At 40.6% G+C, this 121,497-nt stretch overlaps 3 protein-coding genes and 1 non-coding gene across 6 annotated transcripts; 2 read left to right on the forward strand and 2 right to left on the reverse strand.

Annotated features, from left to right (window-relative positions):
• Window positions 1-8,274: 8,274 nt before the first annotated feature.
• On the reverse strand, window positions 8,275-14,229 carry LOC122660125 (protein PELPK1-like). Its single transcript, XM_043855305.1, has 2 exons — window positions 13,835-14,229; window positions 8,275-8,408 (listed from the first exon to the last, which is right to left on the reverse strand). The coding sequence occupies exons 1-2, from the start codon at window positions 14,198-14,200 to the stop codon at window positions 8,310-8,312; spliced, it is 465 nt and encodes a 154-aa protein (XP_043711240.1). The 5' UTR covers window positions 14,201-14,229; the 3' UTR covers window positions 8,275-8,309.
• Window positions 14,230-23,954: 9,725 nt separating this feature from the next.
• Window positions 23,955-25,049, forward strand: LOC122658484 (mitochondrial uncoupling protein 5-like). Its single transcript, XM_043853464.1, has one exon. The coding sequence runs from the start codon at window positions 24,025-24,027 to the stop codon at window positions 25,003-25,005; it is 981 nt and encodes a 326-aa protein (XP_043709399.1). The 5' UTR covers window positions 23,955-24,024; the 3' UTR covers window positions 25,006-25,049.
• A 3,518-nt stretch (window positions 25,050-28,567) lies between these two features.
• TRNAK-UUU lies at window positions 28,568-28,640 on the forward strand. The gene has a single exon. It is a non-coding gene; the product is annotated as a tRNA-Lys (tRNA).
• Window positions 28,641-32,483: 3,843 nt separating this feature from the next.
• LOC122658483 (rho GTPase-activating protein REN1-like) lies at window positions 32,484-112,201 on the reverse strand. 3 transcript variants are annotated; one of them, XM_043853462.1, is made up of 24 exons: window positions 112,082-112,201; window positions 111,857-111,925; window positions 110,648-110,684; window positions 109,716-109,792; window positions 108,727-108,797; window positions 108,527-108,605; window positions 92,233-92,377; window positions 73,080-73,199; window positions 63,125-63,202; window positions 62,796-62,851; window positions 62,613-62,682; window positions 50,824-50,908; window positions 48,055-48,298; window positions 42,785-43,015; window positions 38,655-39,005; window positions 38,419-38,468; window positions 36,919-36,979; window positions 36,745-36,828; window positions 36,505-36,618; window positions 36,248-36,417; window positions 35,985-36,057; window positions 35,870-35,902; window positions 32,921-33,257; window positions 32,484-32,669 (listed from the first exon to the last, which is right to left on the reverse strand). In XM_043853462.1, the coding sequence occupies exons 1-24, from the start codon at window positions 112,109-112,111 to the stop codon at window positions 32,584-32,586; spliced, it is 2,751 nt and encodes a 916-aa protein (XP_043709397.1). In that variant the 5' UTR covers window positions 112,112-112,201; the 3' UTR covers window positions 32,484-32,583. The 3 variants fall into 3 exon arrangements, with proteins under 3 accessions (XP_043709397.1, XP_043709395.1, XP_043709396.1); XM_043853460.1 differs by having other exon boundaries at window positions 32,916-33,257; window positions 112,082-112,200; XM_043853461.1 differs by lacking the exon at window positions 35,870-35,902 and having other exon boundaries at window positions 32,916-33,257; window positions 112,082-112,200.
• Window positions 112,202-121,497: the final 9,296 nt, after the last annotated feature.

Below are 121,497 nucleotides of genomic sequence, written 5' to 3' on the forward strand. Positions count from 1 at the left end.
CTTTGGACCACACTTCGAGGGCTTTGAGAGGGCGTAAGCACACAATAAAATTTGGTCAACTACTTACCCCGACACGTCAAGGGGCAACCTCCATGGTCCCGACTAGTTTCCACAGCAACCTCGTACTATGGTCAATATAGTGGTTTGACCACCGGTGAGAACAACTCACCGGCATACGTGGTAGTGATAACTACACGTCACGGGAAGAATTAATAATTAATTATACTCCTGGGGTGCGGGTATAACATTCTCCCCACCTTACAAGAAATTTCGTCCCCGAAATTTGAGGCGCTAGGGTCTCAAGTGATAAGGGCTGTTGGATAACAACATCCCAAGTCACCCACATCTTAAACTAAGTCAAAGGTCGGGTCAAGATGAGGCAGTGCCTACATGTCACAGCAAGTCGGTTCCACAACTCTCTTTTTCTTACAGGGTCACATTACCACGGGGTGTGGTTCACAATAACCCTAGGAAAACAGGGTTCCAACTACTAAGTTAAGTCTCAAGGAACAAAGGTTCCCTAGATCTTCCAGATCGGGTGATACCACTCTAGCCTTCGATACTCTGGTCATTCTTGGGTTACAGGATTTAACCCGTCCATGACCCAACATAGGGTTCACATTCGAAGGCTTTCACATCCGGTTGTCTCATTACCTAACCCAACTTTAGAATGATTTGGAATATTGATGGAATCTCCTATTGTTCACTCCCAGACGGAGGAACGCATTTGGTGATCCATTACCCCATTCATATCTGCGTTGGAGAAGGTTTTGTTACATCCTTCGTTTTAGCTTTCACAACCTTTAAACCTATAACACGCTTATCCCACAGGAAAGAGTCCACATCAGTCCTCTTCGAGAACCAACAACCTTTACTAGCTTTTGTCCAAGTCAACTCTTCAAGCATCTCCATTATTTAACCTATCCGGTCATTAAATTCATTATTCATTACCCTAAGGTTTGGTCAACCAAGGTCGTGGCTCCAGCTAGTTTCACAAAGAAGGTCGAGGTAAGTCATACTTGTAGTACCAGAATCACTCGTCACACAAGTCCAAGGTTCTAAGGGATATCTATATATATTTATCACACCAATATGTAGGCATAGATTCAATAATTACATTCAAATCCCTATGGACATATCTGTCATCTAGGTCAATCCACAAGAACAAGAAGTTATCGTGTACGGTTCGCTAAGTCCTTTCTTTGGAAAGTCGAATCACGGTGTAGGACTTTCTCTATGAGTCTAAACAAGGTTTGGATGGACCAAGTAAAGTTCAAATAGAGTCGTCACTAGCTTGAGGTGCTATGAGTGACTTCCAAATACACGTGACCTTCATGGCTTACTCAAATAAACAGCCCAAACCAGCCTATTACTCTCCTTTCCTAGTACCTACCCACAGTTTAGATTCTACGCACCCCCTTAAGGGTCTCTACCCGCATAGATTTAGGTTTCCCTATCCATAAGGTTTGAGTCCTTACATTCATAGGGTCTATAGATCTTCATCCTCAAGGGTAACTCTTCTCCTTTTAGGTAAGAGAGGAGTCACAATGTTACCAATGCCTGCTAGTCCTTATTAGCTGGCCCAGTCGGGTACAAGTCCTAACCTCTTTCAATTTAAAGGTATTAACTAGACTTAAGTGGTCCCCACAAATGGGTCACACAACAGGGGTGGTCGATCTAGGGTATAGGCACATGATCATCACATATAGGTGTGGTCAAAAGGTCTCCAAAATAGGCTCAAAATCTTAAAAGAAATCGGGTGGACTCACAAGCGACGTCGGCATTCGGGTGCGTTCGTGACTCCTCCGTGAAAATAGGTAGAGCGGATTAACGGCGGATGTGGAATGCAAATCCGTTCGTTCGTCCGGTCTCTAAGTCTCAAAGGCAGAGAGAGTTGAAGTCAAACGGATCTACGAATGGGTGCATGAGTGTGGATCTGCTTCGTTGATCCGCACGTTTTAAAATGATAATTTCGAGTTTTGTGCGGAGCGATTCACAACAAGTGGATCCGTTCGTTCGTTTGTTCGTAGAATTTTAACAAAACAGAGCCACGAGTTTTAAAACGCATTTTTGGCTCCAAAGAAAAGGACATAACCACAGGGAGAAAAAGCTCTACAGGGACTTTCGCTCAAGCTCCCCTTAGGTGGTTTTCTTGTAATCCTAAGCCTCAAGGTTCAACTCTCAGTTGTTCAAGATATGGCTTTCTTCTCATTCCTACTTTCTCTTTCTTGGATTTGGGATGAATCATCTCAAGTTGTGATCATGTCTTGATTTTGCTTGTAATCCCATGGCCATGTACACCAAATTCATATCAAACCGATTGGTCGAACTAGGGTTTTTAGGTGTAAATCAAGCCCTATTTGATCGATGACACTAAGTTGTTGGATCCTTGTTTGATTATTGCATCTTTTATAAATTTTCAAGTCTTTGCAAGCATTTTAGAGATTGTTGCTATGTTTATTAAGTCTAGTTGAATTTTACTAGGATTATGTTCAGGTTTTGATTGTGGTAAAGTTCTCAATTCACAATATTCGGGAAAACTCTCCAAGTTCAAATCTAATTCTTTTACATGCCATAAAATCTCATAGAAAATTATCACATTGTCTTATCTTCAAACATATTTTCTTGTATACATGATTGTTGATAAAATCCTTAAAATCTTTCCTCTTCTCTTTTGCCATATTTGATTCGGTCTTACTAGATAGGGCTTAGCTTACATTCTCTGAGTTGTCACAAACCATATTTACTTGTTTCCTAAGATTCAAACTTCCAACCACAAAATCTGAAAATTTTCTTTGAAGTCCAAGGCATGCTCCATGATTGAATAAACCTATTTCTTGCTTGAACCCACTTTTTTGTATAAAATATTACTTTCTAGGCATAATATGGCCATTAACCTCTATCATGTATGATTGCATTCACATAGTGGCCATGCATTCCCTTTTTCCCCAACTTCTTAGATCACAATTTGATAAAAATCAGAAATTTCTAGCCTAAGAATCCTCTTGTAATTTAATTTGCTTTGAAAGGAAAAATCAAGGGCTAGGTTTTAAACCTCATAACCTTACATTGATCATCTACTCAGGCCTTAGCATTCAAGGTATTAATTTGCTATCTACTTGGCTTTTGGCTGCAGGTTAAAACAATCAATGGCTCCAAGAACACGACGTACATGCGTAGAATAAATTGCACCAACTGTCCTAGATCCACTATGGTTCCAAAAGATAGAGGACCAAGAGCTTTATCGAGACTACTTCCGCCCGGAAATATAATGGAAGGGCGGGTTGTAGTGTTGGATGATCTCAAGCTTACAAGGTGGGGCGAGATTTGAGGCATTGGGGTGGACCAACATTCTCAACCTTCCGAACCATACTACTTGAAACTCATTCGCCATTTCTATACAAATCGGACACGAGAACCCGGGCATACAAAATTATCGGGTTGTCTCATATGTCAAGGGGGTTCCTATAGCCTTCATCGTAGCACGGTTGGTCGGCGTTATCAACATGTCCATTGGAGGAGCAAAGACCTATTGTTCACCTAGAAGGAATCCCTATACCTTCATCGGTGGGAGGTATTGACATTCTCGACGACCATCGGCGGCTGAACTCCGCGAGTGGTGGATGGCTTCGATGAGGTCACGAAGCAACTCTTCGACCTGCACTCGGCGCCTAGAGGGTATCGAGAGAGGGGTAGATGACATCAACACCTTTCTTGGTCGCAATGGTGGCGGTGGTGCAAATGACTATCCCAACTTTCTCTCAACAAATTGAAGTTATCCCGGATCGCTTCTTCTAGTTCTTGTCTTAGGATGAACAATGGGAACTTTTAGAAATGGTAGACTTGTATATTTAATCTGAGATAATCATAATCAAAAGTTTCAATTGGAACAAATGGGGTCTTGCGTTCGAGTTGGGAAAGGCACGATTATGCCCAAACAGAGAATCAAACAATTACGAGTGTTTAGATTGGTATCTTTTGATTGAGCAGGATGGAGTCATATGTTTTTGTTGGAATGGATGAAATCATGAATGTTGAAATGGGAAGGATATGCTTGCCTCCCAAGAAGATTTGGAACAATTAGATATTTGTAATTAATCTTATAAGTATCTCGATGTATTTGCTTAATTCTCTCTTGTTTAAATCATTGTTGATATTTGTACTTGGTTATGATTGATTCATTATTGTTTATGAATTTTAACATATAGTTACTCATTTATGACCTACTTAAGACTCAACCAAGCAATTACTTAGTTGTAGCTTAACAGCCTATGGTTCAAGTCCTAAGTTCCATGTTATCTATTATCTTCTAAGTCCTTGTTTCACCACAATCAGTCTTCTCCTATGTCTCGCACACAATCATTTATGTTCTTGAAGATTTTTAATTTAGAACCTAATTGTGGAGAGTAAATCAAGAGTCCGCAAGATCGTGGTTGGTGCGAGCATCATTGCTCGATACCATGTTGTCACACCCCTATCCCGACAAGGGATAAAATACAATATCGGGTATGATTGGGGTGACACGCGTCATCCCACCTCACCGCCAGGATCTCGATGCATGGCCAACTCACGATCATAAACCAATATTACAATACAATAATATCGAGTGCGAAAGATAAAGGAATATTACATTTCCAACGATCATAAAATAAGCGAAGCGTTCTGATGAGTTACCTCATGTTCACACGGCTAAGTGATACATAAATAGTTTGGATGGATATCCCGAATGACCATAGCATAACTACCCCAAAACAAGTATAACAATAAATATTCATATAAGGCACGTGGCCCCCAAAAAAACAAAAGAAGGGAACAAGTCCCAAGTATCAATACAGCCGTAGGCACAATCATCATGGGCAACCATCGCCATGATCTCGTCCACGGTCTCGGCTCCACAAGAATCATCTCGCATTAAAATCTAAAAAGAATGTGTACACGGGGTTAGCTCCACCGAGCTAGTGAGAGAGAAAAGGGGATGCACAATCACACAATCACAAATAGTCCATGGTGCATGCTATTATTAATTCATTTACCACCTAACACACAATGCTAAGTCAATGGGTATATGCTATCGCAATAACTCGGGAAGACATTGTGGATCCTTCCATTCTCACCACAATGCAACCTCAATTATTACTATGGAGCCGCGCCGGTCGTAGTCATCACCACCCCAGGCGAGACCCGATAACCATTACTACCCCGGCCTGGCCTCTCTAACTCTCCACGCGCGCAGGTGCTCGCTACCCAACACCTAAACCCCGTTGGTAAGGGTCGTAGCATAGGGAACCGAGCCATTTACCACCTAACACACAATGCTAAGTCAATGGGTATATGCTACGCAATAACTCGGGAAGACATTGTGGATCCTTCCATTCTCACCACAATGCAACCTCAATTATTACTATGGAGCCCGCGCCGGTCGTAGTCATCACCACCGAGCGGACCCGATAACCATTACTACCCCGGCCTGGCCTCTCTAACTCTCCACGAGCAGGGTGCTCGGCTACCCAACACCTAAACCCCTGTTGGTAAGGGTCGTAGCATAGGGAATCGAGCCTAACCACGATATACTACATGAATCCTATCGTGTTGAGAGGTACATCCGGGTGTGTCAACGTCCCATTCCATCTAACACCGGTACCAAGACAACACGGCGCATACGAGCAAGAATGAGATGCAATATACAATTCCACGTAATACGGGGTTCCGGTGCAGATTTCCCAAGACCGTAACCCAACACAAATCCATATCATCATCATCGAATAAGAATAAATGCAAATATGCAATCATGCTTGAATGATAATGTCACAATATAATTCATAAATGCATGAATAAGCAATAGTAAACAAGCTCAAATATCACCCAAACCCACTCACCAATTACTTCAAATGGAGTTTGTATAAGCGCAACGATTCCGCTCAAAATCACCCCATTGCACATATGTTGGCGCCTATGGAAGTGAATAAGAGTGTGAGAGAGTGTAGGGGAGGCTTCATAGAGAAACCCCACCGTTTACATAAGTTATAAGCCTTAAAACGCATCGGAGGCAACGTCGGACTCGCAGGCCTGCCTCCGACCTTGCCTCCGACCTTCCCGCAGCTCGGGACACATCGGAGGCAAACATCGGACTCACGCATCTTGCCTCCGATGCAACCCAAGTGTGATTTCAAGGTCTTTAAAAGCCGGGTTGTCCCATTTGGTTCTCTAAGCCTCAAGGGACTAGGGAGGGGTGTCTTGGAGTCTATTTGGGTCTTAGAAACACCCAACATTCAAAGATTTAACGGGGTTTAAAGGATCAAAAGCTCAAAAATCCAGATTTGGGGTTTTCTTTGGTGATTGAAGCTTTAGAATCAAATAGATTCAGCAAGAGGTCAAAATAGAGGTCTTTATAGGATTGTAATGAAAATGGGATAGCATCCTACAGGGAAACTACACATGGCTCGAGCTAACCCTTTGGGTTTCCAAAAAGAAATCCCCATCTTGGGGCTGCAACCAACGAACCACCCAAGCTCAAGCGAGCAAGGGGAAGAGAGAAAAATGGGGGAAAAGGGCACTTGGCTTACCTGGTTTGAGGTACACACGAGGTGCCCTCTTTAAAGCTCCAAACCCAAGCCTGTTTCCTTCTTCTTCTTCCCTTCCTTCTCCTCCTTCTCCTCCTCTCTTCAAAGCTCTCCTCTCCTTTCACGATTAGGTTAGGAAAGAGAAAGAAAAAGAAAGACTAAGGAATAGTCTTACCCCTCTCTCTCATATAGACTTCACATTTATTGGCCTATTTGGATAAGGCCTCATAAGTGTAACCTAGGGTCTATTTGGGTAGGGTCAAACATGGCGGGCACCAATAGCACCGTAGCCATAGGGTCTCACCCACAAGGGTCCTTGTTAGCGCATTGGATGCGGGGTCGGAGGCGCCAGAACCTTGCCTCCGATGCGGGTAGGAAGGTGGTTCCCACCATAAGAGGTCGGGCCTTTGGACCACACTTCGAGGGCTTTGAGAGGCGTAAGCACACAATAAAATTTGGTCAACTACTTACCCGACACATCAAGGGCAACCTCCATGGTCCCGACTAGTTTCCACAGGCAACCTCGTACTATGGTCAATATAGCTGGGTTTGACCACCAGTGAGAACAACTCACCGGCATACGTGGTAGTGATAACTACACGTCACGGGGAAGAATTAATAATTAATTATACTCCTGGGGTGCGGGTATAACAATTACTCTCCCTTTTCACTATATGGAACCTGCAGGAACCCCTATTGACAAATCCATTTTGTGCGCCATGATTTAGTCTGATGTGGGAGATTCTTCCCCGGTGGCAGCGTGGAATCCTCTCTTTTTATATAATGTGCATTTTTCGATAATTATTGTTGTTGGATGTCAAAACTTAGGGACTCTAATTTCCCTTCTAGTTCCATGGATCAGGATCGTCTCCAAGGAGCCCAACACCCAAGGTGCTGTCAGAGGGCATCCAGTGGCTAAGCTGTGTTGCACATATCTCGATGCACACCTACGGATGTGTGTGGCATAGCCCAATGGCTGGCAGCACTCTGGGCGTGCTGGGCTACCTGGAGACGAGCTAAATTCTAGTTTCATGTGTTTATTTATGGATGTAATATTATATTCCTTTCTGTTTCTATACAAACAAATTTAAGGCAAAGAGAACGCTACCTGGTCGTGTGAGGAGTGGCTTCTGCGATTAGACACAGGACCATATAAAATGACCGTTGCATCCTTAGGGATGTCTGCATTTTCATAGGGGTGCGACGGTCATTTCACATGGCCTGTGTCTAAACACAAAAATCGTGCACCGCATGTGACCTGATAGCATTTTTTTTCCCTAAATGTAATTATCAAAATAATTGAAACTTGCGCTAACAAGTAACCACCCTCCCAAAATAAATAAATAAATAAATAAAAGAGGAGCTTGTAACTTCAAAAAGCTATAGCTTTGAATTTTGATACTGCAGGATGTACCATTCAAATTCAACCCAATTTATAGAATGCTGTCACACATGACACTGGAATTTTCATAGTAATACACACAAATAGATACTACATTGATGAAAATATGGGATTGAAGCTCAAAGCCCTAAAATATCGAAGTTAATACAAACCACACAAACTAGAAACTCAAACAAATTCGATCCACCTAAGGTGCCAAAAAAAACCCAGCAAAAAACAGGTTCCAGCAACCTCAAAAATGAAGAAAAACTCCACCAAGAAATATCCATATATACCAATCCCTTGATATCTTCTTCTCTCTTAAAATCCCAAATACAATAAATGGAAATGAATAGTATAGTGGGCTTTTAAGGGCTGGTGGTTGCAGGTGGCGGGGAGAGAAAAGGGATTGTGGTAGGGATGGAAGGAATTGTTGTTGGGATAGTGGACAATGGAGGCAGAGCAACCTTTGGAATTGTGGGCATGGTGGGCAGTGTAGGCATTGGTGGCAATATTGGCAAAGAAGATGGAATCTGGGTACTTGGCAAGGGTGGCATTGTAGTGGGTATTGGCATGTTGGGAATAGTAGTAGGCAAAGGAGGCACCTGGGTTGTCGGCATTGGTGGCAATGTTGCCTGAGGTAACGACGGCATTGCCGGCAATGGAGGCATTGTAGCCTGAGGCAAGGTTGAGACGGTGGGGAGAGGCAGCACAGAGAGCGGAGCTGCTGTATCCAATAGGCGACGTGCCGCTGTGCTCGTACTGATGCTTAACAATGACAGGGCCACGATCAAATTCAGAAGGAAGGAGTGTCTTGAAGAAGCAGCCATGGTAGGAAGATGAGAGTTGCAAATTAAAACCAAGCAAGAAGACTAGTATAGAAGATTTGATGATTTTTCTGTGAGATGAGAAGAATGATAACAGGTGATGGGGTTTTTATAGATAACCATAAACATTGAAGGAACCAATGGGAAATGGAAGAAACAAAGAGTAAGTTTGTTGAGATTTAGTTGAGAGCTGTGGAGAGAAGTAGTTGTTAGTTTATCTCCTCATCTACAGCTTTACAAATGAAATGTCAAATACGAAGGTCCGGAATTGGAAACTAACTCAAAACTCAAAGACCCAATTCAAGAACTTAAGACACGCACGCTATCGCTTCAATCTCCAGCTACGTGGTTGGATGCCAAGCTTTAATTTAAAGCGGAGAAGAAAATATGTAAACCGGCCTGAAAAGTGGATGGAAATTAGCTGCCTTGGTGCCTCTCATCTTAGAGTTCTTTTCTTTAAGAGCCTTACCTCTACTTAAATTGAAACGGCCCCATTAGGCCTGTAGCTACTTAGCTGTAGGAAGCCCACATTGCCCTGTGTCTTTGTGTTACGGTTTGGTATGACCCTTAAGAGGGTTGGGCCGTAAGGCTCAGGTTTTGGCACAGGAAAAACCCTCAAGCATTTGGATATAATGGATCCGCTTATCCACATCGGTCAGTTGGTAAGCTACAAATACCAATACAATTCAAAATATTTGCTTCCCTTATCTTCATTATCTGTCAAGAACTCAAGATTGTCCATGATCTGGTCAGATCAGCCAAGACCAAATCGACAGTCCCTGATCTTGGAAACCTTGATTGCAAGTGGTAAGAAATTCTGTTTTTTTTCTTTTTTAAATTGAAGTTTTATTTTTTTTTTAATAGATTTTTAAACCTGTATTTTACCACGTGGCCAATTCAAAAACCCCCCAGCAAGTGATATTAGAACCAAAGTGTAGCAATTTTGCAAATCTTCTTATTTTCTACTTAATTTTTTAGATGAAGACATTATGGAATAAATTCCATTCACTTAATTTTCTTCTCAAAAAGAACCCAAATTTTTTTTAAAAAAAATCTGTTTTTCTCTAATCCCCCAAATTAACTGCTCTGACTTTGTTTTTTAATTAACTTAAAATTTTCTCTTTCCAATCGGCCACTGTGCGAAACCCACCAATAAAATCACTTCACTTCCCAGTTTCCATCACCCCTAGACTTTAGGGGTGTCAAAATTGAGATTGGACCGGGTATATTGGCCCGAACTGAACTGCACCGACGGCTTAGTGGACTGGTTTCGGATTGGAGCATTATGACCCCGAAACCAGACTGAACCACACTGCAAACCAAAAGAACCCGACATCGAAACCAACACCAAACTGATCTATCCCGATAAGAAACCAATAACAACCCGAATCCAATTAAAATAATAAGATTTTTCCATTGTTTTGTATACATATGTATGTTAAACCAAACCTTAATAGGACTGAAACTGAAGCCGACCCTGATAACAAACCGATACAATTCAAACCAATACCGAACTTTCCTTATTGGTATGGTTTCGGATTCACCATTTTCACACCAAAACCAACTCAACTCAAACCAAAACCAGCCCAAACTGACGGATTGGTACCCCTACCTTCAGCCAAAGAAAGAGATATGTTTTAATTTGAAACAAGGAGGGGGAGTGGGTGTATTGTCAATTGTCACACCAATTTTCTGAGATTGCTGAGTCACACAGATTTATCTCTCTCAGCCTCTCCGCTACAATCTATTGGGTTGTGGATCGAACAACCAAAGGTTCAAAACTCTGAGCACCTGAGATTTGAAGGAGAAAGGTCCAAATCTAGGTTATTTTTCAAGTTTTTATAGTCTCGGGGCTTTAGATTTGATAGAGATCAAATCTATTGGGGTGTGAGTAGATTTACAGTGTTGTAGAGGATGGGTGGGAACCGCCACCCTTGCTGCCAGCACAACCCATCTCCCCCGCTTCGCATCTTGAAGATTGTAGGAATGGAGAGTGGAGCTCCTCCCTCACAGATCGCCAGAGAGGACAGTGGAGGTTCGCAGATCGCCTGAGAAGAAAGAGGTGATAGATGGAGGAAGATGTGGTTGGAACAATGGTTGAGGAGATGGGTTTGGGTTTTGTAACATAAAAGTAAAACGGTCAATGTACATTATTGAAGGGTAATATGACCATTTATGAATGTTTAGCTTGAACTAACGGTTAAAACTTAATGAACAAGGCTTACTTGTAAGCCCCACAATAGTCCAGGGAAGGTCCATGTAAATGTTCAAACAACGAGGGGTAAGGGTGCAAGTTTGGCCCTGTCGGCCCAAACCCATCCTGGTCCACCCTAAGCCCGAACAAGGCCTAGGTTGAGATATTTGGCCCTGAGGGCGGATTAGGGTTGGAAATTTCTGATCCTGAGTCAGGGTCGGGTCAGGTTAGGGTTGAGGCCTCAAGCTAAGCTTGGCCCGGCCCGGCCCGACCCTGATTTAAGTTATACTATAAAATATATATTGATATAATATATACATTATAAACTTTAAATGTCACATACATTTTTTTTATATAATATATTATATATGAAGACAATAAGTGATATAATACTTTTTATTATAGTGTTATTTTATGTAAAATTGATATAATGTTCTCCCCGGCCCATTCCAGCCCATGCATTTCTTTCCCCTTCCCCATGATCAGGGCCAATCAGGGTCAGCCCGGCCAGACCCTAAAGGCAGGTCAGGTTTCGATTTTTCTGGCCCCGAGTCAGGGTCAGGTCGGGCTTGGGCCCAACTACTAAGGGGACCTAGGTTTGGGCTAGGGTTCTATAAAGCCCGGCCCAACCCGACCCTATTGCAGCCCTAATAAGGGGTGTTCTGTAATTTGTTCAAACACAAGGGGTGCATGTAATTCGCTCTTGAATTTTACTTCATTATTTTTTTGGGAAATTTACAGTTACCTCCCTTGAGGTATCGCATAATTATAGATCCACCTATGAGTTTTGGATATTTATACACCCATTCATGAGTTTTGAATATTAACATATGCCACTCCTACTTTCCAAAATAATTAATAAGTAAACCTACTCCGTAAAGTGAGACTAAAAACGTAAAAATATATCATATATTGACCAAATCATAACTGTCAAAATAATTGGAGCTTGTGCTAACTACCCACCCCCTTCCCTCCCAAAAAAAAAAAAAAGCTTGCGCCTTGCAAGTTCAAAAAGCTTTAGTTTTGCCCTATTAATATGAATCAATAAGTCAACTATTACTGTATTTTATCAAGTAGTCTAAATTTATATGCTACTTTAAAGAAATACCATATTATATATACGTGTATTAATTATGTATTAATACATATTTATGGGTTTTAATTAAACAAAATAAATAACTAAAACCTAAAAACCCAAAAGCCGGTGAGAAAACCCCCTAACTTGAAACCTGAAGACTCTAGTTCTAGCAAACCATCTACTCACATAGTTAGCGAAACCGCTCTGGTTCTTTGATCAACCTCGAAGACTCTAGTTCTAGTCCATATCCATCAAATTCAAGTATCTTTCATCTCTCTCTCTCTTTGTGTGTTGATAAGATTTATATAGATCTGCAATTCTTCATGAACTAGGATTTTTTTTATATTTGTGTTAGCTGTTTTTGATTCATGGTTTTATCATTTTTTATTGGAGGGTTGGTTACACACAAACATGGAATCTTAGTTTCCTAATTGAATCAAACTCCTTCATTTCCTTTTCGATCTGGTATTCCCTGAGAGTGTAGCATCCCAAGGAACCATAAGAGCTTGTTCCAAATCTGTACTAGAGAATACCGAGAGTCCAACAAGGTTTAGACTTCCACCATTGCACATAACAAACAATCTGATCCTTTTGATCTCGGGTTCTATTGCAGTTCGATTAGAATTTTGAAACCAAACCTAGACTCACTGTGAGAGAGAGCATAGGCTGTTAGGTCGTTCAAGTGTTAGCTATAGCTATTTGGATTCTTTTACCACCAAAAACAAAAAAAAAAAACCTAAGGATTCTGACCCTAGTGCCTGATCAATGATGATGGTGGATATTTATTGGTTGGCACCAATACCTACCTTGGCTCTTCCAAGTCGCATCAGTTTGTAGTTAATTGTTTGGTTATGTAGTATGGTCAATAAGAAGTGGATTGGTTTTTGATTTGCAGAAATGAGAGTATGCGCCTATTTAGCTCTAGTAGGGGTTGTAGATCTCCAAAATCCCCTGCGTACCCTATCAAATACCGGTCGATCTCCAATCCAAAAAAAATACATACCCAATGCACTAGGTTCTCACTATTGTAGGAGTTTTATTAATCTGAATTTCCTCTTCTTAATCCAAAAGAATGAGGGATGATTTCAAATTGGAAAACCATAGTCATATTGGTTTTTGGTGTTCATGAAGGCATAAGAGATTAGAATTTAGTTACAAAAAAATCAGTTTGGTCCTTGATTTTACTAGGATAAACCCATATTTTTGCTCCCAGACTTTTATAGCGCAACCATAGTAAAACACATATCGTATCATTGTTGTACCCGTGTTATTGTGCCAGATTTTTAATAACGTATTATTACTATATGAGCTGATTAATTGCCGTACATATTTGTTCCCATATTATTGTCGTACCCGAACATACCAACTATGGATATACCATTCAAATCCAACCCAAACTTTAGAATGTAGTCACATATGACACAGGAATTTTCATAGTAATACACAAATAGATACTACATTAAGCTCAAATCCCTAAAATAGCGAAGCTAATACAAACCACACAAACTGGAAACTCAAACAAATTCGATCCACCTAAGGTACCAAAAAAAAAACCCCAGCAAAAACAGGTTCCAGCAACCTCAAAAATGAAGAAAAACTCCAGCAAGAAATACCCATATATACCAATCCCTTGATATCTTCTTCTCTTTTAAAATCCCCAATACAATAAATGGAAATGAATAGTATAGTGGCCTTTTAAGGGCTGGTGGTTGCAGGTGGCGGGGAGAGAAAAGGGATTGTGGTAGGGATTGAAGGAATTGTTGTTGGGATAGTGGACAATGGAGGCAGAGCAACCTTTGGAATTGTGGGCATGGTGGGCAGTGTAGGCATTGGTGGCAATGTGGGCTTAGGCAAAGAAGAAGGTATTTGGGTACTTGGCAGGGGTGGCATTGTGGTGGGTAATGGCATGTTGGGAATGGTAGGCAAAGGAGGCACCTGGGTTGTCGGCATTGGTGGCAATGTTGCCTGAGGCAAAGACGGCATTGCCGGCAATGGAGGCATTGTTGCCTGAGGCAAGGTTGGGATGGTGGGGAGAGGCAGCACAGGGGGCGGAGCTGCTGTATCCAATAGACGGCGAGCCGCTGTTCTCATACTAATGCTTGACAATGACAGGGCCATGATCAAATACAGAAGGAAGGAGTGTCTTGAAGAAGCAGCCATGGTCGGAAGATTGATAAATATCAAGTGCTCAGGTGCAAGAAGCCTACTATAGAAGAAGTGATGATTTTTCTGTGAGATGAGAAGAATGATAACAGGTGATGGGGTTTTTATAGATAACCATAAAGATAGATGGAACCAATGGGAACTAGAAGAAACAAAGAGTAAGTTTGTTGAGATTTAGTTGAGAGCAGAGGAGAGAGAGAAGTGGTTGTTGGTAGTTTACCTCCTCATCTACAGCTTTAGAAATGTCAAATACGAAAGTACGGAGTTGAAAACTAACTCAAAACTCACATTGCCCTGTGTCTTTCTGTTACGTTTTGGTATGACTCTTAAGCGGGTTGGGCCGTAAGTCTCAGGTTTGGCACAGGAAAAACCCTTGGGGGTCTCTATTGGTGAGTGGTGAATGGTGATCACACCGACTCAATTGACATCCCTAACTAGGGGTGCTGAGTACTGAAATGGTTTCAAGCTTTTTCTTTCTAATGAATCCGCTTGTCCACATTGGCCAGTTGGTAAGCCAAAGATACTAATACCAATACACGAGCCTCCCACCATTGCAAGGTCTAGGGAGGGTCATAATGTACGTAGTCTTACCCTGGTTTGTAGAGAGATTGTTTTCAGACTCAAATCCACACTATCTAGAAAGTCATTCCTTAGAAATTATTAAGGTATAAAGCAGCAGGCCAGCCTAACGCCCAATGCCCACCAGGTGCTCATAAAGCAACAAGCCAGCCTGGCGCCTAGGATGTCGCAGCAGGGTTAAGCAATGTTGTCTTTTCCAAAGGCCAAAAGTGCATAAATACTAGGGATGTAAATGGATCGAATTCGGTCGGATAGTGGCATTATCATATTCTTATCAGATTAAATTCGGATGGATTTGGAAAATATTTTATCGATTTTCGGACGGATTCAGATAATTTACCGTTTTTATGATGAAGGTTAGGGTTGAGACTTGAGAGTTCAATAATTACCATTTTTTCTACTTTTTTAGTTTTTGGATTTTCTTACGTTTTTTTACTTTTGATTTTATCTTGTATTTATTCTAATAGATATATGATTTCATGTATCACATTGCATAAAACAATATATATATAAGCCAATAGCAAATCTAGAAAAAGAATCACATTATCTTAACTTATAAATTTATAAAAATAAGATAACCAAATCCAATAAGGTAACTTAAAAGGATAAACGAACACAGAGATATATTTTAGATATTTTATTACAGTTGGATTGTTAAACGAATCGGATAATAATCGATCGGATAGGAGTATTATCATATTCATATCCGTCCGAAAGTCGAATCCGATTAGTTTCGAACGGATTCGAATTCTCCTAATAAATGGATACAAACATGGATCGAATACAGATTCTAATATCCATTTACATCCTTAATAAATACTGGCTGGGGTGGGCCTTCCTTAGCCCAGCCCTCTTAGGAAATAAATCCTCACCAGCACGCCAGCTGCCCCTCCAGCATAGATCCAACGTCTGGAGAAACTCAGGGTGCGTGCCTGGGTGCCTCCAACAGTTAGATCCGTGCTGGAGAGGATTCGGGTCTGCCCTCTTACATCCCTAGGATTAATAACTTTGGAGAAAATGAGTGATTATTCTCAAGCAAAATCCATTCCCCATTCTTACGTATTAATTCTACTTTGCAAGATGGTATTGTTGTTTTTATTTAAAAGTGTAAATTACATCAGGTCCTCATGTTCAGTATTTTTACAAATTGGGGAAGGTTTTCTCACACTACTGGTGTAGGAGGAATCTCCCACACCTCACCAACAGCAACAACCAGTACTGTATTGCCAGTTGGCCCCATAATTGTCAAGAAAGAGAATGAATAAACCTTATGAAAAGGTGTCGTACCTTATGCAGGCAGTGTGGGGAGAGAGAAGGGATTGTGGTATGGATGAAAGGAATTTAAGGGATATGGTTGTTGGGAGAGTGGGAATGGAGGCAGTGCAACCTTTGGAGTTGTGGGCATGGTGGGCAGTGCAGGCATTAGGGGCAATGTGGGCTTAGGCAAAGAAGAAGCTAGGCACCTAGGCAATGTGGTGGGCTTTGGAAGGTTGGAAATAGTGGGCAGCGGAGGAAGCTGGGTTGTCGGCATTGTCGGTAATGGAGGCAGTGTGGCCTTCGGCACGGTTGGGATTATGGCTGTGTGTTATTGGTGAAACTTGATCTCAGCTGGGAAATACTCTTGATTCTTCCCCAATGTCGGCGGTCCTAGGTGCACGACTCCAACTTCTGATAGTGTGATAGTGGAAGTTCTTTATGCTAGGGTAATTTTTTCTATATTGTTTGTAATGAATAAAACCCTATATATAGGGTATCATCTAGTAAGGAGGGTAAGGGTTATGGATTTTGAAATTTCTTCATCAAAATAGTTGAAGTTTTGGTTTATCGCTCAGCTGTGGATGTAACAACATAACCCATCTTAAGTTACATTTCTCAGGTTGCGGATTGGGCCTACCATGGTTTTAATGCATTATATTTGCTAGAACCGTAAATGCTTTACATCTCATGATGAATATGTTGGGCTTTCATGCGAAAGTAATGATCTACATGGAAACTTATAAGGATTTGGGTAACCTCTCCTTAATGGTAGTTTTTAAAGATGGGTTTGAGTATAACAATTTTGCAAATCTTCTTATTTTCTACTTATTTTTTAATCAACTTAAAATTTTCTCTTTTCAATTGATCATTGTGCGAAACGTACCAATACAATCATTTCACTTCCCAGTTCCCATCACCTATAGTTAGGGGTGTCCAAATTGAGACCAAATTGGGTAAATCGTCCTGAACCAAACCAAAATGGCTCAGATCGAACCACACCGATGGCTTATTGGACAGATTTCAGATTAGGGTATTATGACCCCGAAACTGAATCGAACCACATCAAAACTGAAACCAGATCAAAATCTAAACTAAAACCATATATAACACTGAATCCATCCGTCCAAAACCAAAACCCACTCCAATAATAAAACGATACAAAATCTAACAAAATCAAAACCAAGCTTTCCTTATTGATTTGATTTAGAATTTACTACTCATTGACACCCTTACCTGCAGCCAGAGAAAGAGATATGTTTAATTTGGCACAAGGAAAGGAGGGGAGGGGGAGTGGGTGTATTGTCAGTTGTCACACACCAATCTTTCTGAGATTGCTGAGTCACACAGATTTAAATCTCTTTGCCATGTGACTCATATACCACACCAATCCAAATGATGTGTAATATGTGGAGCTATCCATTGCCGACGTGATCATGGTTTCCTCTTCCTTATGGTGATTAATTATGCTAATATTATCTTATTATACAAAGAGACGAAATTTTAAAAATGAATGGCTATCAATATTTCAACTAAGTAGAGCAAGTACACCCACTTAATCTAGTGTGCACCATAGAAGCACACTTGCTGTAGCTTCCTTTACTTTTCAGCTCCTTGGGTCCCATAGCCTTTGATAATTGATAATGTTTTATCCTCAAGAGAGTGTGTTGTCCATGTCATTATGTATTTCCTTTTTATTTTTTATTTATTTTGTGAGATTATAAAATAAAGACCAACTTATCTTAAACGTTTTTTATACTATGAGCACATTTCGAATCGGGCATTTTTATTCATGTTGAGAATGGAATGGATCCACAATTTACATATATGACCATATGAAATAATTATATATAAGGAAGAACATGTATACTAAAAACACATGCATCTACTTTGGTATATATAAATGGGAGAGGAATTTTTACGACATTAAAGTGTAGATTCTCACCAATAGAACACCTTCTCTATAGTGAGAAGTCACTAATACTTTCTTCCATTTTCTTTTGGATCTCCTATAAACATCATTCAAACTAGGGGTGTAAATGAATAGTCGAAATCCGTTTCCATATCTGTGTCTGTATCCGTTTAGCACTATTCGAATCCATCCGAAAGCTAAACGGATGCAGATACGAATAGGTTATAACTATCCGAAAAACTATATTTGCATGTAAACGGATAAACTATTCGATCCGTATCCGTGTCCGTATCCGTTTAGCACTATCCAAATCCGTCCGATAACTAGTTAGATGAGGATATAGCACTATCCGAACCAAATCTGATCTGTTTATAACCCTAATTCAAACCCCTCAATCAAAAGAAATCCCTTGACCACGGATCGCGGTCCTTTGGCACCCCACCCCTCTAGAATTGTCATTAAGATATTTTGTCGTCGAGAGGTAGGAACTTGGAAGGAGACATTGCACAACACTGACTTTCCACGGGTTTTAAATTCTCTTCACACATTAATAGAAACGTGTTTGGAGCTACTTTTACATCAATAATCATCAACAAATAACGGTGGTCTCTCAATCGAAGGTTTCTTTTCAGGTTCTATTTGCCGCGCTTACGCTATTACCATAGAAAGAGAGATATCAAAATTAAATTTTGCTTTTAAATTGACAAAAGATGGTAAGACGTCCGACATAGACATAAGGGTGTCAAATTGAAAACCAAAATTTGATATGGACTGAATAACCAAAATCGAACTGAACCACTTACAATTTAATTATAATTTGGAACTAAGAACAGAATCGAGACGGGACTTGGTTATTTTTTCAGATCCAGCATAAAAATCAACGGTTAGAATCAAAAGCAAACTGAATTTGACTACCAATATATTATAGTTTATTAATATAATATAATACTAATAAAATTAGTCAGTCAAACTACAACAACAAATTAGTCAGTCAAGCTTAGCATTTAATCCAAATAAATGGACGGTCCACCTTTCACAATCAAACCATTTTCCGTATAATTTTCTTTATGGCTTAAAATATTGGACCCCTCAAGGCCCCAACCCACAACCGTGATCTACCGGCTCCTTTCAATGCTTTCTTGACCCATACACCCTTTCTCTCTGCTCTTCATTGGTTGATCTTGATGGTTTATTTTAAACTTATATTTGAAACCTATTTCCATTAAAGTCTTAAAATCTAAAATCAGTCATGATATTGTTCTTCATGGATTCCGTTTCGAATAGGATGGAATCGGTCAAGAATCAGACGAAACACTAAAAAATAAAGAAGAACCAAATATTTCTATATAACTTTAAAAAAAAAAAAAATTTGAGTTTTTAATTTTAAAAACATGTAGATCTAACTAAAACGTCTACAAGATGTTAGTTTTCTTGATTTTTTGATATTTTATTGATTAAAAGAAGAAAAAATGTCCAAAAATAAGTTCATTATCGATTCTAAAATGGTTTTGAAATTGACATTAAATAAGAATTGAGGTCCATCAATTTCAATTCAAATCGGTTAATTTATCAATAAGGAGGAGCAGAAATCATGATGAACAGCTTCGGTCTCACCCACCCATCTTTTGGCCATTTTTTATTTCTCCTCAAATGTTGGATTGTTACCCGGATTTTTAACATGCAATGGGAATTCACTAATGGTTGTACTTAAATCAACAACGGGCGACAACACTAGTGGTTCGATCAAATTACCTATGTCCACAGTAAGATGAGATCTGTTACATTATCAATGGAGAATAGGATTGCAACCACTCGTCCTCACTCCTCTCTCAAATTTACAAAGAATGAACTTGCTATAATTTATAATATTTTATAGATACACTTTACCGAAACACCCATATAACACTTCGGGCCCTACAATTTCTTAATGATCTTTCAGAATCAGCCCACAAATGCAAGCGACATAATACAAGACATCTTACCTCCCAATAGTGTGTATGTGTTTGCTAATTTTTCCTTTTAAAAAAATATGTAAATAAATGAAGGTAGAAGGTTCCCCATAATGTTAGTGTGGGGAAGAATCTATACGTCATACTAATGGTTGCGTGCAAAAAGTATCATCCACATGGGACTCACATATTTAGAATAAGAGGCAAAAAATAATAGATTAAAAGAAAAAATATGTGCAAGAAAATTTGCATTCTGGCATCATAGGGAAGTCTTTCCCATAAAGGAATCAATCAATGAAGGTAAAAATTTACCTCTTTGAATTGATGAAGATAACTAATTAAGTACACAAAATTTGGTTGCAGTAATATTTGTTAGGATTGAGTTTTCCTGAAGCCATGATGAAGGAGGAGTTCCTTGATCGATGACCATCATTGCATTTGGTTTGGATGAGTGTCTTGAAATAGTGAAGGGTATTTTAAACCTCAACATATAGGGGACTAATTTTTTTTGGGAAAAGGGTCTCTGAGCCTAAGGCATACATTGCGCCTCCTCATATTGAATTATTTTATTTTATTTTTTAAAAGAGAAAATTAATAAATAAAGAATTGATATGCGAGGGTGTAGAGTACCTCTCCCTGCTTGCTCAGAGAATACTCTCCCATTTTTCTTATATAAAAAAAAAAAGGATTAATTGGTTATACATTAAAACATCTATGTAAGTGTCCATAACCTAATATGAAATTCATTCAATTGTGTAGCTTGTAATGCCTATTTCACCCTTTTCAATATAGGACCACTGTCTTTTTATTTTTCTTTTTTTGGGTAGTAGGACCACTGTCAATTGCCTTGAAATATTGTTACCAAAATAAAACATAAAGAAAAGATGAAATACCTGAGAAAAGTAAGTTTTGTGAGAATGTTTAAGTTGCTAACCTTTTCTAGGAGTCTCTCGTGCTCATCCAATAGGGGCGGGGTGGTTATTTTGCCAACCCTATGTTTGAGTGTAGGATCGGGATCCTCTGTTGTCATCTGCCTGTGCAGTCGGCGTGCAGCTTCACACAGACAAGACATGGATCCCACATGGACCCCACCCTGGCAGGATGCTCGAGCAATGGGTAGGGCGGTCATTTTGCCCCTGCATGTATGAGGCTGTACGCCGGCCGCACGAGAGGATCCAAATCCTTGGGTGTAAGTCGTAGGGGCACACGACCAAGCAACGTTCTTTTTTTCCTAGTTTTAAATAAATGTTTTAATTGATGTTCAATTTGGTTATTTATTAGTTATTTTAATTTATGTTAAATATGAAAATTTATATAATATTTTTAATTTATGTTTGTTATGTAAGAGAGATATGTATTGTTTGATAAGGATGATATTATTGTAATTAATATAAAATAGGGAAGAACAGATTATATCAAACACCATTTTCGATTTGAACAGCGTTCTTGAGATCGTTACTAAACAGTCATTTTCGGTCTCAGAACGCCGTTCCAGACCAGAAATACCAATCAAGAACGAACGTTCATTGTTTAGACCATTACCAAACGCAGCCTAAGTGTTTAAATATAAAGCAAGTTTCATATAACCTTGCCTTTTGCTATACTTGTCCGTTCAGCTTTTTGAAAACACTTTATATCTCTTCATGAAGGATTCATAAAGACCCATGTATTTTCAATATTAAAGACCTTGTACCATATCTTTAGTTTCTAAGGGCTCTTTGCGTTTCTTCTTGAAGGCTCTCAACCGGTATAAATGGAATGGACTTCTAGCCTATTGAGCACCAAGTTCCTCCAATTTACTCTTTACTTATTTTCTTTTTTGCTTTCTCTTACTTTCTTTTTTGCTTTCTTCTTATTTTCTTTTTTGCTTTTTCTTACTTCTCTTATCTCTATTATTGGCATAGCATCTATCAGATCCATGTAGTCGATCCCATTTAGTTGGGATACGGTTATGATTGTTGTTATTGTTTATTGTTTTATAGATTGAAATTTCACTCTACTTTTGTTTTTAAAGTTTTTTCAAGTCAAATTTTGTTGAAGTGTTTTCTTTTAGTTTGATCATAATAGTAGTGTTCTAAAGGGTTTAGTAATTGAATGCACGTTAATTGGAAGAGCCAATGGACTGTTTTATATTGGAAGGATATTCACAATACACTCACAAATATTCATTTAAGCTTGATTTATAAATATTCTCATATATTTTCTACTAAAAGAAAATGAAAGAAAAATAAAATATATGTGTCCTATTCCAAATAAGAAAAAATACAAAATTGTATCTTATCTTGATAAGACCATGAAGTGGCACTTTTCCCTTGGATATGCTCATCGGATATGAATTTGGACACTTTGCTTCTACTCCATTTAAATGAATTTTTTTTCTTCCATGGTACTTATCACTCTTGGATATATAAAAATGACAAAGTGAGAAGGGGGGACAATTGAATTATGATAGAGAAAGAAGGCAATGTTAAGCCAAATAGAACCATAAAAACATTACAAATATGTTACAATCACCTTCTAATTCTTTCTATGTAAATGCATGTGTCATGCTGTATATAGCCAATATAGGTAAAAGCATTCTTGTGTGGATAATACTTCAAAATAATATTATATAGTGATTATGATTTTATAGTAGGAAGACATGATGGGACATATTGTCTGGTCCTAGTGATGATTTTTATTGAGCTGTAATAAATATCTTATCAAATCATTGATAAGCATTTGGCACCATGCCCTTCAAAGCCAAGTAGGCAACTAGGAAAAAGAATGATACAAAACCTTATAAATCCATGCTTTTAACAAAAGAGATTTTTTTTTATTGACATTACTCAAGGTGTTAAATAATTTATAAATTTTTTTTAATCTTTTTAATTATCATATATGTTTTTTTTCTAATGAGAGTAATAAGCATTTTATATATGTACTCGAAAAATATACATAACAATACTATAATGATTTATCACTTCTAAATTATTTTTGAAAATCATTTATACTCTTATTTTAAATTTTTTTTTTTTTTGGGTAGAAGAGAATCTATTGATAAAACAAAATGGATTCCTAGTATCCTAGGATTGGCAAACCCCTTCTAGATTTTAGTATTTTTTCCAAAATATGCTCCAATGGAAAATTATCTCTAATTCCTTGCTTGGCCCAGTTCCCTAATGCCTCTAATAAAAAGAGGGGGGGGCGGAGGTAGATCCCACCTGGGTAGGGGTGGAATGGTCATTACGTCCCTCTTATTTGAGGGCATTGGGAAACTGGGCTGGATAGGAAATTGGAGGGGGAGATCCATTCTCCAATATCCTTGCTGCATTTGAACCCACCACGATGAATGAATTCCCATTCAAAGTGCCTGAAAGGAACCTTGGCCCAATTCTAAATACACCTATTGAGGTGTTATTCAAATATTCCCTTAACAAAACCCACATGTTTAAAAAAGATTATGGATAACTAAATTTGGGTTAGTTTCACCCTAAAGAGGGAATTGGGATTTTTTTTGTCAAATCAAGACTAAGTCAGGCCAGGGCAGGCCAAGCCTAAGAAAGGGCAATTAAGGAGAACCGGTCATACTATAGCATATTCTCTCGTATAATCTTATTCTAAAGTCTAAACATGAAAAATGGAAACCAGAGAGAGAATCCGAAATCCCAACTGGGGAGGGCAATGTGATTGGTGGGACCCACAAACGCGTAATAAACCCCTTCCTTCCTGTTTCCTTTGCCAGTTGGACTGTTAGACCGTGTTCTCTGTGGCTGTCTGTGGCCTCTATAAATACTCACTCGCCTCCTCCGGCTGAAACCCGAAAAATTATCGCTCGGCAGATGTGTTTGTTTCCATAGCATATGTCTCAGAGAATCAACGTTCCTCATTCTTCTTGTACAGCTTTTGGCCTCCATTCTCATCTCCTGGTCTCCAGTGAGATGAACCCTAATTCCAACTGGTCCTATAATTGTTCTTCTTCTGATTCTTAGTTCCCCTCTCCCCCTTTCTCTATCGAATTCGTTCCCATTTTTCCTCTCGTTCTTGGAAGAGGGTTCCTAAAGAACCGCAAGAAAACACCACCATTGTTGTTGAAAACTCAGTTTATTAGTTGAGTCAAATCAAACCCAGATCTTTCAGATTGCAAGATGGGTCTCAAAGGTTTCGTAGAAGGAGGAATCGCCTCGATCATTGCAGGGGTTTCGACCCACCCACTCGACCTCATCAAGGTCCGGATGCAGCTCCAGGGAGAGTCCCATGTCCCCAACCGAGCAACCATTCAGACTCTACGTCCTGCTTTGGCCTTCAACGGCTCCTCTGCAACCGTCGCCGCTCCAAGCATCATACACGCTCCTCCGCCATCTCTACCACCTCGAATGGGCCCCGTCGCCGTCGGCGTCAAAATCTTCCAGACTGAAGGTGTCGCCGCCCTCTTCTCCGGCGTTTCTGCAACCGTCCTCCGTCAGACACTTTACTCCACCACTCGCATGGGGCTCTACGACGTTCTCAAGCAAAAATGGACCGACCCCAACTCAGGAAACATGCCACTCTTGCGCAAGATATCAGCAGGCCTCATCGCCGGCGGAATCGGCGCTGCCGTCGGCAACCCAGCTGATGTGGCCATGGTGCGCATGCAAGCCGACGGGCGGCTGCCGGCGGCACAGCGCAGGAATTACAAGAGCGTTGTGGATGCGATCACGCAGATGACGAAACAAGAAGGGGTCACCAGCCTGTGGAGAGGTTCGTCGTTAACGGTGAACAGGGCCATGATCGTGACTGCATCTCAGTTGGCCACGTACGATCAGGTGAAGGAGATGCTAATTGGGAATGGTGTGATGAAGGATGGGCTTGGTACCCATGTGACTTCGAGCTTCACTGCTGGATTTGTGGCTGCGGTGGCGTCGAATCCGGTGGATGTAATTAAGACGAGGGTGATGAACATGAAGGTGGAGGCAGGGGCGGAGCCGCCCTACACCGGTGCCATGGATTGTGCCTTGAAGACTGTAAGGGCTGAGGGACCAATGGCTCTGTATAAGGGTTTCATTCCAACGATCTCGAGACAGGGCCCGTTCACTGTGGTGCTGTTCGTGACACTCGAGCAAGTCCGAAAACTGCTCAAAGATTTCTGAATTCTCTGCTAGATGATGACGAAAAACATTTACTCATTTAAAAATTAAAAATCAGTAATAATTGTTTTGTTATTCCAGAATTTTTTTTCCAATTTTCTTTGGGGAGTTCAATAGAATCATGAAGTCTGGGAATGGAACTAGGAATTGAAGTGGAAATTAGAGTATGAGTTAGTATTAAGGGTTTTTTCTTCTCTCTGTATAATCTATCTTGAATTGTTACATGGTATTAAATTTGAATCCATATTGGACTATTGGAGAATGGAGGCACAAGTTTAAAGATAATGAATTTGATTTCTGCTATGAAATTGATTTGCAGAATTGCAGTTTTTGTTTGCATGCTCTTGCTGATTATTACATATCTCAATTAAATGAAAAGGAAATAAAAAGGTTTTCTTTATTATTTTGGGTTAATAGAGTGTGGTGGGCAAGTGGGATTTGGAACAACATTGTGTTTGTGGTCCATCATCTCATTCCCCTAAAAGTCTAGAAGGCTATACTAACACTAACCTTTCACTTTTAGGGGCAAGTACTATGACTCTGCTCCACTAATCCTATATACTCTCCCACCTTAATCTTCTTTTCTGATATCTGCTACCTGGTATTTTGAAATTCCCAAATTATATCTGTCCAAGTAAAACCCATCACCCCTAATCAGTTGCCCTCATCATCCTTCTCCCTGTTGCACCCCCTCTCTGCAACTCTCGCCCCATTCCTCTGTGGAACTATCGTAGCTCCCTCACTGCAATGCCAACGTACCTCTTACTTCAACCTAACCTTCTGGTCCAAGCCTGCTCTCTCCTTGATCTTGGCAAGGCTTGCTCTTCAACACCGAGGTTGTGGTTATCAATCTCGACACACCACCAAGATTGAGGAGTGGATGGAGTTAGAGAAGCGGAAGAGGATTTAAGAATTGGGTTTGTTGCCGCCGTATCTGCTTGTCTTTGCAGGGAATATTGCCCCAATGGATCACCGGAGGAACCAACATGGGCTCAGCAGTGACAATTTCTAGTGTTTGATCGTGGGAAACTATACTTGGGGCGTTGTATGTAGCTGAACCTTGAGGACAAGGTTCTCTGAAGGGGTTGGCAATGTTATGATCATAGGTAGATGGGTTATTGTGTTGGGTTAGTCTGTTAGGGGCAGATGGGTAATTTGTATTGGATTAGTCTGCTGAGGGATAGTTGGATAATTAGAGGGTAAATGGTTGTTATAAATTGAGGAACGAGGGTCATGTTGAGGGGATGAAATTAATGTTCCTACTATAAGGCTAGCAGCCAAGGAAATCGAATCTTAAAGGGTATATTTGAAAATACTAAAACCTAGGAGGGTATTTATGAATTCAAAGGCGAGGTGAATTATTCTATTTTCTTGGTTACTAGCCTTGTAGTAGGAACATTCTTGCTATAGGTGTAGCAGCAAAATTTTTTCCATGTAGAGGTATCCAAGAATTAACCAAAATCTCTTATCTTATCTCTGTTCTAGGAGGTCGCCACCCTCGAAGTGGTATTTTTTCCTTTTCTACTATTGGGTTCATATCTGGTTTTGTAAGGATTAGCATCTGGGTCTAGTGAGTCTTTTCCAATTAGAATAGAAGGAGTAACCCATGGGCTCGACACAACACGTGTGGTGGTAGCGAGTTTGTGATGTCGACAATAATGAGATCAGAGTCGAGGTAGACGATTCGACGGATGTACATTTGGAGGAGGTTGCATGAATTGAGGTGGTTAGAACCCCCACTCTCATGATCCCAATTTTTAAGATCTTAGACTTGTTGAAGTTTACTTAACTAACTATATATCTTTCTATCGAACTCAAATTGACCTGATTCTTTCGTCAATTTAAAACTAACTCAAAGGGCTAATACTTCTCATGTTGTCATCTTTAACTCATGTACAATACATAGACCCCGAAGTTGAGTTACAAACTGATTCATTTGTTGAAAAAAGTTTCTAAAGCGATGAGTCCCAAGTCAAATTGAACATGCATCATTCTAGGAGTGTGTTAGTTGTGTTGACAACAATGAACAACACTGTAGCCAAGCCACATCTTTCAGTAGATATTTGGACATTTTTTTTTTAGTGTATGAATTTGGAATTGTATCTTGGATGATATGTCTCGAAAGTTATAGTTTTTTTTTCTTGTGTATAAAAAAATAATAATAATAATTTCTCAATTTATATGAGTATATTGTCGGTTTTTTTTTGTCTCAGGTTTCTTGAAATCTACACTTTTAAACCCATACTTTTCATTTTTGTTTTTTTTGATCTCTTTTCATATTATTCGGGGTTTTACACCGTTTAGGACCCGAACTGTCGATTTCCATTTTTTTTTTTCCGTTTCCTTTTTGCTAATCATGGTCTTAACAGAAGTATAATTCGAATGAGGGCAAACAGGTGGTGAGCATTGAGTAGTGAGGTGGTGAGCACTGAGGACACCTGTGCTATGACTATGAGTCCGTTAATATGAGAATGATAAATTGGGATCGTGGTCAAGGATGTAAATGGATAATCGAAAATCCAAATTTGATTTGCATTCGTATTCGTTTAGGGACATTGTATTCATTTAGTGATATCTAGAAAAAAATTCAAATACTTAATAATAAAAAATTAAGTAAATAATCCTCTTGAGGGTTTTTTAAGATTCATCAGGTTCTAAAATATGAGGAAAAGAGAATCATGATCTAAGAGATATGGATTGAGAGTAAATCGTATACACTAGGAGGGAGGTCGGAGTTACACAAGACAAAGATATAGATAGATGATCAAAAATTTGAATTCAATCCACATCCGAATATATTTAGAGGTATTTATATTCGGCCAAGATCAGATCGTATCAGATCCGAATACGAGGTAAATCCAATCCGTTTACATCCCTAATCGTACTGTTCGACCAGATTCACGAGTCACGATGCATCAGCTATAAAGATGTAGGGGAGGGGGGAGGGGACCTGGGGTAGGGCGATACCTCATTTAGGGCCCGTGGGGTGTTTGAAATGAGTGAGTGGTGACGAGGGTTGTCTCCATTAATTGCATTGTTGCTTGCTATATAACGAGGGTTGTCTCCATTAATGAAGGTTGTCTCATTGGAGAGGATCGGATCTATCTTTAAAGCAAGTGGAACAGCCACTGAGAGAGAGAAAGAAGAAAGAAACTTGCTTAATAGAGTGACGGTTGATGTAGACCAGGCCTGAACGCGGACACCTGTCAGATTGCTATGACATGAGAAATAGATCGTGCGGCCGGCGTGCAACCCATACAGGCAGGATGTGGATCCCATTCAGGCAGGGTGCACCGGAAATGGTAGGATGGTCATTTCATCTCTTCTTGTGTTAAACTGTATGTCAGCCGCAGAGAATCCAAATTCAAGTAAAATTATAAACAATAAAAAAAAAAAAAAAAGACGATACGAATAAAATTTTATGGTAAAATCTGCCTTTGTGTGGTTTGCTAATGAGAAACTTATTCAAAGTCTTTCTTTTCTTTTCTTTTCCGGTAAACTGTAGACTTTAGACTGTAGAATGTATAAAAGATATTAAATAAGTTATACCATGATAAACGTTCTAGACGTCTTAGCTCAGCTGGTAGAGCGCATGGCTTTTAACCATGTGGTCGTGGGTTCGATTCCCACAGACGGCGGAAGTATGTGTTATAAAGTTTTGTTTAATTCCAATTGGAATGCGCACAGAAGCCTATGCCTATTGGATTTCCATGATGGCATATATTTTTATTAAATTATTATTAAGGGGGCAAATTGTCTGGGATTATCACTAATTTTGGAACAAAATAACCTCTTAGTGGAACCCACTCAGTTGTTGTCAATCCATGGGAGGGTGAGAAATAAGTAGGTAATGTGGTTTTGTTAATAGTGTGTCCAATTGACAGAAGTAGAAGCCAGAGGACTTCTAAAAGGTCTAACTTTTGTCTTCTCTCATGGATGGTTTAATTTCCAGGTTTGGAATATGTCGAAGGAACTGCAACAAACTCTCAGAGAACCTCTCACCTCTCATATGTTTCGGAACTCCCTTTATATTTTGAAACCGTTGGAATTTTTTACTCAAACAATCATGTTTTGTAATATTGGCGATAATGGGAGATGTCAGCTCCAGGTTCTATAACAAATATTTTATCTTTGCTTTAATTTATCTTTTCTTTCTCTTATACATCTACACGAAGGAGCTGCCCTTGAATAAAAACCTCACAATTAACACTTCACCCCATCCAAAAATACAAACACCCTCAGTTGGCTTTAGGGGTGTCTAAATATCTACCTTAGTTTTTGGTGATAAAACTAACATTGAGATAATAGTCCATAGAACTACTAACATGAAGTTTAATGGGTAAGGATCTATACAATAATTCCCAAGTAATCAAGTGACCTATCATGCATCAAAGAAGAGTTCAATTGATAAAGAGCAAGCCCATTCAAGTGTGAAGAGCAAGGTGCTAAGTAGAAGCTTGTGGAACAATATTGAGAAACTTCATCAAATCTTAATCCATCAGTGGTTGAAGACTTCAAATACTTGGAAGCTTGATGTTGAAGACAAGCTCCATAAATAAAGGATAGTCTTCAATTTATAATAATCATGAAATCCTATGTTAGAAACTCTCCCTAGCCTAAAAGCCCTAAAATAAGTCACCCAAACCTTAATGGAACATGCTCCTAAATTAGTAGTGTTAGATCACATAATCTAAAATCCAAATAAACTCGGGTTTGGATCATACCTGAATATGTACGGAAACGCAGCAGAAGAAGGATCAAAGACCAAACTTATGGGTTACGAGCACACGAACGAATCTCCACAATCACGATAGGCTTCTCTACAAAGAATTCCACATTACAAATCCCTGGGAAGAGATGGAATCCCACAAAGAACACAAACACTTGGAGAGCAAAGAGAAATTGAAAATTGATTGAAAAATAGCCTAGTCTTAGGGTTGGGGATGTTATCTATTTATAACCTAAAACCTAAAAACTCCCTTCCCTTTGTAGACTCCCTCTAGGAATCATCGAAGAGAAAGAGGGGGGGAGAGAGTCAGCCACTTAAGTGGCCGGCTGTCTCCCATGCTCGTAGGTTGGACCGACTTGCCTCATGTGGGCGGCCTGGACTGGGCCTCAGGCCCATGTTCGATTAACAAGTAGGTATACTTACTGACGTTAGATAGGTTTGGATTCAAGTCCTCTGTTGTATAGACGACCATGAGCAGGGACGAACGTCCAAGCTGAGGAGATCTCAAGTCCTTTATCTAGGGGACGTCCATAACATATCTCGGACGTCCAAGGTAAACTCATAGACGTCCAAGCCATGAGGAGTGAATTTTGACACTCAGTCCCCTTGTCTGGGAGACATCCATGAGATGTCTCAAACATCCACCAGACTTGACGGACGACCAATGCAACTTGTAGGTGTCCAAGGTAAAAAGCCAATAATATGATCGTTGGAATTCAATGACTCTATTTATGATAGTTGAAACACTAACAAACATCTGCAATAAGCAACAAATGCTTCCACCTAGGCCTAGATTTGTCAACTTGGGCTTTTTGCGTGATGATCCAAGGATGTCTGATCTCGGCTCATGCGGGTTTTTTGACGGCATTTAATGCCTTAGAACCGGAGGCGTCAGCTTTACTTTTTGGTCTTTGTCATATTACTAGGTTGGGCATTAAGGTCAAAGAAGTTTGGGTTTCAACAGGAAATCCTCCAGCATATTCCACAACCATCCAAACGCACTTGGGCATGGGATATGGTGCATTTGTTGATGGATCTTAATGTTTTTGTGGATAATTTGTATTTCTGGGAAAACCCTGATAGCCTCTGACTAGGATGGCTGAACAACTTTGCTCAAAAAGTTGTGGATTACCATCACCACTTTTCGTATGATCAGGATGCTATAAATTCCCTGTTTATTCCTTAGTTTTAATATATATTTTCTTTTATCAAAAAAAAAAAGAAAAAAGAAGATGTCCATAGACACTACAAACTATCGATTTATGGTGATTTGTTGGCTAATCAAACAAAATACAGCAAAAGTGGTTTAACTTGAATAGTTTTTTATTCTTTAAGCTTTAATAGTTATAGAGAGAGATTGTTTAAATTTGTTCAATCTTGCATAGCTAGAAACATTTTTTCTCTTCTCCTTTATTTGTTTTTTTGGAAAAAGAACTTTGTTCAGGAGTGTAGCCTATGCCAACACTCTCATGAGTCTCTCTCTCTTCCTCATATGAAAAGACATTTCTACCTCTTTATTTTGAGGAGGAAAGAGATAGACACATGAGAGTGCTTGCATAAAAACACTCTCGGACAGAAAACTACTTCCCTTTGTTTTTATATCCCTTGCAACTTATTTGAGTGTTAGTTCAACCTATTTCAATTATCTTTTTATCTCTACTTGGTGGTGTTTCCTACACTCTCTCACAGGGAACCGTGAGATGACACCTCTGCCCCCTAAATAGATACCCAAGAGTGCTCACCCATTGAAGGGCGTAGAAAACACCACCAAGTAGAGATCTTTTTCCCTTTAAAAATTTACAATTCACCTCACTTGGATTTCCTACCAATCCTACAGAGTTGGGATCAGCTACCCACATGGGGAGCAATGGGGAGATCCCAACCCTCAATGAGCTGTGAGACTCACACCCCATAGAGGGTTCAGACCTGTCCACACCATCCCCAAGTGGGGAGCAGATCCGGACTCGATCCTACACTCCCCGCTCCCTAAAAATATATATTTTTTCGTTCAAACCCAAAATATTCATGCTTTTTGTCTGCTACCAAATCATTTCAGATGAGCAGCATTTGTGGGATCCAATGAACTTGAAAACAGTCAGCTAAGCAGTCACTTCTCATGCATATTGATTGTAATGCGTCCAGTAGCCTGTAAGGAGGCTTGAATCAAAAAATTACTTTTGGGAGCTAAAATAATTGATGTTGCACCTCCATAGTCTGCGGAAATTAAATTTGCAATATTGAACATTTGATGAATACATGTACAGTTAAGTGTTAACCATGAGGCTATCTGTGGAATCACAAGAAAGAATAAAAAAGAAACATAATAGGACAAAAGTAATGATAAATTTACGCCTCTTTTTTTTTTTTTTTTTTTTTTTTCAAATTTGTTCTTTCCTTTTCTTTTCTTGCATTCCAAACATAGCCTAAAAGCAGAGTCTTGTATTGTAGCTTAACCATACAACACATCTTCGGCGATCAAACATAGGAGAAAGGAATCATTCAATATACTCCAAGCACAAAGATGGCCTGTACATCATCAGTTCTGACCTCAGCTACCATGAAAGTTGATGAGAAGCAACCTCATGAAGTTCCTAGCCAAGCCCCAATATAAAAATGGAAGATTCCTTCTCATACACCTGCCCTTGGTCAACATGTAGTAGTCGTTCAAGAGAAAGGCAGAGCCCTTTACACAAGGCAAGACAGATAAAGTTTTGCTGAGGCAGCGAGAATATACAGGAAGATCACAATCTAGTGGTCAACCAAATGCGAGCTTGCATTATCTGGAGCTGGACCTTGAAGGAGCACTGACTGATTTAGATCCAGATCCTCGACCCTTGTCTAGGTTTTGAAGTTCATTTACAATCTGGTTGCGCCGTTCTTTCAAGAAGTTGAGTCGGGTCGTCAACTTTGTCAGCGTAGAAGATGCGGGCACAGTTCCCTGTAGGAGACAAGTCACCATAACTTTGTTGTTCTCTGATGATTAAAGAAATTTGAACTACAGTGTTGTTTATCTCAAGGTTCATAAGAAATACATGGCAAGGAGACTAGAACAGTGAAGGATATTTAACTGTTGAATTCATCTTCTGAAGTGGAGAAACAAAGGAAAAAGATTTTACTATACCGGAAGGACTAGATGGAATCAGTAGACTAACAAGACAAGTATTCTATTGCAGTGAAGGCCTACCTCACCCTTAGAACTAGACTTCTTAGAGTCAGTTGAGGCATTAGGATCCATAGCAGATACTCCAGCAGATTTAGTGCTGCTAAGACTTGTTGAATTTAGCTGCTGCTTCTGAGGTGGCTGCTGGCTAGATGAAGATGGCGGATCAGATTCAGTAACGCGACATGTTGAATCTACATCCTGTTTCTGAGGTGGTTGCTTGTTTGATAAAGATGGTGGATCGGATTTAGTATTGCTGTGACTAGAAAAACTTAGCTGCTGCTTTTGTGGTAGTAGCTCGTTCGATAATGATGGTGTCTCCGCTGTCTTCACATTATTATTTCTCATTGGAGTCAAAATAGTATTCTATTGTAAATTTCAAATAAAAACAATAACAACCACCACAACAACATAGCCTTATCCCCAACTAAATGAGGTCATATATATATATATATATATAAGGCTTGCACAGCCCAAAGTAATTTAACAAAGTACAGAAATTTGTAATGAGTTGTTAGGTAAGCAATACCACTAGTGTTCAACTTAGGAACGTATTCAGAATTTCAGATATTTAGTTGTTTATTAGAAATACCATGCTTGTTAGACTATGCTCCATGCATAGTGTTTGAAAACACATACATTATTTTGTTCCATGGATGTAACTATCTCTATGGAAGATTTGTGTGAAGCAGGTGATCATCAACTGTTCATAGTGTGAGGTATATGCATTGCATGCCTTAACCCTTTGAGGTGTAAGCAGCATTTAAAAAATGGAATCGGGATCTGGATTGGTAACAGCCGATTCCGATCTGGATCAGATTGGAATTGGCTTTTAGATCTGCCTTATAATCAGTATATTCCAGCCATATAGGTTTTTTTTCCATACAGAATTGGCCCGAGCTGGATCAGGGGGGAATGGGGATCAGCCTCAGCTGATTCCGATGCGGACCAGCTGGTCGATCAAATCCGAATTTTAAAACCCTAGGTGTAAGCCTCTAAAGTCCTGAATCAGTCTGGCCTCACCTTGGAGTGAGGTTTAAAGCCCAAGTCCCACATGCATTTTACTAAATCATAGAGGTGAGTATTTTACTATGCATTTATCAAGAAAAATAGTTTAGTGCTGCCAGTTTTTTGTAATTCTGGTTCCAAGTCCAGGTGGAGAAGGGTTGGTGGAAGCAACCAGCACTATAGAAAGTAAAAACTTGTTGACCGCTTCCTCTAAAAGGCTGACCTTGTAGGAAAGGGAGGAAACAATATGTATATCAAACAGGAGCTCTAACACGGTGGACTATCCGAAGGGGGACACGGGTGGATAAACAATTTCAACACCTGCCCGCTCCCAGGGGGACTCGATACCGTGACCCCTGTCTGCTCTGATACGAGCTGAATGCTTGGATAGTCTAAGGCAGACCCCAAGCAATATATTTATAATAAAGAGTAAAAAATACAAGGACATAATTGCCCCTAACATAGCCGACATGGCTGTACACATAATAAAAGGAAGAAAATGTCCAGAATACCCCCACGGTATTCTGGCCCATACAATCCAACAAAACTCCTGGCCATACCTCTGTTAGAGGAGCTAAAAGAACAAAGGGTAGACTGAAATTGACTAGGGAAGTAGTGAGAAAAGGTGGATGATTTTGGGTAAACACAAGTATGACTTCAATAGGGTTGAATTGGAGAACAAGATTCACGTAACCGACCCCATGTAGTTAGGACGGTCCAATGGAGTTGAGTACATTGGTGAGCTTCTAAAGAGTTTCAAAGCGAAATGGAAAAGGTTTCATTAATAATACAAAACTAAAGTTGTTTGGGTGTAGCACATGGATGGGATTCTGTTTCTTTAATAATATCGGATCATAATATAATGGAGACAATCTCATTATAGTTAATTTAATTTATCTCAATTTACTTGGTGAATCAGGGAAAAGGGAGAAAGGAAACAATTTGTCATTTGACTTCATGGATTCTTTTGTTCAGTTCTCTATTGAAGCATATTCCTGAAATCCTTTCTCAGTACCACTATCTATTCCCTGTTTGGTCCAACTTCCTTTTTACTCCTTGCTAGTGTTGTCAACAGACTCAATTGCAAATGACAAGACCAGCTTAAGAAAACCTCCTTTATTTTTCAGGAATGTAGAATGCAAAGAAACAGGCATAGATGCAGCACAACTTGCATAATCTGCTAAAATATAAAATTGGTGATCTGAGATGTATTGCTTCCTACCATGTCTCAAACTTTATCACCTATTGAAGATATTCATAGTTACTATGATTTGCAGACAATGATTGAAGATCAAAGAAACAAAAAGCTAAATGAATGATTCATGTTGATGTGGTCCTACATGAGTCATGGACCCCTATTGGACTACATCATATTAGTTGACGGTAGGAGTATGTATAGTACTCATGATAGGGGGAGTGTCCCTATCGTGAGAGTTGTCTAGATAGTTTTGGATTGGTTTAGGTTATTTCCTAATCAGTCTATGTTACTTTATTTTTATTCCTTGTTGAGTTGTAATCTGATTTGGCTTTACTAATATAAATATATGCAGTCTCAGCGATAGAACCAGTGGGTTTACACACTGGTTCTATCGCTGAACTGGTTTCTCTTCAATCTTCTTTCTATCGTCTCTTCTCTTGTCACAATACTTGTACAAAAGTACAGGCCACTTCAATATAATAATTACATCCTACCAGTACTGAAAGTTTTGAGAAAGTTCAGCACTAAGTCGGGTTCATCTTCTATTGAAATGAAAATTATCATATAAAAACTAGTTACACATAATGAAGAGGCCTACCTCATCCTTTGTGCCAGACTTCTTAGAGTTAGATGAAGCAGTGCGCACAACTACCACTGGCAGCACAGCAGATGAAGTAGCAAGAAACTCCACGGATTTGGTACTGAGGTCATATACTGGCTGTTTCTGAGGTTGTTTCTTGTTTGATAAAGATTGATCTTCTTGTGCCCTCACATTCACACTGTCTTCTACATCCAAACTAGTGTTCTGTGGAAAAATAGAGAAAAGCATTCATCTGTAAGTCAGAACCCTGAGCAAGGAAAGATAAGCATTCCAAATCAGGACATACCATACTTATTTTTGTACTTTCATGAGGATAGGCTGATTCTGTAGTTTCAACAGCTTTCTGTTGATGATCCTTCCTGCATCAGACAAGTGTTTCAGTGAAGCAAGTTACTCAGTACAGTAATCCACCTAAGAAAATAACCACTTAAATCATATTACAACCCTGTTTTGAGATATTACTCCTATAATGTGAAAGACACCCCAGACCGAGTTCAACAAAGGATGTCTATAAACAAGGTGGATAAATGAGCAAAAGTGAAAACTCACAACGATGCTAGATGATTTGGAGTTTGTTGATAATGACTTTGTGAAGCCTTTACAGATTCATTGTTTTGCTGGCATTGTTGATCAAGCTGCGCATGGAGATGAGCAACTTTCTGATTCAAATTAAGGACATCTGCTTCTGCAACAGCAATTTCCTCGAGATCTGCCTTTGTCTTTAGTACATTTACACATTGTCAGTTTGTTTTTTAACCAAATCAATTCAATGTCAGGAAATTATTATTTTGCTTTCTTGAACTAACCTTGCAATCAATAGTAGCTGAGACAGGAAAATGCCCCAAGGACATACCAAGTCCAGCTTCCAAAGCTTCTCTCAAATCCCTTTCTCGTTGCAACTGTTCCTGTAGTCTCGCTACCTATATTCAAGATCACCTGGTGTCACAATTAACAGCAAGCTATCTTTTGAAGGACGGGAAGACTATGGTGAACATCAATCAGAAACATTAAGATTATAAGGAAAGAGTCTTGTATATGGATTATACATCTTGCTCCAGAGCCAAACGACGGTCATGCAAAGCCTGCTTTCGTTTCTCCAGATTTTCTTGCAGGATCACATTCCCTTTTTCCTAGATTAAATATGTACATAACATTAAGTTAGAATTTACAAAACAATTTCCCCAAAAGATGCTTACTAAGAGTGAAATGAAAAACCCTACCTCCTTTGCAATTCTAATTTGCAAGTCAGTTTTAGTGACCTCAAGCCTCTGAATTACAGCTCTGCGTTAAGGCAATTAATCAGATGTGCAGATAAAATGGAATGACAAAGCAGAAGTTTAGTGCTTCAATCTAATAACATAAAAGTAAAGCTTTGAATGAATTCTAATGCATGCAACAAACAAAACCTGCAAGAACATATGTGTATTGCAGGGTGTTTGGAAATAACATAAGTTCAAAATGGTCGGGGAACTCCCCATTCCCGACAGGTTTTACTACACCCTGATCCTAATGAAAATACATTAAGAACCAGATGAAGACGCGGTACAATACTCTTGCTCGTAAATCATGAACTATGGAAAGCAAACTTGAATGGATATGATAATCATGGAAAGCCAGATGTGCACAATAGAAAGGATAAGAGACCTATAATAGTAGAAAAAAGAATTAGAACCTGATCCTCTGCAAACTTCAGACCTTCATAGTAGAACCAGGAATAAATAAGGAAATGAAAAGCTAAGGGAACTATGACAGAAGTCCTTTAGTTGTTAGAATAACTAATAAACAAATAAAAAGACTTTGGGCTTCTTCTTCCTCCAGCTGTCTTGTGGTCTATGGTGGGAAGGAACAGCAAGTAGTTCTAAAATTGTTTGGAACCCTCTCAAGGATGGCTGTTAGCCTGCTAAGGGCTTCTTGATTTTCTGTGCATCTGAATTTAACTGTACAGAAAATACAATGTAACTGGTCAATTTTGGATTTCCTTTACCTTTCTCATACTATTTTAATATATTTTAGACTTAGGGGCCTTATAAAAATGAGATTAAGGTCCTTCAACCATATTCATTTCCAGATCATGCTTGCTTAGTGGGGAAAAGAACAAACAGAACTCCATGGCAGACTTTTCTGAAAAACCTAACGTGAGTTACCACCAACTCCCATTGAGTATAAAGATTGATTTTTAAGAAAAAATATTAAGCAATTGATCTAGAAACTAATAGTGAACTAAACTCTTTGAAAATCTAATTACTAAAATAATTTACTTTCAACTCTGGCGGAGTGTAAAGTTGTGAGGTGAGGTTAAATGCTTTCCATTAGGAAATACTATGTCCAGTGACAATAGTTATCCAAAGGTTCAAATAGGTTCAACCCAAGACTTGGCATCCAACATACAGGCCCTCACAAACAAAGACAAAGATTGTCAAGAAACGCAGACTTTTAAAGAATGTGACTTAGTTTGTCTGGCATACTGTTCCCATCTTATACTAATATTCACATACACTTGTTTTCTGGATTTGCCTATGTTTCTGTATCTTACTTTCTTTGATAAATCACAAATACTCCAGAAAAATCAGCCTACGAACACTGAAACTGCATCAAAAGCATCAAAGATTTCATACAATGACACCAAAAGTGTATGCAAGATGCAAGAAAATATACAGAACTTCTCTCAAACAAATATACGTAATCCTTTACTTCAGATAGGTCATGGATGTATCCCTTACTCGTCTTCGCTTGGATAGTCAATGGATTCCATGGAAAGGTTTTTCCTTGCCTGGAGAATAAAAAGGAACCCTGATTAAATAGCAAGTAGTTGACCACTTATATTAAAATAAAATATAGAAATTAAAAGTAACAATGAAATTTGGAATAACCCATCTGCAAAGACAGACAGCACAAGTGAACCCAATTAAAATGTTACTCGATGACAAAGAATAGTAAGAAACATATGAGTACTCACAGCGGTACGCCCCCAAACTGTTCGACGTTTGACACAAGGAACAGGTCCATTCTCTTTATTTGTAGATTCTGAAGTGGATGAAGACCGATCATAACCAATTTCCTTGTGAACTGGAGTTGTTGAGGCAAAACTATCTCCCCCTATTGAGACAGGGACATCTCCCAAAGATTCACAAGACTCAGTAGCAGGCACTGCTGGACCAGTATTTTCTTCACTGTTCAGATTGTTATTACTTTGAACACTAGCATCCTGAGGCACTGAAGTCTGAGGTTCACTGGACGGCTCCGGATTGGCATTGAAAATTTCACTGACTGCAGAAGACTCGTACGTGGAGTTAGCCCCTTCAGAAACCTGCACCATCAAAAAAGGATCCAAAAATGTGATGTGAGATAAAACCAAAACAAAAGCAGCAAACACCCTGAAGATGTATGGACACAAGTTAAACAGGTATAGTATTGTTAGTTGTAATCGGCCCAAATTATGAATCCTATGATACAAAGATATGTTGAAAAGGGTACCAATAGACAGTTAAAGCTGACAACAATTCATTGGACACTAAAAACCTCATTTTGAGATGATTAGTGCTTTAGCTTCCAAATGCACTGGACCTCCTTAATCTGATTTATATTGAAGGAGTTATGTACCGGTCAAACTTAATTTGGTGTGAGCGAATGCTGTCAAAATTGCTTTGAATGAAAATATTTTTTTGGACATCAAAACAAATGAATATTTTACCGCACTTTTGGTTTTTAGCAATGTTTTACCATATTAAGATTTATGGAATTTTTAGATTTGAGAAAAAACCCAGCATTAGAAAGTTGAAAATTGGACCTACCGCTGAAAATCCAGTTTTTGTTCTTGAACTGGGGGGTTGACTTTTTTTCTTTTGGAATTTTATTTTTTAACTGTTTTTATTGGATTCAAATAGGGGGGTATTTGCTTATTTAGGAATAATATCTTAAGTTAATAAGTGTCTATCCTGGTTTCTGGCATAAATAAGTGTCTGTATACCAAGAGATAGGTGGCTGTATACCAAGATTTCCCACCGAGATCTCACCCAGATCTCGAGATCTGGCACTCATATAAAGGACTTTGGGTTGAGATTTCGAGATCTCGACCGAGATTTTGCACTTTTTTAACTCGTATGACAACTCAACTCGACCTCCCAAAAAAAGGAGATCTCGCGAGTTCTCGAACTATGTTGGAAGAGGGGAAAAAACAAGGCAACAGCAACAAGGCTTCGCCTAGGTGACCAAGGCGCCCTTCCAGCAAAGGATGCCTGAACGCCTAGGCGACGCCTTGACTACTATGTTCTGTAGTACCTTTCATGAAATAAACTGTTTCTTCATTCACTAAAATAAAAAAGCAAATTATATTGTCCCTTAAATAATGATAATGTTTTCCAGCTGTCTCAGAACCCCAAGTGGTTATGAGTATATGGCAGTTTTCAATCATGTAAGCATACAACCTGTGTGATTCAAAGGGATGAAAGAGTAGCACAACAGTAGTCGTGCTGGGCCTGGAGCAATGAATGCTTGACTTGAGCCACATCGTGATGCAGGTCCAAGCACAAGGAAGAAGAAGAAACAGCCTTGAATGGCTGAATTCATTGGAGCCTAGTTTTTCCCATACTTTGTTTTTTTTACAGCCTTTAAGAACTAATTCTGATTGGCTGGATTTTGTTTTAATTTGATTGGTTCACTAGGAATCTTTTAAAGCTATGTTTATTTGTTAGTATTACTTCCCCTCCACGATTTCTAATAAGAGGGTTTGAAGGTGTTTTGTAATTAGGAATCAGATCTGGGATTATAAGTCCTAATCTGAGTAGGATTTGGCTTTGGCCTTTTTACATAAATAATACAATTCGTGGGAGGCTCCCCCCACCATTCTATTTTCAAAAATTAAATCTTCAGCTCCGCTGCCTGCTGCCATTGTGCTGCTGTTTCTGCTCCTCTGCGAGTGCTTGCATCCTTGTGGGAATATCAAGGTGGATAGGGTAGGTGGACTCTTGCGACTCCTTGCATCGTGAAGATCAGGAGGTCCTTCTTTGAACTGCTCAGCTGCTGCCATTGGAGAATTAATCAACCAGTAAGTGTTTATAATTCTCTGCTCTTCTCATCCTCCAACCCAAGCCTTCTTCACCCCATTGATTCCCATAAACCCTAATCTCCATTAACCTCCATTAAAGCCCAAACTTAAAATACAGATCCTATACTTCCAGCCATCAAAACCCAACCAAACTTCAGTCGAACCACCCCCTCACTGCCTAGGACACTCGATCCAAAGCCCCTCTCCAAATTGTCATCCTAAACCCTAAAAGCTCCACTTTTCCTAAAACCCAAAACCCAAACCAAAACCCTAATTTTTCCAGAAATTCAAACTTCATCTAATCCTAATTAAACCCACATCAATACATTCCTAAATACCTGCCTACCATTACTAAATAAGAATTACCTCCATTACCCTAACCCTCACCCTATATTTTGACCTAATTTCCCAAACCAGCCCAATCTGCCAGATGTTTAACAGGTCCTGGATTACTTGGCTTCTAGTAGGACTTTACCCTATCTAGAACTACATTACATCGAGGATGATGTAGTGAGTTAGACTAATGGATAGTTAGGGTGCACACATGTCAGATATGGTGGTTCAACTCAACAACTTGGCCAACCATGTATTAGGACTACTCCCCTAGTATTTTTGGCCAAAAGACGAGCGATGTCACATGGAGCTGAGTGTTGACAACAAAGTAACAACGTAAATAAAATAAGTGTAGCTGAAATGAGGATGTCGAGGTGGATGAGTGGCAAAACCAAAAGAAATAAAATAAGAAAAGAACACACTAAAGATTATTTAGAGTGGCTCTAATAGGTGACACGTTGAAGGAGAGTCGTTTGAGGTGGTTAGGATTGCAGAAGGGAGGCCATTGAGTGCACTGGTAAGGAGGAGTGTTAGTTTTTGCAGATCAGAGGAGCTAAAAGGACAGGGGTAGGCTGAAAATTACCTGGGAGGAAGTTGCAACAAAAGAAATGAATGCCTTAAATTTTAACAAGAAATAGGGATTTAAACAGATTAACAGGGTTGAATGGTGAAACAGGGTTCATGTAGCTGATCCCAGGATTCCCAGCTAGTTGGCTAAAAGGCTTTAGCTGAGTTTGATTTAAAAACTGTTTTGTTCCACCTTGATTTTTCAACCATTTTTTAAAGATTTATTCTGCCACAGGGAAAATTCTGTTAAGCCAGCAGGTTGACAGGTGGGTAGAGGATGATGGGACATAAATGTGCAACGGATGTAGAACTAGACCCAGCAGAACAGCAATTATGTTACCAACTTCCCAATTTAATATGCACTATGTGCCAAAATTTCTAATTTCAAGAAGTAAAGTTTGACTCTATTCTTTGGACAACATCCTGATAGCATAGTTGTCAAGGCAACCCAAGGTGTTGGAGGGGGCCTGGATGCCTAGGCGGCCCAAGAAGGCGCCTAGGTGACACCTTGACAACTATGCCCGATAGAGAGCACTCTATCCATTTGCATTATGTTCCACACTTAATATTGTATTTAGTCATTTACAGTGACATAGAGGTTTAGTGGGTAATTGAGCCAATTTCATTGTTTCTGAAAATATCAGCAATTTCCTAACAATCTCTATGATTTTAACAAAAGTTAGACATGATATCATCAACATGTCAAAACTTAAGAAGTATCAAAACACGTTAGTCTTACCACTGAAAACAACATTCTTAAACTTGACAATGCTCCAGAGCTACAGTTTGTGGTCTCTGATTTGAAGAATTTAGCTTTAATCATTAGATATTGCAGACATATACATTGACTCAACTTGAAATCAAGATGAATTTATCTTAAACCATTTCCAGCCAAATGAAGATTCAAAGGCTTTCTTCCACCATTAGTTTCATTTCTTAAATTATGATGCACAAAAAGAGAAATAGAAAAACAGCCAAAGTCAAAATGATGCACAGGGAAAAAACCAGCCACATGGTCATATCTGAACTAAAACCTAAGAATTGCATAAAATTTGCAATTGACTTCTAAATGAACAGGAATAAAGCATCATATGGTGAGTGTGCTTGACTGTAGATGTACATGATCAAGTAGAGGAATGAACCTCATCATTATTTAGGTCGTCACCACCATTTCCACTGCTTTTACTGCAAGTTCCACTTAATGCATGTTCAGGATCTTCTTCTGTATCAGCATCAAGATCATGATGTGAATCACTACATTCATCATCTCCAATGACCTCATCGTCATAACTTGCTTCCTCATCCACACTGCCACTCTCTTCTGAATCAGAGTATAATTCGGGAGAATAGGAACCATCTTGGAGCTGATCATCCTGCAACACTTTCATAAGTTCACAAAGCTATCGATACAAAAATAGGTTAAGACTGTAAAATAACTAAGAAAGACAAGAATGAAACAAAATATTAAATAATATTTGTTGGTTTATCGCAATTTAATCTGTCTAATATTATTTTGGTTTTCGGTCTCAATTTCAGTAAGTAACAAAACCAAAACATTTTAATGACTTCAATCAGACTCTTGTAGTTTTTATGATTTTAGTCGATCTTGGCCAAAGTCAGAAATGACAGAAAAGTATTTTGATTTTGGAATTTGGACCTGTCAAAACATAATTAATGATAATTTCACAAGACATATTTGCCATTTGATCACATGCTGTTGAGGAAATGTTGAGCTTTGATATCCAGCAATAGCCACGACAGTCTTTCAAAATGCATTCCTTCCTCAATATGTGCTCCAACATATTGTAAAAAGGATCATTCACCATTTCACCGCAGCTCTATTGATGCAGTTACATCAGACTATGATCCTGTCTGGAGACCCAGATGTAAGTCTAGAAGTCCCACAAGGTGCTGGTGGGAGTCCAATGGGCTAAAAATAAGCTTTGGGTAGTCCAGGTACAGGTTGGGCCTTTTAGCCCATAAAGTAGGGGGTGAAGTTAATTAGTATATGGGATCAGTAGTTAAGTGTTCAAATTAGATTAAGATACTTAATAGCTAGATAGATTTCTGTTTTGAATCTATATACCTTATTCAGGATGTGAGAGTGATTAGGACTTTTTTTATAAGTTAATTTAGGAATTTTAGAAGGCCTTTATATATGTAATCCCCCCCCCCATCAATTAAGGATGATTTGAGTAAAGAATATGAGTTTTTTCAGAAATTCAGGAGCGGTTGAACTGTGCTTACGGGACTGGTATCCCAGACCTGATTTCTTCCTTCTTCTAGTTCTGATATGCTCTTATCAGGTGTCATCTTTCCTCTGTCTTCTTAAATTGATATAATAGTCCAGATCTACTTTCTTCTCTGGTTTCTTCTAATTTTCTTCTCTCTTTATACATTGATTTTAGTTCTGGATATATAGCTGTTCAAACTGAATCTCTTCATGTGAATCTGAATTTCTGTGACCTATTAGAGTAGTTCCAGATCTGAATCTTGGCCCTGACCTTCCTCTACTTCGTTATATCTCAAGCTCTTGAATATGGTTGAAAGTTATATAATTTTTCCTACCTTTCTTCTATTCTAGTCCTATATTAGTTCATTTGATCCTACATTGATCTTGGACTGTTTAGCAAATTTTATTTTATTTTCGTTTTTTGGCCTCTAGATTCTTTCTAGAACCCTGAACTGCACTATATACCCTCCAAAGGACCTCCTCCCACTCCACCATTGATGCAAGAATAGAGCTCGGAAATATCCAATTGACTCTAACTACCTCTAGACATCCTCCCTATATTTCCACAGAAAACTTACAAATGATTGGCATCATCTTCTTGAGTTTCTCCACATAACTTGCATATATATTCCTAAGACTCCAAATAAGTTATCCATGGTCATGATTTTCTCTAGAACTGCCGTCCATGTAAAGAAACATATGTAAGAGGAGGAACACAATCATTCCATATCACCTTGGATGGGAAAGCCTTGCCTCCATTGTGTAACCTAGAATTTCCCACTTCTTCCTACACCCCACAGCCTCCCATCCCCTCCCCCTCTCATCAGTTCATTCTTTCACTATTTAAGATTCCCAAACATATGAAAATTTCTTTACAATTGTTTACAACCATACACCACATCAGATTCTTCACTTCTTCAATGTACATCATCATTCATTAAAATTGATGCCAAGTAGACAATCAACTAGACCTTTTTGACCTTTGTGATAATAAGTTTTGACAAAGGTCCCGTGGTGTATGCTCTTCGTCGATGATATCGTTTTGGTGGATGAGACTAAAACAAGGATTAACGCTAAGTTAGAGATGTGGAGATCAACCCTAGAAACAAGAGGCTTTAAGATTAGTAGATCAAAGACAGAGTATATGATGTGTAACTTTAGTCACACTATGATGGATAATGACATGGTGAAAATCGAGGGGAGAGAGATACCACCAAGTGACTATTTTAGATATCTAGGGTCAACCATAAATAAAGAAGGTGACATTGATGATGATGTTTCACAGAGATTTAAAGTGGGATGGCTGAAGTGGAGAGGTGCGACCGGAGTACTTTGTGATCGACATTTTCCTTTAAAGCTTAAAGGAAAGTTTTATAGGACTGTTGTCCGACCGGCTATGATGTATGGGGTCAAATATTGGGCAGTTAAGAAGTGTCATATAGTGAAGCTATGTGTAGCAGAGATGAGCATGTTAAGATGGATGCGCGGGAAAACTACGAAGGATGAAGTAAGGAATGAACTTATTAGAGCTGATTTGGGAGTTGCCTCGATCAGTGACAAGCTCCGAGAATGCCGTTTGAGGTTCAACAAAGGCTTGGGGACGCCCGAGTAAGGAGGTATGGAAGGAGCTAAAAGAGCAAGGGCCAGGCATCAAATAACCATAGGAGAGGTTGTGAGGAATGACATGCATAGTCTAGGTCTTGTGCCAAGTATGAACTTAGATAAAGCCTATTGGAGGGCAAGGACCCATGTTGTCGACCCCATTTAGCTGAGGTTTTCCTGACTTCCTGGGCTTTACCTCTTTCCTCTTACTTTCATTTCCCATTTCTCACTTCTCTTCTCTTATTTCTTCATTTTTATTATTCATTCCTCTTACTTTCTTTTCCCTTTGTGTGGACTCTGTTTTCCCTACTTTGTTCTTCAAGGATCTGTGTAGCCGATCCAATTTAGTTGGGATAAGGCTGAGTAGTTGTTGTTGATAATAGGGGTTTTTTTTTTTTTTTTTTTTTTTTCTGATTTGACCCTTATTAAGCAACCCTTCTTTGTTCCTTTTCTATATATTGTATTCCTTTCCTTTCACTGCACTGGATAAAGGAGATGAAGCAGCAGCAGTAAACCAGCCCCAACAGTTGAACGTGAATGGTGCCACTGCTGCTGCTTCTTTTCCTTATTCTTTCCCTAATGACAGAACAGAAAAATTAGAATTTTAAATAATTACTATAACAAATAGTAAAGCAGTATTTGATGGTCTACTTGGTGGTTGGAATCAAATATGAAAAGAGTGACTCCGACATGTATATGGGAGATTAAGGCCACATTTGGTAACCCTCAGCAGGAGTGTTTCTGGTGCTTTTTAACTCTGTGGTAGTGGAAAGGCAACTAAACGTGTTTGGTCACGCCGGTTCATTTTATTTACTCCACAGGAGTGAAGCGGATTTCTGGAGTGGAAATGGAAAAGTGTATAGAAACTGCTTCTTCGCTCCCAGAGCAATTCTGACATGGAAGCAGAGAAACAAAAAATGAGAGTTTACCTCATTTTACCCAACATTTTCTCAATCATTACCTTCTTTCACTCTCTCTCACAGAGGATTCATCTCCACCAAACACTTTCATGGATGGGTTAATAGTTTCAGGTTTAAGGTTTTCCTGCTAAAAAAATGACAAAATAATAAAGAGTATAATGGTTCCAGGTTCAGGTTTAATGGTATTTTTGGGGCAATCTCTCCTCTCTGCATTCTTGTAGTATGGCTGAACAGGACCATTGGATTGATACCAAACACATGATATACAAAGGGAGGAATCCCCTTCAGCCTCGGTGCCATGGAAGTATGTGATGAAGAAAGCTAGGATTATCAAACCATACAAATTGATGGTTTAAGAAAGTCACCCATTTCTCTACTGGTCCAATGGTTGGATATGGTTTTAAAATTATTGCAAAATAATGCATAGAAACCTTCAGAAAAATATTCTAATTTGCTGGAATTTTGGGGTGTATATTAGTGTGATGGAGGATGTGGGCTAGCCTTGGTGCAACGGTAAGGTTGCTCCATTGTGACCAAGTGATCACGGGTTCGAGTCTGGAAACAGCCTCTCTGAGAAAGCAGGGGTAAGGCTGCATACATTATGACCCTCCCCAGACCCCGCATTGGTAGGAACCTCGTGCACTGGGTATGCCCTTTTATATTAGTGATGGAGGATCTGATAGTTAAATAAAATGGTTGGAGAAGGGGCTTGGGCGATGACAATAATCTGTTTCTGAAATCCAAATTTTATTTGAGTACTTGATTTTTAGTGTTGTAAATAATTAGCATTGACAATTTATTGCTCTTGCTTTCATAATAAAAAACCTGCATGACAAAAAATTTGCTCAGTGCCGTTTGTAACTAGTTGTATAATGGACAAGTTGTTCGCTGAAGAAGTGAATATGCAGGAAAACATAATTAAAACCATCTGTCTTTCTTCATGGCACACATGGTGGCACAGGCAATGAGCTTATCTCATGTTTTTATGACATTAAAGAGATGGGGAGATGATTATTTGGTGTGCTCTTTATAGACTCTTTGCCTATTTGCCATTTGGGTTGCAGATTGAAGTATAAGTTTTCCTACAGTATTGCAGGATGCTAGTAGTGATTTTATGTGCAAAATAGGACATATCACGTAACATAAATTATTCTTATGAATACATATCCAACATTAGATCCACAATGTACCCTATAATATTGAAATTGGGTGTTGTAGAAGTGCCAGAAATGCTTCTGTTAAAGTGCCTTTCAAACGCATATCTGCTTCTTTTGGGATTCAGAAACACTTCATTCGACCCATTACCAAACACTCTATCAACCCGCAAAAGTGCTCCCCAAGAGAAAAGAATTAAAAAAAAATCTCAGGCCTCAAGCCTGAAAACACTCCTGCAAAGCAGAAGTGTTGCCAAACACGACTTAAGAATATGTAGTGTATGTCATTGGAAAAAAAAATTTGTGACGCGAATCTTGAATATTGAAAAAAAAGGAAATCTAGTTTTAAAAGTAAACCAGGTGAACACTAATTAAAGAATGTTTTTTCGTTACTTCCAAAGTTATCATAACAGGTAGCAAAATTTGATTCATGCAGGAATCCTAAAAGAAAAGAAGGTTCTATTTCTGAGTAACTTGACAAAGAAATTGTAAGTGAAACCTACCCCAAATATGTTGTCGTACTCCTCTAGCAGAGTGATTACAATGGCTTGAGCATGATTAGCTGCGGCAGCAGCTTGCAGAAGCTGAACAGAACCATCCCCACCCATTTTAAAATTATTGTCAAGCTCACAGTCTCCAGCCAGAAGAGGACGAAGAAGTAAGGGCGCCATACAAGCGGCAACAGCTGATAAGCTCATTCTGTTCTCAGCTTTGTGAGAAGCCACAGTTTGCATCATCTTAAGTATTCTGAACCCAAATGGAAATGGAAAATTATAATAATGACAGTTGCAATAACATTGTTGAACCAATGCAAGAATAATTGAGGAAGAGAAAAGAGTTTCTTAGGAAGGCATAGCAGATGAAGTAGAGTAGGTACCGTAAAGATTTTGGAGGTGGCCTAAATCCTTGTTGGATAGTTCACTCCCAAACTTTTCATTAAGGTGGCAGTCTCAGTGTGTTTGAGGTTTGGCTTCTATGCTGATTGGCATGGTTTGAACATCAAAACCCTTTTTGCATTGGGGATAGAATTTTAACTGGTTTTTCCAAGGCTCTGTTTGCTTAGAAGTGGAGTAAAATAAAATTTTCATCGAAAGAGACTGGTAGTGACTAGTGAGTGCACATAGCCAAAAGTGAGTGAAGTAGAATCCAAGTTTTACATCAACCACAAGTTTTCCATGTGTTTGGATGCAATGCAAACTTTTGTGGTCCCCCACTTTTTCTGTTCTTTTTATCAATGAAATCTTCAGTTACTTCACTCCTAACCAGAACCTTGTGTTTATTGGCTGCTTAGGGTGTATTTTATGTGATTCATGTGATGTTTGCATATATTTTGGAGGTTCCCATGCATCAGGGTATTACAAGGTTGTCCCATGATCTGTTGATGGCCCTCCAGGGTCTTAAGCTTTCATGGCACAGATTTTGCAATTCTCTCTTTACTCTTTTACTATTTTAATCGGAAAAGTTTCCCAACATCAATCACAAGAATATGCATGGAAAGAACAAAATTCAACCTCCAACTCTAAAATTCAAATAGTGGATCATATTAGGAACTCCCATCTGGAGTTAGTTGGAATGTTAACGTGAGCAGATTTAGGAAGACCAAGTTACAGGACATGTTAAATCTAGTAAAAGGGATCTTCACATCCAGGGACAGCAAAAACACCAAAATTTGTACTTTAAATGATTATTTCTGTTGAAATCTGTGTGCTGTTCTATGCAAACTTGTTCTCACAATGAAAAGGATATACTGCTGGAGGCCCTTTCCCTTATATAGCAATTTGGAAGGCCCAACCAACAAGTGCAGGGTAATGACAGAAGGCTAATGGCTATTTTTTTTAAAAAATCTTTGTGAGTTGTTTGTTGTATACAAACTTGTTTCTCACAATGAGAAAGCTAGTATGCTGGAGGTCCTTCCCTTATATAGAAAATTGGAAGGCAGAACCTCCATTGAAGTGCATGGTAATGAAGTGGCAAACTACTAACTAGAACGCTCTCACCTGTGATAATTAATGGTGCCTTCTCCAACATGTTTGTTTTCTAGTGCACGAAGGATGACCACTTACTTCCAGCATTTCAGATGGCTTGGACCCTCATGATGTGAGAGAGCTGATTAGTTTTGGATTTTAAGCCCTCAGAAGAAAGGAAAGTTTTCTTTAAAAAGGAATTCTAAATGCAAGAACCTGGTGCTTATGGGAGTAAGGAACTAATGCAGGACTCTTCCATGGTTGTTCCTCATATGTGCAGGCAATGATCATCAAGGTCAGAACTAAAATGGCTCATTGGACAACCACACAGAACCGATTCACAGATCTCCTAAAATCTCTTCTATTTTGTGATTCACATCCATTGATTGAATCTCAAATTCCCAAGGTAGAAATTATCCATAGGTGGCAGCGATAAAAGAATAAGAGGGCAAAATTCAAACCAGTGCAACCCTACCAGCACCCCTTCTAATTTTCTTCTTTTTTTCCCTTGGCGGCGAGGCAATGGAAGGACTGAAACCATTTTTGTGCCCTGACAGATATTTGGCGCAATTCCACAGGGAGAAGATGCGAAAGTAGCAGACCGACCGTAGACGACAGGAAGGTAGGGCCCGTAGGGCTGTGGTCTACCATGGGGATGAGCAGGGTGTTGTGTTGCCATTTCTCACCAGAAGATTTTGGCGACTAAATTCCTATGTTTTGTTCCCTTGCAGATCTCAGACAGGTGGGTATAAGTGGTTCTATTAATATGCCGAATCGGGCATTGAAAGCATAGTCCAGTTGAGTACAGTAGATCTACTAGGGCTGCATTGAATTGGTTAAGGTTTGGTTTGGATTACATATTCAGGTGACGAGAGAGTGATCATAATGCTATTCAAAGGGTTGGAAGAACGATTTTTGGAGACTCTTGTATATCATTAGGCACATTAGGCTCCTCACTTCTTTATTGAACCACTTGTTCCAATGTAATCCCAAGGTTGACCAATCAGTTGGCAGATGAACTCACTAAACAACAAAGGCAGTTAGATCAAAGTTATGTTGTGAGACCTTTATTTGTGACATTTCACTCACTTATATTTTAGGAATATACTCTTGGGTGGGTTTTATTTGGGCCCATCTTCCTTTTGGAAGGCTGTGCGTCATTATTGTCCGTTCTTTCTTAATAGAATAAGTATCATCAACTTAACAGCAAAGATATAAACAATTAAAAATGGATGCAAATAATCAATATAAACATGTTATAAATAGGAAACATAGCAAAATACATTAGATAGAAGTACAACGAAGTACCGCTGCAACAAGTGGCGATTTGGCTCTGGGAAAGTTTCAGCTATCGCTGTACGCATGGCATTGATTCTGACACCACGATCAGATCCTAATAGACATTGCAAGATCCAGTAACATGAGAGAAGATTTAAAGATTACACGTCCCCCTCCCCCCCCAAGAAAAAAGAATCCTCCCAACAGTTTTCTTTCATAATTTTCAATTTTTAGTAACATAATTTTAATCGCGCAAGTAAAGGCTACAAGGGAACAAAGAGAGACATAAAGGCAAACAAGATCTAAGAGTCAACAATTAATTCTCCATAAAATAACCAATTGGAGGAATTGCCACTGAACCTACAGAGTAATTGCCTCTGTTCTTCTAGAGTTCGAGCAATCAAAAATGTAGGGGGGTGGGGATGCACAGGCAAGACAAGAACGGAGGACTGCCCAAGCACAGTTTTATACATAGACACTTAGCACAAGTAAATGCAACAAAAAAAAAGGTCAAAGCCAGTGATACAGGGAAGTTTCTCACCTACTCCCGCAAGAAGACAGGAAAGAACCAGGCCACTTAGTAGCCACGATTCTTAGAGGCAGCCTTTTCTCCCTTTGGCTCAACATGGGTAAGTTCAGCCCATTCGTGGGCTTAGTCCACCAGACCACCTGTTGGGCCTAGTTAGTAGCTGTTATTTTATTTAAGTTCTTTTTAAGTTGCTTTATTTCAGTCTAAGACCTATACCTTACATAAAGGTTTTGCTTTTAAGTTCCCTTTTCTTTTGGATTTCCTATTTGCCATGTGTGGGCAAGTTACCTACATAGGTAGGGACTTTTTATTTTAAATAGACTGCTTGTAAAGCTATGCTAACGAATTTTGAAGATGGATGAAGTTTTGGCAATTGCTTTTGCTGCTGAGAGATTTAGCATGCTGTGAGAGACAGTGAGGAGTGAGAAGCTCTATTGATTGGAGACAATCTGATCCATCTAGGTTTCTTCATCCTAAAAGTTGGTCTTCCCTCTGCCTTCCTAATCCGAAGGAGGACTAGGTCTTAGAAGGATAAAAGATGTCAACGTTGCTGGTTCTTTAAACTTATTTGCAAGCTCCTCACCAACAAAACAAGCATTTGGACTTCTTGGGTTTACACAGGGCCCCTCAGCAAGGACTCCATTTGGTCTGTAAGCCCAGTGGCTGACTCCTCTTGGGTTTGGCACAGAATTTTACAAGTGAGACACTTAGCCATTGAAGCCATCTCTTGCAGGATCGATAATGGCCTCTCTACCTCTCTTTGGCTGGACAAATGGCACCCCTCTGGTGTCCTCTCTTCAGTCGTGAGTTCCCGTGACATCTACTCCTCTGGATTGGACAGATCTTCCTTGGTTGCTTCCATCATCAGCAGAGGCTCTTGTTCCCCCCCCCCCCCTTTTTCTCCCCCTCCCCTTGCTGACCTCTATAGCTCCCTCCCCCCTATCCCCCCCCGGTCACCAAGGTAGAGGCGACACTATTATGTGGCTCCCTTCCCCCTCTGGCAGATTCAGTTCTCACTCCGCTTGGGATTTGGTTAGAAATAGAGGGACCCACTGTCATTGGCACAAAGTAGTATGGTTCAAAGGGCATATCCCTCGACACAGTCTCACCTCTTGGCGCGCCCTAGCCAATTACCTTCCCACTCAGGCCTTCCTCATTCACCGTCACATGCAGGTCCCCCCCCCCCCCAACTGCTGTCTTTGTTGGAATGGGCTTGAGAATATAGATCACCTATTCTTCTCTTGCCCCTTTGCTTCTTCCATTTGGACACGTGTCCTTCGTCATTGCTGGCCAGGTCCTTGAAGTCCCTTCCCTCTTAGCCGGGAATGGGTTTGGAATGATATGACGTTCGGAGGGAACACCATTTGTGATTCAGTTGGCAAGCTTGCCTTTTGTGCCGCTATCTCCCACATTTGGATGGAGCATAATCTTAGAAGATGGACGTCCAACTCTCACTCTCTTGACATGATTTGGAAAGCCCAAGGAACAGGCTCATTGTTGTCTCCTGGGGCCTTCCTCTTTCCATTTTGCAGCCAAGTTAGCTCTTAGCTCTGGCTTTTTGCCCTTGGGCTTGTATATTCCTTCTCTTTTCTTCGTAATTTAAATTATTATTCATCCAAAAAAACAAAAAAGTTGTTGTTTACTTCTACTGAATTAGGTTGCTGGAATTTGTCTTAATCTGAGGTTTGGGAAGAATAACATCCACTTAGGTTGCTGTTTATGCAGTCATATTATTGAAGATTAAAAATCCAGCAGAACCCTATAAAGACCACCTAGCAGAAGCCCTGTTTTGCGGTATCAGTGATGTAGAGAGAAGCATGAAGAAGAGAAGGGAACAAGGAAAAATCCAAAAAAAGAAAGTTACTATTCACGTGAACAGTAGCACGAGTTACCTTTTTTGGGGTAAAATCACGAGTTACTGTTCACATGACACAGTGTTGTGGATCGTATGGACAGCTGGCATGGAAGATTAGGTGCCGCCAATACCATATCCCTAGTTGCTATTTCATTAGGTTCTATTTTATCATAGATCTAGTTTCTATTTTGTTAGTTATTTGTTTCTAAATTAGAGTTTCCAATTTAGTTGCTTAGCTGAGTTAGAGTTTCTATTTTAGTTACCTTCTAAGTTTGTTTCATAGCAAAGTTCAATTATTTGCAACTCAGTTCTCAGCTCTTCTAGAGACTTTATACTTTTAATGTTTCTATTTTGGGCTCAACCTTTGAGCCTATATAATGTCAAGGCCCTTAGAGGCCTCCCACACGATTTAATGAATGAAGTTATGCTGTTTTGCAATTTCATTGTCCTGAGAAAGGCTGAGAAGGGTGAGATGCCCAGGCTGAGATAGCCAACCCCAGTAACGGTGAGAGACCCAAGAGAGTGAGGGGCTCAATCTAAACTATCCTTCTTCTATCTTCTTCTATTTTCTATTTTTTTTCCCCAATCAATCGTGTTTGCCTGATCTACTGCAAGTCTGAGTACGTTCGATCGATCCTACTGTAAAGTGGTTCTTACTAGAACTGACTTCTACATTATTTCATCTCTTCCCAAGTGATGCAGAGCTGAAGCACTACATCCACAAGAGGAAGAGGAACAAGAAGCTGCTGTCCAAGTAGTGGTATTAGTTGTTCTGTATTCCATACTTAGTTTTTTTTTAAGTGCTTCGTGTTTTTTAAATTGAACCGGCCCAACCTGATTGAACCAGTGGTTCAATTTAAGTGACTTAAGTGACCACTTTAATTAATGTAATTTCTTTTTTTACTTTTGGGTCCATACTCCCACGAATTAAGAAAAGGAAGGTGGAGTAGACTTAGCCGGCTAGGAGATTTCATACTCCTAGAGTCCTACAGAATAGGAGTAAGGCCTTTGGGCCACTATATAAACGATGAAAATCGTGGAGCACCACAAACTCCACTTTTGAAAATTAATTCTTCTTTGCAAGCTGCGGTTACTTGTCTTCTCCCTTGAAGAATTGCTTTGTGTCTGATCAAAGCTGGTGGGATTGGTGTTTGATCCAATCAACACTCTACGGTGTGAAGCCCGAGTGTTTCTTCTCAAGTTCTACTTTTAAGTTTCTGTCCAAGATTCAATTTTTATTAAAGTTCTTCCATCAACAAGCTGCTGCCATTAGTTTTCTGCCATTACAAGTAAGTTTGAATCATTCCCGATCCCCCCAATTCTTCTCCTAACCCTCCACAGCCCCAACCCTAGTTTCCCCCTTGTTATTTTCAAATTTCCCATAACCTAAAATCTGCACAGCCCAAAACACCCATCAAAACCACACCAAAACAGAACCGAATTACCTTCTCTGCCCCTATTGCACTCGATCCAAACCCTAGCCCCATCAACCCACTCTAAACCCTAGATTCCCCTCTTTTCCTCTTTTGCAAAACCCGAAACCCTAAACCTAAGTTGCTGCCCATTCAAGTTTAACACCTCCGGTCATCCAAACATCTCAGGACCTTCACTGTAGGCTTGTCAACCGGTACGGTTTCGGTAATACGGTACAGTACCAAAAATAGGTACCCAATATCAATATCATACCGTATCATTTAAGAATACCATTTTCAATACTGATACCATACCGTTTCGGTACGGTTTCGGTGTGGTATAAAAACGGTATGGATTCGGTACAACATATAAGAATTGGATTAAGGACAAGTGGACCAAGAATGGATCTGGACCGGTGATGGGTAAGACCGTAAGAATGGCTTCCTTTCCATCTGACCGGGTGTGTGGATTCCACGCATCTTCCATCTTCTTCATTTGACTGGGGAGATGGTAACCCTAATAGAGGCTGCAGCGGCGACGGCAGCAAGCCGATAGCAGCAGGGTGGTGGACTGGTGGTAGTTTACTGGCCTTGGAAGAGGATGGTCAGTCCCATCTTCCAAGTCATTGACGCTACCAAGAGCACTGGATGCCCTCCTTGAATGCATAGATCTGTTTTGCTGAGGTTCATGGGGCTGTCCATGGTATCCCTGCGCAGAAACACGAGGAAGCATACCACACCTAGCAGCACGAAGATGACTGGAAAAGGGACGGATGTCGCGCTCCACGAAAGATCGATTCCCCCCACACTCATGGATTTGGTTATGCCTCTCAACCCAATCAAAGCATTCCAAGCAATGTGTGTCAGCATGTCCCAGCCGGCCACAAAAGTAACAAAAAGTTTCCAGCCTCTCATATTTGAACTCCACCTCTGAAATCAGGTCTCTCGATCTCTGAAGCTTTGCTCCTCTACAAAGGGGGTTTCTCACACCAATCCATAGAAGGATGCGCACATAGTTCTGAGATGGGTGAGAGTCGGAGCACACACTTCCTTCAATAGGGTTTTTCGGTTTTAGCCTTTTAGGAGTTAGTCTTGGCCATTTAGACTTTAGGTTTTTTTTAAAAAAAATTTTACAAGTATACCCCCAAAACGGTACGGTTTCGGTACCATTTCAGTATAACGGTACGGTTTCGGCCAATACCGATACCGTACCATATCATGGTCAATGCCGTTTAACCATACCGTACCGTTTTTGCAATGGTACGGTTTTACGCAGGTGGTTTCGGTTTCAGTTTCAAATTGACACCCTTACTTCACTGATAGACTCCCCTACTTTGACTTGACGTAGCCCATACATCAAACCCTAACCCTAACTAACCAAACCCTAACCCTAATTTCATCAAAAATCCTATTTTGAACTAGTTGATTCACCTGTTCATAACAGATCCTGGTTGATTGGCTCCTAGTTGGTCCTCTACCAATCAAGGACTACAATCACTACATTACCAAGTGGTAGGCTCGTCATGGCGCTGATAGAGCCTTTCTTCTTGGGTACGCCACCATTCCCTTGCTGCTCTTATCAACCTTGTACGAGCCAGCTTCGACTTCCTTTCTTAAAAAAGGGTGTATCAGTCAAAATAGTCGTCTAAAGTGCACATCCAATCATAGAACAGAAGTGGGTCAGGTTTCCCATTGTAGTCTTTTAGTTCCAGCTTCACTTTGTTTGTCATCCTGTCGTTGACCATCAAAACCATTGGTCTCATCTTCATAGACAGTGGGAGTACGTAAGATCCTTTGTGGTTGACGAAGAGGGACTCGAGGAGGCCTATTAACAGTAGGCTGCTGCTGTTCCCTTGTTTGATCCGTAAACTCCTTGAACTCACGTTCCATAGAATTAGGGTCATAAATCAGGGTTTTGGATTTCAGATTATGTTTACATACTTCCTGCGAAAAATCCAGTCATTGGATCATAATCATACTTTGGGGATTATTTATTCTAGTGGACTGCTATAACTGACCAGAATTGGAGTTCCATCCAAAGGGTTGACTTTGGCTTCTATATATCACCTAAATTTTGATTTTAGGATTACTTGAGATCCTGTTAAGGGGAGCCTTATCTGAACCCTAGTGAGTTCGGAGAGATTAAGGATTTAAGATGAACAAAAGGAAGTAAGATGGGAGAAAAGGACGAGGAGAGGAGGAAGAAGAAGAAGAAAAAGAAGAGAGTGTATGTGTTAAATTATGTACACCAGAATACCATGGGGGTATTCTGGTCTTTTGGGCGTTTTATTTATTCTTTATTTATGCATTTATGAGCAAGGGTAGAAATGTAATTAGGGCTGTGACAATGTTCACGTGAACAGTGTCGTGAATAGTGTTTCCCCCTGTAATCTCTTTTATTATTATTATAAAAAGGGAGCTTGACTGATCTCATTGATCATTCAAGCATTATTCCACAAACCTGTTTTGTTAACATGGTATCAGAGCCAAAATTTCTCTGATCTAAGTTTTCAACACCCACCCCCTTCCTATCATTTTTTCTTTCCTCCCCTTTTCTCGATTTCTTTTCTCTCCTTTTTTTTCCTTTGCTTCTCCTCCCTTCCTAAGGGCAGCACTACAGAGGTGATCATATGATCTAGTTGCTGCCCCATTCCCACCTTTGTTTTTCCCCTTTATGAGATAATCTATTTGGTTTGATTGCTGCTGGTTCCTGTCTGCGATTTTTGGAGTTTTCAGAATTTTGAAGCCCTAGCCACTACCATTGATCAAGGCTGGTTTTCTGTATATTGGACACTCATCGGTGATCTGGACCAGCTGCCCTCAAGCCTCTTTTGGTTGTTGAAGACCCCTCCTCCCAATCGATTCCTCTTTTTCAGGGTTTTCTAAAACCCTGATCATTATCGATTTTTGGGAATTGGGCTGTTTGCTGCTGTTTTTTTATTGGAGCTTCTTCTCTTCATCAAGGACATCCTCTATAGGTTCCTGGACAGATTCGATCAAGCTTCTTCGTCATTTTTTTTTGGATCCCCATCACCACATCGATCTCCAATTTCGAGTTCTCTTCCAAAACCCTGACATTGTCGATCTCTATGGAAGGGATCTCTCTGTTTGTTGCTGATTTTTTGGGAGCTGTTTTGCCCTTCATATTGGCCCACTCGACCTTGATTTCAGCTCTTGGTTTGGTGTAATTGCTGGTTTTTCATTCTCCACAGCCTTGTGGCAACTATGGGTGACTCTGCTGATTCTACTGCAACTTCTAATCAACCTGGACATGAAAAATCAGATTATCATACTTTTCAACCCAATCCCATCAAACTTGATGGCAGCAACTACCTATTGTGGTCTCGGTCAGCCTCTTTTGCTATTGCTGGCCGTGGTCTTACTGGCCACATTGATGGCACTGTTCCCATGCCGCTGCCCAGTGCTTGCCTTGACTCTGGCTTGCCAACAATGGTGTTCTTATGTCTTATTTGATTGGTTCTATGACTTCGGACATTGTACATGGGTTCCTCCTTTTTGATACAGCTTCTCAGGTTTGGTCACTGCAAGGAAGCGTCTTGTGACTTGGTAATGATGCACAGTCTATGAACTCGGGAAGAAGGTTCTTCATACTACTCGGGGGACTTAACAGTCTCTAAATATTATGCTACTCGTGCAACCTTTGGCATGATTGGACCATTTCTCCGATTACCAACTTTGATAATGCTACTAATCTGGCTGCCTATAAGAAACATGTGGATAAAATCAGGGTTTATGACTTCTTGGCTGGGTTAAATGTTGAGTATGACCCAATTCGTGTTCAAGTGTTGGGCCATTCCCCTTTTCCCACACTTGAGCAGTCTTATGCCTTGGTCTCCTCGGAAGAAAATCGCTGAGCTGCTATGTTGCACCCTGCTGTCCCTGACAGATCAGCCCTCCAGACTACTACACCGGCTCCTTCAACACCAGTTGGCACTCTCTCTGTGGGTGGTACTACTATCGGCACCATTACTTGGGACCATTGTCATAAGCCTCATCACACCAAGGATAAATGTTGGAAACTTCATGGGAAGCCTACTGAATTTGAGGCTAAACGGGCTGCCGAGCGAAAGTCTTCCACTGCTGCTGCCTCTACTACACCAGCTACTGCTACTTCGTCTACTCCCCCAGGTTCACACTTTGCTCGGTCAGGTATTTCGTTTGGTGGTCATTGTGCCTCTGTAGCTTCCCATCCTTGGATCATTGATTTTGGAGCTACAGATCACATGACGGGGTCCTCTAGCCTCTTCCATCGTTATTCTCCTACCTCTGGGAAAGACAAAGTCAAGGTGGCTGATGGTTCCCTTTCCTCCATTTCTGGAAAAGGAATCATTAACTGCACTCCTTCCCTTCCTTTGTCCAATGTTTTACATATTCCAAATTTTACTACTAACCTTCTTTCTATTAGTAGTATAACTCGTGACGTTAACTGCAAAGTAACCTTTTTTCCTTCCCATTGTGTTTTTTAGGATCTGGACATTGGGAAGACGATTGGATTGGGTAAAGTGCATGGTGGCCTGTACCTGCTTGACGATGGACTTCTCACTCCACCTCCATTACTACTACTACATCAGAATTCCTTAGTATCTTTTGAAATTTATCAGTGGCCCTCTAGATTAGGTCACCCCCCCCCCTTAGGCATCTTAGCATCTTTATTTCCTACTTTGGTCAAACATTGTGATAAAACCGATTTCTTTTGTGATGCTTGTGTTCTGGCCAAACAAACACGTTCAACTTATTCTATTTCTAATAAAAGGGGTTCTTTACTTTTTCACTCAGTACATTCTAATGTTTGGGGCCCCAGTCGTAAGACTTCGGTTTCTGGTCACCGTTGGTTTGTCTCTTTTATTGATTGTCATTCTCGACACACATGGGTTTATCTTTTACACACCAAAAGTTAAGTTTTTTCTTGTTTTCAGCATTTCCATAACATGGTCAAAACTCAGTTCAATGCTACTCTCAAGTTGTGTTGATACCCCAGCCCAAAATGGTGTGGCTGAAAGGAAGAACCGACACTTGTTGGAAGTGGCTAGGGCGTTGATGTTTTCGCGCCATGTTCCCTCCCAATATTGGGAGGATGCTATTCTTACTGCAACCTATCTTATTAATCGGTTGCCTTCCCGTGTTCTTGACTCCCGCAGTCCGGCCGATATTTTACATGGGAATTCCACCTTTGTGGTTCCTCCCAAAGTTTTTGGTTGTGTGGGTTATGCCAGAGACACTAAACCTCATGGCAAATTTGATCCTCGTGTGTTAAGGTGTATTTTTTTGGGTTACTCTCCAACCCAAAAAGGTTATAAGTGTTACCACCCTCCTTCTCGTCGTACTCTGGACAATATGGATGTGGTCTTTCATGAAAGTCTTGCCTATTATCAGTCTACACATCTTCAGGGGGAGAATTCTGGTTCCAGTGAAGATGTGCTTGTGTTTCCTCCCCTTGAAATTCCTCCTTTGGCTGCTGCCCAGCCTCCTACCACTGCTGCCCAGCCTCCTACCGCTGCTGTCCAGCCTCCTTTGGCTGCTGCCCAGCCTTCTTTGGCTACTGCCCAGCCTCCTTTGGCTGCTGTCCCTTCATCTGTAGGGACTCCTGTACAGGGGGAGTGTAGGAAATAATGGTGGTAATGATCATTGTCAGGGGGAGATTACTCCAGTCCAAAGAACCATCAGTGAATTTCAGAAGAGAATTGACAACTCTAATATCATCACCTACAAGAGACACTCCAACAGAGGGCAACATCAATCCACTGTGGCACCAATACCTCTCCAATTGCCGACCCAGGAGTCAGATCCTCCTCCTCCTTGTGGTGAGACCTCTCCTTCTGATCTGCCTATTGCTCATCGAAAAGGTACTAGGACTTGCACCCTGCATCCCATTTCTCACTTTGTTCCTTATAGTTCTCTTTCTCCATCTTTTCGTGCATTTGTGTCCTCTCTTTCTTTTGTTTCTATTCCTAAAAACTGGCAGGAAGCATATACAGATGGAAAGTGGAAGGCAGCTATGTTGGAAGAAATGAGAGCTTTAGGAAAAAACAACACTTGGGATCTTGTAACCCTCCCTCCAGGAAAAAAACCAGTGGGATGTAAGTGGGTGTTTGTGGTCAAACAAAAGATTGATGGGTCTGTGGATTGGTATAAGGCACGTTTGGTTGCAAAGGGCTTTACCCAAACATATGGCATTGACTATCAGGAGACTTTTGCCCCTGTTGCAAAATTGAATACAGTTCGGGTTTTGCTATCGTGTGCAGTTAATCTTGGATGGGATCTCCAACAGTTGAATGTGAAGAATGCCTTCCTATATGGGGAACATTGTGAGGAGGTATACATGGATATTCCACCAGGTTTTTCTTCTGACAATAATGAAGGCAAGGTGTGCAAATTGAATAGAGCACTGTATGGGCTGAAGCAGTCACCTCAAGCATGGTTTGGTCGGTTCCACAAGGCAATGACATCTGTTGGCTACAAGCAAAGTAATGCCGATCATACTCTCTTTATAAAGAGGGCTGGTGAGAAGCTCACTGTTCTTATAGTGTATGTGGATGACATTGTGGTTACAAGTAATGATGGGGATGAGATCAGCCAGTTGAAGAGGTTTCTTGGGCAGGAATTCGAGATTAAAGATCTAGGGCCGCTACGGTACTTTCTTGGGATTGAGGTTATCAGATCTTCTAAAGGCATCTTTCTCTCCCAAAGGAAGTATGTCCTAGACTTGTTGGCTGAAACTGGTCTGTTAGGATGTCACCCTTCAGATACTCCTATGGAGGCTACTATTCGTCTCAAAGAAAAGGAGGGTGAACCTGTTGATAAAGGCCGGTACCAACGCCTAGTGGGAAAGCTGATTTATCTCTCACATACTCGTTCAGATATTGTTGTTGCTGTGAGTACTGTGAGTCAATTCATGCATGATCCCTATTCTTTTCACATGGAGGCTGTTCTTCGGATCCTCCACTACTTAAAGTCAGCTCCTGGAAAAGGCATTCTTCCGTCTCCTAATGGTAACCTACGGGTAGAGGCATATACCGATGCTGACTGGGCTGGTTCTACAGATCGGAAATCCATCTCTGGGTACTGTTCTTTTGTAGGTGGCAATTTGGTCACTTGGCGTAGCAAGAAGCAGAATGTGGTGGCTCGTTCTAGTGCTGAAACCGAGTTTCGGGCTATGGCACAAGGCATTTGTGAGTTACTTTAGTTGAAAGGCTTGCTACAAGATCTTGGTGTTCCTGTTCATCTTCCCATGATGTTGTACTGTGATAACAAAGCTGCAATCAGCATTGCACATAACCCGGTACAACATGATAGCACTAAACATGTTGAAGTGGACAGACATTTCATCAAGGAAAAGTTGGAAGAAGGGTTGATTTGTGTTCCCTTTGTGAAGTCTGCTGATCAGGTTGTTGATATCTTCACTAAGGGATTATTTGGGAAATTGTTCCATCCCATTCTAGTCAAGTTGGGCATAATTGATATATTTGCACCAACTTGAGGGGGGGTGTTAAATTATGTACACCAGAATACCATGGGGGTATTCTGGTCTTTTGGGTGTTTTATTTATTCTTTATTTATGTATTTATAAGCAAGGGTAGAAATGTAATTAGGGTTGTGATACTGTTCACATGAACACTGTCGTGAATAGTATTTTCCTTTGTAATCTCTTTTATTGTTATTATAAATAGAGAGCTTGACTGATCTCATTGATCATTCAAGCATTATTCCACAAACCTGTTTTGTTAACAGTAATTATAACAAACAAAACTAATAGGAAACTCACTAAACTCAATCAGTGCATGATGTAAACACTGGGAAAAAAAATGCTTGGCTTAAGAAACTAAAAATGAAGTATCCCAGCATATTGATTATTCAATGATCTAAATACTAAAAGCTTTCACTTTCCTTTTTTTCTTTTGTGGGGAGAGGGGGGAAGCAGAGCTTCTTGCGGGAAAGATGTTTTCAGTTTGCAATAGGTATCATATGAAGAATGTCTGAAATAACAGTCATAATAAAGACTTACGAAATGCTTCTAGTAGTGCTTTGCAACAAGATGCAGGAACTGGAGATGAAGGTAACTCCCGAAGCACATGCTGGAACAGTGTGACCAACAATAAAAGTAAATAGAAAGTTCAGTTTTTAAAGAATGCCGAATTTTTTTTAAAAAAGAAAAAGAGTTGTTGCTCGTAATTGAGAGGGAGATTACCTTAACACAATCAGCAATTACATGTGCATCCTCCTCTGGAGAAAACTCAATTTTACCTGAAATATGTGACACAAGAAACAATTTTAAATTTGACATGATACCTAGAATAGAGAAAAACAGATAAGGATGTTAGATGAGAAACTCAAATGTTGCTTCTCAAAGGAGAAAAATAAACATTAAAAATTGAACATCATAAAACCTCCTCAAAGGCAAAGCATAATGGTGAATAACATGAAATTACTATCAAAAGAAAAAGAAGAAACATAAAAAATACTGACTTATATTCACATAACAAATCCAAAACAAGACAGGAGCCCAAACAAACAAACCTTGTTCATATTCCCGAACTCGACGTTCAACATCATCAACATCGGCAGCTTGTCGCAAGATACCTTCTACTTTTACTCCTGTTGAATTAATTTTGAAAAGTCAGAATTCAAACCATAAACCATTAAAATTTATTTAGTGATAAAATACAAGCAACACAAACCATGTATACATTTAAAATTTTGAGCTAGAATAGTGTCATTATATTTGCAAAGGAACACAATAATGGCCCTCAAGCCATCTTATTAACCTGCCCCTAGACAATAAATATTTACTAAAGCCCGAAAATTCAGTTGTAACAATGACCCCTACGAATATTGCCTTCTCTAGTTATTATTTTTTAATACACTTGGAATCGTTACAGTTGGATTTGGGGAATTGAACTTATGTCAATGAGACACAATCCCTTTTATTTATAATAAGATATATGAAGTGTAAGTTACAATTATACCCTTAGTGCAACACAATTAAACCCTAATGGACAAATATACCCTTGTGCCATATTACAACACTCCCCCTCAAGTTGGTGCATAGATATCGATCATGCCCAACTTGCTAACAATAGAAACAAAATTCTTAATACTTAGACCCTTAGTAAACACATCAGCTAACTGACCATCTGATGGGACAAATGGGATACAAATAATTCCTTGTTCCAGCTTCTCCTTTATAAAATGACGATCAATCTCAACATGCTTTGTTCAATCATGTTGAATTAGATTATGGGCAATGCTGATTGTTGATTTGCTATCAGAGTATAGGCGTATAGGCAGCTCAACTGAGACTCCTAAATCCTGAAGTAACTCTTGATGCAGAGTAGTTCACAAATGCCATGAGCTATAGCCCGAAATTCTACCTTTGTACTGGATCGAGCCACTACTGCTTGCTTTTTGCTTCACCAAGTAACCACATTACCCCCTACAAAGGTGCAATATCCAGAAGTAGATCTTCAATTATCCGGGCAGCCAGCCCAATCTGCATCTGTGAAAGATTCAATACGTAGGTGATTATGCGAAGAGAAGAGGGCACCTTTCCCAGGGGCTGATTTCAAATATCTTAGGATCCTATACACAGCTTCCAAGTGTAATGAGTGAAGATCATGCATGTACTGACTAACCACACTAATAGCAAAGACTATGTCCGGCCTAGTATGGAACAAATATATCAGTCTTCCAACCAACCTCTGATAACTGCCCTTGTCGACTGGTTCACCATCTTTGCTCCTGAGATGGGAATTAGGCTCAAATGGAGGGCCAGTATAAAGGGTCGAATGCTCCATTGGCACAGAATGATGCGTAATAGTGCAGTGGCTGTCCTCAGATTGTACCATAGCATAGGCTTTGCTTAAGAGTAAGAAAAGGATCTCGATTAAGGACCCTAATATCATCGAACTCCATATTTAGACCAGCAAGAAAGTCATAAACACGAAATTTGTCTTCCCACTTTCTAAAAGTAATAGTATCTATATCGCAGGTAGCAGAAAAATACCCATAAAAATCTAAAATCTGCCACATACCATGCATAGTAGAGTAATACTAGGACAACGATAACTCTTTCCATTGCAGATTATGATATTCTTCCTGATTTCATAGCACTGTGCATCATTACCAACCTAGGAATAAGTTTCCTTCGCAGTCTTCCAGATTTTCGCAGCAGTGTCAAGGAGAAGATATCCTTGCGCAATGGTAAGATCCATAGAGTTGAGATATGACATAACAAGGCAGTTGTCAGTATCCCATTTAATTTGAGAAGGACCAGCATCAGTAGACTTCAGAGAATCCATTATAAGGTGGCCGGAAAGGCCACAAGAACCCACAGCAAGAGAATAGGAACGGGACCACATCAGGTAGTTATTCCCATCTAATTTGATGGAACTCATAGGGAACGAAGGAAAGTCGCGTTCACGTTGTAGACTACTCCTTGTCCAGTAGATGCGGTCAACATGCCCAACCTAGTTGCTGGTCACAAAGAGATGAAACAAAGAAAGGGATCCTTTGGTAGGAAAGAGATCACCACCAAGGGAAAGGAAGGAAGAAGAGCAAGGTGGCGGCGGAAGAAGGTAGCGGTGGTGTCTAGCGGTAAAACCGAGAGAGGAGGCGGCGGTAGTGACCGGCAGTGGCAGACTATTAAACCGAGAGAGAGAGAGAGAGAGAGAGAGAGAGAGAGAGGGTGGTGCTGATTCCGAGAGGGAGAGAGAAAGTGGAGGAGCAAGAGAGAGAGAGGCAGCGGTGAGTTTAGGGTTTCATGACCAAGGTCATTAGGGTTTGGATCCCAATGTTGATTCCCGCTCTGATACCATGTTGGATTTGGGGAATTGAACTTATGTCAATGAGACACAAGCCCTCTTATTTATAATAAGACATATGAAGTACAAGATACAATTATACCCTTAAAGCAACAGAACTAAACCGTAACGGACAAATATATTCTTGTACCCATATTACAACAGTTATAAGTATTATTACTTTTTGAGACACTTGAAATTGATCAAATATTGTCATTTTCTCAAAATATACAAGGACAATGTAATGATAAAAAGGTTTCACATTGCTATAAGTAAGAATGTAGCAATAATAATAGGAAGGCGCACCCTGTGCAAAAGACCACATAAAAAATAAGAAATGAGAAAAACCAGAAAACATCTCTATAGAAGTACAGGTAGATTGATGACCATAATGGAATTGCTAGGAAATATGGGAGATCAGTTGATAAAAAACCAGGGGGAGGGCTATAAAGAGAACGAATAGGAAAAGAAATGTATCCTCTCAAAGTCCTTGAGGATTGAAGACCAATGTGATGTGTGTTGAAGTACTGTTCACGTAACACTGTTCACACTGTTCACATGAACAGTGACGTGAACAGTGATTTAAACTCCTAGTTCTATTTTGAGTTATTTACTTCCCTTGTTTTTAGTTTCCTATTTTCCTTTTGTTTCCTATTTTACTTTTGAGTTTGAGATGTGGATTCCTATTTGTTCTAGGAGTCTGCATTCCTAGTTCTTTCCTGTGATTATGTTACTATAAATAAAGTGGTGTGTGAGAGGCTGGACATTCATTCTGTTCCAGATTTCCTCTCTTTTCTCTTCTTCATTCTCGATCTCTCTTCTTCTCTGCTGCTCGATTTTACTTCAGTTTAGTTACATGGTATCAGAGCTTCTCTCTTGAGGAGATTTGCTGCCCAGCGATTCAGATTGAAGGTGATTACAAGTTTCACGTGTTGGGAGCAGCACCCTATGCTGCCTGTGTGTGATTAAGCCCTAGTTAGATAAATACGTAAGGACAACTAGGGTATCGATCTGTTCTTCTCCACGCATGGAGTTCTCTCTGGCATTCTGGTTTTGTTCCAGCACCTGCGATACAGTTTATTGAGGATTCTATGCATCTGCGATTCAGATTTTTGAAGTTTTTTATGCATCTTCTATTCTGATTTTGAAGATCAGAAAGGTTTTCTGTGTTTCAGAGGTTGATTTCAACTCAATCTGTTCGGTGTGTGTGTTTACTACTTCGATTGGTGTGTTTCTATCTGATTCAATATTGAATCAGATTTGTTTTTGGCTTCTTTCTTCAAGGTATATCTTCTACACTCTTCTCTGTTGGTCGTACTTCAATCGTGTTGACATGGCTGAGACAAAAGATAACCTTCATATTCAAATTACTACCATTAAACTTAATGGTGCTGGAAATTATCTGTTATAGGCACAAGCTGTCCGCGTTTATATCAATGCTCGTGGCAAGTTAAAGTATCTTCTGAATGATCCTCCTAACATTGGTGACTCTAAAGACCCCCAAACCATCAAGGAATTTGATGATTGGATGCGAGAAAATGATACAGTTCTTATTTGGTTATGGAATAGCATGGAACCCTCTATTTCAGCCAACGTTATGTTTCAACCCACTGCCAAGGGGGTTTGGGATGCCTTGAAACGACGGTTTTCATCTGAACAGAATTTAACTCGGGTCTATGAATTATACTCTACCTTGTTCACTCTTCCACAAGATGATAAATCTCTTAGCGAGTATTTTAATACCTTACAAGGTATTCGTGATGAAATTCGTGTACATCAACCATTGACCCTTGATTTTGATCTTCTTCAGCGCCGGGAAGAGGATTTTTATGTGTCTAAGTTTATAGCAGGGCTAAACACTACTTATCAATTTGCCCGTGGACAGCTTCTTACTGGGGAAGCAGTCCCTTCTCTTGATGAGGCCTATTCCAGACTTCAGCGGCTCATTACTCCATCACGATTTGATCCTCCAACTAAGGACACATCTGCCCTCTTCACGACTAGCCGCGGATGAGGTTCAAATCGAAGTCGCAGCAGCACAGGTGGTCGTGGACGTGGTGGTGGAGGCCGTGGACAGCAAGGTGACAGACCACCACCAAAGTGTACTTTTTGTGGACGCCTCTATCATACTGTCGATCAATGTTGGAACAAACATGGTAAACCTGACTTTGCCAATACTGCACTTTCTGAGGGCCCTTCCGAAAAGGCCATATTGAACGAGCCAGTCACTGCATCCTCTTCAGTATCTGCTCCTGTTTCTCGTGATGAGTATCTTCAACTATTAAAGCGTCTAGAACAACTTGAGCCACCTTCTCACACTGGTGTTTCGTCTTCTACTACTGTAGCTCATACAGGTACATCTGCTTTTATTTCTACTACTTCTGCTCCTTGGATTATCGATTCAGGAGCCTCTACTCATATGACAGGTAAATCCTACCTACTTGACAACTCCCACAAGAGCTCCCATCCATCTAAAGTCATTCTTGCGGATGGCTCCTCTACGGATGTGACCTCTTCTGGGACCGTTCATTTTTCTTCCTTTCCCACTTTACAATCTGTCTTACATGTTCCTAATTTTCCTCTAAGTCTCTGTTAGTGCCCTCACCAAGTCTTTAAATTGTTCTGTTACCTTCTTTCCTTCTTACTGTGTTTTTCAGGATCTCCAGACAAAGCAGACGATTGGTGGAGGGCGTGAGAAGGATGGTCTCTACTACTTTGAAGAATCTTCATCTCCAGTTGTTGCTGCTACATCATCTACTGTTTCTCCCGTGCTATGGCATTACCGATTAGGACATGTCTCCCTTTCTAAGCTTCGCAAAATGGTTCCCAGCTGCAAATCTCTATCTCACATCAAGTGTGAGGCGTGTGAACTGGGCAAACATCATCGGACTTCGTTTCCTTTTCAGACTGTCAATCGTAGTTCATCCTCGTTTTCGTTAGTTCATTCTGATATTTGGGGTCCTTGTCGTATTAAGAGTCAGTGTGGTTTTTCTTACTTTGTTACATTTGTGGACGATTTTTCTCGTCTTACTTGGTTATATTTGTTAAAGGACCGATCAGAATTTTTATCTGTGTTCAAACAATTTTATTCTGAAATACAAACTCAATTTGGTACTTCTATTAAAGTTTTTAGATCTGATAATGCTTTAGAATATGTTCAAAGTGAAATTTCTTCTTTCTGTACTGATCATGGTATGATTCATCAAACTAGTTGTTCCTATACTCCACAACAAAATGGAGTTGCCGAACGCAAAAACCGTCATCTCCTTGATATAGCCCATTCTCTTATGATCCATATGAATGTCCCTAAATACCTGTGGGGTGATGTAATTCTTACAGCTTGTTATTTAATTAACCGTATGCCCTCTGATATTTTGGATGGTGTTTCCCCCTTATCTATTTTATTTCCTGATGACCCCTTATTTCATATTTCTCCTCGTACTTTTGGCTGTGTTTGTTTTGTCCACAACCTTTGACCCGGACTAGACAAGTTATCTCCTCGTGCCACTAAGTGTGTGTTTTTGGGGTACTCTCGCACACAAAAGGGGTACCAATGTTTTGATCCGGTTGCTCGTCAGTATTTTGTTAGTGCCGATGTTACCTTCTTTGAAACTACTCCTTACCTTGGCACTTCTCCTGGCCCTGATAACGCCGATATTTTTCGTGTCCCCTTACCTATTCCTGTTCATACATCTCCACCCTTGCAGGTGTATCAGCGACGCCAGATGAAGCCGTCTCTCGTAGTACCAGACACTTCTTTGCTTCCGCTCTCCACTTCGACTGCAGTGCCTGAGGATCCTCCTCTACCGCCTACTGACCAGCCCATTGCCCTTCGCAAAGGTATCCGCTCCTGCACTAAGTCTATACTTTATCCTATTTCTCAGTTTGTTACTGTTTCTCATCTTCCTCCTATCATCCGCTAGTATGCATTGTCTATTAGTTCTCTTGACATTCCCACTAGGTATCAAGATGCTTTACTTCACCCATGGTGGAAACAGGCCATGGATACTGAGATGGATGCTTTGATGGATCGCAAAACTTGGTCTCTCACTGATTTACCCTCTGGCAAGGAGATTGTTAGGTGCCGATGGGTCTACACTATTAAATATTTGCCGGATGGTTCGGTTGAGCGGCTTAAGGCCCGATTGGTTGCTAAAGGCTTTACTCAGACCTATGGGGTCGATTACTTTGAGACCTTTTCTCCCGTGGCTCGCCTCACTTCTGTTCATGTGCTTATTTCCTTGGCCACCAATCTGGATTGGCCCTTATTCCAACTTGACATAAAAAATGCTTCTCTATGGGAACTTGGATGAGGAGGTCTATATAGACCAACCTCCAGGTTATGTTGCTCAGGGGGAGGCTTCCACTAAGGTGTGTCGTCTTCACAAGGCTATTTATGGGTTGAAACAATCACCTCGAGCCTGGTTTGACAAATTTAGCAAAGTGGTTGGTGATTTTGGGTTTGTCCAATGTTTTTCAGATCATTCTGTCTTTGTTCGCCATCGTCAGGAGAAGATTGTGGTCTTGGTTGTTTATGTTGATGACATTATTATCACTGGAAATGATTCCCGAGGCATTAGTGATGTTAAAGCTTATCTTCACCGCCATTTTCAAATGAAAGACTTGGGGGAACTCCGATATTTTTTGGGTATTGAAGTTGTTCGTTCTTCCAAGGGTATTAGTCTGTCTCAACGAAAGTATGTTCTTGATCTACTGTCTGATACAGGACTCTTAGGGTGTAAACCAGCTGATACCCCTACGGATCCTAACTTGCAATTTGGTGTTGATGATGGTGATCTGTGTTCTGATCCACATCAGTATCGTCGATTGGTGGGATAGCTTATATATCTTACTGTGACTCACCCTGATATCTCCTTTGTTGTTGGGGTCATCAGTCAATTTATGTCTGAGCCACATCAGGCTTACTGGGATGCAGCTTGCCGTATCGTTCGTTATCTTAAGGGGTCCCCTAGTAAGGGACTTATTTATCACAAAAATGGGCACACTTACATTACTGGTTATTCAGACACTGATTGGGCAGGCTCTACTAGTGATCGTCGTTCGACGACTGGTTATTGTACGTTTATTGATGGTAACCTTGTTTCTTGGCGAAGTAAAAAACAAACTACAGTTGCCAGATCTAGTGCTAAGGCAGAATATCGGGCTATTGCTCATACAACTTCTGAACTCATGTGGTTGAAGTCCCTTCTGCAAGAATTGGGAATTATCGTGTCATCACCGATGGAGATGTATTGTGATAATCAAGCCGCTATTTACATTGCTAGTAATCTAGTATTTCATAAACGGACAAAGCATGTTGAGGTTGATTGTCACTTTGTTCAGACTGCTGTGTTACAGAAGCTGATATGTACTCCATATGTTTCGTCGGCCAATCAACTCGGCGATCATTTCACCAAAGCTCTATTTTGGCCGGCTTTGTTCGTGGTTGTACCAAGCTGGGCATGGGCGATATATATGCTCCAGCTTGAGGGGGAGTGTTGAAGTACTGTTCATGTAACACTGTTCACGTGACACTGTTCACGTGAACAGTGATTTAAACTTCTAGTTCTATTTTGAGTTATTTACTTCCCTTGTTTTTAGTTTCCTATTTTCCTTTTGAGTTTGAGATGTGGATTCCTATTTGTTCTAGGAGTTTGCATTTCTAGCTCTTTCATGTAATTATGTTACTATAAATAAAGTGGTGTGTGAGAGGCTGGACATTCATTCTGTTCCAGATTTCCTCTCTTTTCTCTTCTTCATTCTCGATCTCTCTTCTTCTCTGCTGCTCGATTTTACTTCAGTTTAGTTACAATGTGAATACCAGACTTCGCCGAAATAGATTTTACAATGCTTTATGTATCGACTAGGATTATGTTCATTTCCTTCCAGGGGCAGCAACAAATGGCAACCAGCATCAATCTCCAGAAAATTGGACAATCCAGATTAGTTTCAGGTGCTACCAATGCATATAGGTCTCAACTGGACAATCCAAACAAAGAATTCTCCAAGCCCATGAACAAAACCCCAATATAGCTGCTGGATTGGCCAATCCATTACACATAATAGAGCAGAGCAGAGCAGTCACATTCACAATTGCCAAGTTAGCATCTTTATTGTAACGAAAAGATACATATAGATTAAAAAGTAACTTATTTCACATTTTTATACCAAACAGGCATCCCAAACCTGCTGAGTTATAAATGGGCCAGCTAAGGCAAGCCTATCCCCATAATTTCGAACAATTAGGTAGGTTGAAGGCCAGGCATTTAGCTCAAGATACCACATTTCAAACCACCCAATTGGTACCTTATAGGCCTATATTTGAGAAAACTGCAAGCAGTCACAGAGTGAGAAGAATCAACATCATGTTTTTTTTAATCATCAACAACAACATCAAATTTTCATTTCTCAAGAAAAGCATAATTACAATTGATATGATACTCTCCCCCCCCCCCTCTCCCCCACACAAAAAAAAATTACTTTCTGTACATCATACAATCAAAAGCAGAAGGAAAACAAATCATCAAGAATATAAAAAAGAAAACCAACTGGAAGCAAAACAGTTTTTATCAACCCCATAAACTCTTTCGATATCAAAATCAAAACTATAGAGTAGCCAGCCAATATCAGCATAATGACGATAAGCTCTGTGATGGTCTTCAAACACCCTTCCATTCCTCTCTTTCCATAGACTCCAAGCTATTGCAAATGGTACTAGGCTCCATATAATACTTCCTTTCTCCTAAAAAGGACTCTTAAGCCATATAAAGAATCTTGGGGTTAAATGAGTTTCCATGTTGAATTTGGCATTGTTATAATCTACTTTCATTTTCATAAGGTAAGGACAAGAAAAACTTAGGGACTTGTCAATGGATGACAGGGCTGAAAGATGCAGCCCATGGATGACAGATGTTGAGGCTCATGATCAAGCATAAAAGATGTTCAGCTAGAAGGGGAAAATCTCATATCTGAATCTGAATAAGAAGAAAACAAAAACCTTCAATAATGAATCCTACACCAGAAGCACACCTGGGGAAATTTTTACTTTTCCTTTTTAAGTGTAGGGGTGGGGGAGTGGAGAAGCTGATTGCTAATCACCTTATGTGGAAAAATACACCAGTTCCAAGCCCCATTGAATATATTCCTTAAGGAAAGGCCTGCTGAATAATCTTTAAGGTACTATTGCCATCTCAAATCAAGATATTTTAACAAAATTTTATGAAACCTTCTGTAACTACCCAGGACAAAATGATCTGCTGAATTGAAATGATCAATGGCTCAATGCAGTAACCAGATGTTGTTTCCAGTGAGCTTGATTCTCACCATACATCCTTGCATCAAAATACAGAATTTACAATTTTCAAAAACAATAGGAAGTAAAGTCCCCCACCCCCTTCTATTGCTCCTGAAATTATAACACACTTAATATCATGGTTTGTTGTGTTCCTTGATAATAATATTGTTTACCTCTACTTTCCCATGTTTGTCATACAATAACCTTCAACTTATAACTTATAAGCGTCAAATTACCACTTCATTTAAGAATGACTTCAGAAGAAATCAACCAAAAGTACAGCTCGTCAAAAAACTATATCTAGCAAAGAATGATCAAGGGAGGTTCTGACAGGCATGACATAGAAAAATATGAAATATCATAAGAAATACGACCTTACCATACTGCTCTAGAAACCTAAGGGCTTTCTCCAAGAAAGATGGAGTTCCATCAATATCTTCCAGAGCAAGTAAAATTGGCCTACCAGTAACCAAGGAATTCAACGCCCGTCTATCTCTACCTGTAACAGTTTTAAAGACAATTTAATTCTTCAATGCTGTGAAGAAGCAAGTAAGCAAGCTAATCAGGTTAATAACACTTTAAAATGATATGAGTTATAAAAGATCTACATTTCAAATTTGGATGCTGGAATAGATTTCACATTACCATCAGGATTATTGAAGTTTTACTAGAGATTCAAGCAAAGGCTTGACAGCTTAAATTTTTTTTTATTTTTTATTTTTTATAACAAGAGATAAAGTGTATCATTATCAGAATAGAATAAAAAATCTAGCTCAAACATCACGAAATTTTTGGTTGCCAAAGTTCATTCGGTACAGAAAAGGGAATCCACTAACCTAACACTTGCAAAGCAGAAATGAGCTTTTGTCAGTCCAACCATACGGTGAACTATTAAGTGTAAACCATCAACATTTAAAAATAGCAAAGCTTCTATTTGTATTATACATTGCAATAGATAGGCAAAACAAAACAACAACAACAATAACAACAAGGGGTCACACCCCACACATGAAACAAATTTGTCATCCATAAAAAATTTGATAGGAAAAACACAAGAAAGCTTCCAGCTTATGTGAACTCATGACAGAAGAATAAATTTGATGCAAAACAAACTTGGGTTTGAGCACTCTAAATTCTAAGGCCCTGTTAGAAATCATTTAAAGTATAGCAGGCTTTTAAAAGAAAGCAATTGAAGACAAAATAACTAAGTTGGGCTGATTCAATATCTAGGGTATGGGGATAAGGGCAGAGCAAATTAAAGACAGGATTCCAAAATTTTGGGACAAACAAAATTAGAAGTTAATTGAATGAGTGATCAAGAACAGTAATTTAAGGTTTTCAAACGGAAAATTGAATTATGTTGTAAAGTGGGTTCATGGGTATTTTTGTCCTAGGGGTATTTCTGTCCTGGTACCTATTCTAGAATATTCTCTCATCTATTATAAATAAAGAGGGGCTGTGATCATAAAGTCACAAGACATTATTTTCAAATCTCCACATGGTATCAGAGCGAGGATCACTTCAAGATCCGAATCCTAATGGCTCTAATCTTGAAACCCTAGTCTCTCTCCATCGTCTCTCTCTCTCTTTCTCTTCTCGGTTTTAGGCACCGCCACCACCACCCATAGTTGTCAAGGCGTCGCCTAGACGTCCAAGCGCCTTGGTCGACTTGGGCGCCTAGGTCGCCTAGGCGGGCGTCTTGGACACCTTGTTCGTCTAGTTGGTGTCGCCTGGCATTTGGACCCTCACCACCACCTTGGGTCGCCAAGACGCCGTGACAACTATGCTGCCACCTACACAAACTTCCGCCTCCCACCACCTCTAGCGGCTCCACCGCCCTAGCCTCCTTCTTGGTTCACCCATGGTGCTGAGTTTTTCTCCCACCAAGGGATTTTTTGACCACTCAATGGTCTGAATTTTTCTTCAATTCCAAGGACAATTGGATGTTCTATTTCAGATCCATGGCTTGTTGATGTATTTGTGAGTCTTCTCTGACCAGCAACCATGGGTGTTTCTGAGATCTCCTCCGCATCTATTGGACCGGAAGGAGCCATTCGAAGAGATCTTCTTCCATTTCCTGCTAGCTCCATTAAATTAAATGGGGGCAATTATTTGATGTGGTCGCGATCTTGCTACCTTGCTGTTGGTTCTCGTGGTCTTTTCAAGCTATCTTACAAGAGATACTGTTATGCCTACCACTGCTGGTTCTGCCCAAGACAAATGGATGACATCTAATTATCTTGTGATGTCCTATCTCATCAACTCCATGGATCCTACTATCGTCGGGGACTACCTACTTCTCTACACTGCTGCTAAGATTTGGAAAACAGCCAAAGACATGTATTCTCAGGTGGTAATGCTGCCTAGTGTTATGAACTTCGCCAAAAAATCCATGCTACAAAACAAGGGGAGTTATCTCTTTCCCAGTATTATTCCACTCTGCGTAGCATGTGGCAACAGTTGGATTTTTATGGATCATTTACCGCTATCTGTGATGTTGATGCTACAGCCTTTGAAAAATGGGAAGATAGTCTTCGTGTCTTCGTGTCTTCGATTTTCTTGCAGGGCTCAACATTGAGTTTGATCAGATTCAGGCTCATGTCCTGAATAAGGACCCCTTTCCCACACTTGAGCAGGCATATGCCATGGTGCAATTAGAGGTTAGTCGTCGCAATGCCATGGTCCACCCAGTTTCTCAGGAACGATCAGCCCTCTCCACTAGTTCTCAGAATCCATCCCGTGGTGGGCTCTCTCGTGGCAATGGTGATCGTCCTACTCTAGATAGGCCTCCAATGAAGTGTAACTATTGTGGCAAGGAACGCCATACATCGGATAAGTGTTGGAAATTACATGGGCTCCCTACTGATACTTGGGGTCATGGGCAGAGTCGTCCCTCTTCTGCCAAAGCACATCACACTTCATCTAAGGACACTGCTACTAATCAATCTCTTTCTCAGGAGGAACTCCATACCCTTCGTTGTCTGATGACTCGGTTGGACTCATCTTCTTTAACTCCATCTACTGCTTTAGCTTCCTCCCTGCCAAGGCACTCTGAACTGCCTTCTTCTTCTTCTTTATTTGACCATCCAGGTACTTTTTTTTGTGGCCATAGTTCATCGGTCATAACCATTCCCTAGATAATTGACTTAGTGGCTACTGGCCATATGACCAGTTCTTCCACTCAATTTTCCCAATACTCTCCTTTGTCATGTAATAGTGTTATACCAAAGTTCGAGTGGTTGATGGTTCCCTCTCTTCTGTTTCTGGGAAGGGCATCATCAAATACATTCCATCCTTGTCTCTTTCTTCTGTTTGCATATCCCCAAATTTTCTACTAATTTACTTTCTATTAGTAGTCTCACTCGGGACTTAATTGCATAGTAACTTTTTTCCCTGATCATTGTCTTTTTTAGGACTTGGTAACGGGTCATACGATTGGCAATGGTGAGGTGGTTGGTTGTCTTTAATTGCTGGATAATTCCCCATCAGCATTGGTGTCCCAAGCTACTCTTCTTGATTCGTCTACATCTGCATTGGCTGAATTACATCGGTGGCATTGTAGTTTGGGCCACTCTCTAGGCATTTTATCTGTTTTATTTCCCAGTTAAGTGAAAAATTGTAGCCCCAACAACTTTGTTTGTGATGCTTACACTTTTGCAAAGCAAACACAAGCTATATATCCTATTTCTGATAATCAAAGTTTGGTTCCTTTCAGTTTAATCCATTCTGATGTATGGGACCCTGCCCGTTGTGTCTCTAATTCTAGTTATCGATGGTTTATAACTTTTATTGATTGTTTGGTCGTATCACTTGGGTGTATCTTATGCACCATAAGAGTGATGTCTTTTCTTGTTTTCAATTGTTCCAAAAAATGGTCCAAACCCAATTTGATGGCCAAGGTTAAGATACTCCGGTCTGACAATAGGAAAGAGTATATTGATGGTTCTTTTCAAGCATATCTGTCCACTCATGGTATTATACACCAAACAAGTTGTGTAGATACTCCGGCTCAGAATGGCATCGCAGAAAGAAAGAATCGACATCTCTTGGAAGTGGCTAGATCACTCATGTTTGTCATGACTCTTCCACCACGGTTTTGGGGCAATGTTGTACTATTCAGCATACCTTATCAATCGGCTGCCCTCTAGAGTGTTGGCATCTTGCTGCCCTATTAAGGTGTTATTACGCTCATCGACTTTTGTGGTGCCTCCCGAAGTATTTGGGTGTGTGGTTTTTGCTCGCAACACCATGTTCATGGTAAATTTGATCCCAAAGGGTCACGTTGCATTTTTCTAGGTTATTTTACTACCTAAAAAGGATACAAGTGCTATCATCCTCCCTCAAGAAAATTGATTGTCACCATGGATGTTTTTCGGGAGACCGAGGCATATTTCCATCTCATGCCCCTCTTCAGGGGGAGTCTATCAATAAAGAGGTGCCTTTGATTACTTCTCTGGATGTACGTACTATAGAAGACACATTGGTTGAACTCGAGGATGGTATAACAGGGCAAGAACAGGAGCAATCTCAAGTCCAGGGGGAGTCTGGGAAATCTTAAAGTATTTACTCAAGGAACGTGGCATAAAAAGCAAGTTGATAATACCACCACCACTGCGCCTACCCAGTTGTTGCTCCCTGATCCAAGTTCTTCACATCCTTCTCCAGGTAAGTCTCCTTTGGATCCTTATCTGGATTTACTAATTGCCATTTGTAAACCCCATAGAACTTGTACTCAGCAACCCATTTCTAATGTTGTTTCTTATGACTCTCTTTCCTCATCTTTCCATACTTTTGTTTCCTCTTTGTCTTCTGTTTCCATCCCTAACACTTGACAAGAAGCAATGGCTAATTCCAATGGAAAGAAGCAATGAATGAAGAAATGAGGGCACTGGGAAAAAATGACAATTAGGACTTGGTGAGTTTCACTCCAAGAAAGAAATCGGTTAGCTGCAAGTGAGTCTTCACAGTCAAACATAAGGCAGATGGAACAGTGGAAAGATATAAGGCAAGACTGGTTGCTAGAGGATTTACTCAAACACAGGGGATCGACTATCAAAAAACCTTTGCTCCAGGAGCGAAGATGAATACTGTCAAAGTCATCATCTCTTGTGCAGCTAACCAAGGCTGGCATCTTCAACAACTGGATGTGAAGAATGCCTTTCTTCATAGGGAGCTTAATGAGTAGGTATACTAAGACATTCCTCCTGGTTTTGCTGCTAGAGAAACTCAGGGCAAGGTATGTCGCCTCAAGAAGGCTTTATATGGACTAAAATTGTCCCCAAGAGCTTGGTTTGGATGTTTCCATAGAGCCATGGTGTCAATTGGCTACAAACAAAGTAATGCAGATCACACTTTGTTTATCAAGAAGAGAGGTCTGCATATCACAATATTGATCGTTTATGTGGATGACATTGTAATCACTGGAAGTGATGTTGATGAAATAGGTAAATTGCAGACCTATTTGGGGACAAAATTTGAGATCAAGGATCTAGAAAAACTCAGATATTTTCTTGGGATCGAGGTAGCACATTCAGCTCAAGGTATTTTCCTCTCACAACGGAAGTATACCCTTGACTTGTTATCAGAAACAAGAATGTTGGGACGTAAGCCTGCAGATACCCCTTTGGAGCCAAACACTCACCTAAAAGGTAAAGATGCAGATCCCATGGATAGAGGCAGCTATCAAAGACTGGTTGGACGTTTGATATACTTATCCCACACATTGCCTGATATAGCATCCGCAGTTAGTGTTGTGAGCCCGTATATGCATGATCCTCATTCTACTCATCTAGAGGCAGCATATAGGATCCTTAGATATTAAAAGTCTGCTCTTAGGAAAGGTGTCCTCTTTTCTCCTCAGGTTCACCTATGATTTGAAGACTACACTGATGCAGATGGGTAGGATGTCCAGATGACAGGAGGTCTACCTCATAACATTGTACCTTTATTGGTGGGAATTTAGTGACTTGGTGAAGCAAGAAGCAAGTAGTAGTTGCTCGATCCAGTGCAAAAGCGGAGTTTGGGGCTATAGCCCACGGAATTTGTGAGCTCCTTTGGCTGCAAGGACTCCTTCATGATTTGTGTGTGTCTGTTGAGCTGCCTATGTGTCTACACGGTGACAGTAAATCAGCAATAAGTATTGCTCACAACCTAGTCCAGCACGATCGTACTAAGCATATTGAGATTAATCGTCATTTCATCAAGGAGAAGTTGGAGCAAGGAGCAATATGCATTCCATTTGTTCAGTCTGGTGATCAGCTGGCTAATATCTTCACTAACAGTATTAATAGTAAAAGTTTTGTATCTAAGGTTAGCATGTTGGGCATGTTTGATATTTATGCACCAACTTGAGGGGGAGTGTTGTAAAATAGGTTCAAGGGTATTTTTGTCCTAGAGGTATTTCTGTCCTTGTACCTATTCTAGAATGTTCTCTCATCTATTATGAATAAAGAGGGGCTGTGATCATGAAGTCACAAGCCATTATTCTCAAATCTCCACAAATTATAATATTTAAATTTTGAGATGTAAAACTAGAGGAAAGGTAAGCTAGAATACAAACAACTAGAAAATTAAAGACAATTTAAAGGAACAGCTACAGAAGCCTCAACTCCCCTTTTTTTTTTTTTTTTATGCGGAATATTACCCGGGACCCGGGCTGGCCCCTAAGATTTTATTAGAATCCTCAAAAAATAATAAAGAATACAGGGGGGACATTCCACCTTACTCCAACCCACGACGCCAAGAGGACACACCCACTCAAGACAGCCTTACCACCCCTTACATGAGCAAGAAACACAACCACTAGCTTCTAAGAACAGGCAAGCCTGCCTTGTCCTCACGAAGGATGCCCTAAAGGCTTCCCAACGGCATGCTACCAGGCTGAAACCTGGCAGATGTCTCAGTATCACAAGAGAGGTTGGCCAGCCAGTCTACTGCCCTGTTGCTCTCCCGGAAAGCAAAGGACACGTGAGCCCACGTGGATGCAACTAAATCCAGAATCTCCTTGAAACAGTACCAACCTCTCCACAAGCTACACCTCTTCAGATTAACAACCTTAACAGTTGTCTCTGAATCTGAATTTACCACCACATCCATTAAGCCCATCACCTGGCATAACTTCAACCCATCCCTCAAGGCCCTCAACTTTGCCAACGAGTTAGTGCAAGGGCCATAAAAATTAGAGAAGGCAGCCAGAACTTCCCCATTCCGATCCCTGATGATCCCTCCCCCGCCGCCTAGGCCAGGATTGCCACGACACGCACCATCCACATTCAACTTAACCGAGACAAAAGGGGGGCACCAGTACACTGTGGTAGGGCATTTCCTCCTAGGGGAAGGAGCCGATAAACCAAAATATTGCAATAATAAGCCATCCCTAGTTGAACCATGAATACCAACCTTGGAAGGGAAGGGCAGCTCCCACACCCAAGTCTTGATGCACTCTATTATGGAGCTAGCTGTCCGCCTCCTTTCCCCGTGCCTTCTGTTGTTTCTTACCTTCCAAAGTTCCCAAATGATCAGAGATGGCAGAATCCCTGTGATATATGCACTGAGATAGTGGCAGCCCGCCATCCCTTGCCAAAGTAAAACCCGGCTTCTAGCATCCTGGGTAGAGAGAGGGGCAATGTCAAAAACACGGGAAAAGTAGCCCCAGACTTTGGTGGCTGTACCACCATCAACCAGGCAATGATCCGTCGTCTCCCTCCAAGGCTTACCACAACAGTACCACTTTGAAGCCAGGGGAATGCCCAACGACATCAAAGAGTCATCAGTGGGAATCTTCCCATTCAAGAGCTGCTATGAAAAGAAAGCCACTTTCACCAGAAGTGTTTGATTCCAAATCCACTTCGCATAGGAAACCGTCGAGGCCACACCCCACACTTCATTCCAAACAGCCTTTGTAGAGAACAAGCCGTTACTAGAGGGGGTCCAAACCAACAAATCCTCGCATTCAGACAGGAAAAAGGAACCTGACAAAATACAATCTCTAATGGCAGCTGAATCAATGCTGTCCAACAAGCCGTACCTTTAGGAACCATCCTCACAAATAGCATCCTTTACACGCAGCCCCACGTCAACCAGAAGCCCATTGTCCACAGTGTCTATCAGCAGTCCAGCCCCAGTCCAGTTATCCAGCCAAAAGTATATGTTACCAGCGCCCAATAACCATCTGGAGTTGTTCAACAGGAGATCCTTGTAAGCCAACGTATTCCGCCAAGATTTCGAACCAGCCCCAAACGACCCCGATAATGCCACATGCTGATTCGTAAAGAACTTTGCCTTAAAAAAATCACTCCACAAGGACCGTTCCGCAAGAGCCCTCCACAGACCCTTAAGCCCGAGGGAGAGACCTATATCCTCCAACTGCCTAATCCCCAATCCACCTTCCTCGAGCAGCCTGCAGACCTTCTGCCAACCAACCCAATGCTTCCGCTTTCCCCACTCTAAACTGCCCCAAAGAAAATCAGCAAAGACCCCATAAATTCTCTAAATGACCGCGTTAGGCAGAACCAACGTAGCAAGAACATGGATGGGGGTCGAAGAGAGCACATGTTCTAAGAGGGTGACCTTGCCGCCTGCAGACCGTAACCTTCCCTGCGAGCCTGCTACTTTGTTTCTTATCTTTTCAACCAAACCATCAAACAAACAGATCTTCAGTCTTCCCGAATGCAGAGGGGCCCCCAAGTAGGTGATAGGCAAAGACTTCCGCGAGAACCCAGTGATCACCCCTACCATGTAGGCTCTAAATGGCGACGCCCTGCCGCTCAAAACAAAACAGCTCTTCTGCCTATTGACAAGCTGACCCGAGAAACCTTCATTTCTGCTGAGAAACCCCATAATCTGCTTAAGAGAGCCCTTCAGCACCCTAGAGAAAATAATAGTATCATCTGCGAATAGGCAATGAGAAACCCCAGGGCACCCTCTCGGCAGCTTGAAATAGGAGGCATGCCCTTCTGCAAACAGATTTTTAATGCCCCTGCTGAGTACCTCCTCTGCTAGGATAAAAAGAGCCGGGGATAGGGGATCCCCTTGCCTCACCCCTCTAGTTGACTTGAAAAAGCCCGACTGTCTGCCCCCCAGAACTATAGAGAACCAACAGTTTACCACCATCTTCTTAATTAAGTTGATCCAGTCATCGCTAAACCCAAAGCTAGAGAGGACCTGCCTAAGGAAAATCCATTCCAGCCGGTCATAGGCCTTAGCCATGTCAAGCTTAAGTATCATACTGCCCCCCCCCAGTCTTTCTATTAAGGTCTTGGGCTACCTCTTGGAGTATGGAGATATTGTCATGTATGCTTCTGCCCTGCACAAAAGCCTCTTGCTCCTCCGCTACAATAGAAGGAAGGGCTGGATGCAAAAATCTTGGCTATAATCTTATAAGCAAAGTTGCACAAGCTAATGGGTCGAAGATCAAACATTAGCTCAGGGTTCTCCTTTTCGGGAATAAGCACCAAGTTGGCCAGCTCACCTCCAACAAAAAAATCCTCTGAAGCCCCAAACATCCTTACCCACCACTTCCTAGCAAGGCGTGAAGAAATATCCCGAGAAGCCATCAGGGCCCGGCGCACTATTGCAAGACAAGGAGAAGACAGCCCCCTTAACCTTGTCCATTGAGGGCGTCACAAGAAGAGCAACATTATCAGCATCAGAAACAACCTTTGGAATCAGAGAGAGCAGACCCCCGTCCACCAAACAGCCCTGAGAGGTAAATATGTCCGAGAAATGCCGCACTACCTCCGCCTGAACCCCCTCAGGGTCCGTAATCCATGCTCCATCCCCCCCTTTAATTCTCTGGATATTGGCCTGCCTCCTTCTAATGTTAACCATAGAATGGAAAAACTTCGTGTTTCGATCCCCCTCCTTTAGCCAGGTCACTCTGGATTTTTGCTTCCAGAAAATTTCCTCTTGCAACAACATCTCCTGCAAGGCTTCCCTGGCGGTCACAAGAGCATCCTTGGAGACATCGGTGGCCTGCTGATCAAAAACAATTTCTGCCCTACTCACAGAGTCCTCCGCATCCCTAACTTTCTGATGGATATTGCCAAAGACCTCCTTGTTCCATTTTCGTAGCGCACTGCAAAGCAACTTGAGCTTCATAAACAAAATAAAGAGAGGCAAGCCAGAAACCGGCAAAACCCACTGGTCCTTAACAAAGTCCTGAAAGCCTGGATGCCGAAGCCACATCTGCTGAAATTTGAAGCTTGAGTAGGTATGATGGCCAGCAGCCAAGAAAGATAGGCCACTGGGCGCATGGTCTGAGCAAGTCCTGTTGAAATGGGAGGAAGTGCACCTGGGAAAAGCATTAATCCAAGCTGTACTTACCAGGAACCGATCCAGCCTGGCCAGCACCCTGCCAGCACCAACCTGGTTATTAGACCAAGTAAACATGTTACCAACATAACCCGCATCAACTAGGCCAGCCCTACTCACAAAATTCCCAAACTCCTCCAAAGAAAGAGAGCAAGCCAGACTACCACCCGTCTTTTCCAAAGGGGACACCATTGCATTAAAGTCTCCACCCACCGCCCATGGCAGAGTGACGGTTCGAGAGAAGAGCTCAAGCCTCTCCCACAACTCCGTTCGCTCCATGGTTGAACACCGGCCATGGACAAAAGTACAAGAAAGAACCCCCTGCTGGCATCTTCACATTCTAGAGTGATAAACTGATCATGTTCATCCACCACTCTGACCTTCATGGAAACCCTCCAAAAGACCCAAAACCTGTCCAATATATGCATCGAATCCAGCCTAATTCTTCACAGCACCATGCGTGCTTTCGGCTTTCGCCACCTGAGCTTTAGGTTCAGCTACAACTACAATGTCAAATTTATGCAAGCTCACTAAAGTTTTCAACCGCCTGATCGTAGGCTTATTTCCAATTCCCCGGGCATTTCAAAAAACACAGCTCATTAGGAATTATTACGGGGGGCGACTGTCGATCGCATCGATCTCGTAACATGCCGTTGGGCTCCCTCCCTGGTCTGTCTCCCATGCCTTGCCTTTTTAATTTTCTTCCTTTTATACACCTATGCCGCATTGAGGAAAGCAGGTTTTGGGAGCACTCGGCTCCTTACACGACATCCAACAGGCACTGAGGCACTGCTCCCTGGCTCCAGCCTCACTAATGTGTTGCGAATCCTCCCTTCTAGTGTGACATTGAAAGCCCTAAAGCTTTCCAGCATAGCCTGACGATCCAACAGAGGACCAGCCATACTCGAGACGAAACCATCATCCTTCGACCCAAGGGGCATAGCTCTGTTATCAAAAAAAGGTTGAGGCCAATCACAAACAGACTGCGATCACACACTAGTCAAGCTGCTGCCGGGGTCTAACGTGGTGCCAGCAGCCCTCGAGTCCACCACCGCCATGGCCAGCTCCTCCAGCCTGCTTTCACCGTCCATGGCCTCTTCGGCTTCAACACAAGGAATCTCCCCCTCCTCCACTGGATGGAGTGCACCACCCACATCTTCTGCAGGAACCTCCTCCTCGCGGGCCAAAACCTCGACACGGCCATTCGAGCCTAACCCCCCAGCAACAGGGTTAGCGAGATGACCTCCACCTTCGATCAAGGCTAAATTAGTGTCCACCGTCTGCTGCGCAACAGGCCTCCACCGTCCTCCCCTCCGGTGAGGTGGCATCGTTTGCCCCTGAGAAGAGAAGCCTCAGCTCCCTTATTTAACAAGAAATAAGAAGATCTTGATGGAGTCCCACCACCAGGATTAGGCATCTAATCCCTGGAAATAACCATGAGCTTCAGAGAAGCTTGTCTCCAATTAAATGGATGGCTATTTTCCAGACCTTACTTAGGGAGAGTCGACCCTGATTAGTTTCCCTCTTTCACTCAAACTACGCCATCGTTACAATATAAAGGTCAGAGTCTAACTTTGGATCAAGGAAATACAAAGTGAACGTTCTAAATCATAAAGCAATTAAAGAGACCTTTACCGATGGAAGAAATTAATTTTAAAATCGTACAAATATGTAAGACAGTGAATGTGGGACCCAAACATTTTTTTTTTTTTTTTTTTGAATAAAAAATTCATTAGCAAAAACACCGAAGGGAGGGGAGGAAAAAAGGGGGGATACACAAGGAGAAAGAGAGGGGGAAGGGGAACTATACAAACCACAAGCCACAGGCCTAAAGGACCTGGCTAGGAGAACGCAAGAGAGAAGAATCTAAGCCCCAGGTAACAACAATGTGCCTGTTCCTTGGGGAGTCTATAAGAGAGCCATGGGGAAGCATATGAAGTCTAGAGTTGATATCGAAGAAGATGGCTTTCCAAATTAGGTCAATGTACCGGGAGTTGGAAGCCCATCTACAAAGATTCCGCTCCATCCAGATATGAGAGATAACAGCCCCGAACACAAGCTTGCCAACAGTATCACAAATAGAGCTACCAGAAAAGGACATATCAAGCCAAAGCCACTCCCGGGCGAAGGGAAGGGGATGTCTACAACGGGGCTAAATGTAGTGCAAGGCTTTTTTCCAAATAGAGGTAATGTAGTTCTAGATAGGGTAAAGCCCTACTAGAAGCCAATTAAACCAGGACCAATAACAAGGAATTAAGGGGCTGTTGGTTCCGCAGTTTCAATAGGACAGAATTGCAGTTTTAGGTCAAATCTAGGGCTTAGGTTAGGATTATGGAAGGGGGGCTTAGGGGGTATGGCTAGGCAGGTTTATAGGACTCTAATAATGTAGGTATTATAGAGTTTTAAGTGTTTTGAAAATTCTGTAAAACTAGGAAGTAAGACAGGATCGACTATGGGTTTTGGGGAAATTAATGAAGGATGAGGGGATTAGGGTTTTGATGGACAAATAGGGGCAGCAGCTTGGGTCGAGTGTAGGGGGTGTTAAGGAGAGGCTGTGGTTTGAATTTGAAGTAATTATAATAGTTAAATATGGCTGGGCAGCAAGATCTAGGGTTTAATGGAGTTAGGGTTTATGGGATTCAAACCAAAAATAAAGGGGATCGATTGGGGGAAAGGATTAGAGGGTTAGAAGAAGAAATTGGGTGTCAAACTTAATGGAGATTCCACTGGCAGCAGCTTGAACAGATGTGAAGGATAGAACCACCTTCGAATTGAAGAAGATCCTCCCAGCCATCACGGCGTAAGGAGTCAACCGGATTCCACCAGTCCCTTTCTACCTTGAGATCCACAAGGATGCACACTCACAATGAGCAACACTCAACAGAGCAGGGCAACAACAATGGCAGCAAACAAAAGCTTTTCATTAATCAAATTCGTGTTCAACGTTTTGCCCTCTTACAACCTTATATAAAAGACTTAAAAATAGACTTCTAGTCTAAAAAGGAAAGGCCTAACCCAATCCTTAACCTATTAGGTAACTTAAACTGACTAGGAAACTAAAATACTAAAAGAAATAGACTCAAAACCTGGCTGGACTTATAGAATCCTAATCCAGCCCAACTTACATCACATGACCACTTAAGTTGTCACATGACCACTTAAACAAGTCACATGATCACTTAAGTGATCACATGACCACTAATTACATAAAAATCAAAACTAAGGAATTAAACAGCTAATCCCGTATGCAACCTAATTACCCATATTTTATGCCCATAAAAGTGGCCTATTACATAGAAAACCCATGGGATCAAAGACCCAACATACATATAATCCAACCCCCATTTCGGTGATGAATCTGCATCAAGAGGAGGCTAGGGGGCTAGAAAAAGGTGATCGACGTCCTCAATACCGTTCCAATAAAGGATGCAGGAGGGGGAGACAGAGAAGTGGTGAAGAATGAGGAAAGATTAGGGGAGGCAAAGGTTAAGGGTTCTCCAGACATTGAAAGAGTGTCTAGGAATGTAGCCTTTGTCCGAATGAGAGGGATGGGGAGGGGGGAGGGGGTAAGAGAGGCCCAGACCTAAGTGAGACCGGGGGGGAAAGGGAAAGGGGGGGACTAGGAGCCATCGGAGATTATTGATGAGAGGGGCAGATTTGGGGATGCCAGTAGAGTAGACCCCTCGGGCACCTAAGATGTTGTAAAGGACTCCAGCGGGATGCCAAAGATCAAGCCAGAGGGAGGTGGAGGTACCATCAACAATCACAGAGGATGTGGCACTAAGGGCTAAGGGACGGAAGAGAAGGATTTTGCACCAGACCTAGGAGGGGTCTGCAGGCTGGGGAATAGTCCAGATGGAATCATTTTTGAGGAGGTAGGAGTATACCCAATTAACCCAAATTGAGTCCTGTTTAGAGGAGATTTCCAGATTAGCTTGAGAAGGCCTACACTGTTATAATCATGGATTCGACGGATGCCAATGCCTCCTTCAGATTTGGGACTGCAGATTGCTGCCCAGCTAATCGAACGGAGGAATTGGAGGACTCTTGGCCTTTCCAAAGGAAAGCACATAAGAGAGATTCCATAGCTTTGATTATGGATTTTGGAAGCCCATAGATACCGCACTAGTAGATGTAAGAGGATAAGAGAATAGATTTGGTCAGAACAATCCTACCCGCATAGAAAAGGAAGTCTCCCTTCTAAAGCTAGAGCCTCTTATGGATAAGATCTAACGTAGGGGTGCAGTGAGGACTAGTCAGCTTGGCAGGAATAAGGGGGAGGCCAAGGTATTTCACGGGAAAGGACCTGAGGGAAAACCCAGTCAAACAAAGAAGGGTGGCTTTGTCATGCTCAGAGACCCCGGAGAAAAAGATTTGCGATTTTAAGAGTTTAATGCGTAAACCCGAGAGAGATTCAAAGAGCTGAAGGGAAGATGTGATAGAGGAGGGGGAAGCTTTGGAGAAGATCATAAGATCATTTACAAAGGCAAGGTGGGTGAGATTGAGGCTTTTGCACTTGGGGATGGGGGAGATGAGATGTTGGTCAATTTTAGCATGGATGCTCCTAGAGAGGACCCCTAGAGCAAGGAAGAAGAGGAAAGGGAGAGGGGGCAACCTTGACGGATACAAATTTTCGAAGGGAAAAACCCGACAGGGGAGCCATTGTTAATGATCGGAAGATATGCAGGAATGAATCCAGCGGACAAAGACAAAGGGAAAGAACATCTAGGTCAAGACATCACAAATGATATCCTATCTTAGGGAGTCAAAAGCTTTACGGATGTCAATCTTCAAGAGGGCAGCAGGGGAATGTGATTTGCAGTCAAAACCTCGGACAATCTTCGCACAAAGGAGAATATTATCAACAATGCTTCTACCAGAGATGAAGGCCGATAGGTTCGGGCTGACTAAAGAAGGAATCAATAACTGAAGTCGATTAGCAAGAATTTTGGCAATGAATTTGTAGAGACCGTTGCAAAGAGCGATAGGCCTAAATTCTGACAGGGAAGAGGATCCCTCTATTCTGGGGATGAGGCAAAGGAATGTTTGGTTAATGCGCGGGAGCTAGTAGGGATTAAAGAAGAAGCTGCAGATGGCTTCAATGAGATCATCTTTGATGATGTCCCAACTAGCCGAGAAGAATCCCATACTGAACCCATCGGGACTTGGAGCCTGATTGGATTTATGCGAGGGATCTACTTTAAGGATTTCATTATCTGAGGGAATGGATTGGAGGAGATCCAAAAAGGAGGAGGGGACGAATTTATTAGTGAGGTTAGGGGGGATGGGGGAGGGGGAGATAGGGGAGGGGGAGATAGGGGAGTGCAGAAGAGAGAGGAGAAGTAGGAGATGGCTTCATTTTTAATGCAAGGGATGCAGCGATTGGGGTGCCATCAGAAGAACTAGAGTTGGAGCTGGCTTTCAAAGAACGATGGAAGTAAGCTGTATTAGAGTCTCCAAGCTCAAGTCATTTAATGTGGGATTTTTGGCAAAGAAAACTCTCTTCTTTGGAGGAGAGAGGATAACTCAGTGGAGAGCCTTTTCTCTTCCTCAACAAGCAAAGGGTTGAGCATGTCCAACTGGACTGGGATATTGGACACGGGAGAGGTTGGAACCGCAAGAGGAAAGCTGGGAGGAAATATTACCAAAGGTGGTGGAATTCCAAACTTTGAGAGTAGCTTTGGAATTACGAAGCTTTTTTACAAAAGCAAGGAGAGGGAGAGAGAAACATTGGATAGGCATGGACCAAGCCTCTCAGACAGTGGGAAGGTAAAGGGAATGGAAAGTCCGCATGTCAAAGAATTTGAAAGGCTTTGGGCCAAAGGATTAGGGATTGATGAGAAGGTGACAAGGGCTATGATCAGACATACCAGGGAGGAAGGAGGCATGAGAATTGGAGAATAGGGATAGCCAAGCATCATTGATCAGGAAACGATCAATTTTGCAAGCAATCCGATCAGAGCCCACTCTCCTATCATGCCAGGTAAGGGGAGATCCCCGACCATCTCAGACCATTGATTCCGAGATCTTCAATACAGTCATTGAAGGCATTGACAGAGGGGAGATCAAGGGAATGACCACCAATTTTTTTAGAGCCAAAATGAACAACATTAAAGTAGCCTCCTACACCTTAGGTAAGGGGGCCAACCCTAGAATGGAGAAGAGAAAGGTCATCCCATAAAGGGAGATGATCAGCAGCTCTATTGAGGGCATATACAACCGAAAGGAAGAGAGAGAACGAGGGGTTAAGGAGGGATAGATGGCTAGATGCAAGTGAAGAACTTGAGAAGAGAAGGAGGAGGAGATATGAATTTTTGCGGGGTCTCAAAGGATCCAAATACGACCATTAAGGGAGTGGTCATAGTTGGAAATGAAGGACCAAGAGGGGGCAATAGAGGAGACAATGCGGGGGGGCATTGTATTGGAGAACTCTAGTTTCAAGAAGAGCACAGAAAGAAGCATTATTGGATTTGATGAGAGATCGAATCTCAGCATGTTTGGCCAAAGAATTGAGACGCTTGACGTTCCAAATTAATCCAACACACATGGAGAACTAAATGGGGTTGTGCGGCGACACCCGAGGGGGAAGGCTTCTATATCTCTTGCGAGAGTAGGTAATAAGTTGGAGACAAGCCAAGGGGTTAGCCACAAGGGGGAGACCGCAAGAGGTCTATTCAAAGAGGAGGGGAGGCTCGGTAGAGCCTCGAGGGGGGGAGGGGGATCTCACCAAAGTGGGCCTCATTGAGAAAAGGGCAGTTAGGGGGAGGGGAACCAAACTGGACAAAGAAACCAGGTGAAGGGGGCGGATTCTGGGTAGGTTGGTCCAAAGATAGAAGGTTAGAGGGAGGACGGTTCAGGGGAGGGGTTAAAAAACGGGTCATAACAAAGGAGTTAGGAGAAAGCTGGAACAGAGGAGGTCGTGGATGCAAGGGATGGGCCAGGAGTGGGTTAGAGTGGGACGGGGTTGGCTAGATAGGACCAGGTTTAGGAAAGGTGCGGGAAAAAGGAGCACATGGGGCCGGGTTAGGATCATAGACTTTGGGACACATGGGACGGGGGTTAGAGAGGTTACCATGGTTAAGAGAAGGGTTAGGTGAGGTTAAAATGAGAAAAGGGGGAAAGTCGAGAAGGGGGGGTAGGAAGAAGAGGGGGGCATTGGGGAGAGGACGTCACGTGGGTTTATCGCAAAAAAGGAAAAGGATTGAAATTGGAGCAAAAGGAGAGGGGACGGAAGATGGTTGCAGGTTTAAGGGGTCAGGGTGGGTAGCAGAGGAAGGGATACCTTCGAGGGAGTGGCTACGTCGGTGAGATCGAAGACCTTTTTGGCAGGAACTTGACGTACAGGAGGCAGGGGTCTGCGACGGCAGGAAAATTTGGAGCCTAGTGACCAAAGGACCAGAGAGCCTCGACGAACCAGAAGCTTGAGCACCAATTGAAGAACCAACTTTTCCAAAACTTGGGGCCAGAGGAGCCACCTGAACTTGCGAGTTGCGACTACAACTGCAACAAGGAAAGCGGCAGCAACGGCACATGAGTCAAAGCCTGCTGTGAAGGAACCATCGGACCAAGGTTAGCAGAAGGGACCAATGGTTCAGACAAGCAAACAACACTGTTGCTGGGAGACGAGCCAGTCTCGGGAACAAGGATGGAGCAGTAGCTCCTACCAAGGGAGAACCAGAGGTCGGTTTCGCTCGTAGACAGCGAAGGCGGCAGCATGATCTTTTCCAGCCACGGCTGGGGTCACGGGAGGTGACAGGGTGAGGCGGAGAAGTTGGGTATAGGGGAGACCCAAGAAGAAAAGGTGTGGCCACTGAGTCTAGATGATGATCAACGGTGGCAGATTCTGAGGAAGCTTAGCGGCAGTCGGTGGAGATGGAAGCAGGAACTGTAGTAGCAGGCATTTCGAAGGCAGTTGTTGAATCAGGAGGGCCAACGGTGGCTTCAAAGGTGTCTTCTGTAACTTCAGAGTCGACTAGAAGAGATGAAAAGAGGCGATTGAAGCCTTAGCAAAGCATGATATTGAATGATGTCCAAAGGTCTTGCAGTGGATGCAGTGAGGAGGGAGCCAGTCATATCTAACAGATTGTTCAAAACTGTAGCCATCTTCTTCCACAATGGAGATGGAGGAAGGAGGGGGACAGTCAGCAGGGACATCAACACAGATCCTAGCAATCGTGAGCCGGTCCATATTCAAAGTGTGAGCATCAGAGTAAAGGGAAAAGCCAATGACTCAGCCAATTCTACTAAGGCAGTCTTGACTCCAGTAATGGAAAGGAATACCAGGCAGAGCAATCCAAAGGGGAATGGAGCTGAAGTCGACCTTATGGAATTGTATATATGGATCCCACTGGCGGAGGAAGATTGGCTTAGATCCAACAAGCCAAGGAGCCCCATCAAGAGCACGAGCTTTAGCTTCATTAGAGAAGAACTTGAAGATGAACACACCATTATCGAGGAGATAAATATCCAGAGAACCTTGAGCTTTCCATTGTTTGGTATGATAAGCTTTTACAATATTGAAGGACGGTCCAGAACCAAGAAAATGACCAACGAGGCAAGTTTTCCATTTGGAAGTTTCAGGAGAGAGCAGGTTATTGGGGCAGAGAGCATACGTTGAGGAACCATCAGTGGAAGGTTTGACATAATAGAGAGAGAACCCAGAACTAGAGGAGGAAGATGAAGAAGTGAAGAGGGAGGACCAAGGCTTAGTCCCGGCAGGGGTTGCGGAGGTGGGAGGAGCCAGGGAAGCGGAAGGAGGAGGAGAGCTCATTCTCTCATTTTTCCCTAACATGGCAGTGTGGGAACCAAAGATTACCCACCTGGAACCCAGAAATTTTACATGCGCATGTAATACACCACAGGAAGAAGCCTGTTAAACCTTGTTGCACCCCTAGATTGGTCATATGGGAGCAACCTGAGGCTGGACTTTATTTACCTTATGAGCACCCCCACCTTTGTTGTGTCAGAAAGCCAGAAACCCACTTGGGTTCTGGATTTCATTTTCCCATGTACATAGGGTTTCATTCCCATGACAATTTCTCAAATCAATGTTTCTTGTGTACACACCATAATGCTGCTCAAGTTATATGCTTGGCAGGACAAACTGGATTTGTAGAGCCATACGAGCGGACCATGAACCAGAATTAAACGACATACAAGCACAGAATAGGTACCAAGTCAACCAATAAATATGGACATGAATATAGTAAAGAGAGGCATACACTGCTCCAAATTGCCGTCAGCTGAATCAGTCGCATCATTCCTGAATATACCATTCTGTCCCATCACAAGAGCTGCACTTGGTGCTTGTGCCAAAGCAGTCTCAAGTGCATTCTTCCACTCATAGAGGTCCTCTGATGTCTCAGCCTAGCATATCAAAAGAAAAGCATTACTCTCTCGTATTGAAGCAAACTGCAAATTATCATAAGAAGACAAGCATTATTAATAATATTGAGAAACCTGATTTTGCTAACAAGTTTCCCTGTTCTCACTTTTGAAACAATTGTTCTCAACTACTAAAATAGTCAGTTATGTAAAATACTTTGGTAATCAACTAACCAGCTTGACATGTAATGAAGGTGCATAATCCTTAAATCTATGAAAAGATCTATGCAGACAAAGAAAATTTTCTTTGGATAGGCAGCAAGAGAATTTATTAAAATTAAGGCAAGAGAGCACAGATATAAAGGGGAGCACAAAGCGGCCCCAAAGGGAGAGCGGGAAGAAAGGAGAGAAAAAAGAGGCCAGCCCTAAGCGGCACACAACAGACCCCCAATGCCACATCCAACATCTACCAACCTAAAAAGGCAGCATCCTGCTACTAATGCCTAACAAGTAACACATTAACCCAACAGAAACTGCAAAGAAAGATGAAAGAGATAAAGAAGAAGACTGACGAAAAGAAAGAAATCAATGGATGAGAAACATCAAGCCCACATGCAACTTCTCCATAATTCCTTGGATTTTACTGTAAAAACCAAAAGAAGAGTATTCCCTATCAAGAGAGAGCATTCAGTTTGCTTCCTTTTGTTCTTTTTTCCTCCTTCCCATGTTTTGGTTGAGTGGTGTTCCTTTCTTGAGCATTCTGCTTTTGTCTTCTAACAAATTTTGTTATCTATCAAAAAAAGAAAAGGACCAAAAGAAGTTTCTAATTCTTGGTTTAGAACCAGAAAGTCCAACAGTACAGGTGCAAGTACATCAGACTCGAGGCATATTTCAAGCTTGAAGAACCCCTTCCTTGCGAAACTACCAAGTTGCTGCCAGAATACAACTCAATATAAGAAAGTTATAAGAGAACCCAAAATAACAATGACACCACAGAAATCAGGGATATATCATCTATTTTTGCAATTTTTTGGATTTTTCACGGATCTCATGTCCCCTTTAAAAAGGGAAAATATCAAGAGATACAGAATTTTTTATTTTATTTTTTTTTTTTAAAAACCCGAATATTACCTGGGACCCGGGCTGGCCCCTAAGCTTTTATTAAAATCAAATAAAATAATAAAGAATACAGGGGGGGACATACCGCCTTACCCCAACCCACGACATCAAGAGGACACACCACTCGAAAAGTCTAACCCACCCTTACATGAGTAAGAAGCAAGGCCTTTAATTCCATAGAACTGGTAATCCAACCTTGTCCTCACGAAGAATGACCTGCAGAGGTCCCAAAGGGATGCAACCAGGTTGAAACCTGGACGAAGTCTCAGTGTCACAAGAAAGATTGGCCAACCAGTCAGCCGCTCTATTGCTTTCCCGAAAGGCAAAGGAAACACGGGCCCGTGTGGCAACCACTAAGTCTTGAATCTCCTTAAAGAGATACCATCCTCTCCATAGACTACACCTCTTCATATTAACTACTTTGACAGTTGCCTCTGAATCACAATTGACCACCACGTCCAAAAGACCCATCTCCTCGCACACCTTCAGCCCATCCCTTAAAGCCCTCAGCTCCGCCAGGGCATTAGTGCAAGGGCCATAAAAGTTAGAGAAAGCAGCCATAACCTCCCCTTGTCGGTTCCTGATGATCCCTCCCCCACCACCCAGGCCTGGGTTACCACAACAAGCGCCATCCACATTCAGCTTAACTGAGATAAACGGGGGGCACCAATACACCGGGATACGGCGCTTCCTCCTGGGGACAGGTGGCATCAAGCCAAGACACTGCAAAAGTATCCATCTCTGGCAGATCCATGAGTGCCTACCTTGGACGGATAGTGAAGTTCCCTCACCCAGGTTTTAATACATTCAATTATGCTGCTAGCTGTACACTTCTTCTCCCCGTGGCTCCTGTTGTTCCTTTCCTTCCACAGCTCCCAGATGACCAAAGATGGCAGTATCCCTGTTACATAGGCACTGAGGCAATGGCCGCCCGCCAAACCCTGCCAATGTAAAACCCTGCTCCTTGCATCCTGGGTGGGGGGCAGGGCAATGTCGAAAATTCTTGAGAAGTAGCCCCAAACTCTAGTCGGCGTGCCTCCTGCAATGAGGCAATGATCCGTCGTCTCCCTTCGAGGTCTCCCACAACAAACACACTTGGAAACCAGAGGGATGCCCAACGACATCAAGGAGTCATCAGTGGGTATCTTCCCATTCAACAGCTGCCACGAGAAGAAACCCACTTTCACCGGTAGTGTTTGATTCCAGATCCACTTAGCATATTGCACCGTTGGTGCACCACCCCGCACCTCCTTCCAAACCGCCTTGGTAGAGAACAAACCATTGCTGCAGAGGGTCCAGACCAACACATCCTCTCTGTCCGACAGGAAGAAAGAGCTTGACGAAATGCTCTCTCTAATGGCTTTAGTGTCTATATTGTCCAGCACCTCCTTCCTCCAGGACCCATCCTCCCCAACAGCCTCCTTCACCCGCAGTTCCAAATCAACCACAAGCCCATTATCCACCGTGTCAATGAGCGGGCCGAAGCCCGTCCAGTTATCCAGCCAAAAGTAAATGTCACCGGCCCCTAGTAACCATCTGGAATTGTGCAACAGTAGATCCTTGTGCTCCAATGTGTTCCGCCATGACTTAGACCCAGTCCCAGCCGCCTATAAAAGTGTCACATGCTGGTTTTTGAAATACCTTGCCTTAAAGAAATCACTCCATAGAGACCGCTCCGTTAGGACCCTCCACAGACCTTTAAGTCTGAGTGAAAGGCCTACATCCTCCAGTAGTCTAATCCCCAAACCACCTTCCTCAAGCGGCCTGCAGACCCTCTACCAACCAACCCAGTGCTTTCTCTTCCCCCACTCCGAGCTTCCCCAAAGGAAATCAACAAAAACACCGTAAATTCGCCGAGTAACCGCTTTAGGCGGCGACAGCGTAGCAAGAACATGTATAGGGATCGAAGATAGCACATGTTTTAAAAGAGTGATCCTACCTCCTGTGGACAGCAATCTTCCTCGCCAGCCTGCTACTTTGCTTCTAATCTTATCAATCAACCCATCAAACAGGCAAATTTTCAGCCTTCCCGAGTGGAGCGGTGCACCCAAGTAAGTGATAGGGAGAGCCTTCCTAGGGAAACCTGTGATTTCCCCTACCAGGCGGGCCCTAGCCGGGGAGGCCAAACCACTCAAAACAAAACAGCTCTTCTGCCTATTGACCAGCTGACCCAAGAATCCTTCGTATCTGCTAAGAAACCCCATAATCTGCTTCAGCGATCCCTTCAACGCCCTGGAGAATATAATAGTGTCATCTGCAAACAAGCAATGAGAAACCCAGGGCAGCCTCTCGGCAGCTTGTAGAAAGAAGCATGCCCCTCTGTAAACAGATTTTTAATGCCCTTGCTGAGAACCTCCTCTACGATAATGAAAAGGGCCAGTGAAAGAGGGTCTCCTTGCCATACAGTAAATTATCATGAATATTTTGAATCATGTGATGCAGGAGAATCTCCACAAGGAATTGTTGGGTTTCGGTTTGGGTTAGTTAGTCGTGGGCTTTATTAATGTAAGGGTTTGGAATATGATACCCACCAAATAGATATATAAATATAAATGTTTTTAGCAGTGAGCATCTTGCTTCTTTGGATTGAAGACATCGAGTGTAAGTAGGAAGGGTCAAGGTTCGAGAACTCGCGAGATCTCGCCGAGATCGCGCCGAGTTTCTCGGATTTTCGAAATCTCGAGACGGGATTGCCTGCAAGTCTCAAAAGTGCAATATCTCGGCGAGATCTCGGATCTCGGTTGGATCTCGGTTTCGACCCATTATTTTAACCCACCTACCACTTAAATACCTTACCTAATTGGACAAAACTCGATATATCTCGGCGAGATCTCGGATCTCGGGTCCAGATCTCGGGTTGACCCAAAGTTGAGGCTTCGAGTTGAAAAAAAAAAAATGCACCAACTCGGCAAGATCTCGGCGAGATCTCGACTCGTCTCGGTTTTTCCAAGAGTCGAGTTGGCACCGAGACCCGAGTTTTAGTACCTTGGGAAGGGTTGAAAGAGAGTCCAACTGTTTAGATGTCTAAGGCCATAGACACATCAAAATATGGGAAGAGAAAGGATTCTTGATGCTGATTCATCACCAAAATAAGCTTGTTTTATTAAGAATAAGTCTAGGTTTGGGTTATATACGTGTTGGGCCTTTGATCCCATGGGTTTTCTATGTAATAGGCCACTTTTATGGACCTCAAACATGGGTAATTAGGTAGCATACGGGATTAATTGTTTTAGTTCCATAGTTTTATTTTGGTGTTTTTGTTCATAAATTGAACCGGTTCAACCAATGGTTCAATTTAAGTGATTTTAGTAGTTTTCTTTTAAGTGTTTAGTGGGGCTGGATTAGGAATTTGTTTGAGTCTATTTCAGTTTCCTAGTCAGTTAAAGTTACCTAATAGGTTAAGAATTGGGTTAAGCTTTTCCTTTTTAGTGTAGGAGTCTATTTTTTAGTCTTGTTAGAATCTGAGAAGAAGAGTAACAGAGCTGAAGTGCTTGAATGATCAATGAGATCAGTCAAGCTTCTATTTATAAAGAGTCACTTAGAAGTGAAATTACACAATTTCCCCTACTCTAATTAACTCTAATATTTAGAGTCATTAGAGATAGGGGAAAAAGGGAAATAAAGAAAGGAAAAATTACATAATAGAATACCAAGTATACCCCTACGGTATACATCATACAATTCAACACTCCCCCTCAAGTTGGAGCATAGATATCAATCATGCCCAACTTAGATACAAAAGGATGAAATAACTTTCCACTCAGCCCCTTAGTGAACACATCAGCAAGTTGATCTTCAGACTTCAAAAAGGGAACACAAATAAGACCACTTTCAAGCTTTTCCTTAATGAAGTATCTGTCAATCTCCACATGTTTAGTACGGTCATGCTGAACTGGATTATGGACTATGCTAATTGCAGCCTTGATGTCACAATATAGCATCATAGGAAGAGGAGTAAGAACACCAATTTCTTGAAGTAAACCTCGAATCCATAACAACTCACAAATGCCTTGGGCCATTGCACAAAATTCAGCTTCGGCACTTGATCTGGCCACCACATTTTGCTTCTTGTTGTGCCATGTAACTAGATTGCCTCCAACAAAGGTGCAATACCCTGTCACTGACTTACGATCTTGAGAGCCACCCCAATCAGCATCTGTATAGGCTTCAACCCTCAAGTGATCATGTGGGGATAAGAAAATGCCTTTCCCTGGAGCTGCCTTCAAGTAACGGAGAATGCGAAGAACAGCCTCCATGTGTGTGGAATAGGGATCATGCATGAACTGGCTTACAAGGCTCACAGTAAAGGCAATGTCAAGTCGTGTGTGAGATAAATAGATAAGTTTTCCCACCAACCTCTGATAACGACCTCTTTCAACCGGTTCTCCATCACTTTCCTTTAGCATGGTGTTAGCTTTAAGAGGGGTATCACTTGGATGACAACCCAACAGCCCTGTCTCTGATAAAAGGTCTAGGATGTATTTCCTCTGGGAAAGATAGATGCCTTTTGATGATCTGGCAACTTCTATCCCAAGAAAATACTTGAGCTTTCCTAGGTCCTTGATCTCAAACTCACGTCCGAGGAACTCCTTAAGGTGATTTATCTCCTCACTGTCATTTCCAGTCACAACTATGTCATCTACATATACAATAAGGATTGTGACCTTATCACCATGACGTTTGATAAACAGCGTGTGATCAGCATTGCTTTGTTTAAACCCCACAGATGTCATGGCCTTATGAAATCTGCCAAACCAAGCTCTAGGAGACTTTTTGAGGCCATATAGAACACGCTTCAACTTGCAAACTTGGCCACTGGTTGTGTTAGAGGAAAAACTAGGAGGAACTTCCATGTACACTTCCTCATCAAGCTCTCCATGGAGGAAAGCATTTTTCCCATCAAGTTATTGTAGATCCCACCCTAGATTCACAGCACATGACAATAAAACTCTAACTGTGTTCAGCTTGGCAACTGGGGCAAAGGTCTCCTGGTAATCAATCCCATAGGTTTGAGTGAATCCTTTAGCCACAAGTCATGCATTGTATCTGTCCACACTGCCATCAATTTTCTGCTTGACCACAAACCCCCATTTGCACCCAACTGGTTTCTTCTCTGGAGGAAGAGCTATAATGTCCCATGTGTTGTTTTTCTTTAAGGCATTCATTTCTTCTACCATGGTTGCTTTTCACTTCAAATCTATAAGGGCCTGCTGCCAATTGTATGGAATACCAACAGAGGAAAGAGAAGAAACAAATGTACGATAGGAAGTAGATAATGTATCATAAGCAACAACATGAGATATGGGGTGTTGAGTACAAGGCCTAGTACCTTTACGATGAGCAATAGGTAAATCAAGATCAAGAGAAGGTTGAGGAGAAGAGGGATTACCAGTGGAGTTCGATTCTGGCTCAGGAGGCTTCAATTGGACAGGTTCAGGTGTTGTTGTGGTAGTGATCTCAATTTGCTTGTTCTTCTTTAACTTCTTCCGATAAAAGGTTGTGAGGTTGGGATCATCTATCAACTTCTTGTTAACTTGAGGAGTAGGCTCCCCCTATGTTGGAATCTCAGTGATGATAGGAGGAAAAAATTCATAGACAGCCACATCTTCACTATTACTAGTACTCTCCCCCAGAAGAGGAGGCAGGGAATAGTAGGAAACTGACTCATGAAAGATAACATCCATACTCACCATAGTACGGCGAGTAGGAGGAAAGTAGCACCGATAACCCTTCTGGGTTGGAGAATATCCAAGAAAAATACACCACAGTCCACGTGGTTCAAACTTGCCAGTAGAATGTGTGTCACGGACATAACAGACAAATCCAAAAGTGCGGGGAGGAACAATAAAAGAGGAAGACCCCTCTAGTATCTCAATAGGAGATCGAGCACCCAAAAAAACGAGTAGGCATGCGGTTTATGAGATAAGCAACAATAAGAACAGCTTTACTCCAGTATTGGAAAGGACATGGTGAGCAAACATGAGAGCACGAGCTACTTCCAAGAGGTGACGGCTCTTTCTTTCGGCCACCCCAGTTTGGGCAGGGGTGTTAACACAACTAGTTTGGTGAATAATGCCATGATCAGCTAGGTATTTTTGGAACTAGCCCTCTATGTACTCAGTACCATTATCACTCCTAAGAATTTTAATGGTAGCTTGGTACTGGGTTTGAAACATTTTAAGGAATAGCTGAAAACAACGAAATACGTCACTCTTATGTTGCATCACGTAAACCCAAGTAAGACAAGAATGGCAATCTATAAAAGTAACAAACCAACGATGACCAGAAATGGAAGTACGACAAGAGGGACCCCACACATCAGTATGAACCAAATGAAAAACAGCACTGCTTCTTTGATTAGTAGGAGAACAAGTAGAACGAGTTTGTTTAGCCATAACACAGGCTTCACAAAAAAACTCAGTCCGATTACATTCTTGAACTAGTTTAGGAAACAAATAGATAAAATCCCTACAGGGGGATGACCCAAACGGCAGTGCCATTGATACAAAGTAGTAGAAAATGCAGACGGAAGCTGAGGATGAGGAGAATGAAGATGAGAAGGCAAGGTTGTTGATGTAGAAGTGCCCTCAAGCAAGTAGAGACCACTATGCACCCTACCCAATCCAATCGTCCTCCCATGTGTCAGATCCTGGAAAACACAATAATCAGGATAAAATGTTACTTTACAATTCAAATCTCAGGTCAAACCATGGAACCAAAACTCGATCGTAACCTGTCGAAACCACCGAGTTAACTCGGTTTCCCAGGTTTCCGAGACGAGTTGAAGGGGGATTTTATAAAATCCCTGGATTCGACCGGGTTTCGATGGTTTCAACCAGTTTCGACCATATTTCGATGGTTTCGACACATATGCCCATCGAAACTAGGGGAAACTTGGCTCGAAACTAGGACAAGCAGGTATTTATGCCAGAAACCAAGACAGACACTTAGTTATGTCTAATATCATTTAAGTAAATGGTTTTGTATTTGTATTTCATTTACTTAAAATATTATTCATAAATAAGCAAACCCCCCTATTTGAATCCAATAAAAATAATTAAAAAATCAAATTCCAAAAGGAAAAAAAGTCAACCCTCCAGTTCAAGAACAAAATCTGGATTTTCGACGGTAGGTACAATTTTCAACTTTTTAATGCTGGGGTTTTTCTCAAATCTAAAAATTCCATAAATTTTAATATGGTAAAACATTGCTAAAAACCAAAAGTATGGTAAAATATTCATTTGTTTCGATGTCCAAAAAAATATTTTCATTCAGAGCGATTTTGACAGTATTCGCGCACACCAAATTCAGTTTGACCGGTACATAACTCCTTCAATATAAATCAGATTTGAGCAATCTTGGACTTATTGGAAAGCTAGCAAAACAAAGCTTTCTAACAAATCCAAGATTGTTTAAATCTCATTTATATTGAAGGAGTTATGTTCCGGTCAAACCTTATTTGATACCATGTCCAAGAACAATATATAGTATCAAACTTGGATCAAAACCATAAGTAATATTTTTAGTGTTCCCTATGTGAAACTAATGCATGGATTGAGTTTAAAATGTCAAAAATAGGCAGCACAAAAAGAATCAGGGCCAAAAAACAACTTCTGGGCCTCGAAACCAAGGTTCGAGTTAGCCTGGAGAAAGTCCCAAGTTTTGACCGAGATATAGTCGAAACCGAGACGAACTCGTTTTCTGGCTAGTCGAAACCTAATCGAAACCCGAGTTTTAGAACCTTGGGTCAAACTACTAATACAAAGAAGATTAGTAATAAAGTTTGGAATATGTAAAACTGAAGACAGGGTAAGAGAGGGAGAGCAGCTTATGGAACCCTTCCCAGATATAGAAGAGAGGGTGCCATCTGCTACTCGAACTTTGTCTTTACCAGATGAAGGGAAATACTTATGAAATAGATTTGAAGAACCTGTCATGTGGTCAGCGGCACTAGAGTCTATAATCCACGAAGTGGAAACAACCGATGCACAATGACCACCGAAAGGAATACCTGACTGGGAAAAATGGGAACCTGAAGTTGAGAATGCAACAGAAGCAGAGAAGCCCTCAACATGTCGGAAGGCCTGTAGCTCCTCTGGGGAAAGACCCACATCAGTACGAGGTAAAGTGTCAACTGTCTCTGTGTAATGAGCCTTGGTCTTGGGTTTACCCTTGGCTGCACGTTTGGCTTTAAAGTCAGCTAGCTTCCCATGGAGCTTCCATCAAGTAGCCTTTGTGTGAAATGGTTTGTTTCAATGCTCACATTGAACAGCCTCTTTCAAAGAAGCACCCAAATGAGCTGAAATCTCTGTAGCGGGAGTAGGGCTGGCACCAACTTGGAGGGCTGATTGGTCAATGGTAGGAGCGTGCAACATAGCAGCTCGGCGACTCTCCTCTGTGAGGACCAATGTATAGGACTGCTCCAAAGAAGGAAAAGGAACTCTGCTCAAAATCTGAACCCGAATCTGATCGAGTGATCGTACTCGACATTCAAACCAGGAAGGAAATCATACACTCGAATCTTGTCCACATGCTTGCGATATGCAGCAATATCTGCAGCATTGGTAGGCTGGTAGTCGGAATAATGATCAAGTTTATGCCATAAGCTTCGGAGGGCTGCCCAGTACTGGGAGACAGATAGTTCCTTTTGGGTGCTGTCATGAACCTTCTTATGGAGTTCATACGCCTGGGCATCATTCCCAACCTGACCATATATCTCCTTTGCACCTACCCATATCTGGGATGCAGTATCTAGTAACAAATACCCACTACAAATATCAGATTGCATCGAGTTAAGTAAGAAAGACATCACATTAGAGTCATTTGCAATCCATCTTTTCTTGGTAGGACCTTCTTCAGCTGGTTTAAAAGTGGTGCTAGTGATGTGTCCAGTAAGGTCTCGGCCTGCAATAGTCAAGTACATGGATCTGGACCACATCAAGTAGTTGGCACTGTCAAGCTTAAGGGCAGCAGCATAAGGGAGATAATCACTCCTAAGCTGTCCATTGGAGGATGCTGAAGTGACATCTGAAACAGTCCTTGAGCCAGTCATGTCGAAGATGCGGCAATATAGGAGAAGGGCCGAAAAATGTAGCAGCAGTAACCCAAGAAATCTTCAATGATTTGAGCTAAAAATTTTGATTGAGTACACTTCAATGAGGATGGAAGTAGTCCTCAAAAATTCAAACCAATCGGAGAAGGAGAACTATAAGAGGCAATTCATCAAACAGCTATTTAGCAACCTGGTAGCAGTGTCGAAGGGCTGAGAAGTGCACCAGCGATAACTCCAAAAATACCCGATAGAAAAGGCTCAAATTTGGATCGAGTACTTTCCTAATATGAGAGAAACTACCCTCAAAAAATCAGCCTCAACAAAAAAGGGAAACTGATGCAGATTTATCACCAAACTGGGCTTCTTTTATTAGGAATAAGTCTAGGGTTGGGTTACATACATGTTGGGCCTTTGATCCCATGGGTTTCTAATGTAATAAGCCACTTTTATGGGCCTAAACTATGGGTAAATAGGTTGCATACGGGATTAGCTCCCATATTTAGTTTTATTTCCATACTTAGCTTTTTATTTAGTGTTGTAAATTGAACCAGTTCAACCAACGGTTCAATTTAAGTGATTTTATTAGTTTTTCTTTTAGTTGTTTAGCTGGGCTGGATTAGGACTCTATTTTGAGTCTATTTCAGTTTCCTAGTCAGTTTAAGCTAGCTAATAGGTTAGGGATAGGATTAGGCCTTTCCTTTTTAGTGCCTAAGTCTATTTTTGAGTCTTCTATATAAGTTTGCAAGGGAGGCCAGCATTGAATATGAATTTTGATTAATAAAAACTCAGCTTTATGCTTGCTACCTTTGTTGCTGCTATTCTTTCCTATGAGATCCAGTCTTGTGAGTCATATCAAGACCCCCCCTTGTGAGTCATATCAAGGATTGAAGGACTGGAATCCCCAGTGACTCCTTGCATCTTGAAGATCGGAGGTTTCTTCTAGTTTCAAGCTACTGCTATTGTTCTCTGCAATCCAGTGAGTTTGAAGTTGCAATTTTTATTTTAACCTTCTTCTTCTAATCTTCTAACCCTAGCCTACCTATACTGTTCAGCATTCCCCTCCATTAAACCTACTCCAATTCCCTCCCATCCATCAAACCTAGCCCTCCATTAAACCTGCAACTTCCACCTTCGAATCATAGCTTAGTTTCTAAGCAACCATCATCCCACCATCAGATCTGTCCCAAACTTTGAGCATACATCCACCACACTCCCCCCTACACTCGATCCTACTGTCAGCCCAATCAGACCACTCAAACCCTAATCCCCCTCATCTCCCATAAAACCCAAAACCCTAAAAACCATTCTAAATTCTGTCTAGCCCTAATTAACCATCAAAACACCACCAAAGCCTGATCGAGTCACCCCCCTACTGCCAGCTACACTCAATCACAAACCCTGCCCCAAAGCCCCTTCCTAAACCCTAGAATTAGCCTAAAATCTGAAACCTAAAACAAAAACCCTAACCCTAAAACTGCAGAACTTCTAAACCTATCCAAACCCTACTTTCTTTATACCATATTAATCCCCTAAACCTACATATCAAAACCATATATAAACCATACCTGAATTCCTAAACCTAACCCTAATTTCAACCTAAACAGTCCACATCTGTAAACAGTTACGGAATTCTGTTTTTCCTGGTTCCTAATAGGCCTTGCCTATATAGGACTACATTAGAAACCCTAAATCGATTAGGGTGTTAGGGTTTTAAAAACCCTAAATGCTGAGATCGACTTTTCTGCTTTTTTGGGCTGAATCTGAAAATTTTTTATGGAGATGATCGATACACTGTTGTTCAAGGTATGCTGGTGTGGATCTTCAAAGGAAGGACAGCACAAGATCAATGCCTACCTCATACGTGCTGTTCTTTGTACAGATTTAGGACCAAGGAGAAGAAGGAGAAGAAAAAAAGTTCGAAGGTAAAGAAGGGGCTGTTAGAGAAGGAGAGAAACAATGGAGATGTTTGTTCTAGTCTCTAGATCAGTTTCAGCTCTGATACCATGTTAGAAATCTGAGAAGAAGAGTAATAGCGCTGAAGTGCTTGAATGATCAATGAGATCAGTCAAGCTTCTATTTATAAAGAGTCACTTAGTAGTGAAATTACATAACTACCCCTACTCTAATTAACTCTAATATTTAGAGTTATTAGATAGGGGAAAAAGGGAAATAAAGAAAGGGAAAATTACATAATAGAATCCCAAGTATACCTCCACGGTATACATCATACAATTCAACAAGTCTTTAATATAAGGTTGGAAGGGGGCAAGTATTGGGAATGAATTTTGATATTAATGAAAAGTTTTTGCTGCTCTTCTTCTGCATTGAAGATTTTTATCTTGTGTTTGATCAAGGCTGGTGGGATCAGTGTTTGATCCGATTGACACCTTGCAGTGGGAAGCCCGGGTGGTCGTCGGTGGGATTGGTGTTTGATCCAATCGACACCTCGCGGTGTGAAGCCCGGGTTCTTTTGAAGCTGTACATTCAAGTTCTAGTTCAAGATTGGATTTTTATTCAAGTTTCAACTTCCAACAAGCTACTGCCAGAGAGTTTGTGTGAAGTGATCCCCATCCCCTTCATTTTTGTTTGAAACAGAAAACTTTCAAACAAATCCAAGATTGATTAAATCTGATTTATATTGAAGGAGTTATGTTTTGGTCAAACTTAATTTGGTACGCGCGAATGCTATCAAAATCACTCTAAATGAAAATATTTTTTTACATATCAAAACAAATAAATATTTTACCGTACTTTTGGATTTTAGCAATGTTTTGTCATATTAAGAATTATGGAATTTATAGATTTGAGAAAACTCCAACATTTAAAAGTTGAAAATTGCACCTACCGCTGAAAATCCAGTTTTGTTCTTAAACTGGGGTGTTGACTTTTTATTCTTTTGGAATTTGATTTTTTAACTATTTTATTGGATTCAATTAGGGGGCATTTGTTTATTTATGAATAATATCTTAAGTAAATTGAAAATGATATTAGGCATAAATAAGTGCCTATCCTGGTTTCTGGCATAAGAGTCTCTCTTGGTTTCCCACTAAGTCAGACACTCAAACTCCTATCCGGACTTTGATTTTTCAAAATCTTATAGTGCCATTATGTTTAAATGGCCCAAAATAGGTTGTATACCAAGTTTCATGACCAAACTAGGTCAAAAACCCACCGAAACCATCAAACGAGTTCAAAAAAATAAATGCACCAACTCGGTTTTTAGCATAACCGAAACCAAGTCCGAAACCGAGTTCTCGAACCTTGCCCAAACACCGATGCCATCTGTGTAACTCCAATAAAGCAAAAGTAGACGAACCAAGGAGAGATGCTACAGTAGTCAAAGCTGATGGAAAGCTCTCAAGAAAGTATAGACCACCATCCATTTTACCACGGCCAATTGTACGTCTCGTTTCCAAGTCCTGAAAAATATAGTGAGATGGAAAAAATGTTACTTTGCAATTTAGATCCCGTGTAAGACTACTAATAGACAAGAGATTAGTAGAAAATTAGGGACATGGAGGACAGAGGAGAGGGATAACAATGGAGAACATTTGATGTACACTTTTCCTGAAACAGAGGAGAGGGATCCATCTACAACACGAACTCTACTGTTACCTGACAAAGGAAGATATTGAAAAAATTGAGAAGGAGACCCAGTCATATGATCAGTGGCACCTGAGTCGATTATACAAGGAACGAAAACGACTGAGGCACAATGGCCACCAAAAAAAATACCTGAGGTAGAAGAAGATGAGTCAGAGGACACTGGCAGAGATGTAGCAGACGCGGCACTGGCAAATGGAACTGATGAAGATGAAGTCTTGAGCCAGGACATCTAACGACGCAGGGTGAGAAACTCCTCCGAAGAGAGAGAAGACTCTGTAGAAGCATAATCAGGTATAGAATGATGGGCAGCAGCACCAGTGGGACGACCCTGCCCACGACCGCGAGAGAGTCGAGGACGCCAATGTAGCTTCCAGCATTTTTCTTTGGTATGGCATTCTTTCCCACAAAAATCACACTTCGTAAGTGCTCTCTCAAGAACAGAGTTATCAGCATTACCACGAGGAAAATTCCCATAAGAAGAATTCCCACGAGATGGAGTGCTTAAACCAAAGTAAAGGGCCAATCACTCCAATGTCACAGGATGGAGCATAGCAGTGCAATGACTGTCTTCAGATTGTACCATGACATATGCTTGCTCCAGAGAGGGAAAAGGATCACGATTCAGGACATGAGCCCTAATCTGATCAAACTCCATATTTAGGCCAGCAAGAAAGTCATAAACTCAAAGTTTATCTTCCCATTTTCTAAAGGCAACAGTATCTGTAACACAAGTAGCAGAAAAAATCCCATAGAAATCTGACTCTTGCCACATACCTCGTAGAGTAGAGTAGTACTGGGACAAAGGCATCTCTTTTTGCTTAGTGTCATCAATCTTCTTCCTTATTTCACAGCATTGTGAATCATTACAAACCTGGGAATAAGTCTCTTTCGCAGCCTTCCAGATTTTAGCAGCAGTATCTAGAAGAAGGTATCCTCGAGTAATGGTAGGATCCAAAGAGTTGATGAGATATGGCATTACAAGACAGTTGTCAATATCCCATTTAATTTGAGAAGGACCAGCATCAGTATGCTTGACAAAATCCCCTATAAGGTAGCCAGAAAGGCCACGGGAACCAATGGCAAGAGAACATGAACAGGACCATATCAAGTAGTCGCTACCATCTAGTTTGATGGAGCTCATAGGGAACAAAGGGAAGTCACGCTCACACTGTATGACTCCTTCATGTCCAGTGGATGCCCTTGACATGTTCGACTTTGTTGCTGATCTAAAAATGTATAACAAAGAGAGATCCTACCACATAAGAAAATCTCCAAACACGAAAGATGGAGATTTAAATCATAATAGGTAAGGAACCCTTGGTGGGAAAGAACTTGCCACCAAGGGAAAAAAGAGGGCAAGGCGGAAATGGTGGTGTCTAGCAGCAATGGTGGAAGAAGGTGGCGGTGGTGGCTGTCAGTAAGACCGAGAGAGAAAGAGAGGACGTGTCGGCGGTAACTCTAGGGTTTCATGAGCAAGACCATTAGGATTTGGATCCCAAAGTTGATCCTTGCTCTGATACCATAATGGATTTGGGGAATTGAACTTATGTCAATGAGACACAAGCCCTCTTTATTTATAGTTAAATGATATGAAATACAAGTTACAATAATACCCCTAGGGCAACACTAATAAACACTAATGGACAATTATACCCTTGTACCAATATTAGAATAAAGATTAAAATGTAAAGTACGTAATCACATGATTTGCCATGATTATTATAATTTTATTTCATTGATGTAGCTAACTTTATAAAATTACATTATTACTTTCATAGCTTTCGATGGTTTTATATATTGAAGTACAAAATAAGTTAGAAAAGGTGACTAAATATCATTTGCATTGGGTTATCGTTATAAAGATATTAAAGCACATCTACATCCATAGCCATAGGATGATTGTGATAGTGATTATGTCCTCCTAATAGCTACCAATTGGCATAAATACAATCATTGTATATTAATATAAGGCCTTATCTCATAACTAGCAATTTTGATTAAGTATTTCAACTATGTGGGGATGCAACACTAGATGACATTGATCATAATACGAAAACGAATTCAAGCCAACAATGAGCACTTATTCATCTATTAATTGTTATGCAGGGATATTTTTATAATTTTGGTCCTTACTGTGTAAGCACACATATTTTAACAGTCCACACTGAAAATTGAAGTTTTTTATGCTTTCTTAATGTTTCTCGTCACTACAAATTCTTCCATTATTTAAACACATTTCCATAAATTTTTCTTGAACTTTGTGTAGCTTCCAGTGGCATAGGCACTAACAATGTTGAGATTTTGAACATTGCCAGGAAGCAAAGAAAATCTTGGAACAGAAGCAGGTATATGGGAGTTGCTGGGGAACACATTCCCAACAAGTTTCAACGATAGAGTTAAGAGGGTAAGAGCACCTTGAGTGTGAAAGCTCGCCCATCACGACCATCAGGGAAGAGCACAGTCAAGAGTTTTTTATCTTCTTTGACAACCACACTATAAATGTAAAACATAGAAGAAATATTAGCAAACAAGAACAAAGTACCATACAGTAATAGTCAAGAGCAACAAAGTCAAAGTAACAATAAAATATGAAATTCAAAGAAGTAAAGCCAACCTGCCTGAGTTGTTTAGGTCGATACCACCAAGCGTAAGATTCACCTCACCACTTTTTGAATGAACAACATTCTAGAAATAAAAAACAATAGTCAGTAAAGCCTTCCATGTATTTGCTCAAGAAAAAATACGTGGTCGCTAAATAATAACATCCTGATCATCTCCTACAAAAATTAGAAGAATTATTGTTTTAAAGGGATTTTCTTATTGACACCCTCCTTTAAGGCGTCAAAGAATTTGTAACCTCACTTTTTACTCTTTTATTATAACAAACTTTTTTTCAATGAGGGTAAACTCTATCATTTCCCATGTATACTCGAAAAAATGTGTGAGACCATGACAGCTTTCGATAATGTCATAATGATAAGTCACTTTCAAATTATTTTGAAAACCCTTTTCTACACTTGACTTAAAGAACTTTTGGGAATAGAACAAGGGGCAATCAGAAGAAGGTGTCGAGTTCTAAATATGCCTGTAGAGGTATCATTTAGACATTCCCTATTTAAAATGAACTAAGACTTAACACTGGATGCCATTATCAATGTTAAGCCTGGACCATTCATCGATTAAGAAATAGCACTTAGTTCCTAAGGTCACCAGTTTAACCGATACATAAGGTAATCAGATATAGCACACAATTTGGACCACAGAATGTATCTCATGATGTTATTCCAATGTAGCAAAAGAATATCAGTCACTAAGAGGTACAAATTAAGGTTGATTTTAACCATTGTCCATTAATTTGGAACACAGATGCTAGGTTATTTCAGTTCAAGGTGGACAGCATACAACCGTCAAAGTAAATGAGTATCACCTTTCCGGACCTTAGTGCTTAGAGCAAGCACATAGCATTGAAACTATGAAGTATCAAAGAAACATTTCTCAAGACAATCCTATGGATATTTTGCAATATCTACTACCAAAAAAAGAAAACTTACAAGATGAAAAAAAAGGAGAGAGAGAAAAAGGCAAAGAGACACAATCACTTACCGGATCACTTCTAAAGAAGACCAATGATGTACGAGTTAAAATAAACCATCTTTTCTTCCATGATGTCCATCCTATTCCTACATATGGCAATTGCAGAATATTAATTTCAGATAAGCCATATACCTAAGTGACAGCACTAAAATACTGGTCCAGAATCTGTCAGTTTTTGTTCAACAGGAAAGGGAAAAAATATCTTGGAGGTATTTTCAAAGACCATATGCCACCTCAAACACCTTCAATCTCCAGTCATATCTCTTAATTAGTACCTCGCCATAATAGGCTCCAGAAAGATTTCAAAACCTTTTCCACTTTCAACAGCCCTATTTGCACTGTTGGGAAATAAGCTGGAGGTATTTTCAGTTATATTTATTTTAAGTTTTCACATCACGACTCAGATAGATCAACCTGGAAGATGGGATCGATTTAGTCTGGCATTTGAGAAGATATATCACAGGCAAGATAAGTTGGGAGGAAAATAAAAGACAGAGTGTGAAATTAGCTGGTATAGAACTACTAGTTCCTTCTTTGCATTCTCTATCTGTTTCTGGACCTAAGCAAATCGAGCCTGTCCCTGAAAGACTAGAGTAAGAAATCAGAAGACTGAGTAAACCAGATCTCTTTCACTTTGCACCTTCTTGGTTTTCCCTGAGTTTTCCACTCAGAAGAAACCTTCAGAATTGATTGTGTTATCCATGTTCTTCTAAATCGAGTTGTTTTACTTCGAGGGGAAAATATAGGTGTAAACTGTAAAGGTAGAAGTAAAGACATCCCTACTACGCAGCTCTCATACATGGAAAAATTGATTGAGTTCAGGATTGGTTGGATCACATGCTCATTATAGACAATATGACCATATATTGTATAATCTTGTCAAAAATCCAAGTAACCACAAAGAACTATCTTGTTTGAAGCAAATATAAAACCAAACACACCTTTGGACGAGATGAGAAGTGGCCCGCTCTTAAAAACCTGCATAGGAATATAAGGATCAGGATAGAAGAGCATTAAGCATTCTACTAAATGAATAACACAAAAATGAGCAAATGAAATGCCACCTAAAATATTGCCCAACTCTGACTTCACATGAGATCTAGAATAAACAAAGGTAATGCAAATTCTGTGCTAGCTAAATTATTGCACAAAATGATATACAAATCCATGCTTGAATAATTGAACTAGATTCCCCAGAGACTAACCAACTAACCAAGTAGCAAACTAAACCGGTGGAGGACACCACAATGAAAAAGTATAAGTTCCAATTCAAAAACTGACTTGCAAATAAGATCAAAACACCACTTGAGCTAGAACCCAGGTCTCTTCCACCAATGGAGCACTTTGTCACCAAGGAGTTTTACCCATGGAACTGAATATCGGTTGAAATTTGCATTTTCGACCAAGATATCTCGATTTCGATACTTTCCGAGATGAAACCTAAGGTCGATACTAAATCATACCAGGTTTCGACCATATTCACCTATTTTGCATATTTCGGTAGTTTCGGCCAGCCCAATTTTGATCAGTTTCAGTAGTTTCGATTGAAAAATACCGAGTTTTGACCAGTTTCAACCAGCCCCATGATATTTCGAGTGTAGCCCAGAAAAAATACCAGGTTTCGACTCTCGGTTTTGGCCAATGTCGAAACCAGCCTCGAAACCGAGATTTAGAACCTTTGTTTTTCCAACCAAAAGTTGATGCTTTCGTTAAGACTGAAGGTTTCCATTGGGTTCAAATTTTGACCAAAACATTCAAACTTCAGAAATTAATTGGATTTTCCAACTATAAGTCCTTTTTTCCACCATAATGGACCTAGCAGTTAAGTGCATAGGATTTCACTCATGAGCTCTATAACACATTATACGATATTTCTTACATAAACTAGTCCTGCCAACAACAGTCTTGCTTCATCACAAACTGATAAAAAGAAGCACATAAAAAAGAAATTTGATGAAAAAGGGAGATTGTAGAAGTATTATAATTCAGCACTGAGCTAATATTAGCATAATAATTCTTTGTTTTTTAAGGGGAGAGGGAGAGCGGAGGCGCCCCAGCGAGGACAAAAATTATGAGTGCATGACCTTAAATGTATAATGCGAAATCCAATAATGACAAACAAATGATAAGATTGATAAATGATCAATTACCATATTGCCAGCACGAGAACGGAACTGATCCGCCGGCACATGAGGAGGAGGGGCCGAATCACCATCTCCCTAAAACACAAAAAACCATACATTTGTTATTTTCCTTTCTCATATATTAACAAAACGACCTACATCGAACCAGCATTTCAGGGAGGGGGGGAAAAAGATAAAAGAAAATCATTCTGCGAATCATGATCCTCTATTGGTGAACCTACGCATTCTCACCTGAGAAGAGTCTGTGTTTCGGGTAACCATTCGACTATCACTGAGCAAGAATCAACAGCAACATAACCCAAAATCCTGCATTGCCATCGATCAATATCAAAGCACAATAATGACAAATTGAAGCAATTAAAGCATGAATGTTTCCCACTCGGATATGATCATTTTCCCTGAAATGTACAAATTAGGATTCATGTAGATCAGAAAAATTCAGGAAAAAGAAAATGCAGTTCGAGACGTACGCATACCTCGTTTACAGGTTAGTGTCAAAGAAACTGCAGAATTGACGAAGAAGGGAGGAGAGAGAGAAAGATGCAAAAAGTGAGACCTTCTGTCTCCCCCTTGCGTTCCCTGATTTTCCAACGGAAACCCATTGTTCAAGCGTCTGATTTTGAACCAGCCCGGGGATTGCGGAAAGTATTTGCCCTTTAATACCCCCATTAGATATGTACGACGACAACTGCGTATTGGAGGGAAAACTTTGATGGCACTTTCTTGTAAATCCGGTAGAAATTTCGGGTTAAAGAAGTAACTCGGCATCTGTCAGAAAAATTATGGATGGAGTAGTGTCTATAAATACGAGGACGTCAATCTCTGTGGGACCGAAATGCATTCTCACCAGCACATCGCCCGGCTAACCATGCGTGATAATTAATCTCCAATCATTTGCACGTCTATGGGAGTTTTTTAACCATTTCATATAAATAAGGGGTGAGTGAATAATAAACACATTCACGATTTTTCTCCTGCCCTTGATTTCCTCCATTTGGAAGTCAGTCCTTCGCTTTTGTTGGTTGGGTAGAAGAAGATCCTTCCCTCTTCATAAGGGAGTGGATTTGAATAGATATGATTTTTGGAGGAAAATCTATTTGTGTCTTTGTTGGCAAATTGGCCTTTTATACAGTTATTTCTTACATTTTGATGGAATGCAATCTTAGAAGATTGACTTCCAATTTTTGCACTTTAGGCAAGATTTTGAATGCCATCTCCTTAGATGTTTCCTTTAAAATTAGTTCGTTTCCTCTTTTTGATGTAAAGGATTTCCCAAGGAACACGTTCATTGAAGTATTCTGGGGTCTTTCTCTTTCTATTTTGCAGTCTAGTTAGCTCTAGGCTCTCTTGTTCTCTCTCTCTCTCTCTCTTTCTCTCTCTCTCTCTTTGTTTTTTGCTCTCGGGCCTATATATTCTGCCTTTTTTCTTCGTAATATAATTTTTATTCATTAAAAAAAAAAAAGAGGTGAGAGAATGCAAGTCTGACAAGACTATAGCTCAACAGATGGTAAGATCAGAACAACCCATCGTGGCAAAGCTAAAAGGATTCAAGCTAGGAGGTAAACCCTAAGGTCCCCTACTCGTAAATTTTAATCTAAGTAAAGTTTGTCATGTGTCAAAAACTCAAAATAGAAGTTAGAAAATCAAGATTATGAGATAGGGCATAGTAGTGGTTGAAGTATCGTAAATATGCATGGACATCCATGGGGATGTATGTCAATACACAAGAGTATTTGATTGAATTAGGCTCTGAAATTTAACGTGTAGTTAATCCAAAGTATTACTAATTATCCAATAATCATTTTACGTGACACAATGAAATAACATGTCTTGATAAGTTTATCAAATGAGACTATTCAAATGAGTTTTTCCTCTTGACATAATACTACATGTGGTAGGTCTAGTGGGGGCCCAATTTTAGTTATAGGTAGGCAATGAGATGGGCTGCCTTGATAAGTTTATTATGACAAATTTTTCAAAAGAGTTTTTTCCTATTGACATAATACTATATGTGGTAGGTCTAGTGGAGCCCCAATTTTAGCTATAGGTAGGCCTCATCTTCCCCTACTTTTGTATATAATTTGAACTCAATTTGACTCACAGTAGAAAATAAAAATTCGGAGGCATTTTGATCCCTAGAAAATACAAGAAAACTTCCTCCTAAAAAAATAAGGTACAATGTTGAATATAAAATGGGCCATGTGAATGGCTTGGGCCCCCAAGTTTGACATGATAAATATATGTGGGGATGTATGTCAATACATGAGAGTATTTGATTGAATTAGGCTCTGAAATTTAACATGTAGTTAATCCAAATTATTACTAATTATCCAATAATCACAATTGCCAGTCATCATTTTACGTGACACAATGAGATGACTTGTCTTGATAAGTTTATCAACTGAGACCATTCAAATAAGTTTTTTCTTTTTTTTGGTAATGAGAATTTATTAACGCTGGAACAATGTTCCAGAAGAGTCAGCATACAAGGCAAAGTGAATAAAGGTGGGGGGGAGAATGCAACCATACAAGATCGGCCTGATTAGAAGCACCAACAACCGCCAATCTGTCAGCCACAAAATTAGCTTCTCTTAGAGTGTGCACAAAGAGAATATTCGGGAAATTCAGGGATAGAATCCTACAATCATTGATTATGAGAGCAATCTTCAAAGGAATGGCATGAGAGCGCTCTTATAAGATGTTCACAACCAGAAGGTTATCACTTTCTATCAAAATCATTGAAAACCCCAAAGAGCAAGCTAACCGAAGAGCATGACGAACAGCGAGAGCCTCAGCTACAAGCACATAATTACTACCAATACCTTGCGCAAATCCACAAACGAAGTTTGAATTGAGTGACCTGCAAACACCTCCAATACCCGCTCTTCCTGGATTGTCGTGACTCACACCATCAACATTAAACTTGAGAAAAAGATCTAGAGGGGGAATCCATCTGACCAATTGTGGAACAGCTTGAGTGAATTGAGGAACTGTCCGCATAAAATCTTTAGTATTAGAGATACCGCTCAAGATGACCTGACTTGCATTGAAAGGGGCTTGTCTGAAAACCAAATCCCAATACCCAATCCAAATTTGCCAGAAGATATAGCATAAAAGAGGGGCCTTTAAAATATCATCCTTGTTAGTGTGAGTGGTAAAAGAAATGGCAGATAAGATCCCAGTTCTAATATCCATGTTGAAGAAAAGGTCTGAAAGACCTACATGCTGCCAAATACTCATAATGCCAGGCCATTCGAAGAACAAATGATTGGCCGGGATAGGGGTATGATGACAAATGAAGCACAACGTATCTAAATTGAACCCCCTTAAGTTGAGTAAATCCGGTAGCGACAGTTTTTGATGAAGAGTTCTCCAAAGAAGGTGCGGGACTTTAGGAACCATAGGGAGGTGCCACAATTTCAACCAAAATGTGTGAGAAGAGTGAATAGAATCACTAATAGCAATAGTGTAAGCTGATGCAACAGTGAAACAGCCTGTAGAAGTACCTTTCCACACGAGCCGATCATCATAAGGAAAGATTGGGATAGGAATTGATAGAATGGTAAGAGCTATATCATGAGGCCACCAATGAAAAATCCTTTCTCTATTCCAAGAGTTGGAATGTTGATCAATGAAGAAGGAAACAGAGAGAGGGGCATTGTGTGGGAGAGAGAATGGAGCAGAAAATGGCAGATTATTTGGGATCCAAACATCCAGCCAAGGATGAATCGAATGACCAACCAACTTGGAAAAATGATCCTTGATGCAGGAGATCTCTGGAAGAATAATTCGATTTCCAACCCCAAGAGGAGGAAGAAGAGCACTTAGCATGGAAAAAGGTTGTGGAAGGGAAGTATTTTGCTTTCATGAGTTTGGACCAAAGAGAGTTAGCAGGTTGTAGCAATTCCTACCCTTTCTTTGCTAACAAGCCTTGGTTCATAAAGGCCAGCGACTTCACGTTCAAACCACCTAGTCTTTTGGGGAGGCAAATAGTTTTCCAGGAAATGGTGGGAACTTGTTTTGTGCAGCCATTGGACCAAAAAAAGCTTCTACTAATGCGATCGAAAGAGTGATGAATAGATGAAGGGAGTTTGAAACAAGACATGGTGTAGAAATGCAGGGCTGAGAGGGTGGATTGGACAAGAACGGTCTCCCCAGTAGGGCTAAGAAATTGGTCTTCCAATGTTGAAGCTTCTTTGAGACTCTTGATGTCAGGTTATCACAATGAGACTTAGAAAGCTTCCCACTAATATAGAAGATCCCAAGATAAAAATCCAATGAAGACGTGGGAGTAATATGAAAGTACTCTCTCAATTGTCTCTTAACTCCAGAACTCACTGCGGGATTAAACTGGGCTCTTGTCTTGTTGAGATTCAAAGCTTGCCTAGAAAAATTAATTAAGTTTTTTCCTCTTGACATAATACTACATGTGGTAGGTCTGGTGTGGCCCCAATTTTAGTTATAGGTAGGCAATGAGATGGGCTGCCTTGATAAGTTTATCATGACAGATTTTTCAAATGAGTTTTTTCATCTTGGCATAATACTACATGTGGTAGGTCTGGTGGAGCCCCAATTTTAGCTATAGGTAGGCCCCATTTTCCCCTGCTTTTGTACAAAATTTGAACTCAATCTGACTCTCAATAGAAAATAAAAATTCGGAGGCATTTTGATCAATTGAAAATACAAGAAAATTTCCTCTTAAAAAAATAAGGTACAATGTTGAATATAAGGCCATATGAATGGCTTGGGTCCCCAAGTTTGACATGATAAATATATGTGCCCTTTTCCCAATAGATGGTTCGAATTTTACCAGTGGCATTTCAACCCCCCCCCCCAAAATCCCAATGGCATGACACATGGCAAAAATAGGTGTTGCCGGAACTACAAGCCACCTCCATGATTCCAAAGTTACTTATTCTTTGACCAAAAAAAAAATTTTACTTATAATTTATTATTATTATATATCATACTATTATATAAAAGCATGTTGTGGCAAATCTTTCAGTTACCTATTCTACCCTTCATTCTTATCTATAATTCCATCTTCTTCTCATTCTTTCTCCCTTCTTTTGTTATTATATTCTTTCTTAAAATTGGTACCCTTAGCCCTTTTTTTTTATATTTTTTTTTGGTTTTATATAACAGTAAATCTGTCGAATCCCATTCTTACCAAAAAAAAAAAAAAAACTCTCTAATCGTGTGACCTTCTATATCCCTCTCCCTCTCCAATCTCCCAATTTCAATCCTCTCACGGCTCAAACAAAACGAACCTCTCTCTTTTCTCTCATCATCCTCAATCCTCATGGAAATTTGAAGTTTGCAGCCTCATGGTAAAAATCCTGCTCTGTCATCATTAGAAGTAATGAAGTGAAATTGGGAAGCCATCTCCTGAATTTTGATTATAATATAAAATATTTTAATATTTTGGATTTGCCTAAATTTTTCCTTGTTGTTGATAATGTATGCCACTACAAGTGATTCTATGCAACAAAAATCTTGCATTATTGTTATCCAAGATTCCTTTGAACAGTGAACCATCAAGCTGTGTGAGATGCTCATGGATAGTACCATGTCTGTCTATTTGTTATCTAAATCTCACTAAGACATCATGGTTTCTGAAAATAAAATTACCTACTAAATTTTATTTTCCCATTGCTTAGAAACTGAACACAATACCATCTCTTTGGTCTTCATACATCATTGTCGTTAGCATTATTATTCTCCAAAGTTCTTGAAAAAAAAAAACCTTACCTACTGTTTTTATTCTCTGCATATACGTTCTTAAGCAATTAAAGCAATATTTTAATGCAAGTACTCTGAAAATTTAAGTAGTCACTCTGTGGTGACATTATAGGAATGCCGAGCTTGTGTGAAGCTTCATACCTCGGTGCAGAAGGTGAGAGCATCTTGGATGAGGCCAGAGACTTCTCTAAAAGATATGTTGAAGACATAAAGGAATACAAAGACTTTAATGTTGAAGCCCAAACTCTGAATCATTCCTTGGAAATTCCCCTGAACTGGAGGACGCTTAGGTCAGAGACAAGGTTGTATATTAATGCATACAAGAGACAAGAGGATATGAACCCTATCATTCTTGAATTGGCCAAGTGGGACTTCAACATGGTTCAAGCAATACATCAGAGAGATCCCAGACATGCATCAAGGTTTCACTCTTTGAAGGATTAGCTTCAATATAGTTTATGTGATTATTAAACAATTAGAATACTATGTGTGATAGACATCTAAAAAGCTAGAGTATTTGATTTATATTACCAATAGTCAATAGTTCCATCTCTCTCTCTCTCTCTCTCTCTCTCTCTCTCTCTCTCTCTTTGTGTGTCGATAGGGTAAAATTATACCAAACTTGTGGCAGAAGAAAATATGATTTGTTATAGGAAGCCTATTTAAGAATTATGAGATCTTGTCCATTTTAGAATGACCACGTTTGAGTTGCTATTTCATACATTAAAACCTCTTACCATATTTATAAATTAATTTCTCAATTCCCTTTTTCCTCTGCTCTCCAATATCTTTTCTCTGCAGTCGCATATGGTCACACGTGCATTTGCACGTGCATGTTTACTAGTATATATATATATTTTTTATTTTATTTTATTTTATTTTTTTGAGGTCCTACGTCCTACATGGTACATATAAGGTCTTCTTGTGTGATCCAAATATCTATCATTTGACAGTTCGAATGGAGTTGAAATTTTGTGAATAAGTAGATCCCAAAATCTCCTATTCATATATCAAATTTCAACCCAAAAGAAGTTTATAACTTTGGGATTGAGAACATAATTTCTTTTTCACCCCTTAATGTAACAATTCTGCATTTATATTCTCTTCCATAGGCATCTTGATAAATTATCTTTGAAGTGTTTTTTTTCTTCTTTTTTTTTTTTTTTTAGTTTTTATAATTACTTGCTACTTTATTTGGAACACTAGAAACAAAGTGGCTAAAGGGCTTACTAAGCCTGACTTGTTACTGGTTCTGATGAACATTGATTGTTGGTTATGTGATTTGAATATTCGCCCCCCCCCCCCCCCACCTCTCTCCTTTGTGGTGATATAAGTATTATGCCCTTGAGGAGGTTTCTATATTATCTAATTTTGAACACTTTCCTGTCTTAAATTACTTTGTTTTGATTTGCACTGGAGTCTCTAACTCAGCCCTAAATTCATCTAGTTGGACACAATGCATTTTGTTAGAAAGGAAACTCATCTTGTTCGCTGCTGGATATTTAACCACTGATCATTTTTTGGAACTCAAGGATTTAGTGTAGTTAGAGGTCTCAAGCATGCTTTACAGTTGAGAAGCATGGTGAAAGAGGTTTGGTCTACTAAGAAGGAGATTCTATGCTTTCTTCCTGCTCCAACTCAAGTAGCATGGTCGTGGCCTGTTGTTTTGCTTTTTGTTTTTTGTAAAGATTATTGACATGTCTACAAGGATTTCTTTTTGTGTTAAGAAGGAAGCATATGTTACCTCCCTTGCCAAAATAGTAGCTCATTATACCTTAAAAAGAAGGGCAAAATATTGTCCTCCAAGGAAACTATGTAGATATCTCATCTTTTATAAATTAATTTAGCTTTTTCTTCCATGAAAAAAATATGTAACTTTAAAAACCAAAACCATGAGAGAGAAACATCTATGGAGATGCATTTCAATACATGGGGAATGTTTCATTAAATTAGGCTTTGAAATTTGACACATGGCTAAGCGACTTCCCCTATTTCTGCATTTCACTCTCTATTTTTCATGCCTCAAACAGAATTAGAATAATTCAAATAATGCCTTTGTCCACATGGCACAATAAGGTTGAGCCACGTGGGAAAGCTTTTCCAGGCAGCCCGCTCTATGAAGAAAAAAGAAAAAAATTGAGTAATGGTGCATGTGTGTTCTCACATAGAACTAGTTATTTTCTTTTTTTTTTTCCGGGGTAGGGGGAGAGAACACTACCTGGGCACGTGCGGTATGCTACTCTTGCGCCCAAATACAGGGACATGCAGAATGACCACCGCACTCCTGGGATTTTCCGCCTTTCCATGGGGTGTGGCAGTCATTTTTGCATCCCTATGTTTGGGCACAGGGGCAGCATATCGCACAACACACGCACCCAGGTAGTGTACTTTCTCCCTTATTATTATTAATCACATAAAAATAGCTGTTATGAAATAAATACAGTTTTTGTCCTAGCATCCCTACGTGTGTAATAGGACCACAAAAGAAATAAAAATTAATAAAAAGGAAGCAAGTTAAGACTCCTTTTTTTTTTTTTTTTTTTTTTTTTTTCTGGTATAATGAGTCGTTAATCTTGATCTATCCAACCATGCTCATTCATAATAAAGTTTGACCTAGCCCATCATAATAAACTGTGACCTAGCCCATCAAATCCATCCATAAACCACATTAAAATTATAATATAAAAGATACGAGAAATATTATCTTGCTTTTCGATCTATTGTTTACCAAAAAAAAAACTGCTTTTCGATCTATTGTCTTGAATGTGGTACTTTGTTAATTCAAAGTTTTCTCATCATAATTGAACTTTCAGACCTACCATTGACCACCTGGCATCCACAGAATAATTTATTTGTTAATTACATGTTGATAGATGCATATATTATAGGAAAAATTATAAGATTACTCAATATTGGGTTTAAGATTATCAAATTGCCCACTCAATCTTTTGTTTAACTAAAAAGCAAAGGTTCCTAAGCCTGTAGAGTAGAGTTGTAGACTACCCGAATGCCAAACACCACCCCTGAGTTTGAGTAATAACTCTTCCTTTCCCTATATTCAAAAGATTCTATCACCAGTATCCATTTAGTTAAAAATCGCTGTTAAGTGTTAGAAAAAGACTATACTACCCCCTCCTCCTTTCTTCTTCTTCGTCCTTCTCCTCCTCCTCTGCAACCCCTTTCAAAACTCTATAACTAGTTTCTCAGAATTCAGTCGAAGGTGGAACTGTTCAAGGGATTGTTGTGATTAATGGAAGCGCAGGCATTGGAAGGACGGATGAAGATTTCTTCTGTTCTACATTGGATTGGTGGCCACCTGAAAAATGTGACTATGGAACTTGTAGCTGGGGCCTTGCTGTGCTTCTATGCTCAATCTGGTAAGTGGTTTCTCTTCGGTTGTATTGATGTTTGTTTAATTTTCTTTTTGGGTTTCATTTTAATCTCTCTCTCTCTCTCTCTCACATATTTCATGTACAAAATTGTGTTTTCTCTTCATCCTGCATAATGATCTCAATCCCTTCTTTGTATCTTGGAAATTCTTTTGTTTCGTTAAGCCCATAGCGCGAAGAGATGCAAAAAGGGAATCATGCTCTAATGTCTTTACATGCTACAGAGTTTGGAGATAAATAATTTGGCAATACTCTGTCTCTGCCGAAGCTTCTTTTCCATTCTCTCTTTCTTGTTTGAATTAGTTGATCTTAAACGTAAGAGGAAACACACTGATGTTTTGATCCTTTGTTTCATGGGTATTCAATCTTCAATTCGATCTCCCCCCCCCCCCCCTCTTCCTTGTTTAGTAGAAAATTATTCAGTTTTTTTTTTTGTATTGGTATAAAAAACTCAGCACCCAAGCCATGGCGGTGGTGGTGGTGACCGTTACTCAAGCCGAAGAAACTAGGGTTTCT

Source organism: Telopea speciosissima, chromosome 4, assembly GCF_018873765.1.
Source record: "Telopea speciosissima isolate NSW1024214 ecotype Mountain lineage chromosome 4, Tspe_v1, whole genome shotgun sequence".
Classification (NCBI taxonomy): domain Eukaryota; kingdom Viridiplantae; phylum Streptophyta; class Magnoliopsida; order Proteales; family Proteaceae; genus Telopea; species Telopea speciosissima.

Coding starts and splice junctions, on each gene's coding strand:
- LOC122658483 (XM_043853460.1), bottom strand. CDS start 112,111: ATGGTTACCCGAAACACAGACTCTTCTCAG. Junction 43,016..48,054: donor AGTACGACAACATATTTGGG/GTAGGTTTCACT, acceptor AAAGTGTTGCAG/GATGATCAGCTCCAAGATGG. Junction 36,418..36,504: donor CAGCTACTATTGATTGCAAG/GTTAGTTCAAGA, acceptor AATGTACTAAAG/ACAAAGGCAGATCTCGAGGA.
- LOC122658484 (XM_043853464.1), top strand. CDS start 24,025: ATGGGTCTCAAAGGTTTCGTAGAAGGAGGAATCGCCTCGATCATTGCA.
- LOC122660125 (XM_043855305.1), bottom strand. CDS start 14,200: ATGGCTGCTTCTTCAAGACACTCCTTCCTTCTGTATTTGATCATGGCC. Junction 8,409..13,834: donor CCATGCCCACAATTCCAAAG/GTTGCTCTGCCT, acceptor ACAATTCCAAAG/GTTGCTCTGCCTCCATTGTC.